The 114,112-nt window shown below is 41.6% G+C and overlaps 4 protein-coding genes across 4 annotated transcripts in view; 2 read left to right on the top strand and 2 right to left on the bottom strand.

The window, feature by feature from the left end:
- Positions 1-5,373: 5,373 nt before the first annotated feature.
- On the top strand, positions 5,374-9,615 carry LOC146394268 (uncharacterized). Its single transcript, XM_084923476.1, has one exon. It carries the CDS (start codon positions 8,377-8,379, stop codon positions 8,983-8,985), a length of 609 nt encoding a protein of 202 aa, XP_084779602.1. The 5' UTR covers positions 5,374-8,376; the 3' UTR covers positions 8,986-9,615.
- A 2,515-nt stretch (positions 9,616-12,130) lies between these two features.
- selenos (selenoprotein S) lies at positions 12,131-24,603 on the bottom strand. The gene is made up of 6 exons (XM_084923464.1): positions 24,310-24,603; positions 23,910-24,035; positions 21,585-21,691; positions 21,393-21,482; positions 19,562-19,634; positions 12,131-12,769 (listed from the first exon to the last, which is right to left on the bottom strand). Exons 1-6 carry the CDS (start codon positions 24,401-24,403, stop codon positions 12,684-12,686), a joined length of 576 nt encoding a protein of 191 aa, XP_084779590.1. The 5' UTR covers positions 24,404-24,603; the 3' UTR covers positions 12,131-12,683.
- Positions 24,604-27,883: 3,280 nt separating this feature from the next.
- Positions 27,884-71,720, top strand: chsy1 (chondroitin sulfate synthase 1). The gene is made up of 3 exons (XM_084923452.1): positions 27,884-28,625; positions 35,636-36,131; positions 68,822-71,720. The coding sequence occupies exons 1-3, from the start codon at positions 28,303-28,305 to the stop codon at positions 70,412-70,414; spliced, it is 2,412 nt and encodes an 803-aa protein (XP_084779578.1). The 5' UTR covers positions 27,884-28,302; the 3' UTR covers positions 70,415-71,720.
- Positions 71,721-76,857: 5,137 nt separating this feature from the next.
- lrrk1 (leucine-rich repeat kinase 1) overlaps positions 76,858-114,112 on the bottom strand; it is an 84,792-nt gene continuing 47,537 nt past the window's right edge. Inside the window, exons 25-38 of the mRNA XM_084923439.1 lie at positions 111,928-112,231; positions 105,633-105,799; positions 101,720-101,923; positions 101,483-101,622; positions 100,388-100,525; positions 91,721-91,915; positions 90,629-90,780; positions 88,916-89,033; positions 88,345-88,461; positions 83,472-83,669; positions 83,152-83,366; positions 80,947-81,393; positions 78,969-79,070; positions 76,858-78,465 (exon numbers count right to left, since the gene is read on the bottom strand). Coding sequence (XP_084779565.1) covers positions 78,288-78,465; positions 78,969-79,070; positions 80,947-81,393; positions 83,152-83,366; positions 83,472-83,669; positions 88,345-88,461; positions 88,916-89,033; positions 90,629-90,780; positions 91,721-91,915; positions 100,388-100,525; positions 101,483-101,622; positions 101,720-101,923; positions 105,633-105,799; positions 111,928-112,231 — 2,675 coding nt within the window. The 3' untranslated portion in view covers positions 76,858-78,287. The remainder of the gene's footprint in view (positions 78,466-78,968; positions 79,071-80,946; positions 81,394-83,151; positions 83,367-83,471; positions 83,670-88,344; positions 88,462-88,915; positions 89,034-90,628; positions 90,781-91,720; positions 91,916-100,387; positions 100,526-101,482; positions 101,623-101,719; positions 101,924-105,632; positions 105,800-111,927; positions 112,232-114,112) is intronic.

Below are 114,112 nucleotides of genomic sequence, written 5' to 3'. Positions count from 1 at the left end.
TGTTGTGTTTTTGTGCGAGAAATAGCAAACCTGTGTGCAACATAATGAGAGACATGGAGCCAGCAAGAAAGTTCTACCTATTCCAAAATAAAAACCAAATAGAATAACCTTATGTCTTATGTTTTTATTTTAACCCAAGTCAAAAACATACATAAGAAACAGACTATACATATAAGCTATAATATATTCTATATAAATGTACCTGTCCACTGATCAATTACATAGCAATTACACAGCACATGCATACAACCTATCATAAGAGTCTGTTGTTATGTGTTTTTATTATTTTTAGAAGTTTCAAAAAATCACAAGCAAAGGGAGAACACACCATGACACATGTTTAAACAAGGAAGGTTTATTTATCAAAATTAATCCATCCATCCATCCATCTTCATCCGCTTTATCCGAGGCCGGGTCGCGGGGGCAGCAGCCTAAGCAAAGAGGCCCAGACCTCCCTCTCCCCAGCCACCTCCTCCAGATTATCCGGGGGAACACCAAGGCGTTCCCAGGCCAGCCGAGAGATGTAATCTCTCCAGCGTGTCCTGGGTCTGCCCCGGGGCCTCCTCCCGGTGGGACATGCCTGGAACACCTCACCCAGGAGGCGTCCAGGGGGCATCCTTGTCAGATGCCCGAACCACCTCAGCTGGCTCCTTTTGATGTGGAGCAGCAGCATAAGTTTATTTATGATAATTTTTTCATCCCCCAAAAACACATGTGGGTGGGACTCATTCTGAGTCCCCACCTCTGGCTTGACATTAATTAAGACTCCAAGAGGCTCAACATTAATCTTTTAATCACCCACCTGTCTCCATTGTGTTCATCAGGCCACACTAAAGGTAGTGGCCAGCATGCATTCTTTGGATCATGTGTAATAATCCATCATTATCATCATTGGGGGCGATCGTGGCTCAAGAGTTGGGAGTTCGCCTTGTAATCGGAAGGTTGCCGGTTCGAGCCCCGGCTTGGACAGTCTCGGTCGTTGTGTCCTTGGGCAAGACACTTCACCTGTTGCCTACTGGTGGTGGTCAGAGGGCCCGGTGGCGCCAGTGTCCGGCAGCCTCGCCTCTGTCAGTGCGCCCCAGGGTGGCTGTGGCTACAATGTAGCTTACCATCGCCAGTGTGTGAATGTGTGTGTGAATGGGTGGATGACTGGATATGTAAAGCGCTTTGGGGTCCTTAGGGACTAGTAAAGCGCTATATAAATACAGGCCATTTACCATTTACCATCATTACGTTACATAGTTTCCTTCCCCAATTTCTGGTGATTCTTAATTGAGTCAAGAGTTGAGCTAGCTTTCTGCACAACCATGATACCAATCTTGCATTCCACTACATCCCAAAAGTGGTCAGACCTGGTGGCTATGGAGACCATTTCAATACAAGACCTCATTGTTATGTTTAACAAACTATTCAGAGATGATTTGCTCTTGCATTTGTGTGTGTCATTGTTAATGTCTAAGAACCCGATAGCTCAAAAAATTTTAAATGTCTGTCTGAACACCAACAAAGACACCCAATGGATTTACTTTACCAAATGAATCGTCACGGTCCATTTGATCGACCTGTTGTTGTTATTTTATTTTATTTTATTTTCAGTTGTTACAGACGTGACAGACATGGCTGTGGGATAGGACAGAGAGAAAGAAAGAGAGGAAGGAAAAGAAAAACAGAGGGGACAGGGGACAGTGAGAAAGGGCACTTAAAAAGAAAAATCTCCTGGATTTTTCCAGAGGAAAAAAGAAAAAAGAGAAAACAAGAAAGAAAAGAGAGCAACATAATAAACACAACATCGTCACATTAATCTTGCTAACAGTAAATAACAGTAGAACATGTAACGATCTGCTAGAGGGTGTGGGGAGCCATAGCCCCGTCCCCCAGGGCATGAAGCAGGCATGGAGGAGATCCAGGCCCCAGACATCCAGAGGCCCCAGAGTGCGAGAGCCCAAGGAGGACCACCGGAGGGGCATCTGTGCCACACTTCTGGGAAGAGCTGAGGAGAGCCCCAGAGAATAGTACACATTCAAAACAAGGTATAAAAGAACAGATGACCAGGAACACTGAATAAAGACATATTTGTGAAATGATAAAATTCTATAAACTGCTATTTTCGTTTATTTACTTTAAAAATAGCTCATATATAATGCTTTACTTGTCATTTGTAATTCTGTATCCTCATTTAAATATGTACACTTCAACCATCAAAACAGGTATTATTAACTGCTGAACCAACTATCAGTTACAGCCAGACAAAAGCAAGTAAAGTATAACCAGGCACTTGAAAAAGCTCGATAAATAAAGTTAGCAGTATGATCCCAAGCAAAACATGACTTAGCATTTGCACACATCTCAGGATGGATTTTGGTACAGTCCTCTTTACAGAAACTGGACGCAGCTCAGTATAATTTTCAGGGCTAACAAGGTCGAAGTGTTCTTTCTGTAGTTGGCCTCAGCCTGAGTCACTAAGGAAGGCGGGTCCACTGAGCTATGTAGAATGACACAGATGTTAAGAGGGCAATGCTCGTGTGACATGGACAGCTGGGTTTAGCTGTGTGGGCACATAATGCCATTGCTGGGTCTGGGTAGAATGCATGGCTCCATATGGTTATGCACATACACATAAAAGTCTCTTTTCATCAAAAATGTATCCAAGGACTACCTTAGAGTCTGTGTGGAAGTTCACTTCATCTATTGTAGAGTCAAGCTCCTGCTGGACCATTTCGGCCACTACTATGGCATGGTAAGTGGTATGTCATCCAGATATGGGCCAGGCCTGGCGTAGATGGCACTGTTTATAGATGGCTCAGTTGTGGTTTGGTTTATGTGGCCCAGGTTCATGGAAAACAGGTCTGGTCCAGATCCGGCATCAAGCTGGCACTTTTGACTGACTGGTGTCATGGCAGGGTGTATGTCAACCAGATGTGTGCCAGGTCTGGCAATGATGGCCCTGTTTATATTCCTATTTTACTATTTTAGTTAGAAGACCTAAATGCCATGTTGCTATACTGTATTGCTATGGTAGCCAACCTTTCAAATGCAGGTTTGACAGGTTTGTGAGCGTAGACTTTATCCAAAACCCAGTGAGGGTTTACTCATGCTTCCTACAGGGTGGCTGTAGCTCAGGAGATAGAGCATGTTCCCTACTGATCGGAAGGTTAGTGTTTTGATCCTTCAGTTCCTTCAGTCTGCATGTCAAGAGTGTGAATGTATATGAATGGGTGAATGTGGCATGTTATATAGAGCACTTTGAGTAATCCGGGAGAATAGAAAAGCACTAAGTCCATCTTTCTTTTGCCCTATTATGTTCTGGCACATGTTGTTATTGCATGGCTTGATTAAGGTACACATTAGGCTGACGTCTGGGGCCGGAGCTGAAGCTGTTCTGGGCCAGCACAGGGCCACCAGTGTGTCTGCAACTGGCCCAGGGCTGCACACAACTTACACATGGCCCATGGCACCAAAGGGCTGTCATTCTTTTACGGTATGTGGGCCATGTGTAAGCACATTGTGTGGACCAGATCCGGGCCATACCAATTTTGCTATGTGGGAATCTGGGAATGGTGATGTCTGGTTTTGGAGCCAGGCTGACTTTCCCAAAGAGAAAACCAACATCACTGAGACCATTAGCGGCTGTGAGTTTTGTAATAATGTGAATTATTGTAAGCAGGCTGAGTTGTGTTCCACAGTAGGCTGTGTTGCTACACGGACGTTTTAGAGTGTGACACAAGGAAATGAGTGTGTGGGCCAGAACGTTATGCTGTATGTTGTTGTGTATCGCAGCAGAGTCAATTGGAGTCACGTGACTTGTTAATAAATCTTACTACCCCATTGGGTAGGAAACAGATATTCTGGAGTCTGTCATAAATGAGACCAGAATATAACATGGTGGCAGCAGTGCATGTAGCGGCACACGTAGCGGAGCAAGCTGAGCGGGGAGAGTGAACCTCTCGGAGAAGACTGTCGGTACAGTGAGCAACTAGTGGCTAATCGAGTTAGCACTGCTGCAAAGAATGGAGGGCCTTAAAGCACTGCCGATGCTGATATTGGACTCCAGTAACCTGTCGAGGACATGGAAGACCTTGAGGGAAGAGTTTATGTTCTATGTGGAGCTGACCGGGGACCCAGATGGCGAACAGAAAAAAGTAAGCCTGTTCAGTTGCCTCGTCGGTAGGAGCGGCAGGGAGCTGCTAGACACGCTAATAATCGACATGGCAAGAGTTTGATGATCACTGCAATCCCACAGTTAATGAAACTGGGGAGCGTTATCGGTTCTTCGTGAGAAACCAAGGCGGCAGTGAGACAATCGACAGTTATGTGACGGAGTTGAAGCTGCTGACCAAAAACTTGCGATTCTGGAGTATTAAGGGACTCACTGATTTGTGACAGGATTTTATGTGGATTTAACAACCCGAGCTTGAGGGAGAGGATGCTACGTGAGAAAAACACGATGCTGGATGCGTGCATACAGCACCGGAGAGCTGCAGAGCTTTTGCGGGAGCACAGCAAAGTCATTTCAGGAGCTGCAGTGGAAGACATACATGCAGGGTGGGGAGCTGTGTGCCTGAAACAGATCGGCGACACAGTGGACTGAAAGTTTTGGGGCAGAACACATGAAAAGAAGAAAGAAAAATTTCTGGCATACAGACAAAAAATTCAAAAAGTGTGGCAGAGAAACCCACTTTGCAGTTAAATGCAAGGCCCATTCAGAGCAGAAGAGAAGAACAGCGTGACAGTATGTGAGAGTGATGAGTACGAGGACCTTCTCTGTGTTAGACACACAGAATACAATAAACACAGAGAAAGTGAGAGCCACTAAACTCTTTGCAGGCATGCTGATTGGCAAAGAGATTGTAAATTTTTAGATGGACTGTAATGTAATGGCAATTCACATGCTAAGCCTGCACACACAGTTAAAGGACACACAGACAGTGTTGATGATGTCCAACAAAAGTAAGATAAAGCTGTTGGAAAAGTGCAAAGTTATGATACGCAACCCGAGAAATCAGAAACTATTGGTTGGAGTTTCAAGTGGTTGACAAAGTGTAAAGTACCACTGCTGGGCAAGATCCAAAACCCTCAAATAAAGCTCTACAACGGAGCCACTTTCCATTGCCTACCATTGAGGACATTTTGCCTGATCTGTCGAAGACTAAAGTGTTCACTGTCTGCAACGTGAAGAGTGGATTCTGGCATGTCAAATTGGAGGAGGAGTCAAGCTCCTTGACGACAATTCAATTAAATTCAATTCAGTTCAATTCAATTCAATTTTATTTATAGAGCACCAAATCACAACAACAGTCACCTCAAGGTGCTGTATATTATACGGTAGACCCTACAATAAAAAATACAGAGAAAAACCCAACAATGACCCCCTGTGAGCAAGCACTTTGGCGAGAGTGGGAAGAAAAAACTCCTTTTAACAGGAAGGAACCTCCAGCAGAACTAGGCTGATAGTGTCCTCTGTGTTCTTTCTTATACTTGAACCCTTGTTTAATCCATGACTACTGCAAAGCATGAGGAAACTTTTCCACAATTTGGTTTATTCCTCTTGGACTGTCGAAAAGTCTGAGGCTGGCAGATATCCATCGTTTTTTTATTGCCCCGAGTTCTAAAAGGAGATCTGCAAGCTCCTGAAAGAGCTGTCTCTCGGCGCAAGTCTGGGAAAGCTCTGTAGGCATTTGAACAGAGAAGCTTTAATTACTTTAGATGAGCCATAATACCTGTCTAGCCTTTGCCATAAACGCTGAAAACCCGCTTCTAGATTATTATGAACAGCCCTAATTCTCAGAGAAGGCTGGAGAGACTCACCGCCAAGCCGCTTTGTGAGTAAATCAAGCTCTTCACTGCATTTTAGATTTAAATCTTCAGTGGCACTGTGGAACATAGATCTCCATGATATATGAGTCTCAGGCTAATTATCAAACACTGTCAGTCCTGGTATCAGTAGGCCATGACGTGAGAGGAGGGCAGAGAGGTCTGATACCTCCCCTTGTCGCTGTAGTGTGGCCGCTTCAACGTGGTTGGGCCAATGGGGAGCTGGAAATTTGGGCTGCCACACAAGCGGAGAGCTAGCGGGGTACTCATGTGAATATGCAGCCGCTGTTGATATGTCTGGCCTTGCGTTGTCCGTCTTCCGTATTAGTGTCGTTGTAGAAGTGTCGTGTAGAAGCGTTGTAGACGCTTGAGTGTGGCTGATGCCCATGGCTATAATGGCAGGAAAGTCTGGCGGGCTTCACAGACTCCACTTAGTCCTGAACCGCATCCTCTAGCACCCTTCCTGCTGCAAGCGCTGCTTTGCTGCCTCCATTCGGGCCTTTTCGGCCTCCTTGTCTATTTGGTTTTTAGCGCATTCTGCTCTGGCTCAAGCAGCTTCACCATTGGCTCGTGCTTGTGCTCCACTTAGGCTCGCTGCTGAGCCACTTGACCGGCATGATCTGCACTCTGCCCTAACTTCCAGTTGGGAAAACCACAAGGTGTCTCCTTGGTTGGACACGTCTGCTGTTGCTGGAGGGGAGTGTCTATGGATCTTGGCAATCCGCTTGATGTGAGGACAATCTTTTTACTCTTCTTCCCTCAGCTGAATGCTTCTATTCGGCTTATGCACCAAGCTAAACATAAATGGCTTCAGTGACCACTCAGGAGACCAAGAGTAAGGTCCATTTAGTGTACATAAAACATACGTAAATGCTACATTCAATACTGATACCATATGTAAAAAAAAAAAACAATACGAGATCACAACATAAGAATAAAAAAGCATGGCAAGTAGTGTAGCAAATCCCATACGCCGTATGGCGTGTTTTTTCCATGCTAACAGGCAAAACAAAGCATGAACAGCTAACTTACACCAGTAAATGTAACAAACTCCATAAACACAAAAGAAGGTCATCACTTCACTTCACTTCACTTGGAGTCATTTTTGACCAGGACATGTCCTTCAACGCACATATTAAACAAATATGTAAGACTGCTTTCTTCCATTTGCGCAACATCTCTAAAATTAGAAATATCCTGTCTCAGAGTGACGCTGAAAAACTAGTTCATGCATTTATTACTTCCAGGCTGGACGACTGTAATTCATTATTATCAGGATGTCCAAAAAACTCACTGAAAAGCCTTCAGCTGATCCAAAATGCTGCAGCAAGAGTCCTGACAGGGACTAGAAAGAGAGAGCAGATTTCTCCTGTTTTGGCTTCCCTTCATTGGCTTCCTGTTAAATCCAGAATTGAATTCAAAATCCTGCTCCTCACATACGAGGTCTTAAATAATCAGGCCCCATCTTATCTTAATGACCTTGTAGTACCATATCACCCTATTAGAGCACTTCGCTCTCGCTCTGCAGGCCTACTTGTTGTTCCTAGAGTATTTAAAAGTAGAATGGGAGGCAGAGCCTTCAGTTTTCAGGCCCCTCTTCTGTGGAACCAGCTTCCAGTTTGGATTCGGGAGACAGAAACTATCTCTACTTTTAAGATTAGGCTTAAAACTTTCCTTTTTGCTAAAGCATATAGTTAGGGCTGGACCAGGTGACCCTGAATCCTCCCTTAGTTATGCTGCAATAGACGTAGGCTGCCGGGGGATTCCCATGATGCATTGAGTTTTTCCTTTCCAGTCACCTTTCTCACTCACTATGTATTAATAGACCTCTCTGCACTGAATCATATCTGTTATTAATCTCTGTCTCTCTTCCACAGCATGTCTTTATCCTGTCTTCCTTCTCTCACCCCAACCGGTCGCAGCAGATGGCCGCCCCTCCCTGAGCCTGGTTCTGCCGGAGGTTTCTTCCTGTTAAAAGGGAGTTTTTCCTTCCCACTGTCGCCAAAGTGCTTGCTCATAGGGGGTCATATGATTGTTGGGTTTTTCTCTGTATCTATGAAGCGCCTTGAGGCGACTTTTGTTGTGATTTGGCGCTATATAAATAAAATTGAATTGAATTGAATTGAATTGAATTCACTGGACAAGGTACTAATAAGCTGTACAATAAATCATTCCGCCAGATTATGCCATCTCAAGTGAAACAGAAGCAGGAACCATCAGAAGCACGAAACACCGGACCTCCCCTGCTGAGTGCTAGGAGCAAAAACTGCCTTAATATGAGCTTCTAGGATCTTCTGCCGTTGACCCACTAGATGGCAAGCTTTTGCCAGGAGCATCCCAGGAATGAACACGTTCGTTGACAGATCTATTCAATTACTTACAGCACAAATGACTATGACCCGTCCTATTCTTCTTCTTGGCTCTCAGCGAAGGCGGTCGCACTTTCTCCTCTCCTCCTCTCCCTTATCTTCCCTGCTTAGCTTCTGTGTCCTTGTCTTGTCTCGTGTGCATTACTTTCCCTGGAATAGCCTCTCACTGTCGTTCTCTAAAACCTAAAAGAGAATTATGGATTTGATCAACTGGTCTCTGAATGCTATTGACACCCTTTTCTCAACGAGAAGTCTGGGCTCGGGAGAGCCTGAGTGCCCTGGAGGGACTTTCCCTGCCGGATACACGATGGACGGGTGGCAGAACTGGAGGGTCATGTGCCTGGCGGGACTGTCGATCGAGGACGCTGAAGATATCTATCTATTCAGAACCGTGATAACAGGGTTCTTGCTGATCGGAGTTGGCTTAGCCCTGGTTTATCGGAGAAATAAGAGAGCGGAACCGGCTGTTCAAACCCCCCCAAGGCTGCCCGCTGGATTCGAAGCGATGGGACGAGGCGCGACCTCTCACACCGAACGTAATATGGTCAACACCTTGGAGACGCTTGCATCGGCTGTGAAGGCTCAAAGCAACAACATTGAGCGTATGGGGGGATACATCAGAGAGAGGCCTGCTCAAAATGAGACCCTTGAGCGACAGTTGGAAGACATCGCGGAACGGATCACTGCAGTTGTGAGGTCTCAGAATCAAAAGAATGACAACACCACGGAACAGAAGTTTGATACCATCATGGGGAGGCTCGCGACTCTCCAACGGGAGATCGAGAGACCAGTGTCAGAGTGTTAGGGCAGCCTGAAAATTCTCCTGGGCTGCTCGCATGGAAATTTACAAAATCAACATCAACATTGCGGACCCCCATCACGGCGCCAGCTGCAGGCCCAAGGCTGGAGCCGAACAATCACTCCCTGATAACGACTGTGTTACGGCTATTCTTCCCGTCCCATGCAAGGTCACCTGGATTGGCTGGAGGACTGTTTTCTTAGCCTGATAGGCCGAAGGACACTGTCTCAGCTGAACTATGGACACGCACACACATACACTTACACTGATAAGCACTCACTCATCCCCCCTCCCTTTCCTACGCCTTCGACGCTTGTTGCCCCCTGGGAACACGAGGCGGGTCCGGGCCCGTGCTGTCGAAGAGATGACGGCGCCGTCGCAGGATGGCTGCTGTGTTGCCTGGGGTTACTCCTCATCCCCTACCCCTCCCTGTGGCTTGTCATGTCTTCCATAATGTTGTGCTGTGGACATTTATGTGCTTTTTTGTGCAGAGGAGTTTTTTTTGTTTCCTGTTCTCGTGCTGTCCTGCCATGGAAGCACAGCATGAGTGGAGGTCTCTTTTTTTCCTCTTGTACCTTCCCGTTGTTGTGTACATTTCACTGTTTTTCTTGTAACGCTACCGATCTCCGACTTGTAATCCCATGTGATGTTTGTGTTATGTGTGTAAGGTCGGGGGGGGGGTTACCATCTCGCTACAGGGCAACCTGCTTGCGACAAATAAAGCTGTCATTCATTCATTCATTCATTCATAACTAACGCATAACATATCTCAGAAATCATCCGAGGGACAGAATACATTACAATAACAGTTTTATTTTTGTCAAAAATAGCAAAGGTCCCCAAACTTTAAAATGAAAAACCAAAGGGTTTTTTGTTTGTTTTAAATATTAACAAAAAAGCAAGACAGGACTGTCTAAAGATCTAAGGATGTACAACTATGAACTATTAACTCATAAGTCAAGCCTAATAAAGGTTCTGAAAATTCTGAAAACATTTTTATGAAGACCAACACAACAGTGTCGTGATTTTAAATACCTACAGGGTAGTCCAGGGTGTAACCCACTTAAACCCTAAGACAGCTGGGATAGGCTCCAGCTCCTTCCCCTACATACTAGACTTAGAGGGAGGGCTCTAGACTAACTATTTGCCAGGGTTGCACTGGTGCGCCTAACGTTGTTTTCTTAGGTGCACCAGCGCAAAAGTTTAACATCGTTTAACACCGCAGTTTTACATGTGCACGTTTTGGGAGTGGGGGGAATTGCTGTCCATACAGACAGTATTGATTTGGAGCACCATTCTACAAGAAAGATAAGTTACTGAAAAAGTGCTTGTGCTTAAAGTGCTTTGGCACTCTTTGGCAATATTGTAGGCAATGTTAAACCTAATCATCATCTCGGCCTCCTCTGACAACCTGTTTACTGCTGCCTACCACTGAACGGCAGTGGGGAGAGGGGACACTTGGGCAGTGCATTTATCACAGCATATAATGTGTTTTCTGGATACACTGTGCTTTTTCAGTGTTTCAATTCGAAAAGTATTAGCACCAGTCACAAGTGCAGTATTGCCGGCCAGGGTCTTTCCACATCATGACAGTAAATACAGTGCATCATGTTGTCAGCTTTACTGTATCTTAGCCAGTGAAACTGGTCAAGCCACTCTCTTCCAAATGTATACACTTTCGACCTTTTACTTTCAGTGGGCTCTGGCTCGGAGTCAATCATATGTGGCTCATTATGTGATGCGGTCTCCGAACCAGTGTTAGACATAACCTGAGAGGTCAATGGCTCAGTGTCAGTGCACTGGCTACGAATTTCCAGATGGAAAATGTCACAGAGGAGCTGACAGCTTATCACTGCATAATACACCAGGAGTCGTTATGTGGCATGTGATGTGACATGTAATGACCATCATAACGCGTGCAGTTACCTTCATCAGAGACAAAGGTTTAAATCACCGCCAGTTCAAGGCATTTCTGGGAGAGTTAGATACAGAGTATGGTGACTTGCCGTATCGCACAGATGTGCGATGGCTAAGCCAGGGAAAGGTGCTGCAAAGATGTTTCGAGCATCGTGAGGAGATCTGTCTGTTCATGGAAAGCAAAAGGAAAGACACAGCAGAGCTTCGAGATGAAACATTTATGTGTGAAATGGCGTTTCTGTGCGACATCACAAGCCATCTGAATGTGACGACCCTGCAGCTGCAGGGACGGGGGCGTGTCATCTCCGATATGTACAGTACGGTGACGGCGTTTAAAACCAAGCCGAGTCTGTGGGAGACGCACATGCAGAAAGAAAACTTGAGCCACTTCCCCAGCTGCCAGACCACGAAAGAGAAGCTCTCTACCGCTCAACATACTTGCCGCCGAGTTCCGACGCCGATTTGCTGACTTTGAAGCTCAAAGAAGCAGGTTTGAACCACTTGCCAATCCTTTTGGAGTTGATGTGGAAAGCGCACCACCAAACCTCCAAATGGAGTTGATTGAGCTCCAGTGCAATGACACACTGAGGGAAAATTATGAGAGTGGGTGCCGCTGAGTTTGCACGTTTCATCCCCGACACAATGCCTCGGCTGCGCATCCAAGCTGCTCAGACGCTCTCCATGTTTGGCAGCACATACCTGTGTGAACAGTTGTTCTCTTTGATGAAGCTAAAAACATCACACGGAGCCGTCTTACTGGTAAACACCTTGACTCAATCCTGAGGACTTCCTCAGCTCAGAGCCTGACCCCGAACATTGATGAACTCGTACAACAGATGAGACACCACCAAGTATCAGGCTCAGGCTCAGACAAGTGAGCAGAACATTTACGTATTTTTAGTTTTTAATTCAGTTACATTTTTTACATTTGTTTCTACAAGACGTGATTTTTCTTTGAAGGAAGTTTGTTTTGTCTGTGTGAAATGAAACAAAAAGCTCAAGGTTATTTCCTGTAATAAGTAAAAGAACGGCTGTTTTACTTTTCACACTACAGTGTTTAGACTCCACACAGCCATTTGTCTTTAAGAACACTGTGGTGTTACTGCTGCTTCAGTAACAACAACAACATTCAGTTCTTCAAAGATATGCTGTGGAATGTCTGAGAAGCACAATATACTGGTTTCCACATTACACACAATGTAAATAATACAGTAACTGTTAATAAGACAACACATTTAAAATCCTGCAGACTGTTTTCTTTATTGTATAATGCAAATGAGCACAACAATGTACAGAACCTCCTTCCATTTTTATATATCAATTTTTTCAACTATATAATCCGAAAGTTCAAAGTAATATAAACTATTCAGCTATAGTGGCACACTTAGGTATAAACAAAATAAAATATATAAGGAGACCCCCCCCAAACACACACACACACACACACACACACACACACACACACACACACACACTGGTTGTGTGAAAATCATCAGCCAACCCTACTGGTTATAACCGTTTATAGGAATGGCTTCATGACAAGCAAATAATTTTCAGTTCAGTTATCTACTAAAAGCATACAATGGGTTGAAAGTGAACACCAAAGAGAAATAAAACATGGTGTAGGTACATGTCATTAATTATGCCAACTGATCAACAACTATGAAGTATTCTCAACTCTAATAAAGCATGGGATAGGTGACATTATCAGCTTAATTTCCACAGCCAGTGTGAACATCAGGATGTCAGAGGTCAAAGGTCCAGCAGTCCAGCACCTCCAACCTTTTTTAACCTCATCCACCAGATGAGGGTCCTCTCCTGCCAGGTCTCCAGGAACAAGAACCTCCTCCCTGTCCAGTGAGGGGATTGTAATCTGTAAAACATGCAAAGAAGAAAGGAAGCAGACAAAAGAAACATTTAACACATATTAAAGCTGTTTATTAAGCTTTTTGTTCTAAAACGCATAGAATTGAGGTTTTTTGAGTTTTTGCTTTGTAATAAACTTCAAATCAGTGTTTCAGCTGATCTGTTCTTAAAGCCAATATTCCAGTGGGGGAAAAATTATTTGATCATTTGTTCACTTTCAAACTTCTTTTCAAGTTTGCTCACCTCCAAAGAAAAAAAAAAGTCTTTAATTTTTGATGGTAATTTCATTCATTTAATTTCTTAATGATATAGAGAGAATATCAATGAAAAATGTCTCGATGCAGTTAACTACGATGACCTGGATGACTGAGAACCTTCACAGACTTGATGCAGTTAAGGAAATTCCAAGCTGATTCGGTTCCTCTGGATATAACGTTATCACTGGGAGAAACGTTTCGTCACTCATCCAACTGCCTTCTTCAGTCTCAGCTGACTGCAGGTTTCAATCTTATAAACAGTACATTTGCATAATGACTGAAACCAGCCCACTGAAGGAACAATGGGCTGTAAAGTCAGTTCCTTAATCATTAATATGCAAATTGTCATGACCATTGATCAACAACCACTGATCAAAGGCCACTGATCAATAGCCATGAGTCCCATTCACAGAGAGTTGGGGAATGGCTGCAATCACAGCATTGTAAGATGGTGACAGATGTACCCTTAGGCCCCTCCTCCATTCAGAGATGGTCTTTCCCTTTTCACGTAAATGGCCTCCTTGACTCCGCCCTCAAACTCAATGTGTATATTGTCATCATTGCAAAAGTTTCCACAACGTCACATGATACTGTCAGACTGAGCAGACGGTCTTTCCTCAGCTCCCACTGGTACATGTTCATGTTTAATTATTCCTACTTTCTGTACAACCTTGAAAAAGACGCCTCCCACAAGAGCTGCAAAATCTGTATCCAACAAATCTCCTGAAAAGTCAGAAGTGAATGAGGGCTAAGGAGGTCTATCTGATCATTCATTAGTAAGTATAACTATTTACCTGCCTGATTTTGACCCTTATTCACACCAGCGGAGGATGACTCCATATTTAACAAATAGTCCTGTATTTATTGAGTATATCACTAAACAGTGGAATGTTTTTATATAAGTCCGTCGACAAGAAGCTTGGTGAGAAGGTGACAACTGTGATTATTCAGAAACAGAAGAAACATCAATAACCCAAGGTCTGGAGCTACATGCATCCTTGCTCATGGTGTGAGGACGATCATGAAAAAGGAGGTGGATCAGCCCTGAACTACACAAGAGGAGCTTGTTAATTATCTAAAAGCAGTTGGGACCAAAATCACCAAGAACACCACTGGTAACACATTATGCCATATTAGACTTATCTTGCAGCACCCACAAGATCCCCCTGTGGCGTTGCATATACGCATATATTTTTAAGACTATCAGTTCTTTTCTAAATGTACCACAGTCGACCACCCTGAAAGCCTTTGCTGACATATGTAATCAATTCCTTTCTTTGTAAACAAGGTTGAGTCTATCAGGTCAGGAATAGTATTTTCTACACAATCATTTCTTGGGATTGAAGTGTTTTGAGAAACTGGTCCGACACCACATGATGTCCTGGTTGCAGATCACTCCAGAGCGCATACAGCAAACAGATCAACTGAAGGCGCCACTGTTACAACGATCCACACCACAATCTCCCAGCTAGAACAACAAAAGGGCGTTACACCAAGCTGCTCTTTGTTTTTGTTTTTTTAAGTATGTTTATTGAGATTTTTTGATATAAGGAAAAAAAAAGACAAAAAAAACAACAGACAACACAACAGCAAGGGCAAAAACACACAAATAAGGCAAAAGATTACACTGCAACGACAAAAATACTACTTCAACACTGGCAATAAACAGAAATAAAATGCTAAGGTGGTAGGCTGAGTTATTGGTGATCGATCAAACAGGACTTTGTTTTAATACATGATCTAAAAATGGCTGCCACACATCAAAGAAATTACTAAGTTTGTAAGTTTGTCCGCTAATGTGTACCTAATTCTCTCCATATGCAGTCAGTTCTGTCAGCCACATTTTGAATTGAGGTACAATATCCGACTTCCAGAGAGTCAAGATCATTTTCTTAGCAATTACCATTCCGAACAAAACTGTAGTTTGTGCAGCAGAGCTGAGGTGTAAAAGGGAAGAGGAAGATCCAAACAATGCAATTATTGGGTCCGGCTCTAATGTGCAATTATAGATACCAGAAAAACATTTAAAAATGTTCAACCAATAGTTATGCAATTTGGGACAAGTCCAAAATAAATGAGTGAGAGAGCCTTCTCCAAGTTTACAACGATCACATATCGGACTGATAGAAGGAAAAATCCTGTGAAGTTTAGTTTTTGAATAATGAAGTCTGTGAAGCACTTTGAATTGAATTAACTGATGCCTTACATTTATAGAGCAAGAATGGATCCTACACAGACTCCTCTCCCACACCTCATCTCCTATTTGCAAACCAAGCTCCTCCTCCCATGCCATCTTCAAAAAGTCAGATTTAAAATTTAAATACTCAGAAAAAGCTTTCACAAAACCAGAAACCAACTTTTTAGAATCCGGGGAGCTCAGAAGGAGAGTAAAAATTGACCCCTCTTCCAGAAGAGATGGAAAATTTAGGATACTCTGACGAACGTAGTTTCTTATCTGTAAATAATGATGAAAATGTGACGCAGGGAGAGAGAACTTGTTCTGCAACTGAGTAAATGATGCAAACTGCCTGTCAACATATAAGTCTTTGAGAGTAATAACACCTTTCTGTGTCCAGACCTCAAATAAGGCGTCTAAACATGAGGGTGGAAATGCATGATTACAATATATTGGAGTATGGATCAAAGTGTCTGGTAGAGCACAACCTTTTTTGATCTGACTCAAGATTTTAACGCAGTTCGAAACTATAAAATTATTGACCTTGGTTCGCGGATTAGAGGACAAAAAAAGAAGAGCAGGGAGGGAACTATTCTCAACCCCACCACTCTCTGTGACCACCCGGGGTGGGGTATCGGCAGACATGACCTTTTTGTACCCTTCCTGCCAGTAAGCAGGAGTTCTAGCATTTGCAGCCCAATAATAAAACTGAAACAGTGGCAGAGCAAATCCACCCTTAAGTTTAGACTTACATAGATGAACTTTTGATATCCTGTGAGTCCCAAACAAATGGTAATACTACTGAGTCGACCACTTTAAAAAATTGCTTATTCAAAAGAAATTTAGGAAGGAAACCATTTTGATTACATTAATGCGACCTACCATGGGAATAGGGAGAGCCCTCCATTTCTCAATGTCCTTTTTCAATTTTTCAACTTGTTCAAGATAATTCAACTTAAAGATCAATTTAGGATCCTTAGGCAAAATAACACCCAAGTATTTCAATCTGTCTGTGATTTTAAAAGGCAAAATTTTCAAAAAATCAACATCCAAGTTTGCCGTTAAAGCCACAAACTCACTCTTCTGCCAATTAATTGTATAACCTGAGATTTCCCCAAACGACCTCACCACATCTAAGAGTACAGGAACAGATCGCTCAGGATTTGACAAGAACAAAACAACATCATCCGCATATAAAGAACAAGCTGCTCTTTGTTGACTTTAGTTCTACGTTAACTGATACAGACGGACAGTAAAACTGCTGCATATTGGACTTCCTTTTACCAACTGCTGCTAGATCAGAAATTACTCTTGGCCTGTGTACAGAGAGTTAGAGTGGGACCTCATCTTTCATCAGCCCTCAGCTTTTACACCGGCTCTCCACAAGGCTGTTTACTAAGTCCCCTACTGAACACTCCGTACACTCATGACTCTGTCAGTACCCAACCAAGACAATGCAGTCATTAAGTTCACAGATGACACCACCGTTGTGGGGCTCATCTCTGGAGGAGACGAAACAGCGTACAGAGCTGAGGCTCAGATGCTATTGGATTGGTGTGCAGACAACCTGGTATTGGACTTCAGAAGGACGAAGTCAGTGCTACAGCCCATCAGCATCAACAGGAAGTGTTTGGAAAGGGTGCCCAGTTTCAAGTTCCTGGGTGTGCACATAGACACAGACCTCCAATTGAGCTCAAATACCTGAGAGGTTTTAAAGAAGGCCCAACAGCATCTCCATTTTCTGAGAATCCTCCAAAAATGGACCTGAAGAGGGAGCTGCTTATTGTCTTCTACTGTTGTGCCATTGAAAGTGTGCTGACATACTGTACTGTATCTCCAGCTGCACCATGGCACACAAAAAGGCACTTGAGATGGTCATTAATATGGCCCAAAAAAATCACTGGACAGCCTCTGCCCTCCCTAAAGGACCTATGCAGCGCTTGCTGCGCTTGCAACATCCTACAGGATTGCACACACCCAGGACACTGGGTGTTTAAGTTGCTGCTGTCTGGATTCAGGCTGCTGAGGTCACAGACAAACAGACTCAAGGACAGCCTTTACAACAAGGCAATAGCCCTAACCAATGCTAACAGCTGACCTGATTAGCTACCTCCCTGGGCTTTTCTGGTAGGAAATAATGTGCAATAAACATTCATTCTTTATATATTAGGCCATACCTATTTGCACTTTTTATCCAATCTAAAGTTTACTGTGCTCCGTTTTGTTGTGTTCAGTTGTGTGTAGTGCTGACGTGGGACAATTGTCCAATTTCGTTATACTACTGTACTAAGTATGAATGTGCAATGATAATAAAGAGTTATCTTATCTTATTGTGCAATCAAAGCTTCATTATGATCACACCCCCTTAACCTGAATGTAGGGAATAACCAAGCAAACATTTATGGGAAAGAATCGTCTGAATCCTGATGATGAATAAATAAACACTTTAATAACACAACTTGTTAAATGTATTACGTAGTAGAATAGAATAATCCTGTAATTGTCCCACAAGGGGAAATTTGGTACATCTTAACGGTAGTTTTACTAATAATGTATGGATTACATACATGGATTTAAAATGCAGTAAAGTGCCTGCTGTAAACCACTTGAATGTTTTTTAACTCTCCTTCTGCAGCCCTCTGATAAATAGCTGCAGTAAGAGACCGTTAAGAGAGCGCAGACTGTCATTACCATCACAGCAGATTCTTTTGTCACACATCCGGTGATCGTTCGAACAGCTCTCCAACCCCCATAGAAGGCCAACGGCTCCACATGTAGACCATATTCCATGAATCATTGACAGGAAGTATTTACAGAACACTGTTATACAACCAATCCTTTTCTTTGTATTCTCCCGAACTTCCCGAAGTTCAAATTAGAGATGGCACAATACCACTTTTTTTATGTCCGATACCGATATCCTAAATTTGGATATCTGCCGATATCGATATGAATCCGATAGTGTTTTTTAATCAATAAAACTGTTTTTCTAATATCTTGCTGCATTTTGTATAAGTTCATAGTCAAGTTTTAAAAAACAAACAAACACTAAAGCTATTCTGCTATACCTGTATTCAAAAAGTACACTGCACCCAAAATGTTTCATAGTTCAGCAACACAGCAACACTCATCAAGCTAATAAACTTAAACCTGCACCATCCTCCCTATTCTGGTGTTTTAAAGAGTACTTAGCAGGAATATTAAACAACCTAACTAATAGGGTTGCAAACTCCAGCAAAAAAAAGGGAACCACCCTCTTCCTCGTGATGCTTAATCAACGTAATCAACTTTACTTTAGTGCATGTGTAAAAAAAAAAAATGCACAGAAATCTATTATTTTTCTACAATAATTAAATGGATTCAACATCTTTCTTCAACAGAGTTGCAGACTGCACTGATTATATCTTCCCAAAAGTACTATAGCTTACTAGGGTGTATTAGACTTAATAGTTACTATTTACAGTAATGGACTTCTATACATTTTACATCAGATTAAAACTTTGGTTGTAAGATTCAGATAATTATTTATTAAAAGCTCGACATTTTAAATGAGAATAAGAAAGAAAAGTGGCCTGGCCCCCTGGCTAAACTTTGCTAGATCCGCCCCTGCACAGTTACCAGCCGTCAGCTGCGCAGAAAAAGATCCTGGTGTAGAAAGTAATATTAAATAAATTCTAACAGCAGCTTATCAAGCTTAAACGTGCTGCTGTTGTTCAGCCGCTGGTTTCCTCTTTCTGGTGCAAAGTGGGCCAAAAACAAACAAGAGAAAAGCCGATCAGCTGATCATTGATCAGTTTCATGATTGAAGTAGCAGCAGGAGAGAGAGAGAGAGAGAGAGAGGCAGTCGCTCCATATATCGGTTGTTAAGCTTAACGTGTGAATGCTTTACAAACACTCTGAGATGAACTTACACACTTGCTTTACTTCTCTCTGGGATAACTTCCTCAGAGATGAAATGCCGGGTTGGTAGCGAGGCTAACAGGTCCAACAGGTCTTGCACGCCACAGCCGCTCTATCACGTGACCACACTGCTCCAACGTGCTATGGTTATGAGCTGAGTTACGGCGTGTCGCAAGTTTTCTGAGGTGCTTTCGTGATATTTAATGGATCGGATTACATTTTTTATTTCTCTCCGATATCCGATCCAGTAATTTAGGTCAGTATGGGACTGATACCGATACGGAATATCGGATCGGTCCATCTCTAGTTCAAATGAGGGATTTTTGTTTTTCTTATTTTAGTGCCTGTTGTTCAGCTGCCGTGCTTCATTTGCATATTGGGGGGGGGGGGGGGGGGGTGTAACTGTGTTGCCTCCTCAGCACATATGTCAGTCATATAAACAAACCCTACCTCATCTACTACGTACCTGCATTGCGAAAAGGCCTCTTGTCCTTCTTTGGTTTCAGCATCGTCTGGGATGAGCTGGTCTCCTCAGTAGTCTGCAGTGACACATATTAGAATAAAATCTTTATTGTCACTGTTACAAGAACAATAAAAGGCAGTTTGGCTCCATCTCTCCATGTGTGTGAGGAACACAATAGCGTAAGTATTAACTAGGGGTGCACCGATACACAAAATTCAAAATACTTTGGTGTCACGGTTCGATATTTTTTCGATACAAAAAAATGTTCATGCCTTTTTAATTTGTCATTTATTAAAATTATAAATATATATTTTAACTCAAAAGTACAGTTTTTAAATGCGATGTTGCTGAAACAACAAAATTATTAAAAAAAAGAAATCTATCTGATGGAGAAATCACTCATCTTTGGAAAAGAGAGTTTATTACAGAGAAATGGCTCTTTCCAAAATAAAAGCTATACTATACGCTTCTTCTGGGCTATATTCTCAGCAGCATATTAAACATATCAGGTTTTCACATGAAAACCAAAATAGTTCCAAACACCAGATCTGAATGAGGGTGGGGAGGTTCAATTTCGGCTAGCGTTGAGGCAGTTGCCATGTTGCAAGGAGCTTAACTTCTGTCCCTGTCACTACCCGATCCGTACCGTAACGATAGTTACGGGTCAGAGTATCTGTTGAGATGTTAAGAATAATAAGTATCTCTTAAAATGTTTCCAATAATGAAACATTTCAATATAATGTAGACAAAAACGAAAAATAAAAAGATAGTTACGGATCAGGACTCCCGATGCTTACTGCGCATGTGCAGGTGTTTTCTTCTTCTTCTGTTCGTTTAATGGCAGTTTACTCCCCAGTGTAAGAGGACACCGCCACCTGCTCACCGAGCGGTCTAACCCTATTGTAAACTGAATTAGCGTCATTACAAACGTGTGTTAAATTTGATTTAGTGATAGTCGAGTGTGTTTATGCTTGTCTGTGTGGAGAGGATTGTTGGAATAATGATGATGATGTCCACTATCACTGTCAATTGTCAGTAAACACTTCATCTGGCTGCTGAATCTTCACGTGTCGCAATGTTGGCAAAGAGAGGAAGTGACGTAAGATCTGCGCACGCGGGGTACCGATCGGGTTTCCGGTACGGATCAGGTAGTGACAGTCCCGCTAGCTTGCACTGCGCTCAGTGGATCTGCGCTCGACAGTGCAGCCTAGGCGGAGTAGTCGAACGCAGATCCACTGAGCGCTCAACACAGACAGCATCGTCAGAAGAAAAGTTGATAAAATGAATAAAAGTTTTTGTATTGTTCGATACATATGCGTACCGAACCGAAAGCACTGCATCGAACGGTTCAATACCGATACGAGTATCGTTGCACCCCTAGTATTTACACAATAACAGACACATTTACATTTACACTAGAACGATATGTACAAGTTATACACACACCTGCACCTGCAGTTGTGCATGTAGCTAAACAGAAAAAAACCTTCTAAAATCATGAGTTCGAGGAAACTGTAAGTGTAGCTTACATTACGAGGTGAAATACTAGGGAATCAATCTGGAACAAGAAGTAGAAGCCAGAGATGACACCTGGCTATACCCCTTCAACAGACTAATTACATTGTGATGTATGGCTGTGTGGAAACTGCGGGAAATCAGATCAATGTGAGGCCACGTCAACAGCTACATGAGTAAATATACTTTAACTTCACAAGCTTTACTGAAATTGTCTAAATAACTTGTTAAATGAACGAGCATCATAACAGCCGTACTTTAAAGAAAATGACTTGAGGACAGAACAGCACAAATACAAATGTTTCAGATGAAAAATTACCTGAGAGAGTTTTGGAGCTCCTTTAAAACTCTTTCCCTCCTGCATACTCTCCCACATCTCTATTTTCTGCCTCCTCTTCTCCTCTTCTTGCTGTCCACAAATTAAATAAAAACAGTGTGTTGACATCTGATATTGACAGAAAATCATCCTTCTTTGATTTTTTTTTATTTTTTTACAAATTTACTACTCTACCAATTTCTGTTTCTCTCTAAAGATGGACGCTTTGGCATCAAGCTCTTCTTGCATCTTCATCCTGGCTGCTGCCATAGCCTCTTCTCTCCTTTCCACTAGTGTTGGATCTTTATGTAACAAACAGAAATCGAAAGTTAAATCAGGACAATGCAATAACATATCTAATAACATATCTTCAAGAGAAATACAGGTTACCAAGGGCAGATTTTTTATATACCTATAGATCAGACACTTCGTAAAGACAGATAATAATTTTGAAAAAGTAGTACCCGAAAAATCAGACTTGTGTCTAAGGACTTCCAAGTCAAATAATATTGCATGACGTTCTAGCTATAGTACATTACAAGGACAGAGACAAACAAACATGGAAAGAGAACTGAGAATAGAAAAATTCAGAAATATGTGGAAAAGGTTTTTAAACGTCATGTGTCCCAAACTTGTTTTCAAAGACTTACAAAATGCATATAACACCAGATCCCCTTTTAATTACATAGAGAACACAGCATCACCTCCTTCCCTACAGCCACCTGTGTGCAAAAAAAATGTGCACCTCAACCCCCTTTCTTCTCCCACATGTTTGCACTGAGTTGGAGATGCTCTGTACCTCACTGTACATCTGTATAGTGACAACAAGTGCATTCTATTCTATTCTTTTCTTTTCTATTCTATTCTTCTCTAAGAAAAATCTGTTGTAACCCTTGAAGCCTGGATAACAACAGTGACCGATACCCACAACCTAAACGGGAGTCGATACATCAAAAAGAGAACGGACTGGAGAACTTTGAATGGGCCTGTGATCCATTACTGTTGTAAATGATTTAATTGATTAAGGACAAGACATTCTAACACACCTGATCCAGTGTGAAAATGTAATTGCCCCCTAACCTAATTAATGCTTGTGCAACTCTTGCCAGCAAGAACCCCAGTGGATCATTTTCAGTAACAGCAATGCATATTTGACATCGCCTGGGGGGAATTTGAGCCCAGTCTTCTTTGCAGACTTTTTCTTTTAAATTAGCTACACTGAAGAGTTTGAGGATGAATAGTCTGTTTAAGGTCATGTTGAAACATTTTAATCTGACTTTGATCTGGCCACTTCAAAAACACATTTGTTTCCTAAATTAATCATTTAGAGGTGGTCTTGTGAGTGTGTTTCAGGTCATTGCCAATAACCTGAGTGTGCTCAAGCTTCAGGGTACAAACTAATTGCTGGAAGTTTTTCTGCAGGATTTTCTGGTACAGAATAGAATCCACAGTTTAATCAGCTATGATGTTCAGGTTCGTCTGTTCCACTCTGCATGTCAAATATCCTTGAGCAAGATCCAACGTCAAGTTGCTCTCAGGCAGGCTGCATAAAGCACTTTGAGTGCTCAGTTAAAGTAGAAAAGCACTATATAAGAACCAGTCCATATCATCAGCACAGGAAGTCACTGCAGGGTTCTACTGAACGATAGGCATTACCGCCACATACACGCTTTTATGGGAAGAGAAGAAGTCAAAATAGGAAGCGAAGTCTTTGAGGAGTGCTTTTTGCAAAGAGTTTTCCACAAAGCCTCATGGTTTAAAAAGTCTTTCTACATCTCTAAATGTATACATTTGTATATCCCCAAGTTTCTGTAGTGGGATTTAATTGAAATGGCAGTAAAACCATTACAGTCAGGGAAAAAATATTTGAACCCTAATTCATTTTGTAAGTTTGCCCACTAACAAAGAAAGGATCAGCCTATAATGTCACCGGTAAGGTTATTTAGACAGTGAGATTCAGGACAATCACAAAAAACTCGGGGAAAAAAAATGCATTTCAGTCGCGCTCAATGGATGTGGCGCAACACACCGGGTTAGAAAAATCGCTGAAGCGCCACACAATGTGACGTTAAACTCAGAGCACGAACCAGTTAAAGGTGGTCAGCACCATACCTCCCTTGTGGGAAGGGACCCCACTTTTGGAGAAAACAAATTTCCACCGCTTGGATCCGAGATCTCGTTCTTTTGATGACGACCCAGAGTTTGTGACCATACACGAGGACAAGAATGTAGATCAACCAGTAAATTATCCAGCTGGAGGTAACAACTTGTTCCTTTCATCACTTTATCTGGCTGAAGACCAGAACCTCAAACTTCGAGGTGCTACGTCACACTCAGCTGTTAATTGCCACAGAGCGTCCTACACCCACAAGCCTGACTTGTTGCTGAAAATGCTGAACAAGCTCTCACTGTCCTGCTGTAGCATAACATTGGATACTAGAAGCTGCACTTTGTGCTGATATCATTCTTATCTTTGTAATACTGTAGTTGGTGCACGAATATAAAATGAGTTGTGCTGACCTTGTGAGGCTTGTGGCGTTGGGCTGTGCTGGCTTGATCTCCTCTTGTTCAAGTGCAGAATGAGCAGGTAGAACATTACAGCTCCAAACACCAGGTACCAGCCATAATGGGCCACGAACTCCTCAACTACAGCAATTCAATTACAACAGAAATAAACAATAATCTAAGTAGCTGTGATATTTTTAACAACGAAACGATGGAAACAACGTTTTTTTCAATAAATACAATCTTAAAAGAATAAAATACTAAATATTTGTGGGTTTATCTACAGCTCAACATGTCGCCTCCATCCCACCTTAACATGAGCTACCGTGGAGCGACAGATACGTCTTACGAACGTTAGTAACTGTATTCCTATATTCTTTATCATTTAAGTTGGTTAATTAAACTACAAGCTTACCAATCAGGCTTAGGGAACTCAAGTCTTGGTTTTTTAAGGGTGGCTTCTTCACATGGAAAGCGGAATCATCGTCTTCGATCGTTACATCATCCATTCCACACTCAAACGAACTGACCGTTTCCGTCACAAACAGCGTCGTGTACAGTCTCCTATTAGCTCGTATGGTAACTTATTTCTTTTCCAAAGATCTTCTTTAAAACTTGCTACACAAAATGTAGACGGTTATTTACGATGACGTGTTGGCGGAAGCCAGATGAATCATTCGAGCACACGACCGTGTCGCGCAAAAGAGGTCACTTCCTCTTCATACCTTTCATAATAAAAGTTAGAGACGCAGATCATCAACCAAATTTAAATATTGGAAAAAGATAACACAAGTAAACACAAAGTGCAGTTTCTAAATTATTAAGGTTACAAAAGAGCTCAGAACAACACCAAAGAATACTATATGATCGTCATCAGGTGGGGACAATGCAAAGCAAAAGAAGTCCATGTTTTACCTCATGGGGTACAGTGTTGCTGTTGATGGGTTGTTGCTGATAGTGCTGGAGGGCTGAGACTGTAGACATTAAAATCTCCAAAGGAGAGCTGGTAGCTGATTAAACAAGTGTTATGGGATAATAATAAAATGCAAAGATCTGTGACAGCGCTTGGAACCATGAGGCAACAGATTAAAAAAAAAAAGTGGGAAATAAACCAGGCTCTGCCTGTGACTCACTCTTTGCCTCTCTTCCTCCTTCACTCTCCTCATCTCGTCTACCACTGTCCGTTTGCTGTCCATCTGAGAACAAAGCACAATTTGTTATTGCATTAATCTGTTATTTTATTATCCACACTTAACAACTCTGCACCATTAATCCATAATAAAGTAATGATAGAAAAATGTTATAGAACCAAAACATTGTAGTTGTGTTTATTATTGTTTTTCTACTTGAACACCCCTGCAATGCAACAACTGGTACATGTGTTAATGTTACCTGTGCTCTTTGTAATCCAGCTGGTGAGAGATCCACTGTAGCTCATGTATTCACTGTTTCCTCCTCCTCTCCTTACAGGGCCTGTCTGGACAGTGTTATATCATGAGTGATCATTTTAAAATATCTATACACATAAAACATGCACACCCACATGCATGTACAGTGACATATTATACCTTCTCCAGAATACTTTACATACTACAGCAACAGGTTTCGATCATGGTGCTGATCCAGAATCATTTCCTTGTTATTTATTTCCAGTGCTATAATAATAAAGTAATACGATTTTTTTTTGAAAAGTAATAAATATAAAATAATGTGTTTATAATGATTCAGTTTGTTTGACTATCCACTCGGTGCAAGGCTTTCTGCCTTATTAAATGCTTAAACTTTAAAGATAATAATTTTGCTGCTATAAAATCAGCACTTGTCATATTTGAAATATAAATCTAATATAATCTGTTTCTTGATGTATTTTCTTTAAAATAGATGAAATATCTTCTGCTTGTTGCTTTTCCTTAGTAGTAGTTTCTTAGCAGCTATTTGACCATAAAGACCTGATTCACACAGTCTCCTCTTAACAGTTGATGTAGAGATTTGTCTGCTACTGGAACTCTGTGTGGCATTTATCTGGGGTGCTGTTTTGTGATTTCTGAGGCTGGTGACTTGGATGAATTTATCCTCAGCAGCAGAGGTGACTCTTGGTCTTCCTCTTCAGGGGCTGTCCTCGTGTGAGCCAGTTTTGTTGTAGCGCTTGGTGGTTGTTACGACTGCAATTGGAGACACATTCAAAGGTTTAGCAATTTTCCAGACTGACTGACCTTCAGTTCTTAAAGTAATGATGGACTGTCGTTTCTCTTTACTTAACTGATTGGTTCTTGCCATAATATGATTTCTAATAGCTGTCAAATAGGGCTGTCAGCTGTGTACCAAACAGACATCTGTACAACACACTGATAGTCCCAACCCCATTAAGAAGAATTATATAAATATAATTGTAAATATTTTGCACAATATAAAAGAAAAAATAAGACCCAGGACTGTTGAGCAGGTAGAATTTATATCAGACAAGAAAGAGACAAGTTTCCGCTCCCAAAATTGCAACAACACCTTATTTCCCAGACATTTGATTGAGTGTTATTAAAAGAATCCAGGATGGTATACAATGGTAAATATGGCCCTGGTGGCCCTGATCCATCCATCCATTTTCCTCCTCTTATGCAATTCACAGTCACTTCAGACTGTAAGATCACACTGACCAACCCATGCAACACCTGGACTGGCTACAAGAAAGCCCTCAATCCCTCATATATGAATCCTGGAATGCTTAGAACTATAGAAGACGAACAGGACCGAAAGAGTCTTCATCAGGAATTTGATGGGAATGTGGTCAACGACAAAAGAGAGGGATGGTAGTCAAATTGAGGGGATTGTACTGCCAGAAGTCCCGAGGAGTCAGTTATCTCTCTCCCTTTACCCCCAACCAGTTGAAACAGATGGCTGACACTACCTGAGCCGGATTTTACAGAAGGTTTCTTCCTGTTAAAAAAGGCTTTTCCTTACCACTTTTGGCAAACATGTGATCATTGGGGGGCGTCTGATTTTTGTTATTTTTTTCTCTCTATTATTGCAGGGTCTTTACCTTATAATATAAAGTGCAACTTGCACTATAGAAATAAAATTGAATTGAAATGACATGTATATGGGAGGTGTACTTTGTATTGCAGAATTAAAAGTAAACATGGTGATAGTTTGTGCTCAGTATTTTTTATTATCTCAATTGAAAACACAAACAAGAAAAATCTTGAAAATAAATCTTCTTAATTTTTTTTTAAACTGTTAATAACAAAGGATTTTTGTCATTTACTTTCAGAATGTTCAGTTTGACATTTTTGATAAATAGGGAAACCATTGTTTCTTAAGAGGGTGGTGTGTGTAAAAAAAAAAAGAGTCTTTCATGACGACTTTCATGAGGTTTTCCCAGCAGAACGTTGCAGTTCACAGAGACCGTCAATTTAATACACGTCAGAAGCGCTTTTTATTGTCACTTATTGACGTGGCTTAAAAAGAAACATGCTGTAAAATCTTCCACAATGAAGACAAGGCAGTTTTCGACGTGGTGACGAACACCACCACAATCACTTGGGGGCGCTAGAGTTCAGAGAACAAGCATGCTGCATTTAAGGACGTTAGACTTTCGAAACTTTATTGTGACTTGTTCTTTTATCGGCCACAGATAAAGATAAAAGACAAATCTTAATAAACGACGGTGTAATAAAATGACACACTGATACAAATTTTTGTCTTGGAAAAACGATTTTATGTTAATAGGCTTTTACACGTCACACTTAGCATTATCAGCATGTGTGTACACAATCAAGAAATGTGACTTTTGTTAGAACAGTTTCACGCAGTAGCTCGTGCATTAGTGACACTTATCGTCACTAACTATATAACTACTACTGCTTTAATATAAAGTTTTATTAACTATGGCAGAAAGAAGCTACGCTTTGGCTACATTTACACAGCAGATGAATTTAGATGTGTGAGTATGGTTTCACACGCAGTTTAAAGGCAGCACCGTCGGGCCCACGGGGGTGGAGGCGATTAGAAGATTTCTACGGAGCGGCCGTTGGGTCAAACCACTGTTAAACCCTTCGCGATCATTCTTCTCGACAGACATTCTTGCCATGTCTAGATAATGGTGAGAGTCGGACCACTATTGAACGCTAAGTGAGAAAAAGCTACTGCGCTTTTCGATCGCTGTTAAATTCGTCCATGATCGACAGCGGGGGACGGCTTGATCGCCAGAAGGACCAACGACAGAATTGTTCAAGTGACGGCTTCAGTAAGACTGTTGCGATGCTACGTAGGCATCTGGAAGAAAAGGGCTTTTCTACCATGAGAGATTGCGCGTGAGCCCGGTTTTCTGGCGGAAAACGAGCTCCATCGACCCAGTCTTAGTATTTGTATCGAGACGATCGAGTCTTGCTTATCGCTTTTACCGACAGAGCTAATGAAGTTTGGGGGAATGGCAGGTCGAAGTCGAAGAGCCTGGTTCAGTGTTCTGTTGGGACTGGTTGTTGGGTTCACACTGGCTTCCAGGCTGATTTTACCCAAGGCGAGTGAGTTGAAGAAAGCTGGACAGAAAAGAAAAGCCAACTCTGCCGGGTGTGGGCTCAACGGGGGTCTCGGAAAAGAATACGGGGGAGTCTTGTGGCCTGAAGTTAACGGTTCACCGCCGACTGAGAAATCTGCTTCCAGATCTAACAATTTCCTATTTGTTGGTGTCATGACTGCCCAGAAGTACCTGAACAACCGTGCCGTGGCAGCACACAGGTATGTGACGCGACTTACAGAACAATGCCCAAACCTATCAATTTAATATAAAAGAAATAAACTTGGAAACAATGGTGCACGGGCCTCTCGTACAGTAGCCTCTTCAGTTAACCGGCTATACGTATTATAACGTGAAACATAATGATATTTATATGTTGCCACAAAAATATGCCACATTATGTGAAATGTATAGCAATGTTCTGTCCGCTACCAGCTCGTACGGAGAGTAAAACTGACTGCAAAACTGCTTTAACTTCGACTTTGGCATGGTCGTGGCTAAGGAGGTAGACGAGATCGTCAGCTGTCGATAATCAAACTGGATCACGACGAAGTTAATCAGAATTTCTTCTTTTCGGTTTTTTAACATATTAGCAAACAGTTGACCCTCTTTTAAGCAGACATACCTGATGGCAAACAGACAGGAAAAACCTTTAACTTTTAAAAATATTTTTCTAACAAAGATATCAAAAACCAGTCTCTGTTATAGGCTTGCTGAAAAGTGTGACCAGTTTTTTGAGAGCTTTACTTGCATGTAGTGCCCACTTCAGATTTCAATTGGATTCAAGTCTGGACATGTACAAGGTAATACCATAAACCCAGTTTTTGTTGTTTCGCTTTTCAAGCCATATTTTGGTTAATTTACTGCTGTGCTTAGGACGGTGATTCCTTTTTAAAGTTGTAAGTCCAGTTCAGTTCAATTCAATTCAATTCAATTTACATAGTCCCAATTCACAACAACCTCAAGTCATTTCATATTAAAAGGTATAGACCCTACAATTTAGAAGAAAGAGAAAACTGAGTAAAACCCAACAGCCAGATAATCTTTTATGAGCAAGTGGTTAAGGACAATGAGAAGTAAAAATAAAAACTGTTTCAACAGAAAGTTCTGGCCATGACTCAGGCGGAAAGAAAAGAGGAAAGTACTCTTCTTTCTCTAGTACCACAGTACTGTAGACAGCATGTGTGCCAAAAACTGTAGCTCATCTGGAAGTGATAAGAGCACATGGGTACACGTTGTTTTTTTGTTTTGTTTTTGTTTTGTTTTTTTTAAATGGTGAAGAAAAAAGATGGAACTGTGACTGCAGTGAACAAAAAGCAGTTCAATACAGTGTAAGATAATGTCTGATATGTTGTAAGGGTAAGTATTTAAAAGAAATGTAGCAGTGTTACCTTTCAGGTTACTCTACATTAAAGATTACTTTTGCTTTTATGTTTATTTTTGGAGAGGAACCATATTCCGTCAGTTTCAGTGTCATTAAAAAGTTTAGATTTACAGTTTGAAATAATCTTTATTGTCCTTTACTGGCCAGTAATTCCCACAGAACTCGACTGTGGTTGTGGTGATATTGAGGCATAATGTGTAGATACATAGACACCCTGTATGTGTGTATGTTTGTAGAAAGAGGCACATACATGGTTTCCTAACTTATTTAATAAATAATACCATATACAGTTTGTGACAGTAAAAAAACAAAGTAATACTTTCTCTACATCTTGTAAATTCCTTATGAACTAATACTTTACCATCTTGGACTGAAGCTCTTGGTATTTCCTTTCTTTTTTATATACACTGCTAGGCCTTGATACAGCTACTCAGCCCACTAACTTTCCAGACAATTTAGCTTTTGTCTGTGCTTTTACACTAACTTTCCTCTGATTGGCTGTTCCTTACTGTTTCCAGAGTTGAGATGTCCACATCTTCTCTAACTTGTCTCACAGCCTTTGGTATTTCTCAAGCTGCTGGTATAGCTATATCGTCACAATGGGCGTCTTCCTCTGCTTATCCACAGCTACTCTGTCATATTGGTCACCTACCACCAGCTTGTCCGTCTATACCTGGAAGTCTCACAGGATTTTAGCTTGGTCATTCTCAACCAACCTAGGGTGTGTATCCCATTTTGACCTTGGGACTTCTAGACCATACTCGGCATAGATGTTCCTTTATACTATGCCAGCCATTTGGTAATGGTGTTCCAGTATGCCCTGTCTGTGCTGAAGTGTCTCAGGTGCATCTTTGCACAGGCTGCACCTGGGGTCTTGCCTGGTGTGGTAGACCCCAGACTCTATCGCTCTTGTGCTTAGGGCTTGTTCCTGTGCTGTCTTTCAATCCAACTTTGGTCCAGCCATAGGATTAGCTACTTTTTCTATTGACCGGTGAAACTTGGCGTGCAGCGGCACGTGAACAGTTATGGCCATTTTCCTGAAGTACCAATGGATCTATGTTGTTTTATCCTGCATAGTGCTTTTGGCACTCACTTGTCCTCAGCTTTCTGTCTTCGGCGGAGAGTACAGCTATAGGGTGCTGGACGTGAGATGAAACCATCCATACGTAGTAAGGCGCTTTCTTGTCTTGTCATGATGATGTCTAAGGCAGACGTCATCATGACAAGAGCAGGACAGGGAGGAAAAAAGAAAGGTGGGGGATAGGGGGAGATAAAATAAAAGGATGGAGTACTCTGGAAGAAAAAAACAAACCTTCAGCATCTGGAACACAAATTCCAAAACACAGAGATGTATAAGTCAGCAATGTTCTTGTAGTGTGAGAGAGAGGGAGAGAGAGTGTTAAGCCCCTTTTCCATTAGGACCTACTCTGATCAACTCAGATTGAGTGGTTTTCCATTACAATCAAGTGCCACCTAATGTGCGTGGTCGCTGTAATGGTAATGCAGCTTAGCGTTGGTGGCGTAATCAATGTGCGACATGAAAGGTACAGCAAAGGTGGCCATCGAGGCAAGAATATACCCGCTGCCCGGTCTGTGACACGGGAAGTGGTGGTTTTGATTTTTGTAAATGAGACGCTCTTGTGACTCGTCGAGTGATGCCACCGACCAGCCAATCAGTGGCATGCAGTCAGACATCATCACATTTTTGTACCTGCTCGCATCGCTATGACCTATGACACCCGAACAGTGACAAGTCCGTCCGATCCATGCAGCTTCTGCACACCTATCCCAGCAGTATAAGGAAGGAAGCCCAGATCGGGTGCCCACGTCCACAGCGGTGCTGCCGCATTACAGCCAGCAAAGCCACATGAATGGCCTTATACATTGTGACCTACGTGGAGCTGATGAAAGGCTTTTTCACAAAACTATTATTCTAGGTCCAGCCAATTTATACCTAGATCTCTAGTGTTACCTGACTGTAGTGGAGTAGTTGTGGCATTTCGAAAATTACAATTCAGAGGCAGGACTGTTAATTTACTCCATCTGGTCCTGGGGCTCTATTGTTTAGGAGGTGCCGTAGGGCTTCATGGAATTTGTTTATAGAAAGAGGTGAATCCAGAACCACAGTCTGTTCGTCATTTAATTTTGGTGGATTTGTATTGTTAAGAAAGTTTGCAATGTCAGCATTGGAGGGATTCATCTGTATAAAGTCTTTAAAAGATTCATTTATTTGTTGTCGATCATGAGTAATGTTCTCAGTGGAATCCTTTATAAAATAAATAGGTTTTTTCTTCTTTTTATAGCTTTAACAAGCTCTTTAGCAAGGACTTTAACAGATGTATTACTATGTTTAAAGTCCTCCAAACACAGCCTTTGAAAAATATTTCATTTTATTCTAGTTTTCTCAGGTTGTTAAATATATGTGCTCTTGTGGTGAGCATAGGTATATTCTAATGATTTAATTGTTTGTTCTGTTTCTAATACAGGCGGGGGTGGGGTTCTTTCTTATATGAGCAGTAACATGATGTCTTGCCACACATTACTGCTTTTCTTGCTTCCCATAGAACACATGGCGATATTGCTGGTAGGTCATTATTATCTAAATACGTCACCCACTTGTTTTTGAATTATTTAAGGAAATCTTGTTCTTTCATTAATGATGTGTTAAATCTCCAGGTCCTCGTGTCGGAGAGATTGATTCCATCACTCTCAGCAGTCATTCACCAGTATCTGAGTGTCTGTGATATCACTTATAATTGAGCTGCTAACTAAAAGATAATCTAAGTGAGATCGTAAGTGCTGTACTCACCACCAGTGAGTGTACCAGTGGCCACTCTTTCAGTGACGAGCGTTTGCACTACTGGCAAACAATGCTGCAAGTTTTAGTCATTACGTAACTGTACTGTTTAAAAGGGAAACCTGCAATCGCTGAGGCTGAAGAAGTCACTTGAATCGGTCTCTTTTTAACTAGAAGCCACATACACTTATTCATACAGCACTTAAATGCCTTAAATGATTTCTCTCACACTTTGATGGATGCATCAGGAGATGTTTTGGGGTTTGGTATCTTGTCCAAGGACATTTTAACATGTGCACTGGATAAGGCAGGGATTGAACCACCAACCCTCTAGTTAATACAGTTAGTACCTCCTCAGCTACAGCCACCCACAAGAGGACGTCATTAAAAAACCCAAATAAACCTAATCGAAGCTTTAGAAATGGCTGTATCACCAATCTGGTACACTGGCCAGATATGCAACACCATACTTGTGGTTAGCAAATATGCAACTTGTGGTTAGTATCTTGCCTAAGGATATTTGGCATGTAGACTAGAGCAGCCAGGAATCGAACCACCAACCTCCCATCTAGTAGTGTCTGCTGTAGCCACAGAGCAAAGTCGAATATTAAGGCTAAAAAGACAAGGAAATTGTTGAAGAGGACTTTAGTTACATGGAGAGTTTTTGGCCATTTGGACAAAGAAGCAGAGTTCTGCAAACTGTGTCAAAAGTGTGTTCCCAAAAAGGCAGGTAACACCATAAAATGTTAACATCTTAAGTAGTGCCACCCTTGCACAGTGCGCAGTTGACAATATACGTGCACAATGCAATCCACAGACAATACAGAATTTTATTTCCACAGATGTACTTTTTCCCAGTCCAAAATAAAGTGACACAGTGATATCACCAATGCAGCCGCCCATTTTATTCTAGAGGACATTATACCAGTAAGCACAGTTGAAAATGTTGGATTTTAAGCAGGTTTTTAAAGTAATTGAGTTCAAGTTGCCAACTCTTTAGCCATGAACATTTCCTTCAGACGGCCTGTGCCCTGCTGTAAACAGGTTAAAGAAACAGTTGAACAGCAAAGTCAAACATTGTTACCATATCGGATTTGTGGCTACTCACAGGAGCCCGTGCAGTGAGAGACTGAGATGACCAAAAAGCACCACTGAACCACACAGGAAGTCATTCCTGCCCGTGGCCTTCTCCCTGTACAACTCCTCCATCTAACACACTGTAAACACTGCAGTAGTTGCACCCTTTCTGCACATGACAAAGTTTACAGGTTGGAGTCGAATGTTAATCATATATATTCCACCGCTGTAATATTGGTTGTCAATATTCTTGATATTTATATTTGAGCGATTTGTATATATTAGTGCAGTTTGAACTGAACATTTGTCAAATCTGTAACATATTCTGTTATTTAAATAGTTTAGTCTGTTACTGTTGCACTCTGGGGGCAACTGTAACCCACATCATTTTCTCAGGGATTGATAAAGAATTCTGATTCTGAAGCTGAAATCTGATCCGGGGATGAACCTCACAGTTCGCTTTACTGAGACACTGTTGGATCTCTCGTGTATGTAAATGTATTGATTTTTTATTTTTGTGGTAGGTAAATAACAGAATCGCTGAATTTGTCAGTTTTGTTTATTTTGTCCTTTGTTCACATTAGAAAGTTGTTTCCCAAGAATCCAACACAATTTGAATCTATGCAAAATAAATTGCACAGTATTGTTTTGTTTTTTATTTTATTTTGTATGAATGTCGGCTGTAGTTACGTGGTCCTGAACAGACAATCTGTTTTTCTACTTTGTTTGTTTTCTTTTGTAACAGTTAACGCTTTTGTTTTCATAATTAAGATTTTAGTTTTTCATACATAGAACACTTGTATAATATTCTCTAGTATGTGGTCACTTTGGGAGGTAGAACAGATTGTCTACCAGTCTGAAGGTCAGTGGTTTACTCTCTGGCTCTTCCAATCTGCAGGGCTATATACTCTCTCAGATTCAGCAAAATCTATAGGACAAAGGATGTTCAAAATGGGTCTTGCAGACTCAAAATATGCCTATGCTGTAACCTACTGCACAGGCAAATCCTACGAGAACTATATGTATGATATGGGCTCTTGTATACCTGTCCAGAGGATATGTGAAGCCTGATCCACATGGTTTAGCTGCTGTATCCCAACCTCGGCCAAGCTGTGCATCTTAGGTGACATAAGTGAATTAGATATGGAAACGCAGTCCTCACTGCCCTATGCACTGCTCAGAAAGTCAGTTTGTGTACTACTCAATATAGAAATGTATTTCTAGATCGCAACAGTTTGGAGAAATGTCTGCCACCTTTAAAAAAAAAAACAATTGGTCGGTGGACGCGTGGTTGTTATCCTCGGATCTTCAGTTCTCTTGGGTGCGGTGGAGGTCCGGGGCCTCCTGGGCATTTCCTTGTCCGCCTCTGGCTCTCATGGTGTGGGATTACTGCAGTCTCTCACCTTCACTTTTCAAGTCCGTTATATGACAAACACAGGCGTCCTCTTCCTCTCTCTCTCTGGCACACGCAGATGTTTTTTTTGGCTTTGTTTTGTTTTTAATTGTTACCGAAGACAATCTGAAGACAGGAACCCCCCCAAAGAAGCAGGACCTGCTCCAAAACATGCCTGTAATTAATAAACAGTTACATTTTGTTAAAGCTCTTGAATTGAAGCTGAAAGTGTGCACTTCAACCATAACTTCTTTGATTTAAACTCCGATGTGGTGCTAGACAGAGGCAAAATGACTAAAACTGTTATTGTCACAATATTTGATGTTTAGCAGGAATATTATTGGAAGGTTATGATGCAAATTAGGAATATCACAATGGGTTCACGCTAAAATATGAGCTTTCTACCTCTGAAATAGCCGCTGGTTTCTAAATGCTGAACATTTATGACTGTGCCATCTGTTTCAGCCATACCCAGATGAATGTACCTAGTGGTGTACTCTGCAGAATACACACTTGTTTTTGGTTGTCTTAGACATGTCATCATAACACCAGTCCTTTTGTCTGTTTGTGTTCATTACAGGACATGGGCACAGACAATTCCAGGTCGTGTGGAGTTCTTCTCCAGTGAAGGATCTGACACCTCCATACCGATCCCGATAGTGGCTCTGAAGAATGTAGATGACTCATACCCTCCCCAAAAGAAGTCCTTCATGATGCTTAAGTACATGCATGACTATTACCTGGATAAGTATGAATGGTTTATGAGGGCTGATGATGATGTCTACATCAAGAGTGAGAAGCTCGAGAGCTTCCTGCGCAGCCTCAATAGTAGTGAGGCCATCTTTCTGGGTCAAACGGGAATGGGGGCCCGGGATGAGCTTGGGAAACTGGCTCTGGAGCCCGGGGAGAACTTCTGTATGGGTGGGCCAGGCGTCATCATGAGCCGTGAAGTTCTTAAGAGGATGGTACCCCATATCAGACAGTGTTTACAGGAGATGTACACTACCCATGAAGATGTGGAGGTGGGCCGGTGTGTCAGGAGATTTGCAGGTGTTCAGTGTGTCTGGTCGTATGAGGTAAGGTGTTTGTTTATTTATTTATCTGTGTAGTAATTTAGTTGTTGTACACGGGGCTTCGAAGTGTGAGGTGCAAGGGAGTTATGGGTGGATTTGAGTGTATGTGGGCAGAGGAAGTGGTATAGGATTTATCTGGAAGGATTTAAGACCGATTTAGCGCAACATGCTGTTGTCTCTGATGAATAAACTTCCATAAATTCACTTAGTAATCACAACAACAAAAAGGCTTCAGTGTCTTTACTAGCTGTATTGGGATGCATTACAAAAGTGCTAACAGTGTATACTTTTAATGATGCCAGTTGACATACAACATATTTTAGTGTAAAACAAGTTTGGCCTTTATTGGAGAGAGAGAGGGGAGAACCCGGCCTGTGTTCAGCTGCTCATCCCACTGGGCTAAACTGGAGCACGAGTACAACAGCTTTCAAAAAGATTGAGATGGGGTGCAACAATAAGGTGGACAAGTAAGTGGTAACTGACCAGTTGCCAATCTCAGAAGTAAAGATGGGTTAACGTTCACCAGTACATAAAAACTGCATCTACTAATTAAAATTGCAAAGACTTTGAATATCTCATCATCTACATCAGGGATGTCAAAGTCCAATACATCAGAGGGCCAAAAAAACAAATTTGCTACAAGCTGAGGGCCGGACTGGTTCAATGTTTATTAAAACATTAAAATGATTGCACATAACCTATTGAACCAAGACCCAACACAGTGTACTGTATATTATTTAACGATTAAATGAATAATCCAACATTTTTTTTATGGCTCTGTCAGTAATTTCGAAAGAAAACATTTTTCAACAGGCAAACAGCAAAAAAGTAAATGTCATTCATAAACAAAATATGCTCCTTAATATCAAGATAAATGCATAAATGAAGTTGCATGCATTATAAACTGAAAGTGCAATATTGTGCTGCTCTGTGATCCTACCAATTACTGCTTTCCAATAGTAAAAAGAGAAAATTGAAAACAAATAATCAAATCAGTTGTATTCTTTCTCATGGCTCTTATCTGCATTAACTGAGTCCATTAACTGAAAAATACATATAAATAAATAAAATACAAAAATCTATGGCACACAGACAAAACAAACTTCCTTCAAAGTTGGGGCGATCGTGGCTCAAGAGCTGGCAGTTTGACTTGTAATCGGAAGGTTGCCGGTTCGAGCCCCGGCTTGGACAGTCTCGGTCGTTGTGTCCTTGGGCGAGACGCTTCACCCGTTGCCTACTGGTGGTGGTCAGAGGGCCCGGTGGCGCCAGTGTCCGACAGCCTCTCCTCTGTCAGTGCGCCCCAGGGTGGCTGTGGCTACAATGTAGCTGCCATCACCAGTGTGTGAATGGGTGGATGACTGGTTGTGTAAAGCGCTTTGGGGTCCTTAGGGACTAGAAAAGCGCTATACAAATACAGGCCATTTACCATTCAAAGAAAAATCACGTCTTGTAGAAACAAATGTAAAAAATGTAACTGAATTAAAAACTAAAAATACGTAAATGTTCTGCTCACTTGTCTGAGCCTGAGCCTGATACTTGGTGGTGTCTCATCTGTTGTACGAGTTCATCAATGTTCGGGGTCAGGCTCTGAGCTGAGGAAGTCCTCAGGATTGAGTCAAGGTGTTTACCAGTAAGACGGCTCCGTGTGATGTTTTTAGCTTCATCAAAGAGAACAACTGTTCACACAGGTATGTGCTGCCAAACATGGAGAGCGTCTGAGCAGCTTGGATGCGCAGCCGAGGCATTGTGTCGGGGATGAAACGTGCAAACTCAGCGGCACCCACTCTCATATTTTTCCCTCAGTGTGTCATTGCACTGGAGCTCAATCAACTCCATTTGGAGGTTTGGTGGTGCGCTTTCCACATCAACTCCAAAAGGATTGGCAAGTAGTTCAAACCTGCTTCTTTGAGCTTCAAAGTCAGCAAATCGGCGTCGGAACTCGGCGGCAAGTATGTTGAGCGGTAGAGAGCTTCTCTTTCGTGGTCTGGCAGCTGGGGAAGTGGCTCAAGTTTTCTTTCTGCATCTGCGTCTCCCACAGACTCGGCTTGGTTTTAAACGCCGTCACCGTACTGTACATATCGGAGATGACACGCCCCCGTCCCTGCAGCTGCAGGGTCGTCACATTCAGATGGCTTGTGATGTCGCACAGAAACGCCATTTCACACATAAATGTTTCATCTCGAAGCTCTGCTGTGTCTTTCCTTTTGCTTTCCATGAACAGACAGATCTCCTCACGAAGCTCGAAACATCTTTGCAGCACCTTTCCCTGGCTTAGCCATCGCACATCTGTGCGATACGGCAAGTCACCATACTCTGTATCTAACTCTCCCAGAAATGCCTTGAACTGGCGGTGATTTAAACCTTTGTCTCTGATGAAGGTAACTGCACGCGTTACGATGGTCATTACATGTCACATCACATGCCACATAACGACTCCTGGTGTATTATGCAGTGATAAGCTGCATCCTCTCACGTATCCTTGCCACCAATCCACTCCTGTGTCCACACATCGCGGGTGCTCCGTCTGTTGTCAATCCCACGGGTTTTTCCCAAGGCAGTCCCATCTCATTTACACATCTGGATACCTCTTCATACAGATCTTGTCCTGTAGCCAAAAACTCTTCTGTTACGGTCAGGCTGGAGTCCACTCCACGAATGAAAATTGACAACTGGGCAATGTCAGTTGTGTCAGTGCTCTCATCCACAGCAAGGGAATATGCAATGAAATCTTCCCCTTTTCCACAAGCTGTTCTTTTAGATTGGTGGACAGCTGGTCTACACGTTCAGCAACGGTGTTTCTGCTCAGGCTCACGTTTGAAAATAGCTGCCTTTTGTCTGGGCACACTGCGTCACAAACTTTAAGCATACAGTTTTTGATAAACTCTCCCTCTCTAAATGGTCGGGCTGATTTTGCAACTTCTTCTGCCACCAGAAACCTCGCCTTGACAGCAGCCTCGCTTTGTGATTTTGCTTTTGTGGACAGAGCCTGCCGGGACTTAAGACCTTGTTTTAATTCTTCCACCTTCTGTAGCCTTTGTTCCGTGTCCATATTCTTGTCTTTGTCTTTCTTAGAGGTTTCTTGGATTATATCCTTTCATTACAGCCACACTTTCTCCACACCGAAGACAAACAGGTTTGCCTTTGTACTCTGCCTCCCACCTGGCTTGAAATTCCCTGTGCTCACCGTACACCTTCCGTTTAGCCATTATTGGGGAGTGGAGTTGCTGAAAGTTGACATCTGCTCTGAATGCTGATGAATAATGAATGAATAATGAAGCCGAGCCCCGCTTGCGGCGCTGCAGTGAGTTCGCGGGCTTCCGTTGCATCGTGGGGAATGGAGTATTGGTGCGTGCAAAACCCCGGCAGGCGGCTGTGACCTGCGGGCCGATTCTAATACTAATCAAATATCATCCCGGGGTCCATAATAATTCACAATTCATGAACGCTGTCCATCTAATCTGACTGAGCTGGAGCTGTTTCAAAGAAGAATGGGCAAAGATTTCAGTCTGTAGATGTGCAAAGCTGGTAGAGACAGACCCTAACAGACTGTAGAGCCACCTTTTGCTACAATTACAGCTGCCAAAGTATCGACTCAGGGGGCTGAGTAATTACGCACACCCCACTTTGCAGTTATTTATTTGTAAAAAATGTTTGGAATCATGTCTGATTTTCGTTCCACTTCTCACGTGTGCACCACTTTGTGTTGGTCTTTCACGTGGAATTCCAATAACATTGATTCATGTTTGTGGCTGTAATGTGACAAAATGTGGAAAAGTTCAAGTGGGCCGAATACTTTTGCAAGCCACTGTAGTTGTGGAGCCGCAAGTTTGCCTCTCTTTCGTCCACTTTTGTCTCTAGGCAACGTTACTCGGCCTCGCCTTTCTCCTTCACTGAACACAACTCCCCCTCCCCCATCATTTCACCTGCAGGCAGCGACAAGATGAACACGGCAAATCTCCATTAACGAGTTACCGCGCATCGCCCCGTGCGTGGGGCTGGACGGCGTCAACGTGCTAACGAGCTAACCACGCTAACGAGCTAACCACGCTAACGCCATGCAGCCCACAGGGGCTGCACGGCCTAAAATCCTTTCATTTTCTCAAAAGCTGACAGCGCGCCTTATGTATGAATTCTGGTTGTGCTTGATGACCGCAAACCGATTTTATGTGGAACACGGCGCTCAGCAATCTGTCAAAAAATGTTTTGGTACGACTTTGGTAAGCTACGGAGCCGCACCGCTTGATGGATTGTTGGAGCATTACGGCTACCGTAGTCAGGGGCCTCGCAGAGTAACACGCACTGTGCTTCAACATAATGTTACCGTACTGTGTGTGTATAAGGACCATAAATGGCACCTGTTTAGAGACACGGTTACGAAGCAGATTTCAAACTCCAGGCTGTCGGTCACGCAGTAGAACTTGGGAATAGAGCAGCTGTGAAATCTGTCTTTGTCATTATGCTCAGCGTCTGTTAGTTTACATTTTGACTGCACAGTTGTGAGTTTTTTGTTCTGCACAAAAACATTGTTTTCTTTTATTTATGCAGCATTATTATTTAATAAATGCTCATAATTTATTTTTGAGTAATTTTTTCATGTACATCTACGCTGTATGTGAATAAAAGTGCCTGTGTGACATCTGGGACACAGCTTTGACTAAGAACTCTCTTTTTGTTCTTACTTTATGGCTTTAAAAAAATATCAAGATATATATCGCCATCCAGCTAAAAGATATTGACATATGAATTTTGGGTCATATTGCCCAGTCCTAGCTTGGACTTATGTTTTGGGTCATTACCTTGCTGTAGGATGAATACATACCGGAGGGTGCTGCATGGCACTGCAGAATGCTGTGGTAGCCGTTTTGGTTCAGGGTGCCTCTCACTCTGTAAAAGTCACTGACCCTGGATCCAGGAAAACAGCGCCAGACCATCGCACTTCCTTCTCAGTGTTTGACAGTTGATGCCACACACTGTGGAACCATCCTTTCGCCTACTTGACTGTACAGAGATCCTGCATGATGAACTAAAGATTTCAAATTTGGATTCATCAGTCCATAACACCTTCTTCCAGTCTTCAGTAGTCCAATGGCGGTGTTTCATGGCCCAGGCAAGCCTCTTTGTCTTATTCTGACATCTTAGCGATGTCATAAATGTGTCAATAAATTTCTTGCTGCAACTCATCCTTTCAAACCTGCAGCTCGAAGTCTTCTCTTTACAGTTGAAACTGAGACTTGCTTACTGCGACCACTATTAAGTAGTTGCAATAAATAACTGGAAAAATTGGTGTGTTCTTAAGTCAAATATACACTACTGTTTAAGCCAGGTCATGCTGCTCCTGCCGTGTAGCAAGAGTCACATTTAGAATTTGGTAACTTATCATCAATGATGATACCCTGTTGAAGAACAAGGATGGAAAATGATCTTTTTTTTTTTTTTTTTTTTTTGTAACTTTCACTCATAGTGGTCACTACAGTGGACATGTAAAAAAAAAAAAAAAAAAACTCTTTGAAAAGTACATGTTTAAAAAAAATGAATGTCAAAAATCTTTTTTTCATGACTAAAGATGAATAAAAAAAAGAAAAAAAAATCCTGATTGTCATAGTTAATGCATGAAAGGGTTAATTGCACGAGTAAATGCAGCTTGCTGCAAGATGCAATTGCTGATAAAATCTTTTTCAGTATGTTTGTTTATTTATCAATATCACAGATTTTCTTGATATATTTGAGGCTATACATGGACTGCAGTCAACCCATTAAGGTATCTTGTGATATCAGAGCAACAGAACGTTGCTCAAAACTTCACTGCTTGCTTGCCTGCTTTCCACTGTGCATTTTGGTGTCGTGTGCTCCCCAGGTAGGCAATGCTCACCCACCGCGTGATGTAAAAAAACATGGTTTAGCAGACTAGCCACCTTCTTCTATTGCTCTGTGGTACATTTCTTATGCTCACATGGTCATTTTGGAGCAGCGGATAGAGATCAGCATGGGCAGCACTTTTAAGCTTGATCAGCTGTTGTTAGCATTTATTTAATATTACTTTCTAGTATCAGCTGATGTTTGCTGGAGCCACAGCTGTAAAGCTGCTGGTCATGATGTCGGTTTGGTTATGTGATGAGAGGGAAACATGAAGATGAAACCAGGAGATGTCCTTACTGAATCATCAGAGCTGTGATGGAGAAACAGGTTTACCTTTTAGGTGACATGAATGAGTTGAAGGGAAGTTATGAACTGTTTCTGAGAGACTAATAACACCAGGATCCTTTTCTAAGTAGCTGACAGCTGGTAACTGTGCAGGGGCGGGTCTAGCAAAGTGTTGCCAGGGGGGCAGGTAGGGCATTAACAGGGAGAGGGGGGCACAAGGAAATACTTTCTTATTCTCATTTAAAATGTCTCACTTTTAAAAAAATAATTATCTGAGTCTTGCAACAAACGATTGATAGATTGATACATATATACCATCAGAACAGTGTACATCACTGTCACAAGAGCGTTTGTTTTCATTCAAAGGCTTTATGATTTTTCCTGTAATGGTGGGCCGCTCTCTAGTCAAAATGCCCGGGACGATTTTTTTGTCCCAGTCCAGCTCTGTATGCAGCTCATCTGCAGTCTGGTGTTACCTACATCTTCCTATTCAGAAGGCAGAATTTCCGAGTTCTGAGTACAATCGAAAGCACCACGACTGCAGTTTTTGTGTTGGATGTAAAAAGCAGGCTAGGATAGAATCAGGTGTGGGATTTCTCTCGTGGAAATGTGCACATTATTTTTTCCTTTCTATTGGTAGGTGGCACAGTGCACTTGTGGCAAGTAAGCAAGCTAGAAGACTGGCAATCTTGCTGGGTATCCAGTTACGGAAGCAACACATTAACAAGAGAATTCTGAGTAAAACCAAAGTTACTTTCCCTAGTAACTAGTTACTCTGAAAGTAACGAGTAACTTGAAGTAACTGAGTTACTTTTGATAGAAGTAACTAGTAATGTAACTAAGTTACTAATTTAAAGTAACTTACCCAACACTGGACACTACTCATGTCAGCACTTATATTTCTGACCTCGTGTTATAATCGATTAAACGCGATCTCCTCCCTTTTGCCCCCATTTTTGATGTTGTGGGTACAAATGATCAGGCATGACATTCTCATAATAAATCAGATAAAATACTGCAAATAATTAATCCTGCATTTGTGTGATTGAAATGTGTGTGCAATGACACAGTTTTAAAGATTTGGCCTAAATGATTCTGGAGTGAATGAGCCTGAACATGATGACCGGACTAGTGACACCATATCACCTGTGACACTCAGACACGCACGTGTGACTTTGCCAGTTTCAGCTGAAACAATTTCAGTGTTTCAAACCATGTTCCAGAGTTTTTAGTTCACCGTTCATGAGGTTTCAAGAAGAAAATGAAAGACAGATCTGAATGTTTGAAAGTGTTTTGGAAAAACTCTGTAAAGATTAGATGAACAATACTCAAAGGATAAATTCAACTGTTTTATTTTGTTAAGTTGAAAAAAAAGTTAAACAAGCAAGTAAATAACGAAACAAGGTTAAATGAGTTAAGAACAAAAAGTTAACAAGTAAATAACGAAACAAGGTTAAATGAGTTAAGAACAAAAAGTTAACAAGTAAATAACGAAACAAGGTTAAATGAGTTAAGAACAAAAAGTTAACAAGTAAATAACGAAACAAGGTTAAATGAGTTAAGAACAAAAAGTTAACAAGTAAATAACGAAACAAGGTTAAATGAGTTAAGAACAAAAAGTTAACAAGTAAATAATGAAACAAGGTTAAATGAGTTAAGAACAAAAAGTTAACAAGTAAATAACGAAACAAGGTTAAATGAGTTAAGAACAAAAAGTTAACAAGTAAATAACGAAACAAGGTAGAGGAGCGAAAACCCCAACAATCCCCTCTGAGCAAGCACTAGGCGACAGTGGGGAGGAAAAACTGCCTTTAAACGGGCAGAAACCTCCGGCAGAACCAGGCTCAGGAGGGGGCAGTCAACTGCCGGGACTGGTTGGGGGGGTGAACAGAGGTGGAGCAAGACGAGGCTACATCAGTTGAAGAAGCAGTATTGTCCCTCTTCCGGAAAAAGCTGAAGAATCTTTTCTTCTTTTTCATGGACTTTTCCACGAGCGCCTTTTTGTCCAGGATGAGGGTTCTCAACTCATCGATGGTTTCTGTGTTCTGCTTCTCCAGTTTCTTGCATGTTTGTTCCACCTGTTCTAATGTTGCTCGTGTTTCTTCAAGCTGTTCTTTGAGCTCTTTGGATGTTGCCTCCTGTGTCAGCTTTGCCTTCTGCAGGTCTGCATTTCTCAGTTGATCTTCTTTGTGCAGGCCTTCTAGCTGCTCATTTCTTTTCTGGATATTGCGGAGCGTACACTGCAGGTCTTCATGCATTTTGTCTTGCTTTTGCTTTTGCGCCTGCATTTCTGTGTTTTCCCGCTTCAAGTTGTTGAATTCCAACAATATCCCCTTAATGAGCTCTGAGTTGTTTTTGGCCATGTGATCGATCCTTTTCTGCATGTGTGAGCATCGTTGTTCCAGTGTTTCCTTTTCTCCCTCCAGCTCACTTGTTTTGACCTTCAGTTCATTACAGAATTCTTGCAACTTTTGATTTTTACTCTCAAAGTCCTTGATGATGCACTTTTCTTCTGCCAGCCTTTCTTGCTTTTGCTGTTTCTCTTGAAGGTCTTTATTTTGGCGCAGTGTTTGGTCCAACCTTACCTTCACCATTGTGTACTTGTCCTGCATGCCCTGGAGTTCGCGCTGCAGGTCTTTTTGCTTTGTGTCCTGTTCTTCCTTCTGTTGGAGGACTTCTTTATTTTTTTCTTCAGCTTCATCAAGCTTTCTTTGGAGCAGGTGATTCTGTTGGTCCATGTATTGGAGATCCCACTCTAGCTTATCAATCGTCGCTTTCCTGCCTTGAAGCTGCTCGGACATTTCTTTAACTTCAGCGCTCTTTTTCTTGTTTTCTTTGATGAGGAATACAATCTGCTCTCTGGCTTGAGCAAACTTGATCCCCCAGCCCTCATTAATAATGTTGATGTCGGGCTGGCGCTGTAGTGTTTCTTCCAGGTGTTTGTTTTGTGCTTCCATTTGTAAGCACTTCTTCTCCAGGTGAACTTTTTCTTCTTCAATTTGTCGAATTTTGTTCTGGAGATGGTTGTTTTCATTTCTACTCTCCTGTAAAGCCTTTTGGATGGAGAAGAGGCCATTTGGAGAAATTGGCCGGCCACGCGTGGAAGGAGAGGCGGCGAAATCTTTTTGTCTCGGTTGCCGTAATCTTGGATACATGTTGGCGTTTGTATCCGATGACTCTGAGAGGTTTCTAAATTTTTCTGTAGTGAACGTTTGAAAGCTGCTAACACAAAGGCTGCGAAGAAACGAACTAAAAATTTCTGTTTCTCACCCCTATTTAAGGAAAAACTTCAAAGGATCAAAGATCCTTGTGACATCATCACTCCTAAGCCAATCAGATTGTCACATGACATTTTGGAATGTGGAATGGGGAGATATTGTTTTTTAAACAGTTTTCAAATTTAAACAGTTTTCAAATTTAACTTAATATTTAAGTGTTTCTTACTTGACCCGCTTAGTCGATTAAAAAGTTAATTGCCACGAACACCCCTAATGTTATATAACAGACCACAGAAAAAAGACCGTTTTTTTCTACGTGACAGAGCTATAATAAATGTTTAGTTTTTTTAAATTATCCTACTTTTTATGAAAGGGAACATTATTTAAAGAATATGTATTTAATTAAAAACTCTGTATTCATCTAAAGGGTATAACAAGAAGGGTGAGCTTCCTGCTCGAAAAGGAAATGACCAAAATAAATGTATTTCTCTGCAATTACAAACTCTGTGTAAACAGTCTTGGTGTCAAAATGAAGCTAACACTGGTGAGCAATGTTCCCTCTAAGCTGCGCGCGTGCGCAATTGCGCACTGCTGGCACGTCTCTGCGCACAAAAAATCTGTGTTGCGCACAAAAAAAATCTAACCTGAATTGAAATTAAAGTAAATACGTTAACAATTCTGTTTTGCAGTGTGAGTCAGTAAGTGACTGGCTGCTCCTGTATGGGAACAGAACGATGTCACCTTATCCCATAGTCCAGCCAAGAATGCGATTCACATTCGTATATACGCAGCTAATCAACGTTGCTGACAGGCTATGACAGCGTCCTTATGTGCCGACACCGGTGTTTTAGCGAGCAAAGCGGCTGATGTGGAGTGAAGCCACGTTAATGACAACGTGTACAACCATTGGAGATGTGAGCAGGACAGACGGAAGAATTAACGGAAAAAGTGTGGACTTTATACCAGTTTTTAAATTGTGTTGATCGGCCACGTAAAACCAGAGTTATGATAAAAAGAATATATGCAATGTTTGGTTTTTATATTTATTGCGGGAAGAAACTGTAAAAACGTCGTTTTATAAGGAAAACGCTGGAAAGCTCTTTCCGCCTGTGAGCAAAAAGAAAACCAAAAACCCCAGCCTTTCCTATTGGTCGAAAAATGTACCATGTCGACCAATCAAAAAATGATATGGCAACATGGCATTTAGTGGTTTAGGGAGGGGGAAGTTTTAGGAGTGACGGCGTGTTTGAGATGTGAGAGATTTGCCACGTTTAGCACAAATCTTGTGTAGTTAGTGTGTAGTTAGTGTGTAGTTAGTGTGTAGTTAGTGTGTAGTGTAGTCAGTAGTTTTGTTGTGTGTGTCAGAACAATGAGGCGACTGCTGAATGTTACAGGTGTTACAGCAGTGATGCATCTGCTGCTGTCAGGCCTGCAGGTATCAGGCTGTTGTTCTCCTTCATCTCATAGTGGACAGAAATTATTTTTTGGAGTGGCACAAATAATTTGTGTGGCATCAGATTTGATGCAGAACAGCTGATTGTTCTGTAAATAGTTTGAAATGTTTATTTTTTTTTATTTTTTTTTAAAAACCGCCTTGGCTGCATTTTTAGGTAAACAGCTGCAAAAAACTTTGTTTGCAAAACTCAGTAACTTTCTTGAAGAAGTAACTATATAATTAATTGCCCAGCATTGGTCATTATTTACTGTATTTTGCAGACAGAGTTACAGACTCTCTCCCAGACCACAGACTCATTATACAAGTCAGAGCTTTATAAAAAAAAGAAAAAGAAAGAAAGAAAGAAAGTTGTGTTTTCAAAATTGGAGTTCAAGTTATTTTTCCTTCCAATAGTGTTAACATGCTACAGGTCATGAACAAGATTTTTTTAAATTTTCATTGTAAGTGGGCTAAAGCAGTTAATTTAAAGTAGTCTAACATAAACGTAAACGCTGTAATTTGATTATTTTAATAAAGCATGTAACTTGGATGGATTTGATGCTGGCGTGACCACAGCGCACACGTCTGCCGTTGCTCACAGTGGTCCAAGTGTCCGCTCAGGGAGTTTGTGTGTTCGCTCAGACACGTGAAACATTAGAAGGAACATTGCTGGTGAGATGTCATCAGAGCTGTAAATATTACTGCAGATGCTACTGTGTCAAAGTTACTGTGACTCAAACATAGAAAAATAGATTTTTTATTTCCCTCACCTAATTTTTAAAAGTATTTTATAGCATATAACACCTTTGAAAATATGCTTTGGTTCCCATTTAACTCCAGAAAATCATAAATCAAGATATGGATATTACCTGTCCACAGATTCATGGTGACGTAACTGCTCTTTTAACTGTCTGGTGTCTTTGCTTTGTTTGGTGTTTCTAGACATGGTTTACATGAGCTTTTAGCTGAGATTCAGAGGTTTCTGTGGACACTACCAGTGTTGGGACTAACGCGTTATTAAGTAACGCGTTACAGTAACTACGTTATTATTGTGGTAACGAACACGGTAACTAGTTATTATGCCAAAACCGGGAACGCGTTACTTGTTACTGGGATTTAAATAGGCTCGTTATTCGTTACTTCGTGTGGTGGCTATCGCGGAGCTTCCACAGATTCAATAACATTAGCAAGTGGTGGAGGCAGCAGGTGGATGAAGGAAAAGGGAGGCAGGAGGAGAGACCCGAAGCGGCCGCCGGTCCGAGAGTGTCAGGTGAACTGAACTTCAGGTAAGAAGTTATGACCTGCAGTCCATCTGGGTCAGATATGAACCAAGTTTAGGTGGAGTTTATTTTCGTTATGCTGACTTTTTCGTACTGCGTGCTAGCTAGCATGACGGAGTTTCTATACAGCTGGGTGGGTGCTATGTTAGAATAGAATAGAATAGAATTCAACTTTATTGTCATTGCACATGCACAGGTACAGGGCAACGAAATGCAGTTTGCATCCATCCAGAAGTGCTTTAGTGATATAGATATATTACAATATATATTAGCAATAATATAGATATGTAAGTATATTACAGAAATGGGTCTATTATGGTATGTTATAATGTACACGGTATGAGGTATGTTGTGAATATTCTATAACTATAAGTATGTACAGGCTGTAGTGAGTACAAGCTATGTACAGGCTATGAACAGGATATAAATATGAAAAACTGTACAGAATATGAAATAAATAACTTTACAGAAATCTGAGATATACAGCTATACAGAAATGGGAACTATGCAGGTTATAAACAGTTGTAGGATTAAAAATTATCGAATGTACAGAATGATTATTTACACAGAGCTATACAGTAGTGCAGTTAAGATAAGTGAGATATAATTCCTACAGAGGCTATATAAAGTGCTAGTGGTTGTGAGTGGTGGTTCAGTCCATGTTATTATTGTGTGTTTGAGGGTACAGTTGTCCATTGTGTGTGTGTGTGTGTGTAGGTGGTTGTGGTGTGTGTATGTCCAGTCCATGTGTTAACGTGGGTCAGATGTCAGGAGGCAGAGTTCAGGAGTCTGACAGCTGTGGGGAAGAAGCTGTTCCGGTACCTGGTGGTCTTAGTCCGGCGGCTCCTGTAGCGCCTCCCAGAGGGCAGGAGGGTGAAGAGTCCATGTGATGGGTGACTGGGGTCTCTGATGATTTTCCCAGCCCTTTTCAGACACCGCTTCCTGTAGATGTCTTTTATGGCAGGAAGTGGTGCTCCGGCGATGCGCTGGGCAGTTTTCACGACCCTCTGCAACGCCTTCCGGTCCGAGGCAGAGCAGTTCCCGTACCAGACTGTTATACAGTTGGTCAGGATGCTCTCGATGGTGCAACGATAGAAGTTCACCAGGATGTCTGAGGACAGGTGGTTCTTCCTCAGAGTCCTCAAGAAGAAGAGGCGCTGGTGAGCCTTCTTGACCAGCTTGGAGCAGTTGGTCATCCAGGTGAGATCCTCGGAGATGTGGACTCCCAGGAACTTGAAGCTGCTCACACGCTCCACAGCCGTCCCCTTAATGTGGATGGGTGGATGTGGGTCAGCATTCCTCCTGTAGTCCACGATGAGCTCCTTGGTCTTCTCGGTGTTAAGCAGCAGGTTGTTTCCGTCGCACCACTCAGCCAGACGATCCACCTCCTCCCTGTAGGCGGCCTCATCGTTGTCACTGATGAGGCCAATCACCGTGGTGTCATCTGCAAACTTAATGATGGTGTTGGAACCATCAGCAGGTCTGCAGTCGTGGGTGAAGAGGGAGTAGAGGAAGGGCTCATCACACAGCCTTGTGGTACACCGGTGTTCATCGTGATTGTAGATGAGCAGCGGTTATCCAGCCGGACATGTTGGGGGCGGTTGGTCAGGAAGTCCAGTAACCATTTGCAGATGAGGGAACTGATGCCCAGGTCTGTCAGTTTCCTGATGAGTTGTGAGGGGAGGGTTGTATTGAATGCTGAACTGAAGTCTATAAACAGCATTCTGGCGTAGGTGTTGTTGTTGTCCAGGTGTGAGAGGACAGAGTGCAGTGCGATGGAGACTGCATCCTCTGTGCTCCTGTTCTGGCGGTATGCGAATTGGTGGGGGTCCAGGGTGGGGGGGGAGACAGGATTTGAAGTGTGCTAGGACCAGCTGCTCTAAGCACTTAGTGATGATGGGGGTGAGTGCTACTGGGCGGTAGTCATTGAGGCTAGATGGGTTGGAGTTTTTGGGTATCGGGACGATGGAGGTGGATTTGAAGCAGGCCGGTACCACAGCGTGGGCCAAGGACAGGTTGAATATGTCTGTCAGCACTCCTGCAAGCTCCCCAGGACACGCTCTGAGAACACGCCCGGGGATGCCATCAGGACCTGCAGCCTTGTGGACATTGATCCTGCTCAGCACCGCTCCTACATCGGTGGGGGAGAGAGTCAGAGGTTGGTGGTCTGGCGTCACGTCTGCTTTGGTTACTGATGTTGAACTTTATTTTGTTCATAAGGTTAATTATTAGAGTTGCCAACCGTCCCGTAAAAAACGGAATCGTCTCGTATTCAGAGAAAATATTACGTTTCGTATTGAGGTGAAAAGGAACAGTTTGTCCCGGACTTCAGCTACAATGAAAAAGACACAAAGCTGGAGTTATTCTGTGTCTTTGCTGCACAGCTGCCTCTTCTCCTCTCATCCTCTCACCCTCCCTCTCCCGTTTCTCCTTCAATCATGAAACTGATCAATGATCAGCTGATCGGCTTTTCTCTCTCGTTAGTTTATCTCCCACTTTGCGCCAGAAAGAGGAAACCAGCGGATGTCGCGCTAAACAACAGCAGCACTTTTAAGCTTGATCAGCTGTTGTTAGAATTTATTTAATATTACTTTCTAGTATCAGCTGATGTTTGCTGGAGCCACAGCTGTAAAGCTGCTGGTCATGATGTCGGTTTGGTTATGTGATGAGAGGGAAACATGAAGATGAAACCAGGAGATGTCCTTACTGAATCATCAGAGCTGTGATGGAGAAACGCCTAACAAGTGTGATAACGAAGAATTAGTCCGGGTTATCGTTGTCAATATGTAATGTAATGCCTGATCAGTTTGATTTGTGCATCCATACTACCATGTACTCATTGAAATGTTCGCTTTAACATTTTTATTTTCATTCAAAGTAAACACTGAAACATTAAAGCTTGTTGCTGAGGGAGTAAATAATTTACTAAAATAAGTTTATCACTCTGTTTATTTTTTAAAAGGGTTACTCCTTCATAAAAAGAAACTGAAATATTATTGTAAAAATTGTGGCTGATAACAATAATGTGATTTTTCCCTTGTTGATATACATGTTATTTTGGCTGGACACAAATCTCATGTGAAAGAACTCATATTGCCATCACAGACAGATTTCCAGTCTCAGACAGACTGATGTAATACCGCTTATTGACTAAACAGTGGAATCAAATTATACCTGGAAAAAACTCGATTGGTCCGTCCCATCGCTATACTTCACTTTCTCTTGAATTAGTGGCTTCGTCATTCGTATACTTCTTCTTAATAACTTATTTGGAGAAAACCCTTTTGCTCCCATTAAGCTTCTCCTGCACTCTCTGCACATTCGGAAAGAAAACAGTACGAGACATTTAATTGTCAATGAAGTTCTCTCCAGGATTATTTTGACATACAAAAACAGCCAAACCCAGTAATGACAGGGTGAACTTTTGTTTTTTATGTTCTTTTTTTGTATTATGCAACAATACAGTGCAGTATTTCCCTTCTTGCTTTTTTATTTATTTATTTATTTTTGCATATTTGTCACACTTGACTGTTTCAGATAATCAAGCATATTTCAGTATGCTTTAACACAGGATACAAAGAGATCCCAAATACTTTCAAAATGCAGTTTGATAATTTCATCTGTTTTTTAGGAGACCTGAAATGTTCCTGTCTCTAAAGCAGTTTATGTCAATGCCTGTTGGTTAAATGTGCTCTAGGCTGTAAGTAAAATAGACTTAATGGTCAACGCAAAAGTTTCAGGTGTTTTTGAGGTATATTTTTATACTTCTAAAAAAAGAAATACAATTATCTAACACAATGCAGTGGGTTACATACTGAACATAGAAAAGAGAAACAAAGTATTGATCCAATACCATTAGCATCTTTGGTGTCGATATTTAGATCAGTCCGGCCAGCTCTATTTCAGTGTATGTGAGCAAGCAGGATCTGGCTTCTGGATGGCTTCTTTGTGCATATGCCTGCTGAGCTCTAAGTGTTACATCTCTGAAAACAGTGATTTTCATTTGCTTCTCTCATGCAGTAGTTTAATGCAATCAAAAATGAATATGAAGCATTTTACGCTCCGTACCGCTCAATGTCACACAGTGACGGAAAGCGCTAATTAATAAACCGAAATAATAATAAAGTGTATTTGAAACTGTTTCCTCCTGCCGTTACTTTAACGGACATTCTACCCAACCGAGGCTCCAAATGTCTAACTACTCATAAAACTATAATGCTTCTAAAGCTCACAAAACAGTGAAGAATGTTACGTCTTAACGATGTACAGAGTAAAATATATCTGCCACATTGAAGCGTCAAGGGTTTCATCTAGCTGGTGCTGGAGGTCTTAGTTGCATGGAAGCCAATTTCCATTGTTAAGAGAGGGAAAAAAAATGTCTCAAATGCAAAAGTAGAACCACAGAATTGTTACTTTGGTTCTGTCACTGCAGTAAAGGCCTTACTGGCTGTCCAGAGGCATTTAGAGGCATTCAGCCAAGTCTGGATCTACTCACTGTCCTAGTGTGTCTGGTGAGACTGATTCCAATCAGCCATGCTTTCTCGCGTTTAGCCTCATGTGGCTGTGTTAGGGGATATAGTAAGATCCAGACCCCTGTCACACTGAATTTATCTGTTTACTGTTTGCTGTTACTGTTAGAAATAGAATTTCCTGTGATTTCTAGTGATGCAACATAAAGTGTAGGCAGTGTCGGTGTTTGGCTGCTGTTACTGGAGCAGAGATTTCAAATGTCTGTTAGCAAATATAGTATAAAATCTCGTTTTCTATCCTAACTCAGTCTCATTGTGGAAAGAAGCACAGTCTGTGACAGCACCTTTAACAATCAATACCTATAACTCATCTGATTAATCAGGCCTATAAATGTTTTTGTTTGTCACAGAACCATAAACTGACAAAGTTCTGGCCACTGACAAAGTATGAAGAAAAGTGATGCCATAAATGGCTTTTCTTTACCAATGAGCTTCATTAAACTGTAGTTAACAGATAAAGAGCCCTCAATAAAGGCATCTGATGTAGTCTGTAGTTGTGTTTTTGATGGATGACATTGATCTGCTATCCTCAGCAGTACAAAGACTGTTTCTTCTCCTGCCATGCATGCCAGCTCAAAAAGAAACTTCCAACCATGCTAATGGGAATCACAAGGCTGCACTGCTTTGAATCCTCCTCCTAATCCTAATTTTTACTGAGTGGTCAGCAGGGCTGTCAAACCAGCGCACTCTGTAATGTGCTGCTCTCCACCTGCCAACAACCACACCATTATATTTCTACATGCATGTTCTGAGTAGGTTTTCATCACAAGGGCGGTTAGCATAGGGTCTAAACACCCATCTCGTGCTTGTTTTGCTCTGTAACATAATATAACAACTTTGCTGGATGCAAGCTGGCTCTTCAGGTTGCATGGTTGTTATAGGTTTTCTTGATATTGTCTTTTCTTCTCGTTAACACCATATACAGGTAACAGTCTTTGTCTAACTTACAGATTCACTAGTTCCAGTTCCACAGGTGGGATTACTCTAATTCTTGGTCACATGGGGATTTTTCAAGTCCTGTATTAACACGTTCCACTCAGTGCAGTATTTTTTTTTCTCACTCAGCAGCTTCTGAGAGCTAACGGCTAACAGCATTGGATGCTCAGATGGCTTAGAAGCACATACTGGTTCACTTGATTGAATATATGATTTGGTCAGCTGGCAAGTTCTTCTAGATTTGTGTGAATAGAACCAAACTGGCATGCTACGTTATGGGCCATTGTAAGAGCACATAGACAGGATCTACTCCAGTTTGGAATAAACGAATTCTAGCTTAAAGACAGCTCTGTGGATGTCAGCAATTTCTATTTATCACACTGTTTGTTCCATAGAAGGACTGCATCAAGGGCAGGAGGACGATATGTTTTCATAACTAAAATTGATTGCATCACTATTTGACAATCCTTGAGCTTTAAGATTAGATGCAACAACGAGTTCTGCTGAGGCTTCGCTAGCAGACAGAAAAATGGAGGCCACTGAAACTCACTTGGCCTTGTGAAGCATGGAGCTGACTTTGTGCTGAGTAGATTCTGTGTCAGTCTCCCTGTCTGAACAGTTGATTCCCAGCAGACTATATGTAGATTATGCAGGAACTGCTGCTTCTGAGTTTCAGATATGAGTGACCTCACAGCTCGTTCAACAGCTTTGAATACGGATGTGCATGTTTGTTGGCATATCAATATTTGCTTTTACTTAATAGTGCTGTTGTGTAAACAGCAGTTCAAGCAGAGGGATGTATACCTTGTGTAGACTGTATACACAATTTATTTTTTTTTACCATAACACACCATTTTTGCCTTCCCTTTCAAAATAAATTCATCCATGACTGCCTAAGATTTGCTCTCCCTTCTCTTCCACCTGTGCAGACTTGAAGTGCACTAATGTTTTCCATATTCTTGCTCTCTCCTCGTGCTGCTTCCTTCAGTGGAAATGGTTGTCTCACCAAAACTACTGGTCCTTACAGTAGATCCTCAAACTTTATAGTTAAGTTGTTTTAAAATCCGAGGTGTCCTGCTTTTATTCTGTTATTTTCAAGGAGAGGTCTTTTAGCCACTAGCGGTCACAGCATAAACCTGTGACAGTGCTCATGGTGACAGAAGTGTTAGACAGGTGGCTATTTTTTATTTCAGATATGTGTGACATATCCAGTAAATGTCAGATTGTTTAGACTCATTTCACAATGGTGATAACAGAAGGGCTGCAGACTGACACGGGCAGTAAAAGTAAACAAACATGGAGACAAAACTGACTTCCACAGGGAAAGCACCACCACACCACATCAGACCAAAACTAAATAAGAAGCAAAAAAACCCCAAAAGTACTTAAAGTAATTTGATGAACTCAATTGATTATTACAGTTATGATGCTAGTGCAAAACAGCACGCTGGGTTTGTCCTAACAGCCTTGTATGATATGCAGTTATATGATAAGTAAGCTCTAATAGTAGAATGGCTCATTTAAAAATTAGGAAGAAATGACGCAGTGTTACCACCAGTGTAGGACTAGAAGTCAACAAAACAACAAAAACAGCGTAATATTAGTGCAACCATTAGTGCCAGCTCTACCTGTTAACACAAAACAGTTCAAAGACTCTCCAAGGAAGTTGGGTAAATTGCCTTACCTGTTTAGTTTAAATAATCCGCTTGTGTTTTCTAATCTGGGTCGGTTAAATCAGTTCTTGCTGAACAATACCAAATATGTTTAAGTGCTTTCCCATTGATATTTATGTTGTCTTGTTATCTTCATGCTGAAGAAATGCTCAGAACGATTTTAGTAGACAAAAGTGCCAAGCTTTAACAAAATATCTTTAGTTGTTGGAAGTCATGTTTTATCATTTTCTACTCTTATTAATTAAAGTCAGTCACTATTAATAATAGTCAGATCTGTAACACTATAATTAACTAGTATCCAAGTTATACAAATGTCTGTAAGGAAAGGTTTCCCACGACACTACTGGTCAGATACGCAGATGGGGAGTTAGATTTGATCCCTTTTTAATGCTTCCGTCCTCATGATTTCACAGCTTCTGAGAGGGTGAAGCAGGAAAGACCTGCCCCACAGCAGAGCCTGCGTATTTAACCATCATATTTTGACACACTGATGAGACCCCTAAACATGACAGAGTGAAAATGTGGATTTTAAAATTCAGATTTGTTTCTGTAATGGTGGCATTGTTGAGGGCGAGGAGTATATTTATGGGCTTGATGTGTGCATATTAGAAGGATTTGTCTTCTTTAGCTTTTCCTACAGCCATAACCCAGTTCCTGTTTATCTGGCTTCCTTGGGCGGTGCTCACTAAATGCTAGCTGCTTGGACCTTCACAACTCCACAAATATGCTGCTGCCCACCACACATCTATAATTACATTCAACAATAAAAAAAGAAAAAAAAAGACCAATATTGGTTCGTCCTTTGCTTTTCTGGGCGGTTCTCATTTAGCCTTTTGTCTCGATGTAACATAGCTGTGGATCCGCCCATGTTCCCTTCTGTGAAGCAGCTGTCATCTGCTGCCTTCTTATTAGACTAACTGCTGTGGGCCTGAAGTGACAGGAAGGCCTTACTCATATCATAATTAATCAGACTGGAAAAACTTCTGAGTCTGTCACTGCAGGTCATTTTGGCGAGTACTACAGTGTTATAGCTACTGTTGGCAAAAAAGACAGCGAAACTAGGTGGGGGCAGCTATGAAGAGGATGAACTCTAGAAGATGACATACCTGTGGAGGTATGGAGATGTTTAGGAGAGAGAGCAGTTGACTTCTTGACCAGATTATTTAATAACTCAATTTTGGAAAGTAATCTCTGAGAAATGGAAAAGACGTGTACTGGTACCAATGTTCAAGAACAAAGGTGAACAGCTCAACAAGTACCATTAGAAATATTTTCACATGTAAAAGTAAGTATAGCAAAACAAGTGACGATAATGAAACACATCCATTCTATTGACTGTGAGTCTGGAATAAAGACTGACTGAGTAATTTTGCAAGTGCCGTTATGGCATGGTTGGTAGTCTGATACAACACGCTAATTGTACTTATTTATTATACAAATTTTTGCTCAATCTAGCATAAATATGAGATATTCATATTCAGGCACTGCCTGAATGGGACAGTGGACCAAAAGACGATTTTGAAAAGTATGTGATCTATGAAGCTAAAATTTCACAGCAGTTAATGCAAACTCTGGGCCATAATTTTTTCAGGCAAGTCTGATATTGTGAGCAGCAGTATGTATTCATGCCAAGAAAAAGGCGCTTGCTTTTAACGCCAGAGGAGAAACCAGTGGTCGTCTGGCAGAGAACATGTCTCTGCTGGTTCAGAGTCCAGTGGCAGTGTGCTTTATTCCGCTGCATCTCATGATCTGGATTGTGCTTGGTGAAGTAAGGCTAGAATGCAGTTGCCCAGCTGGTAGTGGTGTAACTGTGTGGGAGACAGTTTCTTGGCACAGTTTGGTCTAATTTGAACTGCACACTGTTAAAATGCCGCAACCTGCCTGAGGATTATTGCTAGGCCTGTCCTTGCCTTTAGGCCTATAGTGTACCAGTCTCTGGATGGATACTTTCAGCAGGATAGCACAACCTGTCACAAAGGTCAAATCACCTCGAGTTGGATTATTGAATTATTAAAGTTCACTGTACTCAAATAGTGCCCAAATCTCAATTCAATGAGGTGCCTTGGGGAAATGGTGGAAAGAGGGATTCCTGCATCATGAAGATGAAGCTGACAAATGTGTAGCATTTCATAGCACATAGCTCTGCAACAGAGCTGATGACCACGCCCATATGTAGCTGTGGACAGTGGCCCAAACTTCTTGGCCTCAAAGCCATAATCTTGCCCTAGCACAGTAAAAGACAACATTAGCAGTGGTATTGTAACTGATGAACAAATACAGGAAAATAAGTATGTTGCAGTGATTTTGACTCATCCTATCAGGGTTAGATTGAAGCTGTGAGGAATCTGAGTAGTGGGGAATGTCTTGGATTATTTTTCTGTTCTACATTTCTGTCCTATCAGAGCTTAGTAGTGATATATTCAATATAACACGAGCTCCATGGTTAGCTGGAACCAAAGTGAAATGAAGTGATGGGAAAGATGCACACGTTATGTAGCACCAAATCACAACAGCAGTTGCCTCAAGGAGCTTTATATTGTAAGGCAAAGACCCTCCAGCGTGTACACTGAGTGCATCTTTGAAAGTACACCAATATTTTGGCAGAAGATGAGCAACTTTGTAGTTCTGCTTTTGCTTGGAAGCGTGTTGTTGTGTAGTCCTCTCTCATAGTTTATCTACATGTAAAGTGCCGAATGTACTCTATACCTCCAAGATTGTTCTGTTTATTATTACAGTACAGAGAGTGCACCATGCACACACGCAGGGTTCCTCAGAGATGGAGCTCTGGTGTTCATGTGTAATAAAGAAAAACAACCTTCTTAATGAATGCCATTATTTTGTCTGATCACAACTGTACTCAAAGATGTGTTACTGTTTGGTCAAGACTAAAGCAAATGAAGCACATTATAGTATGAATCAGCTTTTCAAGGTGACTGTGCACAACTGTGAGCAAGATCGGCTCACATAAAGTACAGCAAGCGTATGTGTTAGTCTGTCAGAAATGTTTGGATTGTCTTATAATTGTGATAGTACCTTTTGAGTGCAGGCTTACTTGTGGTTCCTATGATATTTAAAAGTAGAATGGGAGGCAGAGCCTTCAGCTTTCAGGACCCTCGTCTGTGGAACCAGCACCCAATTAGATTTGCGAGACAGACGCCCTCTCTACTTTTAAGATTGGCTTAAAACTGTACTGCCATAGGTCTAGGCTCCTGGGGGATTCCCATGATGCACTGGGTGTTTCTTCTTCACTCACTGTCTATTCATATACACGTTGCACTTAATCATTACTTATTATTTATCTCTGGCTCTCTTCAACAATGTGTCTTTTGTTCTGTCTTCCTCTTATCACCCCAATCGGTCATGGCAGTTGGCTGCCCCTCCCTGAGCCTGGATCTGCCAGAGGTTTCTTCAAAGCGAGCTTTTACTTCCCACTCTGTGAAATTTGGTTCAGCTTTTGTTATTATTTACTTTATGAAGTCAGTTTTTGTCATGGTCTTAACCCCTTAATCTTTTCTGTATTATTTTTCATACATACAGATAATGTTACATTATCAGTGTTTTTCCCTCCCTTGAAAAACCAAAACAACTTGCACAATATACTTTTAAGCAGGGGGGGGGGGGGCAGATGTAGGAAATATGATACAAATGAAACCTAAATCATGTAAATGAATCTTGACTTTTATTTTTAATTTGTCACTACAGTTAAATAAACACTACGTTTTCAAAAATTTCCTGACAAGTATTTGTTTCAGGCTTTAAAGGATTAAGTCTCTTTTCTATTTTTCACATAATAGCTCATATCTCCCATCTTGCCTGGGTAGGCTGAACTGAAGAAGACATCTGGATAGTGGACTGAGGGAACAAAGGGCCTTTTCTGTTTTCTGTCACCCATCCAATCCTCAGATGACACACAAACGAAGGGGTCTGTTCAAATTTCACTTTAGGCCTCTTACTATGCTGGAGCAGTGTAGTCCGTGGCAGTGTTAATGGTACTAATCAAGGCGATCATAGTGTTGCAATGCACCACACATAAATCATGTGGGATTTGTTTTAATATTATTAAAGCTGATGTTAAAGTGGACATGAAACACTTCATGGATAAAGGCTAAGTTACACCATTGTTCCCTTTCTGTGTAGTTGGATTAGTTTTAAAACGCCATCTTGTGCAAGTACAGAACATGGCACAATCGGGTTGGTTGGTTGTGGCTTAAATTAGACTTAAATTAGTTTATGTGAGCTAACTGGTAACAAAACTTATAACTCAGGGGAAAGTCCGTCTAAAGGGTAAGTTTTGTGCTACCCGTGGCAGCAACAATGAGTTTTATGTTAAGGAACCAAGGATATGCTGTCTGCTTTCACTCTGTCTCTTAAGCAGCAAGTCTTTCTTTATTATTTGGCTATTGGCATGGACATGGGAAAATCCAGCTGCTAGCCGTAAAGTTTGGGTTTTTAAAGCACTTTATGAATGGGGACAGTGTGGAGGAGAGTCAGTTTGAGTCAGGTGACAGGTGGTTCACCGGACCAACGAGCTGGAGTCAGAAACTCCCATGTTTTGTCATCTGACCCTTTCAACCAATCACTAATAGAAGACCCTTGCAAGTCATCAAGATTTTAATATTAAAATCAAACAATAAAAAACTAACCGCTTAACTTAATAAGTTTCCTAAAAGAGAAAGCCACTATATATTTTTTTTTAGATCGTGTTTCCCACAGCCATTAGAATATAGTTCTTTCAGTAGTGGGGACCCATTGGGTCACCCTTTGCTTTTCTAGGAGGTTCTCATTTAGCCTTTTGTGTTGATGTTACAGAACTGTGGATCCATGAGCATGTGTGCAGACTCCCAATCTTTGGTAAATTTAATAAAAAATTAGGTACTTGTGACAATAAAGAACAGAGCAATAATCATCTGCCTCTTTAGTGAGTTCCTCATCTCATAGATTAGCTCCACTGTCGTAAACTGCAGCTAATAACGGTAGTCCTTCTTCTGCTCTGTAGCCTTGATGAGCTTAGCACAGAGACACATGATTTAATTCTCCACCTGCTGTGGGGTTTGGTTAGAGTGACCCTCTGGTTCAAAGCTGATCTCCAGGGCAAAACAAAGACTACTGTCCCAGTTTCAGTTCAGACCAAGTGAATTTGGTCTTCATTAGGCTACATGACAAGAGACTGTCTGCTTAAATAGCTGAAAGATATCAAGGGCTGCTGCAAGAGTAACCTAGTCAACCTGCCAGTGTCGCAATAGAAGACGAGTCATTAGCTGGTTAGCAGTGATACACGTTCTATTGTTATCTACTGGATCTGAATGTGAGATGGTTTTTGTGATAATATAGTAATAAGGTTACATTATATCTACAAGTTATTATGATACAAATTTAGGCAGTCACATCCTAATGTCTTCATATGGTCGAAATGTCCTGATATGGTAGCTCTATGCCAGCGTATCAGGATGTGTACAAACCTACAAACCTGTAAATACTGTCTCTTGAGGCAACTGTTGTTGTGATTTGGCACAATATAAATAAAACTGGGAATTGAAATACTGGAGTGTAACGTAAAATTCCCAGTCCAAATTTTACATCAGTCCAGACCCAAAGAGTTGCTGTCGGTTTTCCTTTGTGCTGCCTTCAGCTCATGTAGAATTGTACTAGAGCATTGAAGGCTCACGTGATCCTAGCAGACTATAACTTGAGTAGAGGAAACTGGTAATAATTCAGCTGCCTTTTTAAAGTGTCAGTTAATCAATTAAATAATGTTTTTCTTTTTTATTGTGGCTTGTGCAGTGATATCCAGCTGGCAATGCTGTAAACAAATTAGTCAAAGCATCAAAGACAGCCTTAATCTGTAACTGAACAACATAAAGACTTGATTGGTAGACTGGGTATAGTTGCTGAACTGGACCAATCTAAGCATTAAAGATCAAATGATAGTAAGAGAGATTCATACAGGGAGTGCAGAATTATTAGGCAAGTCGTATTTTTGAGGAATAATGTTATTATTGAACAACAACCATGTTCTCAATGAACCCAAAAAACTCATTAATATCAAAGCTGAATGTTTTTGGAAGTAGTTTTTAGTTTGTTTTTAGTTTTAGCTATTTTAGGGGGATATCTGTGTGTGCAGGTGACTATTACTGTGCAGAATTATTAGGCAACTTAACAAAAAACAAATATATACCCATTCCAATTATTTATTTTTACCAGTGAAACCAATATAACATCTCCACATTCACAAATATACATTTCTGACATTCAAAAACAAAACAAAAACAAATCAGTGACCAATATAGCCACCTTTCTTTGCAAGGACACTCAAAAGCCTGCCATCCATGGATTCTGTCAGTGTTTTGATCTGTTCACCATCAACATTGCGTGCAGCAGCAACCACAGCCTCCCAGACACTGTTCAGAGAGGTGTACTGTTTTCCCTCCTTGTAAATCTCACATTTGATGATGGACCACAGGTTCTCAATGGGGTTCAGATCAGGTGAACAAGGAGGCCATGTCATTAGTTTTTCTTCTTTTATACCCTTTCTTGCCAGCCACGCTGTGGAGTACTTGGACGCGTGTGATGGAGCATTGTCCTGCATGGAAATCATGTTTTTCTTGAAGGATGCAGACTTCTTCCTGTACCACTGCTTGAAGAAGGTGTCTTCCAGAAACTGGCAGTAGGACTGGGAGTTGAGCTTGACTCCATCCTCAACCCGAAAAGGCCCCACAAGCTCATCTTTGATGATACCAGCCCAAACCAGTACTCCACCTCCACCTTGCTGGCGTCTGAGTCGGACTGGAGCTCTCTGCCCTTTACCAATCCAGCCACGGGCCCATCCATCTGGCCCATCAAGACTCACTCTCATTTCATCAGTCCATAAAACCTTAGAAAAACCAGTCTTGAGATATTTCTTGGCCCAGTCTTGACGTTTCAGCTTGTGTGTCTTGTTCAGTGGTGGTCGTCTTTCAGCCTTTCTTACCTTGGCCATGTCTCTGAGTATTGCACACCTTGTGCTTTTGGGCACTCCAGTGATGTTGCAGCTCTGAAATATGGCCAAACTGGTGGCAAGTGGCATCTTGGCAGCTGCACGCTTGACTTTTCTCAGTTCATGGGCAGTTATTTTGCGCCTTGGTTTTTCCACACGCTTCTTGCGACCCTGTTGACTATTTTGAATGAAACGCTTGATTGTTCGATGATCACGCTTCAGAAGCTTTGCAATTTTGAGACTGCTGCATCCCTCTGCAAGATATCTCACTATTTTTGACTTTTCTGAGCCTGTCAAGTCCTTCTTTTGACCCATTTTGCCAAAGGAAAGGAAGTTGCCTAATAATTATGCACACCTGATATAGGGTGTTGATGTCATTAGACCACACCCCTTCTCATTACAGAGATGCACATCACCTAATATGCTTACTTGGTAGTAGGCTTTCGAGCCTGTACAGCTTGGAGTAAGACAACATGCATGAAGAGGATGATGTGGACAAAATACTCATTTGCCTAATAATTCTGCACTCCCTGTATGGTTGTGCTGCAGTGAACCAACATAAATGTGTCTGTACCTGTGTTGTAGCCCTGTGGGCATCTCTCTCAAAGGAAAAACAGTATGCTGAATCATACTGCTGCTATGTGTTGGCAGAATACTTCGGAAAAGATAAACATTTGTCAGTATGTTGTTTTTTTCCATTTAGAATGAGGGCTTTTCCTATTAGCAGTTTGTAGCTCCATTGATCACATTTTGGATCATGTTCTTACATATGGCATAGAAACTGAAGGTGTAACAGTATTCCCAGAAAACCCTCTCTTGTCTGATCATTTCTTAATAACATTTGCACTTACAATAATGAATTACAAAGCAGTGGGGAATCCATTTCATTACAGTAGATGTCTCTCTGAAAGTGCTTTAGCTGTTATCTTTCTCAATGTCAAGTCCCACCACAGTGGACTCCTCTCCCACTCAGGTCAGTTATCGTAATAGTATTACATCTGTACAGCCTAAGACTGTGGAAACTGTGGCTTATCTGAAAACGAAGCCTCAATCAGTTTTATTTATATAGTGCCAAATCACAACAACAGTCGCCTCAAGGCACTTTATATTGTAATATTCAAAAGATCTTCATTTCATCTTACTACATATATTTCTCTTTAGCACTGTAGACAGTCTGACAAGAAGTCAGAGCCCTGTTCAACCAAGCATTGCTTTAATTTTAACTAGTAATAACGTGTTTATTGTCTTTTCAAATTAAATTTTAACCAATAGAGAAAAAAGTATTCACAACCATCTCACAGAAGGTATCATTACATACAGCCACTTTTAATACCATTGATTGACTCATTTCTCCAATTGATCTTTCTGAGTTAACTTCATTAATTACTTATTTCAAAACCATCAACGTGTCTTTTAGACCCCATTCCTAAAAGACTGCTCAAAGAAGTCCTTTCATTAATTAATGCTTAAACCAGCAGTTTAAATTCAGTTCAATTCAGTTTATACAGCGCCAAATCACAACAACAGTTACCTCAAGGTGCTTTATATTGTAAGGTAGACCCTACAATAATAGATACAGGGAAAAACCCAACAATCATACGAGCCCCTATGAGCAAGCACTTTGGCGACAGTGGGAAGGAAAAACTCCCTTTTAACAGGAAGAAACCTCCGGCAGAACCAGGCTCAGGGAGGGGCGGGGCCATCTGCTGTGATTGGTTGGGGTGAGAGAAGGAAGACAGGATAAAGACATGCTGTGGAAGAGAGACAGAGGTTAATAACAGATATGATTCAATGCAGAGAGGTCTGTTAATACATAGTGAGTGAGAAAGGTGACTGGAAAGGAAAAACTCAATGCATCATGGGAATACCCCAGCAGCCTACGTCTATTGCAGCATAACTAAGTGAGGATTTGGGATCACCTGATCCAGCCCTAACTATATGCTTTAGCAAAAAGGAAAGTTTTAAGCCTAATCTTAAAAGTAGAGATAGTGTCTGTCTGGCCAAGGTAATGCTGTCCAGACTAAGAATCTGGTTAGATACCATATTTCTAAGATTTTTAGGGCCTGCTACAATAACCTCAGTTTGATCTGAATTTAGAAGCAGAAAATTAGAGGTCATCCTGGTCTTCATATCTTTATGGATATATGAAACGGTCATCTGCATAGCAGTGTAAATGTATGCTATGTCTTCTAATGATGCTGCCTAAGGGAAGCATGTATAATGTAAACAGAATTGGTCCTAGCACTGAACCCTGTGGAACTCCATAATTAACCTCAGTGTGTGAAGAGGACTCTCCATTTACATGCACAAACTGGAGTCTATTAGATAGATATGATACAAACCACTGCAGCACAGTACCTGTAATACCTACAGCATGTTCTAATCGCTCTAATAGGATATTATGGTCGACAGTATCGAACGCTGCACTGAGGTCTAGCAGGACAAGCACAGAGATGAGTCCACTGTCAGAGGCCATAAGAAGATCATTTGTAACCTTCACTAAAGCTGTTTCTGTGCTGTGATGAGCTCTGAAACCTGACTGAAACTCTTCAAATAAACCATTCCTCTGCAGATGATCTGTTAGCTGTTTGACAACTACTCTTTCAAGGATGTTTGATATGAAAGGAAGGTTGGAGATTGGCCTATAATTAGCTAAGACTGCTGGGTCTAGAGATGCTTTTTGAGTAAAGGTTTAACCACAGCCAGCTTGAAGGCCTGTGGTACATAGCTGATTATTAGAGATAGGTTGATCATATTTAAGATCGAAGAATTAATTAATGGCAGGACTTCTTTGAGCAGTTTTGTAGGAATGGGGTCTAAAAGACACGTTGATGGTTTGGAGGAAGTAATTATTGAAGTTAACTCAGAAAGATCAATTGGAGAAAAAGAGTCTAAATTAATATAAATGGTACTGGTTTAAACTTTATTTGTGAAGAAGTTCATGAAGTCATTACTAGTTAAGGTTAAAGGGATGGTTGGCTCAACAGAGCTCTGACTGTTTGTCAGCCTGGCTACAGAGCTGAAGAGAAACCTGGGGTTGTTCTTATTTTCTTCAATCAGTGATGAATAGTAAGATGTTCTGGCTTTGCGGAGGGCTTTCTTATAAAGCAGCAAACTATTTCTCCAGGCTAAATGATGATCCTCTAAATTTGTGACACGCCATTTCCTCTCCAGATTACGAGTTACTGCTTTAAGTTAATTGTTTAAGAGTTACTCCAGAGTACTTCTGATTTGAGGCTCTCTTTTTCACATTAGCTACAATTTCCAGACTCATGTAATGAATAGGTGAAATTATTAAGAAGATAATCGACCTCTGTTGGAATAGCGCTCAGGCTGCTGTTCTGCTCTGTGTTGGTACTACAGTCTGCAGGTTCGGTGGCTAATCATCTAGTGTCTAAACGCAGTCACTGGAACACCACCTTCCATCACACATGTCAATACCAGAGCTATTGTGTTGCCGTCTTTGGTGCGGGAGGATTTTTCCTGAGTTGAAAAATTTGTTTAGACAGATCAACCCTGCATACAAGAGAGCCAATTACAGCAGCATAATGCTGTCTCCAATTAGATTCGCAAAGTGCACTCTGAGGCAGGCACTGCTTATTGTCCTGCAGATTAAACCCAGCCGGAATGGCAAGCATACTGGCCCTCTGGCCTCACCGCCTGCTGTGAGCCTCAGGCCTCTTTTTTCCTTTGCCTGCAAGTCAAGCTGTAATGCACGAACCCTGTTGAGCTAATTGCAATCATGAACTGTCAGCTAAAAATTTCAGGTGAATCTTCAGACATGTTTTAGATTTGTGATATCTAGCACACTGCTGTTTAGAGGTGAGATTAAATATCCTTTTCTAAAAATAACTAGTAATAATTAAATTAAATCCATAAAAAATAATGTTTGGGTTACTGGGGGTGCACTGAAATCCAGCCATGAGACCTTTAAGGTGATAATTTAACCATCATCAATTCCTTTGCCCTTCTTTGATTGGTTACACCATTGTCCAGTGGTATAATCCTAATATACTGCATAACATCATTATGATACCATATCATTCTCAAACTTGTGCTGTTTAGTTGTGTTTTACAGTGAATTTTCAGCTAAACAAGGATCTGGCTAGATTGTCTTGATTTCTAAATATCAAACAAGAAATACTGACGAACTGACCCTACTGCTAACCCTACTATACTAACCCTACTATACTAACCCTAACTATAATTGTTTGGGGCTTTTTTGTTTGTTTTCTGCCCATTTTTGTCTTGTGCATATTTGATGATATTAGATTTTTTAGCTTTTATAACAGTGCTAGTAGCGCAGCAACCTTTCTCCCTTCGTTCATTTGAAAGGTGCTCCACTCAACTCAGACACCCTGTTTTTAATAAGCAGTCTCTTTTTGCGCCCAGCCAAATATAGCGGACTGTTAATGTAGCACTTTTCTCCTTATGAAAATAAAAAAATATGATTGACTGACCAATGAGAATTTGGTTGGATTCGAGGGAAATATGGCCCCTGAGACTAAAGTGCTTATTTACATACCTAGAGTCAAACACAGACTTGCAGTGTCTGAGGATTCAGTGAAAAAGCACAAATCTTTGCTGCCTCATCCCAGGGTTGTGTCTAATATAATGGGTTCAGTGTAAGAGATGAGACCTTAGAACAGCCGCTGTGTATGTAATGAGTAAGAACAGTCACTAGAACAGCTGGGCCTAAAATGAGGCATACAAGGTTTCAGCTTGCAGCAATTACTTGTGACTTCTTCTTGGCTTGGCGTTGCAAAAGAACTGTTTATGTTGATTAGCTAGACAGGATGTTGTGATGTTAATGACTGTGAAGAAATTGCAATAATGAGTTTTAAGTAAGAAGTGAGTTGGTGTTAATAATGGTGAAGCAATAGAGGGAGGGGCATGAAAACATTGCGGCTGTCAGCCGATGATTATCTGATCTTCCAACATCAGCATCAACTAGACTCAAAATTACAATCCCAAGTCGCAAAAATGCTGTGCAAAAATTAAAAAATTTTTTTTTTTAAGTTTAAAAAACCCATTTTTTAATCTACACCCACCAAAATATACACACATGTAGTGCAACTTGTCAGGATGCTCAAAGTTTTTAAAGCACATCAATATGACTGATTTTGTGAGACGAGGGCCTTTCTCACAGGTACGCCAGCGAGAAAGCTGGTTTTCTCATGTCATGCCTCCCTCATATGAATATCATTTGTGGATTGGTTGGCCTGTGTCTGCCCATAGTCCTGATCTCACCTCTAAAGTAGCTCTTTTTTAACTGGCTAATGTATGTTTTATCAGTGTAGTGTGGTGTTTGATTGGGTAGCTTAGTGGGTAAGTTGCTGGCCTTTTACCGCTGCTGTGCTGAAGGTTGTGGGTTCAAGTACAGCAATGGACACTTTTCTGTTTCACAAAAACAAAACAAAAAAAACTACCACTTTTATTCCTCACTTTAGTAAAACTTGCTCTAAACTTGTCTCTATAGAACTCATCTGATACACCAAGAAGAGACTTGGTGCTGCTATTAAATTCATAATAACCTTTTTTGAACGTTTAAACATTAAGTAAAGCAACACGTACTTTACCAAATGTACACGATTCTGCTTACAGATGTGCATAGTCATCTCAAAAGGCTGATTCATGCTAGTTAAAACCATGCTAAGTTGTGGCTATCATGCCATTCTGCTATGGCCAGCAACATGCCTTTTAGTACATACATTCAGCAAAATAATAATATGTCAACATAAAGTAATGATATCAGTTAACAAGGGTGTTCATCCCAACTTTTTTGGAATTGGGGTTATACTTTGCAATCACAGGTTGAATAAATATCAAATCTGATCTATAATCAGAAATACTGTCAGACAAATCTGCTGCAACTCTTTTCAGTTTCTACTTGTTGCTGCACATGCGTTCACATGGTTAAACATTTAAAGGTTGAAGATATCTCCTTTCCACTTCCAATTATGAAGAAGTTGCAGCATGTTTTGATGGGCTGGTTTCCCTCCTGGGTGCACTGAAATGTAGGTTAAAGTAAACAGAAAGTCAGACCCTTGCCCTTCCTGTGATCATATTTAGCTGTAGGTTTCATTTTGCTCTCAGACTGCTCCTGTCCAGAGTTGTCTTCTCAAAATAGACTTATTGACTGCAGCCGTTCTGATACTACCTTCATTGCAACACAGCGTCACAAGCGCTGCCTTCTTTAACGGCTCAAAAACAGCGACTCCAGTATTTACACCGTCAAGCTCGTGCCATGCGAGGAGCCGTAGGTTTCTAAAGCAGGCCTAACAAATATTCTAACACTCGTATTTTCAGCAGTGTGCAGTATTCTCCTTAACACGTGGAGATCTCATCAGCAAAATACGATACAATAACTGCCAGTGTTCAAAGTAAGCACTTAAATAGAAATAAACACATGCACACAAGTATATTGGCTATTCAGATATTAGAATCATCATGAGTTTATTTAATCAGTGCCAACTGGTTTTAAAGCAATGATGTCCTGTCTCCACAGATGCAGCAGCTCTTCTATGAGAATTATGAACCAAACAAGAAAGGCTACATACGAGATCTCCACAACAGCAAGATTCATCGAGCCATCACACTCCACCCCAACAAGAACCCTCCCTACCAGTATCGCCTTCACAGCTACATGCTCAGCCGCAAGATCGCAGACTTGCGCCACCACACCATTCAGCTGCACAGGGAGATTGTCCAGATGGGGCGCTACGGAGCAGTTGAGCCTGACCGAGAGGACCTCCAGCTCGGCATGCCCCCTTCGTTCATGCGCTTCCACCCCCATCAACGAGAGGAAGTTCTGGAGTGGGAGTTTCTGACGGGAAAGTACCTATTCTCGTCGTCTGACAGTCAGCCACCCCGTCGTGGCATGGATTCCTCTCAAAGGCAGGCCCTGGATGACATCATCATGCAAGTGATGGAGATGATCAACGCCAATGCCAAAACACGTGGTCGTGTTATTGATTTCAAAGAAATTCAGTATGGCTACAGGAGGGTCAATCCCTTGTACGGGGCAGAATATGTTCTGGATCTGCTGCTCTTGTACAAGAAACACAAGGGAAAGACCATGACAGTTCCTGTAAGGAGACACGCCTACCTGCAGCAGACCTTTAGTAAGATCCAATTCAGAGAGGAGGAGGAGATGGATGCCAGAGGTCTGGCCAGCCACATCAACAAGGAATCAGACTCCCTCTCATTTCTGTCCAACTCGCTCAAGATGCTGGTGCCCTTCAAGCTGGCTACCTCAGGTCAGGATCAGAGGGAGCCCAAAGAAAAGAAGGTTAACATCTTGGTACCTCTGTCAGGCCGCTATGACATCTTTGTGCGCTTCATGGCTAACTTTGAACGAGTATGTCTGATCCCCAACCAAAATGTTAAACTACTGATCCTGCTCTTTAGCACAGATAACAATACTGAGCGGGTGAAGCAGGTGGAACTTATGAGGGAGTATCACATGAAGTATCCTCGAGCAGAGATGGAGATAAAGCCTGTCCCCGGTTCCTTCTCCAGGGCTTTGGCTCTGGAAGTTGGTTCTTTACACTTCTCTAATGATTCCCTGCTTTTCTACTGTGATGTGGATCTGCTTTTCTCCAGTGAATTCCTCAAAAGATGTCGGACTAATGCGGTCCTGGGGGAGCAGACGTACTTCCCCATCATCTTCAGTCAGTATGACCCTAAAGTAGTATATGCTGGGAAGGTCCCCAGCAACAACCACTACGTCTTCACCTCTAAAACAGGCCTGTGGAGGAACTACGGATTTGGGATTGTCTGCGTATACAAGAGAGACCTGGTTCGAGCTGGAGGCTTTGACACTTCCATACAGGGCTGGGGGTTAGAGGATGTAGATCTTTATAATAAATTTGTCCAGTCAGGGATCAAGTTGTTTAGAAGCACAGACACAGGAATAGTTCACGTTCATCATCTAGTCACATGTGACCCCCACCTGGATGTGAAGCAATACAAGATGTGCCTGGGCTCCAGAGCTTCCTCGCATGGCTCCACCCAGCAGTTGGCTGAGCTCTGGCTTGAGAAGAACAACCACGGCTTCAGGAGACTGGCCAGCAATAATGGGTCAGTTAGGACAGCGTAAGAAGTGCTGGGTTGTCATTAATTGAACTCACTTTCCCTTCTTAGTAGTAGTTTCACTGCTTAATTTATTTTTTAATGAAATTAAATAATTCACATTGATATATTTTTAAAATATCTCTTTCTTTTTTTAAAGAAACATCCTAATGAGCAGCTCCCAGAAGTAGTCTGGGCAGTCTGTTCTCTTTCCTGATTATTGCCGGGGCTCCTTTTGCGCATACGTTATCTGTCAGGCTACTAGTTAATTTGGTTATTAATGTTCGCCTCAGTAAAGTCTTTCAATGTTATATTTGGCGTGTGTGTTCAAAGCAGACTGGTGTCCCTGTCCTCTCAGACCAACAGTGCTCAAAACTACCTTCAGTTGCTGATTGTGTTTGTTTACAAAGGCTGACTGTGAACATGAATGAAATTCCAATCAGAGCTCTCTCGATGACTGCCAGGGCCACTTCTTTGGAAAGCAAATTTAGGTGGTTTTCTTTTACATTTACTCTTATGGTTTTGGTGATATGACTTAACACTGTTTTTGTTTCTTTTTATATATATATATATATTTTGTATTGTTAATTTCTGTAGACCCAACTGCTGAATCTGCAATTCATTATTTTCTATCTAATTTATTGAATTTGCAGGCTCCATTTTCTACAATCTGCTGAAATGTGTATGTGGGACAGTTGTACAGCCATGTCAGTTGTGGTGTAGTTTTCTTTTTTCCTTAAGCTCTCTCACCAAAGAGTTTTGCACAGTCTGCTTTTACATTTCATGTTGCCTGTGTGTGTGTGTGTGTGTGTGTGTGTGCGTGTGTGTGTGTGTGTGTGTGTGTGTGTGTGTGTGTGTGTGTGTGTGTAGGTGGTGTTTTGCAGGCATGAACATGAAACCAGCTCCATACTGGAGGATACACAAATAAACTCAGTCTATCACAGATCCTTTAAATGGGTGAAGTGGGTGCAAATCTGGCTTCCGCTTCAAGCTTGATTAGCAGCAGCACTTTGATTGCTCGCATATGGTTTTCTCTTTTTTCCAAATCAATTCCTCTTATGTTGACATGAGAGGTGTGTAATTCCTGTCTAGTTTTACAGGTTTGATGGTAAATCATTTCCTCTTTTCATGCCCCTGCCTGTGAACTTCCATTGTAGGACTGTTGGCTTTATGCTCTTGTTGCAGCATTACATGATTTATAACACTGATCACACAAGCAGTTACTGTGCTGTCATCATGGTTTGATTTTCTTGAACTTTTAAAAAAATGTTTTATTGCTTTCTAAATGGACAAGGTTTTCTATTTAAAAAGAAATAAAATTGGGGGAGAGTAAATGCATTGTGTCATATTTTTCTGTCTCAAGTAACAATTCTGCATGGTTAGAGTTTCCCTCTACCAGCTCACATACTCTGTCATTTTTTGCCACCCGACTGATCCCTGAGCCTGGTTCTGCCACAGTTATCTTCCTGTTAAGACACCACACATTCTTCTCTTCCTCCCTTTTGGTTTCTATGTGTTGTAGAGTCTTCATCTTATATAATAAAGCTCTTTGAACGGGCGTGTAATTAAATGTAAAAAAAACAAAACACAACAACCACAGATTATCAGAAACTCTGAGGATGTGAGGCCTGTTGTTAATCCATCTTTTGAGGCGTTCCTGCCCTAGCATTGATTACTAGTCCATAAAAAGAATCATTTCACAACAGGCTCAAACTTCAAAGTCGTAATTTGGATTGTGTGAGCAATAACATGTCAGCAACAATACATCTTGTCCCTCAGAAGCTCCACTGAAGGAAAGTGGGAAGGAGTTTAATTTACTGGTAGTTCAGTAACCTCTTCCTGGACTCTTCAACGACACTGAGCAGTAACGTAAAGCTTTCCTAACATAAGGCTCTCTTATCGTTCATTAAAATGAATACAATCTTTTCTGGTTGTAAATAGACTAGAAAAGCACTGAATAAGAGGCCGGCCACTCAAAGGACCTCGGACCTATGAGCAAAGCTACACACTTTGGGGAGGTTGTCACATGACAATTTGCTCCAGGCCCAGGAATTGCAGCAACCCATACAACAGAGGGGCCAGACTAAGGCTTTTTTCTTTTTTCCGCCTGTCCCGTTCGGCTCTTTTGCATCAGAATTATTGTCTGAAGGCGAAGAAAGATGCCCAACGGATTTACTTTACCAAATGGACCATCCCAGCCTTGCCGTAATGGTCTATTTGATTCACCTTTTATTGTTTATTTTATTTATTTTTTATTTTCACTTGCTAGATACGGGACAGACTTGAATGAGGAAAAGAAAAGGGAGAAAGGAAGAGGGGGAAAAAACTGCGGAGAAGAGGGACGGGGATAAAGGGCAAAAAACAAAAACCAACTAAATAAGCAGACAAAAAAAAATCCATCTATCAATCACCTGGATCACCTGTTGAGAAAGAAAAAAGAAAACAAGCAGAAGAAAACGAGAGCAATACAATAAACAACATCACGATGATCTATGTGAATATAACAGTAAATACTAAATATTAAACATTATTGTGCAGCACGTAAGATCGACAGCGCACAGTGTGCTTTGAGGTAGGAGCCAAAAAGGGTGTAGTTTGTGTGTGTGAGCACCCGTGTGTACACCTGTGAGCATGGACGCGCTTGTTTTTAAAAGGTTCCTTCATGTAATGATCTGCTAGAGGGTGTGGGGGGGCCACAGCCCCGTCCTCCAGGGCATGAAGCAGGTATGGAGGAGATCAAGACTCCAGACATCCAGAGGCCCCCAGAACACAAGAGACCAAGGAAGACCAACAGAGGGGCAGCTGCACCACTGTCCCAGAAAGAGCTGAGGAGAGTCCCAGATGAGGGGTCATTCAGCAGCCGCGGAGCAGAAGCCGGGGGGGGGGGTTGCAGTGACGTGCCCGTGAGCTCCGCCGGCAGCCAGCTGTGCCAGAGTGACCGAGCCCCAGGCCGAGGGCACCCCACCCCCAAAGTGGCCCGAGCGAGCCCCAGGCTCCAGGCCCCAATAAGCAGCCACCAAGGAGTGAGCCGGTGTGTACCTGGACGCCCATCCCCGGACACAAAGAACCACCAACGCACCGATGTCTGAGGGCGTCTGCCACTGGCAGGGGAAGTGGTGAAGTGGTGACTAAGGCAATTTTCACCAGGAAGTAAAGTGCTTGTATTACTCCCTTCTTCTAGCTCAAAATTACTCGCCAAGTGGCAAGGGCCCGTCATGGTCACACTGCGAGTGGGGGGTTTGGACTTTCAACTTAACCTCTTTAAAGCACGGAGAGAGGCTGAAACTGCTTTTCTAGTGAGTCTGGTAAGGGAAAGAGATGAGTTGGGGTAGGAGGTGCCAAATTCCACCAATCCCGCCTCCCTCCATTGTGATAACCATCTCCAGAAAGTGGATGTTGCTGCATTGCAACAGCATTTTGCAGATTACTCTATTTCTCTTAAAATATAGACGTCCCTGGAGGCGACTGCTCGTGAGTTGGCACAATATAAATAAAACTGAATTGAATATGCCACTGTTGAAATGTGCACATACATACAAGGAAGACAGAACCTTAGCTCAAACAAGAATAGGAAACAGTTTTACTTGTAAAACTGTAACATTTGGTCTCGTATTAAAAAGAGGAGCCCAATGCTACACATTGGGAAATCAGGGAATATCATTTTTGAATAGACAATGGTTTAAGTTAATGTTCAAATGATGGCTTTTTGTTTCACTTTATACATTTTGTTCTCCAGAAGAAAGGGTATACAATATGACAACACTATAGCCACAAATACCTCAGAGGATGAGGAAGTAACAACTCTAAATTATCATATTTTTTCACTTCCTGCCGTTTGACTTGGTGAATGGCTTCCTGTGAGAGAAGACTTAGAGAATTGTTACACTATTTTAGGCAAATGTCTTGTCATCAGTTGGCTCATGACGATTCTGAGAAACCAGAATTTATTAAAGTAATTGAATCTCCAAGTCTGTGTATATATTTAACATCCCTTTAATTATAATGACAGTTTTATTGTTGTCAAAATAAAACAAAAGGCACCAAATCTTTAGAATAACACTAGCAACCAAAGTTTTTCTGTTTGTTTTATATCTTAACAAGCAATACTTGTCTTTACTACCCTCTTCTGTCTAAAAAAAAACTAAGGATGTACAACTACAAACCTTTAACTATGAATTCGTAGGGCAGGCGTAATATACAGTACTGTGCAAACGTGTTAGGCAGGTGTGAAAAACTGTTATAAAGAATGCTTTCAGAAATATAAATGATTGTTTATTGAACCCAAATGTATTCTGCAGCAGGACAACAACCCCAAACACACAGTCATTAAGAACTATCTTCTGCGTAAAGAACAAGAAGTACTGGAAGTGATGCTCTGGCCCCCACAGAGCCCTGATCCCAACATCATCGAGTGTGTCTGGGATTACATGAAAAGACAGAAGGATGTGAGGAAGCCTGCATCCACAGATCTGTGGTTAGTCCCCCAAGATGTTTGGAACAACCTACCAGCCGAGTTCCTTCAAAAACTCTCTGCAAGTGTACCTAGAAGAATTGATGCTGTTTTGAAGGCAAAGGGTGGTCACACCAAATACTGACTAGATTTAGATTTCTCTTTTGTTCATTCACTGGATTTTGTTAACTGATGAAAATAAACGATTAACACTTACATTTTTGAAAGCATTCTTTGCTTAAAGCAGTTCTTCTCTAAAACGTTTGCACAGTACAGTAGGTTCTTGCCCATGGACACTATACATATGTAAATCTAGATGGCCAGCAGTGGCAAGAATTAGTCTTGTGAGGACCTGAGAGGCTATGAGACCATGGCTGCTCTCGGCATTTTGCCTAAAATGAGAGCACCCAAGGAGTATGAGTTATTCATGAGGTTGAGAGGTACCGGCCAGATATAATCGGGCTCACCTCAACGCACGACTTGGATTCTGAAACCAGTCTCCTGTCTCAGTCTGGAGTTGCTTGGCGAGAGGTAGCTGGCGTCCTAATATCCTAGTATCCCCTCAGCTTGCTGCCTGCACATTGGGGTTTCTCCCGGTGAACGAGAGGGTTTGTTCCCTGCTCCTTCAGGTCAGTGAATGGGTCCCGATTGTCCTCTGTGCCTATACGCCCCCAGCCTTCTTGGGGTCCCTGGGTGGGGTGTGTGAGGGTGCTCCACCTGGGGACTCTGTTGTCCTACTGGAAGACTTCAACACTCATGTGGGCAATGACAGTGAGACCACGAGGGAGTGTGACTGCATGGTTCTTACTTAGTTTCTAAAAATAAAATTGTTACTAGGCTAAAATATAACACTAAAACATTTTGAGGTGTAATGACAGCCCTTTTTAGCTGTGAAATCTTGTTTCAAGCTCTCCCAGTAACAACTGACACACTCAGACTTCTGTTGTATACAGATTAAAACACGAGGAGTATGGTGGCACAGTGGTTAGCACTGTTGTGTCAGAGCAAGAAAGTCCTGAGCTAGAATCCAGCATCTGGGCGAGACCTAGGGGTCACATGTGGTGTAACACACACGATCAATAGTGCAAGCCATACATAAGCTAAGATTAGAAAAAAGAAAAGGGGGGGAAACATGCGTCAAACATCTATTTGACAAGCAACTATTTACAGTTACCAGGGTCTCCAAGGCCAAAAATAAACAGAAATCCCACTCTTCCTGGAAATAAAAGAAATCATTACACTCTAGAGCAAAACCATCCATCCAAAAGCAAGTCTCGTTCCCGGTGGGCTCCGCCAGAGTGAAACCAAAAAAGAAAAATACCAGACACTTCCAGATGGTGTCATGTCCCCATACTTTATAATTCCATCAATTTGAACAAAATCCTCAAGACCATTCACTGAAATGCAGCCCCAACTATGACAGTCTCCATTGTGTTTCACAGATGGCTGTAGACACTCATTACCTCTCTTTGGATGGTGAGTTCAACCAAAAATTTCAAATTTGGTTCATATGAACTGTTGCTACTTTAAGCCTAGCCAGCTCCTGTTTGTTTTGCATACTCCAGCCTTTTCTCCCAGTTTCTTACCCTCATCAGCTTCTTCACACCTACTCTTCCACTGAGACCTTTTCTGAAGAGTCTTCGGAAATAGCTGAAGGGCTAGATTGCTGGATTTTCTTTTATCCTATTTCTTGAGAACATGACTTCCATATACTGGAATACTGGATACTGCTAATATGCTGTAAATTGTTTTTTGGACCTGTCACTTCTTTTGTCCTCAGTTTAAGGTCGCATTGCACGCCATAATGAGCCAAGGTTTATAACAGCCAGGTAATATGCTTTACAAATCACTTTGTTGTGCAAAATACTATTTTACTTCTGTCAAAGTCATCCAGACCTGCAGCCTTTCGCTCCTTGAGCTTTCACAGCTCACTCCTCAGCTGAAGTGTTGAAAGCAACAGTATGGTGGGGGAGAGTACACACACTAACACTTGGCCTTTGTAAATAAATGGTAACTTAATAACTAATTATTCTGTTATTTATTTGTTGACAATAAAATGAAAAAAGAATGAATTATGTACAGCTGATAAGATAACAATTACATTCTGATGAGATAAGAACATTTTTTGTATTAAGGCAATTAAAAAAAAAAAAAAAAAGCACAACAAGCATCTGTCGTCTGCATAATGTGAGGCTGGTCACACATCCAACATTATTAAAATATGACCCCAGAACATTACATATAAATGCAGTGGTAATCTTTAGCACCATTTGTGCAAGTAAAATGTTTACAGTGAACATATTTTAATCAAAACACAAATACTTTCCTGAACCTATGAGTGAACACACAAAATTAAAGTAATTACAAAATACCACCCTCCCAAATGGTACATGAATATGAGGACTTTCTTGGCCTTTCACACTGGAACATTTGCTCTTTACCTCTAATATTGCCATGACCGTTGCTAGAGTACACCTTGTGCTTATCTCTGAAATACTAATAGTTTTGGCAAAACAACAGTATTTGACATCCTGGGAAAGAAAGTCGGTCCTGTGAGTCTTTTGTGCAACTGAGGGTAATTTGAACCCCGTGAAGGCCAGTAACAACAAAAGCTACAACTTATTAGGGAGGTGAACTGTTGAACATGCTTAATCCTTTCTGGTGTTTCACAGATCACAATAGAGAAGCAGCAAGGACCACAGAGCTTCATTTACACAAAATGTTTTATGTGTAAGAATCCGATAAAACATTTTCATGATAAAGACTGAGAATAATTGAACTGTTACATAATAATGTTGCACAAAACGCAGATGTTAGTTTGCTGTTTACAGTTTGAGCTGCAGCTTGCATCCAGGTTTACATGGCACTGTTTAAAACAACACTAAAGAAATTTAGCAAATATAGACTTTGTAAGTCCCTATGACAGCCAGCAACACATTTACGACTTGCTGTCTGCTTACAGCAACACAGAGTTGGAACAACAGCACTATCTTAAATCACTTAATTTAAATAATCAATGTCTGTTGTTTCAGAATCTCCCAGTACTGTGTCACCTCCAGAACGGTATACTTAGCTTTAGGAAGACTTAAACAGGCTAAGAAACAATGATGGGGTAAAGTCAGTATCAAACACCTCACAACATACTCAACACATCTTGAACTGAATCACAGCCATTAACCAGAGTTTATTCTGTGATTCAGCTTTATGGTTTTTATATTTTCGCAGTCTAGGAATTTTTCTGGTTTAAAGTTATGATTGTACTGAAGTATTCAGTGGTGTCCAGCTTTAAGATCATCCCTCATTGGAGACCCGGTTTGCCTCACAGGTTGCCCTGATGTCAGTGTTCCACAACCCCCAACTCTGAACACTGGCAGTCTGTCAGGGTGCATTCCCCTTGGCTCAGCTGCCATACAGAGATTGGATTATGCACCTTGCTGTTGCAACAAAACGACTACTTTCTTTTCCTCATGTTGGTCTCCAAGTGGCCCAGCTTCTCATAGGACTGGTAGAAGACTTCCAGCTCTGAGCAGCCCCAGGCCCTCCAGACACACAGGCACCACTCCATGTTTTCCTTCTGAAAACCACATACGACTGTGTCCTTCGCCACTAGCGCTGCTTCCCTCAGGATTCTGAGAGAAAGAGAGAGAAGAGGAAGTGACACAGTGTACAGTGTGTGGGAAGGGAGATAAAGTCATTTATTTGACCTCCTACTGAACTTTAAGTGTTCATATTCAGATTCAAGCTCCACAGATCAAGATTGCGCTTGCTTTGTTTTAATACACTTCCCATACTTTCATCATCTGCCATATTTGGTTTGTGAAGCAGTTTATAAGTTGGCTGTATGAAAGCCTTCTTGTAAAGCTATAATATAATTTTGCTTCTAAGGCTGATAAACCTTTTTTGACTGGTTGAGAGATGTAATCCAAATAACCGGTAGGTAACAGTTTAATCAACAGAATGTATTCATCAATAATCAGTGAGACAAAATATTGTGTCAATGAATAAACAGTGGATTTCTAAGACTGGTTTAACCATGTTTGGCAGAAAAGAACTATGTATCTGAAAAAAGAATAAACTAGTTAAAAAAGAAATAATACAAGGCTTTACATTGGTGAACAAGAAATGAGCTCACCCCAAATACGAACATCCAGGCGGAGTGAGGACAGCAGTGACGCGGCCCTGCAGCTGATTAGCAAGTGGCTGTATTTCGATGACCATCACATCACCTCCACGCCTGCCAAACAACACACACATAGCACCCAATACATTTAGGCAAAGCCTTTTTACTGTATGTCATTGAAATATAACACTTTGCTATGTTGCTGGAGAAGGTTGTACCGGGTGCTAGAAGTTCAAACCACAATTCCTAATTTAAAGATACGAACAATAGGTGGAACTATGCCTAACCTATCAAACTTGCTATGAAACAGTTTGATATGAATGCGGCATTTAACATAGTTGTTAAAGGATAGCTCACGTTTGAATTCAAATACTCCTAATTATGGATTTTTTTGGGATACATACCAATCAGCTGCAAATTAAATGTGAATTAAAATGAAAACCACTCACAAGTGATGTCAATACACTCATCATCATGTTTCCTCAGTGTTACATTGTTGCCACAGTGGCAGTAGCTTCTCAAAGCAGGATAATATTCTCAAAAACATATCAACAGCAGCTTAGAGGCCTGGCTTATCCAAGTGGGCATTTGGTCCACAATAAGCCCAAAAATGGAGGTCCCACAACATGACTCATAGGATCCAGACGTGCCAAACACAAAGTGACGTAGTGGATGTAGGACATCCTGAAAGGTCCTACATCCATCCTCTGAAAGCTCTATGCCATTCTGTCAGCACAAGGGGGACCTCCAAAAATCACACAGGTGTGTGTAATATTTTTGTTGATTTGTATAGGCATTATAAGCTGCTGCAGAAGATGCTTTCACAACTTTAAACACATAATCTAGCTCCCCCTTTTGGGGAGCAGTTAACATTGTCATTCGATATTCCCTCCTGAGTTGAGCTCGATATTTTCTTGATGTATTTAAGTAATTTCAGAAGTTGGATGATTTTCTCTTTGACAAAAATTGAATTTTTTGTGCCACTTCTAGTTCCAGCTCGCACTGGAACGGTTCGCAGCCGAGTGTGAAGCAGCGGGAATGAGGATCAGCACCTCCAAATCTGAGGCCGTGGTTCTCAGCCGGAAAAGGGTGGAGTGCCCACTCCGGGTCGGGGGTGAGTTCCTGCCCCAAGTGGAGGAGTTTAAGTATCTCGGGGTCTTGTTCACGAGTGATGGGAGAAGGAAGCCGGAGATCGACAGACTGATTGGTGCTGCGGCTGCAGTGATGCGGACGCTGCACCGGTCCGTCGTGGTGAAGAGGGAGCTGAGTGTAAAAGCGAAGCTCTTAATTTACCGGTCGATCTACGTCCCTACCCTCACCTATGGCCACGAGCTGTGGGTAGTGACAGAAAGAACGAGATCGCGGATACAAACAGCGGAAATGAGCTTCCTCCGAAGGGCGGCTGGCCTCTCCCTTAGAGATAGGGTGAGAAGTTCGGCTATCCGGGAGGGGCTCAGAGTAGAGCCGCTGCTGCTCCACATCGAAAGGAGCCAGTTCAGGTGGTTCAGGCATCTGACAAGGATGCCTCCTGGACGCCTCCTGGGGTTGGTGTTCCAGGCATGTCCCACCGGCAGACCCAGGACACGCTGGAGAGATTATATCTCTCGAATGGTCTGGGAACGCCTTGGTGTTCCCCCGGATAAGCTGGAGGAGGTGGCTGGGGAGAGGGAGGTCTGGGCTTCTCTGCTTAGGCTGCTGCCCCCGCGACCCGGCCCCGGATAAAGCGGAAGAAGATGGATGGATGGATGTGCCACTTCTATACAACAATGTTTTATACTTTCATATACACTGCATGTACAATGTATTCAATGTATAACAACTAGCATATAATTGCATGAAATTTCATAGTTGTTTAAATTATGTAAATAGGTTTTAAAATGTTCAATTTCAGTTTAATTTATTTACCCAATCAAAAATTAATTATTTTCATATTTACATGCATCTGTTTTTGTTTTGTTTTTTTGCTCTATTTGTATGCACTTGTTCTTACCTGGGGATCCATAGAGTTCCATTCACTTGCAGCACTGTGAAAGCTTGAAGATGAGGTGCAGTAGGGTTAATAGTTTCTGCAGATTCCAGACCATAACATTTGGAGGATGACTGGCGCTTGTGGTTCCTCCCTATCTCCTCCAGGTCTGCAGGCTGTAAGACACCACTGCAGCTGCCAAACGAGCTGTGGTCTATGCTGCTTGAAGAGTCTAACTCTACTGGCTCCACGGAGCAAGCAGATGATATAGAACAGTAGTCTGTGAGTGAATCCTGGTGCTGGATCATCTGAGTACCTGCCTGCTCATTGAAGATCAATGTCACTTTTTCATTAGACCACTCTGGCTTCTCTTTTTGGTGTGTGGATTTGAGATCAGTCATTGCCATTGGTGTTAGCCCTGATGGACGCTGCACAGTAAAGACACTCCGTAGAGGACTGCTATCCCCGCAGCTGAAAGCATGACATGATTTTAAAAGACAGCCACTCAAGGAGGGTTTGAGTTGTGACTTAAGAAAGCAACATGCCAAAAACAAAATACATCCATTTACATTTCAGAAAAAGGATATCATCACACACACACACACACACACACACACACACACACGATATCATAACATTTCTTGGTATCAAGAGCAAGAGTGAGAAGTATCATCAAGAAATACAACGTCTACACAGAGATATTTAAACTGTACAGAACAAGCCTGGCTGATAGGAAGCAAACGATTTCAAAGACTCTGGAAAGAAAACTAGTGAGAGATGTGTCTAAAGACCCAAGAAGACCTGCAAAGACACTAGCGAATGACTTAACCAAGCTGGGAATTATAGTCTGAAAGAAGCCAATCACTAGAACCCTGCACAGGAATACATACTCAAACAATGTACTTTGCACAGATGAGACTAAACTAGAGCTGCAACTGCCTTCTCCAGCCCCCCAACACCTTCCCACAGTCTGGAAGGCATGCACAGCATTCTGATAAAATGCCAAGGGTGTGTACGCCATGCTATAGGCTGCTGGAGGTAGAACTGTTGATAATCATATGCTCAATGTTTCATTACTACAATGACAATGATTCTGAATGCCACCACCACCAGCAAATAACAGAGTCCTTAGGCTAATCCACTTTTCACTGGGAGATATTGATTTCACTACCACGTGACAGAACCTTGAAAATAGTATCACGAATTACACCCCCATTTGCTTTCATCATGGCAATGGAGGCGATCATCAGAGGTTCAAACTGGGTGGTGACAAGCAGCTCAGGTCTGGAGTGTCCTGTTAACACTAATCAGGGCTTTATGGACGACATAACAACACTGACGACAACACCATCAAATATCACACAGACCAGGATGAAGATCATTTCTGGAAAATCAAGAAGCATCTCCATCACCAAAGAATAGCTATCTAACGAATTAATACTGAACCAATACCAATGATATCAGAGAAATCTGTCTTGGGAGGTTAAGATGCAAAACAGATCAATCAAATTAAGCAGGATGCTGTTTGGGAATCCACTCTGATACATAAGCTATACTGTGAAGATGCTACATAAAGCATAAATATCCATATTGATATATTGGGCGATCGTGGCTCAAGAGTTGGGAGTTCGTCTTGTAATCGGAAGGTTGCCAGTTTGAGCCCCGGCTCGGACAGTCTCGGTCGTTGTGTCTTTGGGCAAGACACTTCACCTGCCGCCTACTGGTGTTGGCCAGAGGGGCCGATGGCGCGATATGGCAGCCTCGCTTCTGTCAGTCTGCCCCAGGGCAGCTGTGGCTGCAACTGTAGCTGCCTCCACCAGTGTGTGAATGTGAGAGTGAATGAATAGTGGAATTGTAAAGCGCTTTGAGGGTCTCGAAAAGCGCTATATAAATGCAATCCATTATTATTATTATTAATCTGAAGCAAGACTCCACTGATAGCTAGAAATTCCACAGTTCTGGTTAATTGGACACCGACCAAACCTATGAGTTTGAGGAGATTGTCCAGACTGAGCTTTGTTCCCATTCCACAGTGGGACAGATACTTGCATGACTATAGGTATATTGTATGTACAGTCAGTCACACAAAAACTGACTATACAAACATAATACAAATAAAATTATTAGCTGTTGTTTGAATATAAACAACACAGACGCATGTTTGTAGACACAGGTCTACAAAAGTACACCCTACAGTCCTACAGGCCTTGATACCAAAACCTCACTTACCAGTACTTGGCACAGAGCTCGTAGGAGGCAGCATGGTAGAGCAAGAGGGTGTTCGTGTAGTCATCCAAAGTCCAGACTGCTTCTTCTCCCCATAGACTAAAGCTGGTTTCCAAAGATATGACGGAAGATGGTGGGCTATAGGTCTCCAGCCTATAAACTGCCTGAAGACTCAGACAGTCTATAACTAGCAGGCCCGGGCCATTGGAGAACCATAACTGATAAACATAAATGTATAGACATGGTTCGGCTGATGAGTTCATGTGTAGCCATTATATGACTCAAACATAACTTCATTGTCATGGTCAGTACTGTCTGTTCACCTGGGATCCACTGCCGACGAGAGCCATGGTCCTGATGGGATAAGGTCTCTGCCTGGGATCTGAATCCTTCAGACCAAACACTGTCTTATTTAGGGTGTGGGAGCAGATGTATGTTTCTCCTTCTAGTGGAAGGTCCTCCACTACGTTATACACCGCCAACAGACCGTCTGACATCCCTGCAAACACTTTGTCCAGGCTCTTAATAGGAGGAGAAAAAATCTTTTTACATTTAAATACTCGTTTCACTCTTCACTCTCTCTTTGTAAACCACCTTACCTCACTTACAAACCCCTCCACCTTACCATGGTGGAGAGGTTTGTTGTTGGGCGAAAAGCGAGGTGGTTATATAGTGTAGTGGTTCACACATGTGATTTAATGGATGAAAGGTGAGTTGTTTAAAACAGGATAAGAGACGAATCCTTAAGAGGGCTGTGTCAGAAAAGCACCAGGTTTAAAAAAATATGTAACTAACTCCAAACCCTGCAGGACTTGAGGGAGAATGCCTGACAACTCCACCTTAGACCATGGAGCCGGCTCAGCACAGCACAAGAAGAACATAAGCCTGCTCACTTGTTGGTCTACCACCTGCATTAGGTGCTATAGGGGTTGGTGGCTTATGGATTGGGTGATGTAGAGACCAGGATGGTCTCATCTCAGAATGTTACCTCTCTATAGTCAGGCTCATGTCAACCCACAGTTTGGATTTTGAAACCAGTCTTATGGAGAGGGACTGGAGTCCAATCTAGAGTTACCTTCAGCGAGAGGCATTGTGGACAGGGCAGGGCAGACTTGTATCCCTCTAGTTTGGTATCTGTATGTTGGAGGTGTTCTGGGTTTGTTTTTTTAATTAAGTATTGCTTTTTTTCATCTTCAGATTGAGGAAGGAATCTCAATTGTTGTTTCTACTTAAGTTCCAAACAGTGGTTCAGAGAACCAGTAACTGACTAGTGGCGCCTTTTTTTGAGCAATTACAGGGGGGCTTTGCTTATGTTTATGTTTGGGACTTGCTTGTTTCATATCTTTGTCTTGGTGCATAACCCAAAAGTGCTTTACCTTCAGAGCACAAGCACATGGCTTGACGTTACACTTGAGGATTTTATGGTAGAGAGCAGAATTCATGTGTCCATCAATGACAGCAAGCCGTCCAGGTCCTGAAGCAGTAAAGCTTCATCATTTATAAAATAGTAATGGGACGAAATCCTTCCACAAGGTTTTTTTTGTCTCATCAGTCCACAGACTATTCAATTATTTTTTTATATAGAACCAAATCACAACAACTGTCACCTCAAGGTACTTCATATAAGATGGTAAAGACTATACAATAATAGACACGAAACCCCAACAATTGATGACCTCCTATGAGGCAACCCTTGGTGACAACAGGAAGAAAGAAACTCCCTTCTAACAGGGAAAAAACACCTCTGGCAGAACCATACTCCGGAAGGAGCAACCTTCTGTCATGAGTGGATAAGGGTGAGGGAAGGGAAACAGAACAAGAGACACATTCCCAAAGAGAGGCAGAGATCGATGCTAACTAATGATTAAATGCAAAGTAGTGTATAAACACAGAGAGTGAAGAAATATTGTTCTTCTTTGAATGATGGATCTGGATTATGGGGCTATGGTTTATTGGAGCTCCAAAGTCTTAGAAAAAGCTTTGTAACCCTTTCAAGACCCTTTCAACTACTTCACTTTGTCAGAGAGGTTCTATTCAGGTGATTTCTTGATTCAAAAGGTCTACCAACAATCAGCCCTTTTTGAAACTGAACTATGGTTTCAGATGCGTTTTCACAACTGAAAATACAATGTTTTGTTTTTGTTTGTTGTTGACTGTGCATTAGGAAGCACACCTACATCTACACCTCACATCTACTCGAACATTGGGAATATGCCAGACTATTCCATGTGCTATTCTCACATAAGAGTTGCCAGACTAATGACCGTTTTGGTGTGATCTGACTGGATTGGACATTTGCATGTGTGAAAAAGGTGATAGAATAATTATGGTCGGGGCTCTTTGTTCCTGTTGCAGCGCATAGTGGTTTGTTTAAATATGCAAAACATGCAAACATTCTGAGCCTCGCCACTCGCAAGAGGTTTCCATTGCTTCGATATACTTGGTGAAAACCTTCAGGGTGAGTGCCAGTCTAAATTACACCCATAAGCACTGAAACTGGATGGTCACAGCCCTGTACTGCCCCCCTAGAGACCTGAAGAATAAGCTCTGTAACAACATTATCTCCTCCCAAACCGTAAGACTGGCAGTTTCCGTATCCAGCAGTTGGCTCATGTCCTCAAACCGCTCAGCATGGTAGGCTGAAAGCAGGGTGACCACATAGACCTCAGTCAAATTAATGTGGTTACTCAGTCAACTCTTCTATATATTATTATAATTATTATGAATATTAAGTGCAACAGTTATTCCTGAAACCAGAAAAACCCGCGTTCATGGATTACATTACGGCATCATTAGTGTTCACGAATGATCTTCACGATGAAGAAACTGAAAATGTGTCCTTGCAGTGATTTGTCTGTCTTGAACAGAGGTGGTGGTAGTGTAGCTTTACACTACCACCACAGAGGGTGCATCCCTTAGTGAGATACCAAGTGAGGTTTGAAAGAGAATTGCTGAGATGTATTTAGAGTCTCTCTCCTATCAGTCTTTCTGAGTTCAGTAAGTACTTCCTCTACACCAGAAATGTCTCTACTACACCCCATTCCTACTCTAATGCTTAAAGAAGTCCTATCATTAACTAGTCCTTTAATCTTAATATCTATCTTTAAAGAGCTACACAACACAAGCTTTTAAGTTGCTGGTTATTTAACCATTACTTTTAGGGATATTCAATCTGCTGGATTGTCTCAGATTTGCATAAACAAATTTATGATAGAAAATTTGAACATATACAGCAAGCGATGTACATTATATCAAAAAATTTTCAAGATATATATTTTGTAAAAATGTTACATTATCCCACTTTCAGTCCTTTATTTTGAATATCTCAAAGATGATTAAAGCCTGAGATTTTCCCTGGTCTTTCTCACCATCAAAATGAATCAGGATCTGTAATTTGTGTGTAAATTGGGATCATTAATTAGAAAAAATGTGTTGGCTAGTTAAAATATGAAAACTATATAAAAGTATGCAGATTGGAGGTGGTCGTGCAGGAAATGTTCTGTATTGATCAATACCCAACTTTGCTTTGACTTCAAAAATGACTCAAAAGTCATTTTAAAACATCTAACTGAGCTTATGCAGAGAAATTGTTTATTTCTGTTACCTTTCTGAGTTCATCGCAGCACAGCACTAGCAAATGTAAGTAATGACCTTTTTATGGCCTCTCCCAGTAGACTCATTTCTATGCTTGACTGTTAGAATGTAAGTGCAGCATTCAATACCGCTGACCACAAGATTTTACTGCACAGTAAGTTCATCCATTTACTACTTCGAGCCTGGACTACTGTGATTTACTGTTGTCATGTTCCTTAAAAAGCCTCGAGTTGACCATGAATGCTGCAGCAATAGCACTGATAGGGATTACTGTGTATCTTCCTTATTCACTGGCTTTTCACTCTTTACTGGCCACGTGTTAAATCCAGAACTGAATTTAATATATTTCTCCTTACATACAGTGTCTTGAGTAATCAGGTCCCATCATATCTTAAAGATCTAATAGTACCACATTGTTCTGATAGACCTCTTCACTCTCAAACGGATAGCTTACTTATGGTTCCTAGAGTTTCTAAAAGCTGAATGGTAGACAGAGCCTTCATCCTACAGCCCCTCCTGTGGGAGACAGACACCCTATCTACCTTTAAGACCAGGCTTGAAACATTCCTTTTTGATAAAGCATATAGTTTGTTCAGGGTCACCTGATCCAGCCCTATCTGTTAGTTATGTTGCAATAGCCATAGACTGTTGGGGGCGTTCCTAGAAATGGATTCCAAACACTGGCTCTCTGTCACATGTGTGTCTTTTGTCTTGTTTACCTCTGTTCTCTTCTCTTTCCCCTCATCCCCATGACATTTACCCCATAGTCTCATCAGACCGCCCCTCCCTGAGTCAGGTTCTGCCAGAGGTTTCTTCCTGTTAAAAAGGGGCTTTTCCTTCCCAGTGTCACCAAGTCCTTGTTTACAGTGGGTCATCTGATTGTTGTGGTTTTTTCTCTGCTATTTTAGGATCTTTACCCTACAATATAAAGGACCTTGAGGTTGCAGTTGTTGTCATGTGGCACTATACAAATAAAACTCAATGATTCAATGTACTATTTTTTAATGACTGAGCAATGACAACTGAATGGTAAATAAATTCCAGACAAACAAAAAAATGTAACACCACATATAAAAAGCATTTTGCATATTACTCTGAAAACAAGTCTTTGTATGCTGTTGCAAAAACAATAAAAATATTGTTTAAAAAAAAAGCCATCCTTCTCAAACACATCTGAGGTAACAATAGGTCAGTACGTAAAGCTCTTGTATTACAAGCTCACGGTTGCTTAGGCTTCAAGTCTCATTTTGTCTTCTACTAATGCTCTGTCAAAATGCAGCCTACCTATGCGAAACACTGTATTTTAAGGCCTGGTGTAAAGAGGCAGATAAAACTTGAATGCTGCTAACTGTGATCCTAACTCGATCCTTTGTGTGTTGACACCATGTAAAGCCAAATATGTGTAACACTTGTTTCCTTTGCTGTCAAGTGCATGTGACACAAATGCTCTAGATACAACCTGCTGACATATCAGCAACATTAATTTTAAGACGTCAGGTTTCAGACTGAAGCCCGTATGTAAACCCACAGTACTGAGTAACACAATAACACAGCTTTGAGTAAAACATGTTTGCTTAAACATATGCTGATATATGACCTGACCTGCTCTCTCGCTGAAACAGGAAACAAACAAGTGATGATGGCGGGACAGGAGAACTGCCTCTGGGGTTGACTGAGTGGACACATGTCCTTCAGACTGTAGATGAACACCTCCTGTTCCTGTCACAGAAACATTAAATTAAAGAATGAGGTTTTTTTATTTTGGGATTTAGAGACAACTATGTCGTCCCCGAGCTGTGGCAACAGTGGAGGGTAGCCAATGTATGATTTGATATTGTTTTCCTATCCTGGGAAACTAATACTTTCCCTCCAACACTGGTTTGACACTCAATAAAAGACTGTAGCAGTCTCACTGTCCTTATGTCCTCGTGTCCCTAAAAGGGTTTTCATGAAATCCTCTTTTCACATTAAAAAACATGACAAAAGCAGGTAAATTCTGAAGATACCTAGATGTAAAAGTAAGCTTCCCAGTGAAGATGGTAAAAAATAACATTGCATGATTGTTTGACTGCTGTTCATAGACGAAAAAGTTATCAGTAAATAAATGAGTCACCAAATGTTCTGCATTTAACAAGAAGCTGCATCACGTTGAATGTGATTTCAGGATGTGTACCTCAGTTGCCATCCACAGAGTGTTCCCCATCTTCATGTGACAGCTAATCCTGCTACCTGGACAGGCCATCCTCTTCACCTCCACCTGACCCTTGTTAACATTCACCACACTGTAGTTCCTGCACAATACACAGTTCTTTGCTGAAAACATTTAGAACCACTGAGTTGGAAGTTAAAACAAAATAAGCAATATTTTGTATAGTAATGTTTTTATACAGTAATGAGTAGAGGCAATTTTTTGGAAGACGGTGTCACAGGGTTAGTTAATTAAAGCTAAATATAATTTATCACGTTTAGTACATGTGTGATGGATAACTTGAGAAATATATCTTATACAAAAAGTTGCCTATATAAGGTGCAAACACACCAGTGCTGCTGGTATGTTTGCTCGTCTGCATTCACATGCACATGAACCATTCCTAATCTATGGGGTTTGATATGATGTCCCCCACCCATGTGCGGCGACAACAGCGTCAGCTCTTCTGGCAAGGCTTTCCAAAAGGTTTAGGAGTGTGTTTATGGGAATGTTTGACCATTCATCCACAAGTCCATTTGTGACACTGATGCTGGATGAGAAGGCTTGGCTTGCAGACTCTGCTCTAATTCATTCCAAAGGTGTTCTGTCGGGTTGCGATCAGGACTCTGTGCAGGCCAGTCAAGTTGTTCCACACCAAATTCGGTCATCCATGTCTATATGAACCTTACTTTGATTTACTGCTTTGCGATCACGTTGGAACAGGAAGGGGCCATCCTCAAACTGTTCCATAAAGTTGGGAAGATGAAATTGTCTTGGTATGCTGAAGCATGAGGGGATCTGCAGTTTATTGGCAGCTTGCAACCAGGTACACTCTTTCCTCAGGAGCTGGTTAACCAGTTAGTGTGAGTGGTCAAACAAAAGTAAGAAAAGAATATGGGAGTTAAATGGCACTGGAAGAGTTGGGGGAGGTAACATGGTCTTGACACAGAAAAGGAGTTAAAAGAGGGAAAAGTGTAAAGGAGTCAGCAGCAATTAACAGTATTTGTTTAAGAGCAAGGAAGCAGCTTTTACAACACAGATCAACCTGGAGTCCTGCTGCCACAAACAACTAGAGCCATCATCGCTATTATGTCATGCATCTGGGAGCTATTTCAGTCAGCTGTGTTAAATATGTTGTGTTAAATATAGTTAGCGACATACATTTTTGGACAATAAAAGGGTTTTTTGTACACAACAACAGTAAATTTTAAATCAAACCAGAAATGTGTAATTGGCGCACAGATTCTCAGCTTTATTTTTAAGTAAAACTTCATTTTTAGAGGCTCTAAAGTAACTGGACAATAGACTAATAATCCATTTCATGGTTTGATAAGGCTTTTTCAGCTGTTATTTCATGACAGACTGCAGAATTGATTCGAAGTGTTGAACTTCCATTTGGTAGTTCACTGGAACTTGCAAAATGATGTCCAAAGAAATGCTGATGCAAGTGAAAAAGACTGTCATTGGGGAGAAAACCAAATAAACCCCATCAGAGAGATCGAAAAGTTTTGGAGGGGTCAAATCAAGTAAATAATCAAGTCAATCCTAAATGAACAGGAATGCAAAACCAGCTCAACAACACTAAAAGACCTGAACTACAGAAGACAACTAAAACATGGAGGTAGGTGTATTGTGGGGCTCATTATTGTGTATAAGAGGCAAATAAATCACAGTACAAAGAGAAATGGTCACACAAACCTGTCCTCTTTATCTTCATTCCAGAACACAGCACTATATCCTTGCAGCTGGGACAGGAAGAGCTGAGAGTTGACGTCACAGGGCAATATATACCTGAGGCAGGCGAAGCTAGGCTCCTTCATCTGCCTCACACAATGCATTGCCACTGGCCTCTGCAGCACAAATGCAGAGACAGGCAGTTCAGCTTAAAGTCATTCATAGAACAATGACTTTTATTAAAATTTGCAAAAAATGTTATGTTTCATGGTTTTTTTATCCTTAAAATATGACTGTGACTACACATACATTGGCAGTTGTGATTGAAAATATAAATGTTGAAGATATATATGCATTTGTGGTGCTCATTATTTCATCCATCCATCTCCACTTATCCTTTTCCGGGTCATGGGGAGTAGCTGGAGCCTATCCCAGCTGTCTTAGGCCAAGAGGCAGGGTACGCCCTGGACAGTCTGTCGCAGGGCTAACTCATAGACAGAGAAAACTATTCACACTCACATAATGGAGTCGGTCTATAATGTATATTTTGACATTACAGTCAAAACATTTATTGGGATTGATTGTTTTATCATTTGCATTTTATGCTATCCATATATCCATGGAAATATTTAATTTTCAGTTAAGAAATATTTTAGCATTATTGTACCGAGTTACACTTGCCACTATGATGTCATGACCATGATCTACAAATCTTAGACAACGCTTGTTCAGTCCTTTTTGGCTTTTTAACTTTCCTGCACTTTGGAAAATATGGGAAAGTGAAAATGGACCGGGTGAGTTGGAGCAGTTGTTCTTATCTTAAGATTAAACCGCAGTGGCTTAACATTGAGAACTGGGCAGTATAGGAAAAACATCTTGTTTTCTACATGTTCCTGAGAGACACTACGTGATTTTATTTTAGAATTTAGCAGTAAAATGAGAACCAATCGTTGGAATTTAACCCCTCTTTAGACTAATTCTTAGAATTTCTTCCAAATTTGAAGTTATAAGTCTCCAGCTCAACCACTACTTTGACACAAGTAATAAAGTGTAGTACACTTTCCTTACATCACACAACAAAAATTTGCTCATTGTGTCAGCCAAACAACAGCTCACCTTCTCAGGTTTAGTGTCCCAGCATTCAGTCATCAGGTTGTGCAGGCAGTAGAACTGAACCTCTTGTGGACTACCCAGCACTGGCCGAATACCTTTTGAGAGCTTCTTTGCTATCTCAAGCTGGTGGTGTCCCAGCGCTGGCCTCCGCCCAGACAGGAGCTCATACATCACCATGCCATAGGAGAACATGTCCACCTTTAAGAGTTGTTCCCAAAAAAGGAACATTAAGGTCAGTTGATAAGGGTCAAGTGTCAGAGTTACATCTGAGGAGGTTATTAAGACCTCCTGATGAATTTGTAAATAAAACTTTAATAAAGAAAACTTTAAATTTCATTTGGAGTGAAAAGAAGTTATGAAAGTAAAACCAACAGCCATTTGTGCCATTTAGATGAAAGCTACCCACTGAAATCCTGTCTCTGAATGTTCATTTCTTGGATAATAACTCATGACCACAGCCCATTTATGAATTTGCATATGCTCTATTTGGGTTAAAATCATGTAATAATTTTATTCTTGGAGCAATTCAGCAAGCAGACCAGCACGCGTTGGTCTGATGAAGACCTGGAGTCGTTGCCTGTTGTTCTGCTTGCTGAATTGTTCCAAGAATTTATTCTTGGAAGAAGAAATTGACATAATTTAATTTATTGTTTTGTTTTTTTTTATTTCTATTTCTTCTAATTCTCTACTTTTATTTTTTTTTTCATCTTAAAGTGCTTTATAAATAAAGGTGGTATGACAGAATTTATCCTAGAATTCAACAAAGTGACTAATTTTTATAATGTTTTATTTATGTGAATATAGTACATGTGTAGCATTCATCCCTTTCTTAAGTGGACTATAACGGACTATAAACGACCAGCGTCTTCTGTGATGAATGCTGATGCTTCACTGGCTGATGAGCTGAACACGTTTTACGCTCGCTTTGACGGCGCAGCAATTAAAACAACAAACGGCTGCGCGCGCTCGCAGTGCACCAGTGAAGAAAATGCATTCGTCATCACAGAGCATGCCGTGAGGAACACCTTCAGGAGGGTGAACACCAGGAAGGCAGCAGGACCAGATGCAGTCCCTGGCCGGGTCCTGAGAGCCTGCGCTGACCAGCTAGCACCGGTGTTCACGGAGATCTTCAACCTCTCCCTGGCCCAAGCTGTGGTTCCCACGTGCTTCAAACAGTCCATCATTGTCCCTGTCCCAAAGAAACAACAGCCCGCTTGCCACAATGACTACCGTCCAGTAGCACTGACTTCAATTGTGATGAAGTGTTTTGAAAGACTGATGAGAGATCACATCACTTCTTCACTTCCTGCCACCATCGACTCGCTTCAGTTTGCTTACCGGACTAATCGTTCCACAGACGATGCCATATCTCACCTGCTCCACACATCCCTGAGTCACCTGGACACTGGCAGAGGGAATTATGTTAGGATGCTGTTCGTGGACTACAGTTCAGCATTCACCAAGTTGACGGATCTAGGACTCAGCTCATCACCGTGTCAGTGGATCCTCAACTTCCTCACAGACAGACCCCAATCAGTGAGGGTGGGAAAACAAGTCTCCCCCTCCATCTCACTCAGCACTGGAGCGCCTCAGGGCTGTGTTTTAAGCCCCCTGCTGTACTCACTGTACACTTATGACTGTGTAGCCACATCAGACACCACCTCCATTGTCAAGTTTGCTGACGACACTGCTGTTGTGGGCCTGATCTCCGACAACATCGAGACGGCCTACCTGGAGGAGATTAGGAACCTGGAGACCTGGTGCCAGGAGAATAACCTCCTCCTAAACATCAGCAAGATTAAGGAGCTGATCGTGGACTTCACTACAAAGCAGGCGAGGAATTACAAACCCCTCATCATCAGTGGCACGCCAGTGGAGAGAGTGGACAGTTTCCGATACCTGGGTGTCCACATCACTCAGGACCTGTCATGGTCCTGCCACATCAACACCCTGGTTAAGAAAGCCCGTCAGCGTCTCTTCTTCCTCAGAAGACTTAGAGACTTCCATCTGCCACTGAAGGTGCTCAAGAACTTTTACTCCTGCACCATCGAGAGCGTCCTGACGGCAAACATCTGCACCTGGTTTGGGAACAGCACCAAGCAGGACAGATGAGATCTGCAAAGAGTGGTGCGCTCAGCCGAACGCATCATTCAATCAGAGCTCCCTGACCTGCTGTCCATCTACACCAAGCGGTGCAAGACCAAAGCCAGGAAGATTATGATGGACCTCTCCCATCCCAACAATGGACTCTTCTCACTGTTGAGGTCTGGGAAGCGCTTCCGCTCCCTTAAGGCCAAAACAGAGAGAATGAGGAGGAGCTTCTTCCCCCAGGCTATTCGGCCCCGAACCAGGTGTAGGACTGGACTCTCACACACATCACATCACCACACACACTCTGGTTTTTCTTCATCCACACTTCCTATAATTTATAATTTCTTTCTGCTATTTGCACATTTTTTTACTGTAAATTTCTAAGTTAAATCTGTAAATTTTGTATAACCTGTAAATTGTAAATACTGTAAAACCACTGTCATTTAATGGTCGGGCATTGCATTGCACAGCTACAAGCATTTCACCTCATGTCATACTGTGTATGGTTGTGTGTGTGACAAATAAAATTTGAATTTGAAAGTGAAAGTGAAATTAATTGGATAAGTATTAATAAGTTTTTAAAATTTTAGATTTGTTTTAACAATATAAAACAGCTCTATAAAGCAACACTTTGACCTTCAAATTAATCTACTGACCATGAACGAGAGGTCAGAGGTTAAATATATCACAATATTTTAATTCTTAATAAAGTACTTTTTATATGCTGATAATAAACACCACACTTTTAAGAATTATAGTTTCTAAGTTAAAGACCTTGATAAGCCAAATTTGGGTGGATTGTTGACGTGAGCTATCATGTTTACAGACACAGTGACACTCACCGAAATGCTACTAAAAACATGGCCTCCATGCCAGAGGTAAATAAACATAATCAAAAACTGAATTTAATGCCGCAGAGCACAGAAAAGATATTTGACTGAATTAGTACTCTTTGGAAGAGGGGCTGCGGAACAAAGATGGAGGGTTACACATATTTTCGCCTGGTTTCTGAAGTGTTCCTAGGGGTCAGTAAATGAGTAAGGCCTGGTAAAGCTTTTTATTTTATTTTTTTATTTTATTAGAAAGTTATTCAGACTTTCTTGTTCTGTTCTCCCTAATTTCACCATTTGACGTATTATTTTTTATATCTTTGTAAAAACTGAGTATCTGTCTTTTTCCCTTAACAAGCTGCAGTCTGATTGGTGGTTATGGTCCCAGCACAGCGCTTGAGGTTTGTTTCCAACCTGTTTGTTATTAGACTACATTTTCCCAGGTCCTCTTACTGAGCCATAGCTGGGATCCATTTATGGATATTTTCTCCATGGCAGTTCTCATCTCATAGACATGATCCTTAGGAGTCTGGCCATCATCCGTTTGCACTACATTGCAGTACCAGCATATGTGTCTCTGTTTCAGCATTGTGTAAGTTCTAAATACTCCTGTTGGTTCCAGGATGTGATGTTCAATAATAGCATATGCTGAGCTTCTGTTCCTGACCTTTAACCAGGATTCACTGCTGGAGGGCACTTACAACACAAGCTCTGTAGACCTGGATCTTCAATGTCTGCCTTGACAATGGTGTTAGCCACCTTTCCAATTTAATTATTGAGCACGGTGTCAAGAAAGAAATCGGACACAGTTCACCCCAGGTACACAGTCATAATGATGCTGAGTAGCTTCAGCAGACAATCCATCTTGCAGATCAAAGGCCTTTGTAAAGTCTATATTGAGTGTCTGGATTTCTCTTTCACATGCATGAGTAAGAAAACCATATACAGTGACTTGCTCAAGTATTCGAACTTTTCCACATTTTGTCACATTACAGCCACAAACATGAATCAATGTTATTGGAATTCCACGTGAAAGACCAACACAAAGTGGTGCACACGTGAGAAGTGGAACGAAAATCAGACATGATTCCAAACATCTTTTACAAATAAATAACTGCAAAGTGGGGTGTGCGTAATTACTCAGCCCCCTTTGGTCTGAGTGCAGTCAGTTGCACATAGACGTTGCCTGATGAGTGCTAATGACTAAATAGAGTGCACCTGTGTGTAATCTAATGTCAGTACAAATACAGCTGCTCTGTGACGGCCTCAGAAGTTGTCTGAGAGAATATTGGGAGCAACAACACCATGAAGTCCAAAGAACACACCAGACAGGTCAGGGATAAAGTTACTGAGAAATTTAAAGCAGGCTTAGGCTACAAAAAGATTTCCCAAGCCTTGAACATCCCACGGAGCACTGTTCAAGCCATCATTCAGAAATGGAAGGAGTCTGGCACAACTGTAAACCTACCAAGACAAGGCCGTCCACCTAAACTCACAGGCCGAACAAGCAGAGCGCTGATCAGAAATGCAGCCAAGAGGCCCATGGTGACTCTGGACGAGCTGCAGAGATCTACAGCTCAGGTGGGGGAATCTGTCCACAGGACAACTATTAGTCGTGCACTGCACAAAGTTGGCCTTTATGGAAGAGTGGCAAGAAGAAAGCCATTGTTAACAGAAAACCATAAGAAGTCCCGTTTGCAGTTTGCCACAAGCCATGTGGGGGACACAGCAAACATGTGGAAGAAGCTGCTCTGGTCAGATGAGACCAACATGGAACTTTTTGGCCAAAATGCAAAACGCTATGTGTGGAGGAAAACTAACACTGCACCTCACTCTGAACACACCATCCCCACTGTCAGATATGGTGGTGGCAGCATCATGCTCTGGGGGTGCTTCTCTTCAGCAGGGACAGGGAAGCTGGTCAGAGTTGATGGGAAGATGGATGGAGCCAAATACAGGGCAGTCTTGGAAGAAAACCTCTTGGAGTCTGCAAAAGACTTGAGACTGGGGCGGAGGTTCAGCTTCCAGCAGGACAACGACCCTAAACATGAAGCCAGGGCAACAATGGGATGGTTTAAAACAAAACATATCCATGTGTTAGAACGGCCCAGTCAAAGTCCAGATCTAAATCCAATCGAGAATCTGTGGCAAGATCTGAAAACTGCTGTTCACAAACGCTGCCCATCTAATCTGACTGAGCTGGAGCTGTTTTGCAAAGAAGAATGGGCAAAGATTTCAGTCTGTAGATGTGCAAAGCTGGTAGAGACAGACCCTAAAAGACTGGCAGCTGGAACTGCAGCAAAAGCTGGTTCTACAAAGTATTGACTCAGGGGGCTGAATAATTACGCACACCCCACTTTGCAGTTATTTATTTGTAAAACATGTTTGGAATCATGTATGGTTTTCGTTCCACTTCTCACGTGTGCACCACTTTGTGTTGGTCTTTCACCTGGAATTCCAATCAAATTGATTCATGTTTGTGGCTGTAATGTGACAAAATGTGGAAAAGTTCAAGTGGGGCCGAAAACTTGCCAATGCAAGCCAATGGAGATGTTGGAATACACACTGCTATTCTAGGTAATCTCTCTTTGCTAGCAATTTGAGCCTGTTCCTCAGGGGCTCATTTATCAAGTTAGCCTCTTCAGATTGACAATATCCTGTGTCAGCGTGTCTATTACTTAGATTTGATACACCAGAACTAACCTAATCATTACATAACACCATTTTTGCTTTGAGATTTCTGTGCTTTGGTTTTTGTAAAATAAATAAATAAACTTCTAAATGGCAGGGCTGATATAAAGCAGGAATTCCTGCTTTCTTTTTAGTTGGTAAAATAAATGTTGAACAGATCACCAATTGTCTAAGGAAATAAAGTACTGAAGGTGCTCTTGACATGAAATTCTCACCAGATGTCGATAACAACCCATCCAATCTACACATGCAAAGAACCATGCATGTCCATAAATTATGTTTAATAATGAGAAATGACACAGGGCTTACTGAAATGTATTTAATACTTTGTACAAAAGCCTTTATTGGTGATGACAGCTTCAAGATGCCTCCTGTATGAATCTAATTTTCTCTCTGAAACCAAACGGGAGTTTTGTTGGCTCTGTGTTTTGCTGAGAAGTCCGCTCTTGTTTCATCTTCATTATCCTGGTAGATTTTTATCAAGAGTGTCTTAGTACATTTTTCAGGCCATCCTTCCTTCAGTTATATGAAGTGAGCCAGTGGTGTATGCTGAAAAATAGCCCGACACCATCATGTTTCCACCTCCAAACTTTACTATTGGTATGTTTTTAAGGGTGATATACACAGCCTTGTGACCAGTGTTCCCTCTAAGCTGCGCGCGTGCGCAATTGCGCACTGCTGCCACGGTCTCTGCGCACAGAAAATCTGTGTTGCGCACAAAAAAAAAAAATCTAACCTGAATTGACATTAAAATTAATACGTTAACAATTCTGTTTTGCAGTGTTAGTCAGTAAGTGACTGGCTGCTCCCGTATGGGATCAGAACGATGTCACCTTATCCCATAGTCCAGCCAATGATGCGATTCACATTCGTATATACGCAGCTAATCAACATTGCTGATAGGCTATGACAGCGTCCTTATGTGCCGACACCGGTGTTTTAGCGAGCAAAGCGGCTGATGTGGAGTGAAGCCACGTTAATGACAACGTGTACAACCATTGGAGATGTGAGCAGGACAGACGGAACAACTGACGGGAAAAGTGTGGACTTTATACCAGTTTTTAAATTGTGTTGATCGGCCACGTAAAACCAGAGTTATGATAAAAAAAAAATATCTGCAGTGTTTGTTTTCCTTCCTGAATACTGTCGTTGTTTATATTTACTGCGGGAAGAAACGGTAAAAACACTGGAAAGCACTCTCCGCCCAGTGTTACCAGCTCCTCAGTAAGGAAAATCACTATTGGCTGTCCTAAAAGTCGCTAAATGACGTCATCGCCTAATTTGTCATGCTAATGTAATTGTAACCTACGTTGTTGGAGAGAGAAATAACATCGTCAAAGAGACATAAAGTCAGTAAAAAACGTCCCAAATGCAGTTAGAATTTATTTAGAACTTTACGTTAATTTTTTTGAAGCAGTAATTATATAATTATTTGCCCAATATTGGTCATTACATACTGTATTTTGCTAACAGAGAGTTAAAATAAATAAATAAATAAATAAATAAAGTTGTGTTTTCAAAATTGGAGTTCAAGTTATTTTTACTTCCAATAGTGTTAACATGCTACAGGTCATGAACAAGATTTTTTTAAATTTTCATTGTAAGTGGGCTAAAGCAGGTAATTAAAAGTAGTCTAACATAAATGTAAACGCTGTAATTTGATTATTTTAATAAACATGTAACTTGGATGGATTTGATGCTGGCGTGACCACAGTGCACACGTCTGCCGTTGCTCAGGGGTCCAAGGGACGCTCAGTTTGTGTGTTCGCTCACACACGTGAAACATTAGAGGGAACACTGCTTGTGACCTACAAACATGGTGTGTATCACGGTATCCAAAGAGTTCAATTTTACTTTGATCTGACCAGACTATATCTCCCAGTCACTGACTTGTCTAAATGTTGTTACTGATCTGGTTACAGTTTCATGTCAATAACACCTTTAGAATTATATTTACTTGGAAAAGTAGTGATGCATTCAATACACATTTTACCTCCTGTCTGTTAATACCTTCTAACATTTTTCCTCTTCTTCGGTAGCTAATTAGTCTCACAACGTTTGTCGTAGATAAACCGTTCCTACCTCATAACAACCAGCTCAAATGTTTTCAATTCAGCAGTAATTAAGCATTTCTTACCATTCCTGAAATATTTGGCATTTTCGGGTGATGAAGTGCCATTTCATATGAACAGAGAGCATGCTCTTATCTCACCCCTGTATGTTGGAGGTCACAAGTTTAAGCAATTCTATTAGGTACAGTGTAGCTGGTATCACAGGTACAGTACACTTGTGGCCTATTAATATAGTTGCTCATGTGTTTTTGAGCCATCTCACTTTAACAGGTTACCTCCAACTTTTTAAATGCACCATGGCCAAGTTACAGAGTCCACCAATAGCAACAAACCTTCCACAGTTTATTTAGAAATTGCACTTTCTAGTTAATTTATGCTTATAAAAATAATTCAAAAGTTTTATTAAGTTATACAGACTGTATAATTGGCTGTCAAGGGTGTGCAGCCTAAGAACAGAAGAGCAAAATGTCAGTCACAAGGTAACGACATCATAATCTAAATACGACTTTAATTCACTAATTAAATAGCATTAAATAAGACTTGGAACAAGAAATCAAAATAAATCCAGAAGTAAATGATTTTCAGAGGAACTACATCAATAAATAATGGACACCCCTCAACCTCCTAGTGCCTAGGTTATTTTCAGAAAAGTTGAAATCTCACCTCTCATATTGTTGTCAGACGATTACCACTTGGATTTGAAACAGCATTTCAACTAATGTTTTCCTTGTTAACTCTCCACTTGGTTTTTTCTACTTGCAAAGCCTGCTCAAACATGATTGGTCAGTGCTATGTATAGGTGCTGTGTACAGGTCATACACGTATATGTGGAAATTCAGGATATCAACATATCCGTTTATATAGAGATGATATGTTTATTCTCATCATTTAAAAAAAAAACCAAAACATAAAACAAAACCACACAAAAGTGCAAAAAATGTTACAAACTTTTCTAATGTGGGTTAAAAAAAAAAAAAAGCAGATACCTTCTCATCATACACAATGCCTGGTCGGATCTCAGGAGCCTGGTAGCCCGGTGTGCCTTCAACTCCCAAAGCCCCCTCATGGAAGGATTGTCGAGAGATCCCATAGTCAGACAGTTTAACATTGACTGTGTCCTGCACCTGGAAGAAGTTATCAGTGAATTAAAAAGCCAAAACAGGCTTTCTCTTTTTTGTTTTGGTTTTTTAACATGAAATTACTGGTTTGCTTTCTATTTACAGTATTTTTAATAAAGGGAGAGCAAATAAATTAGCTCAGAATTTTCACTTTCAAAAATAGGTGTATCAAAAAGAATTGTCTGATTTCAAAATGCTACATATTTTTAAAGTAATGGACATAGAAGCTTGCAGTTAAAATTTTAAAATACATGGCTGAATAAAAAGTTTTACATACAATACACACAATGTTCACGGGCTCATGACATACGCTGTCCTACACCAGCTGTTGTTGTAAAACCGACCCACACCCATGTGAAGCTCACTAATCCCTCTTTCTAACAGTCCGTGTTACGATCGTTACCTGTGAATAGTTGCAGAATTACAGCTTGTTGAAACTGGATGATTGGCTAATTCAATCTCGTGGATCTGCGGCTTCCCACCATCATTATTAAGTAAATTTCATGACGCATACACAGACGCACACGCACCACAAGAAGTTGTTGATTTGTGTGTCGGCGCATTTTCATGTTTTAGTGTTGCAGGTGTGGAATGTTTTTTAGGCTTTGTTCTTACAGGTGCAGTAGTTGGTGATATGTCGTACTTTTCCATTTTTACGCTACCCTTTTATTGTGTTTTCGCCATCCTTCCTTTTTTTCTTTTTCTCCTGCCTGTCAGCTTAGACATTGTCACACAACACATATAATGTAATAGCTGAAATAACACTAAAAGAAATGAATAAATACACAGAAACACATAAACAAGAGGAGCCTTTATAGAATTTATAGAGCTCATCTTAATTCTGATTGTAAAAGCTGCCGGACAGGATTTTTAAAAAATGATAAAAAGAAAAAATTACTTGGATGAATCTTTTTGATACACCATGTAAATTAGAATGCTTAAAAAACACAACATTTTACAGACCTCCAGAGACCACACCAGAATGTTATCAGATTTGAGGTCACAGAAGATGATGCTCTTTCTGTGAAGGTATCCCAGTCCTGCTGCAATCTGATAGGCTACTTTGAAGGTTAGCATGTGTCCAAGCGGCATGTACTTGAAGCCTAGAAAGACAAGACATATTTTCATATCTCAGTAATATCGAGCAAGTTTTAAAATCAACTTCAAATGGCAAATCAGAAGGTGAAGATCACTGCGTACTTTTGCCTTTGTGCTTTTCCTCCAACACTGTGTTGAGGCTACCCAAGGGGGCTAACTGTAGGGCGAAGCAGAGTGGATGAATGCTGATGCCCACTAGCGAGACAATGCAGGGATGCTGGAGAGAGTGCAATGTACTGGATTCCTGGCGAAACTCAGCAAAACTCCGATAGGCATTTGCAGACTGGAGGTGCTTCACCATGGTGTCTAAGACAATGAAGACAGAAAGACAAGGGACCATCAAAGTTAATTGATTTACATTTACTGGCAATTTACATTTTGTCAAATGACTAAATAGTATGGTAAAATAGAGAAAGCCAATATCCAGCTGAAAGCATTGAGTGTGGGAGCAGCTGATCGTGGCTAGCAAGGAAACCTGGTCCCTCCGTGGCCGATTACCCAGACTACGTGATGTCCTACTACGAGATGTGAATCCCTACCATCCCGACCATCACTGAAACCAACCAGCTGATCTACACCATGGTAGATCATGGTAGTGATCACTGAAATGCTTGGCTCCACCAAGAGCAGTACCCTCCATGGAGAAAGAGATTAGGCACAGAGGGAAACCAACTATTGGAGCTGCAGAAATGCCTGATGAGGAAACTGATGCCTAAGATATACAGCAAGCTGCCTAATCCTGAGGCATTGGAAACTGCCAAGCAAATACTTACAGCCATTTGAAGAAACAGAAGCCAGGAGAACAAATCAGAATTTTCTTCACTAGTTTCTACTCGCAGTGGCAGGGGAACAAGGTGTGAACAACCCCACCAAGGCTGGAGGAAAAAAAGCAATACTGGAAAAGCATATGGGAGACCTGAACAGGATTCAGTACCCATCAGAGTAGCAGACATCCAGGAAAGAGTCTCAAGCATGAATGGCAGGACAGCACCACAGCCTGACATGAGTCACACCTACTGGCTAAAGAAGTTAACTGTACTCCATGAGCGTCTGGCAGTACAAATGAACCAGCTGCTAATGGATGAGACACATCTAGAACACCTAACTGAAGGCTGGACAGTTTCTTCTTCCCCAAGGATCCCCAAAAGGGACTGGTACCATCTAATTACTGGAAAATAACCCGCCTCAGCACAACATGAAAACTCCTGTTAGACATCATAAGGGTTAAGATGAACAAGCATGGTTTAAAACATGAACAGGGCCCAGAAGAAAATTGGCATGAAGACCAGAGGGGGGAAATGCCAGCTACTGGTAGATAGAGCAGTCATTTTCAATGGTACAGCCATGAGTGAATGAAAGAAAGCCTATAACTCAGTGCCTCACACATGGATCCTGGAATGCTAAGAACTGTACAAGATCAACAGAATCGTAAGAGCCTTCATCAAGAACTCAATGGGGATGTGGCAAACAACACTGTACACTAGAGCAAGATTTTCCAAAAACATGGCATATCCCCAGTGTTATTCTACATAGGCCTGAAGCCCCTCAGCGAGCTCCATTAACAAGACTTGCTATGAATACTGACTACAGATTGGAGCAAACACTAGCCTCCTCCTCTGCATGGGCCACATCAAGCTGTATGCGAGGAGTGAACAAGACATCAATTCACTGATCACAGCAACAGCACTGGAATGTCATTAGACTGCAGAAGTGCAGTCCACCCGACAGAGGGAGAAAGTAATCATATCTGAGGGGGTTTTACTACCAGAAGGCAACACTGACAATGTCAAATTACGTAGCATCCCATAAGCAAACGGGAACCACCAAATACCTGCAGATAGTAGCGCAAGTGCTGAGGAGTGAGCTGAATAGGAAGAATAAGGTCCAGGCAATCAAAACCTGAGTTCTGCCCATCTCCAGGTACCCTTCTGGGATAATCAAATTCTTGGCCAAAGGAGGTGATAGAAACCACATCAAGACAAGTAAGCTCCTTACCATGGATGGCTTCACTCCAAATTCAGCACTGTAAGACTGCATACTAAGCAGAGGTCCAAAGAAAAGCAACAACCTGAGAAAGAAGAGGAGCAAGAACAGGAAACATAATGGAAGGACAGGCGGTGTGTACAGTGTAGGGGCTGATATCGAGAAATCCTATCAATGGCTCGACAAAGCGAGACTGAAAGACAGAACAGAGGCACTAATCATGACAACACAGGAAAGAGCTCTAAGCACAAGATCAACACTGGGATCTACCATAGTGACAGATACAGTTATACCAAGTGATAGCAACATCAGAAAGATGGAGTACGAGAAGCTTAAGATATACCATCCAAGTATACATACACATTTATACATGTACACTAAACTACGCCAGCTTCAAGGGCCTGTTGTATACAGCCAGTTTCTAGAGATAGGTTGATCATATTTAAATGGTAAATGAAACAGCTGCTCTGTACAAAAGGCAGACAGACTGCAAACATGATCAATCTCTATGAGTTTTTTTGAATTAGCATAACTCAAAGCGACTCAACTATAGGGATGGGTACCGGTATCCGGTGCCATTATGGCACCGGTTCTGACATAAACGGTGGTAACCAGACCGAAAAGCAGCGCACATTTCGGTGCGTCATCTCGGTGCTTTTTTTTTTTTACTTGAGATGTCACACACTTTGAATTCTAGCCAATCATTTTACCTTTGCAAGCGTAGTAGGCGGGCCCAGGTACGTACGTTCTTTTAGAGCAGAGCTACAGAGTAAAAATGCCCAAGGCGAAGCGGTCAAAAGTCTGGCTGTACTTCACAGCAAAATATGCAAACTCAGCAGCCTGCAACAAGTGCTTTAAGCTGATACTGTGATACTGTCAAAGGAGGTAACTCCTCGAATCCGATGAAACACCTGGCGACGCATAGCGTTTTTTTTAAAGCCGAGAAATGCGCCGTATTTGATAGCTTGCTGCGAGACCTCACACCGAGCAGCACATCTACTGCGGGTGTGGTGCCTGTTATCGACCCGGAGTTAGCAACATCCCCCAAAAACGCGAAGAGGAGAGTCCTGGCCCCTAGCCCTGCCAGAGTAGCAGAAATGATGATGATGCAGCAGCAGCCGTTCTTCTCTGCGTGAGTAGCTTAATGTTATTCGTGTGTAATTTACGTTGAGTAAGCTAACCACATTAATGCATGTAAGGTGAACTAGCAAACACCGTCGTAGCTACATGCGGCTGTCTTCTTGTTTGATGGCAGATACTCCCTTCACCCTGGCCAAAAAGGCTAAAATGACCAAAGAAAAAGTGGGAAACAGCTAAACATGAGAGGTTTTTGGACAAAGTTGGTGTTCTTTTCCATTGTTTAAGCACTGCTTCCAGCCAAGAGTGATGCCATATATGCCCCATAGCTGCAGAAAAGGCTAACATTGTTATCTTTTTACAAAAAAAACAGCTGAACATGAGAGGTTTTTGGACCAATTTTGTGTTCTCCATTCTTTAAGCACCGGTTTGAGCACCGGCACCGTTTCAAAAGTACCGGTTTGGTACTGGTATCGGATAAAACCTAAACGATACCCATCCCTACTCAACTAACTGGGTGTCAGCTGTTTGTATTTTGATTACATTCCCATAAAGCAAGTATGCTGCCGAGTGCAAATTTAATAGTTAAATGTGAACTTCTGTCTCTGAAATGATCACAGATAATTACTGTATTATCAGAAGAAAATTGCATGTAATTGCCAACTTACCAGCCCATTCAGCTGCAGACTGACATCAGCCTGATAGAAAACTGTCTCATGCCAACACTAATATCAGGTTTTAGTGATAGTGTTGGTATGAATGAAAATCCCATTTTGAAGCAAAACAATGTGTTAAAAATGGCAAAAACATTTTATCGTGAGTGAAGTATTGTGACAGGATCATGTCATGGGGTGTCTAGCAATATTTTCCATCATCTGCTTTCCAAATATTCAGAGAGATGTTTTTATTTTGTTAAAATCTATATACTCAAAAGAACTCTGAAATGCTTCTCTACCTGTCTCGCTGATTGCCTGCTGTTGACACTTCTTGAAGTGGAAGCGTTTGATAGCTACTGGCTGGTTACTATATCGGGCTCGATAGATAATGGTCCCACTGCCACCCTGGCCAAGGATGTCATTTTCCTCCTCAGAATACTCCAGCTGGGACTTCTCCAAAAAGAGCCTAATACACACACACACACACACACACACACACACACACACACACACACGCACACACACACACACACGCACAATTGTTAATCAAGTCCCAAACCTGACCATTTGCTTGTACACTGTCTCACCTGGATAATCAGTCACATGTCACATTGAGCCTACCTTAGTCCTTACACAGAATTGGGAAACAAAGTAAATCAAACCAAAACAACAATGGATTTTTGAGGACAGCGCTCACTTTGGGGGTAAAAAACAGAACAGCTATATATCCATTTAGTATAAGTGCAATTACATCATGTTAGAGTTATAATGGAAAGACATGAAAAGTAGAGTACTACAGAGAAGAATTATTGTTATTAACAACAGTATTATTAATTCAATTCAATTCAATTTTATTTATATAGCGCCAAATCACAACAAAAGTCGCCTCAAGGCGCTTCATAGATACAGAGAAAAACCCAACAATCATATGACCCCCTATGAGCAAGCACTTTGGTGACATTGGGAAGGAAAAACTCCCTTTTAACAGGAAGAAACCTCCAGCAGAACCAGGCTCAGGGAGGGGCGGGGCCATCTGCTGCGACCGGTTGGGGTGAGAGAAGGAAGACAGGATAAAGACATGCTGTGGAAGAGAGACAGAGGTTAATAACAGATATGATTCAATGCAGAGAGGTCTGTTAACACATAGTGAGTGAGAAAGGTGACTGGAAAGGAAAAACTCAATGCATCATGGGAATCCCCCGGCAGCCTACGTCTATTGCAGCATAACTAAGGGAGGATTCAGGGTCACCTGGTCCAGCCCTAACTATATGCTTTAGCAAAAAGGAAAGTTTTAAGCCTAATCTTGAAAGTAGAGATAGTGTCTGTCTCCCGAATCCAAACTGGAAGCTGGTTCCACAGAAGAGGGGCCTGAAAACTGAAGGCTCTGCCTCCCATTCTACTTTTAAATACTCTAGGAACAACAAGTAGGCCTGCAGAGCGAGAGCGAAGTGCTCTAATAGGGTGATATGGTACTACAAGGTCATTAAGATAAGATGGGGCCTGATTGTTTAAGACCTTGTATGTGAGGAGCAGGATTTTGAATTCAATTCTGGACTTAACAGGAAGCCAATGAAGGGAAGCCAAAACAGGAGAAATATGCTCTCTCCTTCTAGTCCCTGTCAGTACAAATGCACATTTCAATACACATGTGAGTGACACTTCATTGCTTTAAATATTTTAAGCAATCAGACGATAGTGTACTGACAGTTCACAAGTATGAATACGTATAATTGATGTGCTCTGCATTAGAGGTCCTTTACCAGATTGCTATCTTTGTGTTCTGATGGCTTTCGATTCATTTCTTTGTGATCATTATTTACCCTCTACTTTAACACTGTTTTTGATCTATTTGTGTTTTCTTTCTTTTCACTCTACCAACTATTTTCTTTGGATATGTATTGGCAACAGTCTTGACATGCTTTTTTTTGTTCCCTTCCACTGAAGATCACATGCCACGAAGCCCTTAAGAATATTCATGTTTGTGCTTTGTGTTTACGTCCTTTTTGCGCTGATTCTGAAGCTGTTAGTTTATCTCTCTCCAAACAATATTGACTGAACCAGCAGCAAAAGAAGAGCCAAACTGCGCTTCACATAAACATCGTCATGAATTCACTCTGACTTTTGCTGTTTTGCTTCCACCAGGATAAAATCACACTTCATGCACAGCTCTCTCTCTCTCTCTCTTCAAGAACAGTTTCCCGTCTAAAACTCTGTTTTCTGCATTATTCGCTTGCTTGTTACGCACAGGTCTACCTTTCATTTTTTGATGTACTGCAGAATAATTTTATAAAATCCAGGCCAGGAAAATCTCCTTCATGTTTTTCTGTGTTTTATCTTCAGCTACTTTGACACAAAGGCCTCTGCTGTGACGCTCACACCTTTGATAAAGTCTCACAAGTGTCAGCTTCCTTTTTATAGATACAAAAATATGTAAATATACTGATCTGAATTATAATATTTCTGACTGAGGCAAAATTTCCCAGATTCAAATCCAATCGAATCGAATCGTGGATCGAATTGATTCAGGACCTTGTGAATCGGAATCGAATCGATTCTAGAAATCAGTGACGATACTCAGCCCTAGTTGTGGGCACTCCAGCTCAGGCCTCCCTCCTCCTCCTGGGATGGATACGCAGTTGTCACAGAGATGTGTATCCTAAGGTCTTCTGTACTCTTGTGAGCTGCAGGTGTCCTGGATCTGCCTCTCTCTGCCTCTGCTCCTAAGGGGCGTTATTGTGGCTTCCCACCTTTATTATCAGGTAGATTTTGTGACAAAGACTCACTCACTCACTCACACACCACAACAAGATTGCTGATTTATGTATCTGTGCATTTCCATATTTTTGTGTTCCAGGTGCTTTATTGGGTTTTTTTTAAACAGGTGCAGCACTTGGTGCTTTTTTATTTCAATTTGTTATCCTAACAGATACAAACATGAACATGAGGAGCCTATAGAAAATGTATACAGCTCATCTTGGAAAAACAAAATGTGTTATGCTCAACACTGCTGATTGCAAAAGCGGTGGGTTCAGGGGGCAGTGCTAGAGGTGGCTGTCTGGCCTACCTGGTAGGGATTTTAGTAATCTCCGGGATCCAGAGGAGAGGAATAGGCAGAGAGTAGAAAGCTATGGCAGCTCGGCACAGAAAAAAGTGTGCTAAAAAGCAGACGACCTCTGTGTGTTTGCGGACCTTTCTACTCTCTACTTATTCTCCTCCTGCACATCCCAGCGCTGGCCCCCCGACTCCATCACTCCACTTCTCCCCTGCTGAGCCAGAGACCCTGGTAGCCTGATAAAATGGAGCAGAACTTAATGTAAATGACTTTAACATGAAGTGTCAGTGGAAGAATCCCAATACAGGAGAAAGAATAGCACAAGGAAAGGAAGCTTGTTTTAAACAAACAAACTTCCTTTCCTTAAAAGGAACGGACTTCAGCGTGAACGACCAGTTTCCAAAAGAGATCCTGGAACGACGCAGGGTCCTCTTCCCAATCCGACGCGGCTTCATCCAGAAGGGCTCCCGCGCTGTCATCGCTGTGGACCGGCTCTACGTGGACGGACAGCTTCACCGCGACCCCGGCATCGCTCCGTGGCTGTATTAACTTCACACCAGATAAGAATCCGCTACACCCTTTCCCCATCCACTCACACTAACTTGCATTAACATCTGTTTAACTTAGCGGTATCAAATCGCATCTTAAGTGTGACATCATAGCAGAATGAACGCCGTCACTCTCCGTCAGGGATTTAATTGGAATGTTTCCGGGTTTTTCCCCCTCTTGTTTTCATGCTGCTCACCCTTGTCCTTGGTTTCTTTCTTTATTTCTTTCACTGCTTCGATCACCTGCTTCCACACTCATCCACACACAACATCCTTTATTTCGACACATAGGCACAGCACGATCACGCACAGTCACGCGCTCAACGGCAGCACATTTACATCAGTCAGCACGCACACAGACGTATAGGATACACACACTTAAGCCAAGCCTACTCATATTAGTAAATATGCACACACATAGTCAGACTCAGGGAGCATCTCGCCACACATTTTTTCTCTCTCTCCTTCTCTTTATTTATGAACAAGTGATGTATTCTCTCCACCTGTCTAAGCGACACACACAGCGTACACCCCTAGTTATACACAGACATCTATGGGTGCACTAAGGTTTGTTACATGGAATGTAAATGGAGCTGGCTCCAGAGAAAAGAGGTTAAAAATATTTAACCAACTCAAAAAACTACAGGCAGATGTTGTCCTTTTACAAGAGACCCACAGACCTCTTAGAGGTTCGAATGAACTTAAAACACCTGAGTTTCCTAATGTGTTCTCAGCTTGTTATAATTCTAGACAAAGAGGAGTAGCAATTTTAATACATAAAAATATTAATTTCACAGTACTCGATACAGTTATAGATCCAGAGGGCAGATTCTTAATCATTAAACTATCTATACTTGATAAAAAGCTATGTATTGTAAGTGTATATGGTCCAAATGTTGACGATCCCTCATTCTTTCACGGTTTTTTCAGTGCACTCTCTGAACACTTAGATGGCACACTTGTTCTTGGAGGCGACCTCAACCTGGGACTAAATGAAGACATGGATAGGCTCAACACAGCAGGAACTCAGCGTAACTGGCAGTCCACAAATATAATCAAACAGTATATGAGCGACTTTGGTCTTTGCGATGCATGGCGCTCCCTTCACCCCACCAGTAAGGAATATTCTTTCTTCTCACATGTCCATCACTCCTACTCTCGTCTGGATTATTTTTGGTCAGCAGCTCACTGCTGAGCGACATTTCAGACACTGAGATTCATCCTATAGCTGTCAGCGATCATGCTCCTGTATCTTTAACACTAATGCACAAGAATAATACTACGCCAAGTAAAAACTGGAGATTTAATACATCACTGCTTAAAGATGACGACTTTATTAAATATTTTAAAAAGGAATGGACTCTATATTTAGACTATAAGGACGCTCCCAGACCTTCAGCATCTGTTCTATGGGAAGCAGGGAAAGCTGTGATGAGAGGTAAAATAATCTCTTTCTCATCACATAAAAAGAAAGAAGAAAACAAAAATATTCAGGAATTAGAAAAAACCATCAAATCCCTAGAAGAAGCCTACGCGTCCCACCAAGATCAACAAACATTGAACAAAATACACAAAACAAAACTAGAATTAAATGAGATAATTGATAAAAACCCCAAAATTCTTAGTACAAAGACTACGCTTACAAAATTATGAACATGGTAATAAATCCGGTCAATTTCTAGCAAACCAGCTAATAATAAATAAAGAAAAAACAACTACAGGTGCTGTTCAAGATTCATCTGGGAACACAGTATATGACCCGAAACAAATAAACAACATTTTCTGGGATTTCTATAAAACGTTGTATTCACCACAAATAAACCATCTAAAAAGGCAATTGATCAGTTTTTAGACAACATTACTCTTTCAAAATTATTAGACACTCAAGCAATGGCACTGGATTCACCACTGACGCCAGGTGAACTCCAGGAAGCCCTGATAAGTAGCCCAATAATAAGGCTCCAGGTCCAGACGGCTTTCCTGCAGAATCCTACAAAGAATTCTGGACGATTCTAGCACCAGTTTTCTACAGAACGTTGTTGGAAATCAAAGAAAAGGGCAGACTTCCATCAAATATGAATTCTGCAAACATTAATCTCCTGCTAAAACCAGGCAAAGACCCTGTATATCCCTCAAGCTAGGGGTAGCGCATGGATGCTTATCGCAAATGCTTGATTGGAGTTGTTTGTTCTAACTGACGGGTTTTCAAGCATGAAGGTCATACTACAGCATCTCAATCAGACTCAGGTCAGGACTTTGACAAGGACACTCCAAAGTGTTCATTTTGTTTTTCTTAAGCTATTTAGAGGTAGTGTGTTGGTGTGTTGTGGTTCGTTTCCTGCTGCAGAACCCACTTGCGCTTCAGGTTGAACATTTTGGAGCACCCAAATTCAATGATTTGGATGGGTGAGTGAATACTTTTGGCAATTAGTGTAATAATAAAACGACTTCATATAGCAAAAGGCAACTAGTGACAATTTCTGAATGGTATATAGTCATATTTCACTATAATGCAAAATAAAGCATATAGAACATTTTACTACAAGCACTTTATAATCACAAAAACGAAGAAAATGCTATTTCCATTCAAATGCTGGAGTTTCTAGGTGGTATTCTAATTATAACTTAGAAAATAATAAAATCAACTTTCTTGTTGTTTTTCTCTAGTGTCTCCAGCAAAATATGGTTTGAATTCTACACTATATAATGCAAAACTACTATCAAACATCTGGCTCACAAGGCATCCAGAAAAAAAGAAACAAATGATAATCTATTATGTGTACATATTAACCATACAACCTATTAAAGTTAAGAGTTTCTTAAAGAAGGGCTTTTAACCTCGGACCTTGATTTCTGTCCTGCTATCTTGCCTTACGCCTATGTTTTTCTTTGAAATTAAATGATGAGAAACTTTAAAGTCAAGCTCACAATTAACCAGCAGAGTAAGATTTCATATGTTTCAGTCTAAACAATCTATGAAATTTTAGAGTTTACCGTGCAGGGAAGTCAGTCATGAAGAGTTCTGGGACCAGCTCTTGAAGAGGAACTGGCTGATCGGGATGCAGAGGACACACGATGTGTTCCTTCTCCACTGCAGCCAGTACGCAGTCCTCCATGTTAAAATAATAGACCCCTGCTTCTCTTCCTTTGTCATCTTCACATTTTACACCATCTCCATCCTTGCTGTGTTCATTGGCTGGGAACTCAACCTGATTCTTTTGGCCCAGGGAGGCACAGAGAGAACAAGGGGCATACTGCTCTACAAGAAGACTCCCATCACTTTCACTGCCAGTCAAAGCTAGAAGAAAGTAAAAAAAGTATGTTCACTTTATGTACAGATGTAGCAGAGGGCTGAAAATCAGAGTTGATGCACAACACAGTACTGAAAGCACTTTCATCCATTCACACATGGATTCACAAAACACTTTTACTCTTTAAGGGGCTGCACTGACACATAATAATTTGAATAATTCGATTACAAAAAATTCTTGAGACACAAGGCTCTGTAGCACACCGATGTGTTAAACCATGCAGATGCGAGCCTTTCATCTTCATTTGCGATAATGTATTACGTACATATGTACAAACGTATTCAGGATCAGCCTATGAATGAAAAGTTTGACAACATTAAGCCCACGCAGTTCCCAGTTTGAAAGAAAAACACAGCAGAACCAGTGACCATCACCATGGCACACACAGTTTGACGAGGAGCTGGAGTCTGTGGCACAAACACTCTGTTTTGACAAAGAGCAAAGAGGCGAACCTGTTACTGAGTTGGTGAGCTCCCGTTGAGATAAAGAAAAAATGTTTCAAGCATCCAAAAAAGCAACGCTGTTCTTGTGCTCACCACTAAAAACTTTACAGGGAAAAAGCGAGCGTGACTCATTCAAAGCAAACTTTGTAGCTGCTCCATCATCGCTGCTTGTTTTACATAGTGAAAGGTCTGCCGTAAGCCTCCAGAAGTTGGATTAAAACATGCAGATGAACTGTTAAATTAATCTGATACCATGTTCAAAGTCCGAGGGATGAGGGGGATGACCCGCCAATTTCCAGGGACGAGGTCACTGAGGCAGTTAAACAACTCCTTGGTGGCAGAGCCCCTGGTGTGGATGAGGTCTGCCCCGAGGTCCTGAAGGCTCTGGACGTTGTAGGGCTGTCCTGGTTGACACGCCTCTACAATGTTGCGTGGAGATCAGGGGCAGTACCCCTGGACTGGCAGACCGGGGTGGTGGTCCCCATCTTTAAGAAGGGGGACCGGAGGGTGTGTTCAAACTACAGGGGGATCACACTCCCAGCCTCGCTGGGAAAGTCTATGCCAGGGTGCTGGAAAGGAGAGTTCGTCCGCTAGTCGAACCTCGGATACAGGAGGAACAATGCGGTTTTCGTCCTGGTCGCGGAACACTGAACCAGCTCTTTATCCTCTCAAGGATACTTGAGGGTGCATGGGAGTTTGCCCAACCAGTCTACATGTGTTTTGTGGACTTGGAGAAGACATTCGACCGTGTCCCTCGGGGCGTCCTGTGGGAGGTGCTGCGGGAGTATGGGGTGTCTGGCCCATTGCTACGGGCCATTCGATCCCTATACAACTGTTGCAAGAGCTTGGTTCGCATTGCCGGCAATAAGTCAGACTCGTTCCCGGTGGGTGATGGGCTCCGCCAGGGCTGCCCTTTGTCACCGATTCTGTTCATAATTTTTATGGACAGGATTTCTAGGCGCAGCCAAGTGGCGGAGGGCTTTCACTTCGGTGGCCTCAGAATCTCATCTCTGCTTTTCACGGATGATGTGGTTCTGTTGGCTTCATCGGGTGAGGGCCTCCAGCTCCCACTGGAACGGTTTGCAGCCGAGTGTGAAGCAGCGGGAATGAGGATCAGCACCTCCAAATCTGAGGCCATGGTTCTCAGCCGGAAAAGGGTGGAGTGCCCGCTCCGGGTCGGGGATGAGTTCCTGCCCCAAGTGGAGGAGTTCAAGTATCTCGGGGTCTTGTTCGCGAGTGATGGGAGAAGGAAGCCAGAGATCGACAGACTGATTGGTGCTGCGGCTGCAGTGATGCGGACGCTGCACCGGTCCGTCGTGGTGAAGAGAGAGCTGAGTGTAAAAGCAAAGCTCTCAATTTACCGGTCGATCTACGTCGCAACCCTTACCTATGGCCACGAGCTGTGGGTAGTTACCGAAAGAACGA

This window comes from Perissodus microlepis, chromosome 1 (genome assembly GCF_051167445.1).
Source record: "Perissodus microlepis isolate ML-2025 ecotype Zambia chromosome 1, ASM5116744v1, whole genome shotgun sequence".
NCBI classification, from domain to species: domain Eukaryota; kingdom Metazoa; phylum Chordata; class Actinopteri; order Cichliformes; family Cichlidae; genus Perissodus; species Perissodus microlepis.
The sequence above is the reverse complement of the archived record's forward strand: the minus strand, read 5'-3'. Positions and strand labels throughout refer to the sequence as shown.

Coding starts and splice junctions, on each gene's coding strand:
- LOC146394268 (XM_084923476.1), top strand. CDS start 8,377: ATGGATTTGATCAACTGGTCTCTGAATGCTATTGACACCCTTTTCTCA.
- chsy1 (XM_084923452.1), top strand. CDS start 28,303: ATGAAGTTTGGGGGAATGGCAGGTCGAAGTCGAAGAGCCTGGTTCAGT. Junction 28,626..35,635: donor CGTGCCGTGGCAGCACACAG/GTATGTGACGCG, acceptor TGTTCATTACAG/GACATGGGCACAGACAATTC. Junction 36,132..68,821: donor AGTGTGTCTGGTCGTATGAG/GTAAGGTGTTTG, acceptor CTGTCTCCACAG/ATGCAGCAGCTCTTCTATGA.